The following is a 144,179-nucleotide window of genomic DNA, read 5'->3' on the forward strand; positions in this document are numbered from 1 at the left end:
GAAATCCCCCCTATCAATAGCCTTGACAGGAATCAATCCAATGTCTGACAGAGTGGCTGCCCTTTGCAACTGATCCAACTCCATATTTACCCTCCTCACAGAGTGGTTCAACTGTGGCTGATCATGCCACATGAAAGCAGGCACCAGCCCAACATTGGTATAGGTTGTTGCAGAGGCTATTTTCACCAAGTCACACTCAATACTGTAGCCCTGATCCCTATCAATACTGTTTCCCACTCCACCCACTATCATCACACGATCCTGCTTTGAGAAACCCTTGCACGAGGAACCAATATCCTCTACCACCTGGCTAAGACATGCACTTGGCTTGAAAAAGTTTGTGACCTGGTACCTGTCACCTAATTTTTTCTGCAAAATCTGGCCCACAACTCTTCCATGGTTGCTAACTAGCAACATAACTTTCCTCTTACTGTCTACTTTTTTTGAAGCAGTTGGTTTCCTAGTGAGATTCTGTTACATCTGAACTACATATACTTCTACTGGAGGCTCTTCCTTACTTAACTGTGTTAGCAAAGCAAATCTATTGGTTGTGCCAATTGGGAAACTGTCAGACACAGTTCTCTTGCTGTGGCCACATATCAGCTGAATAGGATGAGTGTGGCAACAATTCACACCTTGATTTGTGTAATCCTGCCATATCCATTCTCATGCATTTTTGATGCAGCGTCATCTTGCAGATAATTTTTTCCATTTCTAATTCTTCAGTTAAATTTGATATACCCTTTCAGGTGACATCTAGCAAGCGTGAGCAATTTCACACACTTTCAATCGGTGATCCTCCAAGACCATTTTGTGCACTTTTGCAATGATTTCTGCTGAAGTGACACATCTTGGCCAGTCACCTTCCAGATCATCATCTAAGCTCTCCCAACCAAATTTAAATTCATTTGTCCACTGGCAACAGTTGAATATGGAGGAACAGAGTCCCCCAGTGTATTCTGGAAAGCTGCATCAATGTCCTTTGCTTTCATACCTTTCTTTATGAAGTACTTAATCACTGCTCGAATCTCAGTTTTTTTCCATCCCCGCAAATTGTGGGAACAACAACAGAGCCACGTCACCACCACAGCTCTCTGACATGGCACTTGTTTACAGGCAACAGTACAATGAATATCATGTGAACAGCTTGTTGTGCCAGTGCTGACCTCTTGTGGAGATTCCGGGAACCTTTTCAAACCACCCTCATTTGAAATGTGAATGAATACAATTCAACAAGACTTTCCACATCATGTGATAACAGAGCAGACATACACCATAATGCAGCTTTAGTTATAATAGTTATAAGTGGTCATTTTTGTATTACAAGTTGGAAAATATTGTTTCCAAGTACTAGCATATTAAAGATACATATAAAAGCATCCTTCTTTTTTTTTTTACCATTCCCGAACCATTCCCGAAGATAAGATGGTGGAAAGTGATAGTTAACTACTACCATGTCACTAAATCAAAAGACATATGAAGGGAATATAAGACTCCACAGTTGTCTTACATAACTAGTGCCTGTGTGCATCCCCATTGATTAGGTGGAAATGTACATGTGAAGGTATGGGGTCAGATCAGTAATAAATATGATCTTTGATGACATTTGTGTTATATACATGCAACTGGTAACTTCTTTGTTTCTCAAATGTTGAAGAAAGGTTGGTGATAACCCACATGTAGATTTAGAAAAGGTATTGGACAATTTAATTCTTATGTTTTTGATTATAAACCAGAGGGAACAAAAGGTTACCAACAACTTGGATAGAAAAAGCAGGACATGAAAGGAAATGAGTAATTGAAAAAGGAGTGAAAGAGTTTTGCGGCCTATTCCATATGTTATTTAATCTGTACAGAGTGCAAGTAGTAAAGGAGACTAAATAAAAATTTGAAAAAGTAATTATGCTGTAAGGATAAGAAATAAAACTGTGAGGTTTGCCAATGACATTGTAATTCTGCAAGATGTGGCAAATGAGTTGGAAGAGTAGTTGAATGTAATGGATCGGGCTTTGAAAATTTGTTATAAGTAAGTAGAACAAGGGTAGTGGAATTAAATCACCTGTTGCTAAGGCAATTAAATTCAGAAATGAGACACTAGAAACAGTGGACAAGGCTATTTGGGCAACAAAATGACTGATGGTTGAAGTAGAGAGAATATAAAATGCAGGCTGACAGTAGCAAGAAAACTATTTTTGAAAAAAGAATTTTCTAACAATGAATATAAATTTAAATGTTAGGAAGTGTTTTGAAGGTATTTGTCTGGAACATATGGAAGTGAAAAGGATGATAAACAGAAAAGAGAAGAAGAGAATAGAAGCTTCTGAAATACACTGCTACAGAAGAATCCAATAGCTAATGAAGAGGTCCTGAATCAAACTGGGGAGAAAAAGCTTTCCACATCCACATCCAAACTCTGCAAACCATTATGAAGTGAACAAAGGAGAGTATTTTTCACTGTGTTACACCTTACAGTTTCTTCCCATGCATCTGCGTGTGGAGTGTGGGAACACTGTTTAAATGCATTTGTGCAAGCTTTCCAAAACACGATGACCTTGCCAACATCATAGAATGAGCAGCCTTTATACTCTTATCACTTCCATTCCTTCATGCATCTTTGTCATGTGTCATGTCGGGTGGAGTGGTGAAGGGTTGTGATTGCCAAATGCTAGATGCAAACTCCAGTCCCTCAGTGCTTTTGCTGCTGTTATTGGACACAGAGCATGCTGTGTCCCATGCTTTACTGAGAGGGCAGTCATTATGTATTGATCAAGTCTCTCATGTCTTGACAGCCTCTTTCAAAACACAATCCTAAAGCAACAAGGTTAGCACTTCCATTTGCTCACATTTCATTGAATCCCCTGCAGCTACACAGTGTCCTGCAACTGCAGATTTTGTGAATTGGTAGAGTTCAGTGCACTCCATGCTCCAGATGCCTTTCTGCAACCATCACCACTGATTGGCCCATGTATGCCTTATGTATTTCCATGGAATATGTTACAACCCCAAGTCATCTTTCACTGTACAACATGGCTAATAGTGCATGCATTATAGAAGGTGGACTGAAACTGCATTTAATGGTATCCTCAGCCAGGATTCTGCAGATTTTGTTTGATGCATTGTGATGTTTGGCAGACAGGCCATTGTATTACCCTTCACATGTTCTACTGGCTAGGCCTGTATCTTCTGCCTGAAAGCATGTCAGATTTGTGCTGCTGCCTGCTGTTTCGTGCAGCATGCCAGGCAACCCATGCCAAGATTCAATAGTTGGCACTAGCAAGGGCCTGTATACATCACCAAAGGCCAGTTGAGTGATGTGCACCAGCTTCCAATGGAAAGTGATGGGAAGGGCAATTCCTCTAGGAAGCACATGCAGTGGCGTCTCATCATTACTGTTTATGTGCAATCCCAAGAGCCTGGTCTTACTCGTCTGTTATCTCTTGAGCCAGCTTCCTCAAGTTTGTAAGCCATTCATTTGGTGTGTTTATAGTTTCAACAATCACCTGGACTTGGATTGCTCATGAGAAGTATGGTATCTTGAGGATTAGTTCAGAGTGTGTTTCCATATGTGGTGTACTGTCAGTGTGATGGTTCCTTTCCCACAGCAGCTGGATCCCAGGATATAAAAGTAAAGTTGGTGATGAGGTACTTTTCATCCACAGTAGGTCTTGCCACACAATTGGATTATGAACAGTTATTGTTGGTGTTAACAATGGTTTGTTTGGCTTTGTATGTTTACCTTTCTTCCATTTTAGAAACTTGTGGATAGCTGTTGCTTCACTAACTGTATGGTTATGAATTTCCATAGCCACAGTGCATCCATTTATATGTGGTTGTGGTTGTTATTCCCCAAGGCTATTCTGATGCAAGAACTGTCCCTAACTCAAATTTTACAGTTACAGAGGCTGTACATACAACAGTCACTTGAAGGTGCTTCACAATTGATCCAACTCCAATGTATGGCATAGCTTTACAACAAGCAATGTTGGTGTCAACACCGAAATTTATAGAATCTGATGTCCAATGGGAAGTCTGGGCTGAGTACTGTGCATAATTGGAGGCACACTTTGCTATGCTTATCATTATAGGTATGGATTGCAAAGCACATTTTCTCTCAGCTGTGGGTGTCGTTGTGTACCAGTTGTGTTTCAAGCTTTTCCTGGATTCTTATTCAGAAAACATTGATTATTATCAGTTAGCGGCACATGTTTAATGACTATTTTGAAATGTAAATTCATGTGGCACCCACTACATTCAAGTTTTACATACTACAGAAGCAACCACACCAATCAGACAGTGAATAATAGAACTTATGGGTCTGAGGAGGTGCTTTACATTCAAGTGTGTCCGTGGAAAGCGTTACAGTGATGCTATGTTACAACATTCAAATTATGCAAAATATGCTGGACACTAGAGTTTGAGCAGACATCCTACAGTTTCCAAACAAGTGCTTCAAATAATAGAGTTGCACAACACATTTGACAGAGTGCAGGTCGATTTGAACACTCCAGCCATTTCAATCACTGAGGATAATGGTAACCGTCAGTTTACACTTCAACTGAATGAAGCACAACTAGCCATGCCCAAGCCCTATTTCAGTCAATGTCAAGTCATGCCATCTGCATACTAGTGCCCCAGCACACAGTGGGAAATCCTGTGCACCTTTGGTTTCAGTGTAGTGTTTGCCAAGCTCTCCAAAAGAAACTAACAGTGTATTTGCCAGAATTACAGTCACAGCAATCATCAGTAACTCAGAGGTAGTCAAATTAACTTTTTGTAGAATTGCAGATTGCTAATCAGTGTCAACTGCAACTGGATACCGGGTCTTCAGTTATGCTCCTTAACCAATGTGGATAGACCTAAGCTTTATAAATTGCAGACTGTTCTCTCTGTACATTATGGTAATGAGATTCCAGCTCTAGGTGTTTGTAACTTCTAACAAAATTTCATGATATGATGAAAACAGATCATTCACATGTTGTGCTCACATGACAGTCAGAATATTTTTGGAACAGGCTACTTTGAGTTGTTTGGACTGTATATTCAAGATAACATTCTGCAACTGAGCTCTTCTGTTCCCCATGACATTGTTGCAAAATCATGTGAGGAGTATGGCTCTTTGTTTCAGGAAGAGTTAAGTAAAGCCTAGGTTTCTCAGGGACAGACCTGTTCAGGGGGTCCACTACCAAATGGCGACTGAAGTGCATTGGTGGCAAGATAGTGGCATTATTACCCCCATTTCTGTGAGTCAATGGACCTCACCCCATATGATTACAACAAAACCATCAGGCAGGCTGTGTCTTTGTGCAGATTTTAAGTTATGAATTAATCCACAGCCAGTGGCAGATTCTTGTCCGCTCCACCGCCCTGATGATCTCATTGATAAATTAGGTGTGGTTGGTTCTTTTCGAAGATTGATATATGAGATGTTTACCCGCAGTTGCCATTAGATAACCAGTCCAAGCATTTCATCGTAAACAACCACATGGAGTTGTTTCAAGTTTCAATGACAGCCTTTCAGCTACACATCTGCTCCACCAATACTCCATTTCTTATAACAGCTGACTGTACCTGCCCCATCAACTCCCAGTCATCTGCACAACATTGTGGCTTCAGGAGGTACTCCAGCCAAACATTTAGCAAACCTGGAGTACCTTTGCCAAGTGCTTTCAGACACCAGCCTCTAGTGTAACAGGGATAAATGTTATTTGTTTCAGATGGAGATAGAATACTTCGGGAATGTTATCAATGCTCAAGGCATTAATGTCAAAGTCACATTTATCTGCTACTAGGGATCTCCTCACACACCACAATGCTAGTGAGCTACAGACAGTAATTGGCAAGCTGACGTATTACATTAAATTCATACCTCATGCAGTGCAAATAGCATTGATACTGCACTGTCTGTGCCAGAAGAATGTCCCTTTTGTTTGGGTTCAGGATTGTCAACACACTTTTCAACAACTTAAGGATTCCTTGTTTAGTGATAGATGTCTCACTCATTACATTCCCAATAAGCCAGTTGTGCTAACAATTGAATGTATCTTTGTGTGAGATTGGAGCATTTTTCACCCACAGAGTAGGATCTACAGTGTAGACCTATTTCTTTTGCTTCAAAGCTCAGTGCAGTTATAGTCAAGTAAAAAAAGAGGCACTCACCATTATCTACACCATGTCAAAGTTTAAGCAGGATTTATGTGGGTGGAAGTTCTTCCTTGTCACAGACCACAAGGCTTTATGCACTCCATCAAAGCCTATTCTACAATACATAGTGCAAAACTTACGGCAGTGAGCACTAGTTTTGTCTAATTACCTGTATGAAATCCTTTACTGGACCACAGCTCAGCATTCTAATGCTGACATGTGAAGATTTAGCTTTTTACTCTTCAGAGGAGTCATGTTGTCAGATTGACATTCAGTCTCACAAGAAAATTCAAGGATTTGATATAGACTATTTTTAGACAGCTCAGAGTCTGGTTGCATACTTGATCTCAGAGAGTTATTAAAGTAAATTTGCAATGGCTAGCCTCACAGAATGAAAGGTATTCACAATCCTCTGACTCATTGTTATTTTGTGCTAGAGTGTGCTCTCTGTTTGGCTTGGTGTTATCCTAATCCATATCGGTAATACCATTCAAAGGTTCTTATCCCTCAGTCCCTCCAGCAGGAAGTGCTTCAGTTGCTTCGCCACTGTCACTGGAGTGTTGAAGGCATGAAACAGTTAGCTAGGTACCACTGTCCATCATTAGACATAGATACATAGATCAAAGCAGTGACCACCCACTGCACAAAATGTGCAGTACATCAATCCATTCCTCCACCATGATTTATTGAATGGCCGCAGCCAAGCAACCCTAGGCAATGTCTACATGTTGATATGGCTGGTTCTTATTGGAACTTGTTGGCTACTTGTTAATGATGTGTTCAGCAAATTTCCTTTCATTGTTCCTATGCAGTCCACTTTGATGGCCGGTATGATGCAGACACTCACCTCAGTCTTTTGCACTGAACAATTATGTGAGATCATAGTTTCAGATGATGATCATCAGTTTATTATTGCAGACTTTGAGCATTTCTGTCAAGTTAATGGCATTCACCATGTTACTACTGCCATGTTCCATCAGCAGGCCAATGGGTAGGCTGAACATTGTGTACAAACCTTTATGAGGCAGGTTTAGAAAGTGCAATTCTCCCCCTTTCTGGAACAAGCACTTATCATGTTTCTGTTGTCGTATTGTTCCTTACCACATGATGGAGGGTCACCAGCAAAACTCCTTCACGGATAATGGGATTGCACTCTCCTGCATCTCATGAAACTATTGCAGCAGTCATATGTTCTGCCGCAGCACACTAAGTTCAACCCTCAGGACGAAGTATTCTCTCTGGCTTTAAAAGGGGTCATCACTGGGAAATGGTCATTTTAACAAGTGTTTTGGCAGGTACATTTACACTGGGCTACATTCACAACATCAAAATCAGTTGTGTTTCTCTTGGCTGCATAACCCTGCCACAGTTGTTTTGTCCTCATAAGCTGATACTCTTACGATTCCACAGCACTTGCTACCCTCAACTCCCACAGGTCCAATGCATTCTCCACAGGATGAGACACTCATGGAAATCAGCATGAAGCCCCTGCCATAACCACACAACACTACACTCTGTTCAACTGCCTTCCCAGATGCCCCATTTGTTGTGTCACAATTCAGAGAAGCTTCAGCAGTGGCTTTGCAGTCCTTGGCATCCTTTGTCCAGTTTTTTGGCCAATGTTTCTGGTCAGTAATGGGGTACAGCCTAGGGTGCAGACAGGACCTGCCACTGGCTACCACTACAGTTCCTGTCTCTTCAGCTGCATCTGCATCCAGACCTTCCCTCCCTGCCACCTCCCTCACAACCATGCCCCACTCCACTCACCCCACCATCGGTACGTGCTGTCACACTACACAACAATAGTGCAGAGGTTTGGAGGGAAGAAATGTAGTGTCGTCCGCTGTAACACACACCACACCAGGTAACCCATATTAAGAATGAACAGCAGGCACTAGCAAGTTCCTGTACACATCTCCAGATGCCAGGCAAGTGGTTCACACCAACTTCCAGTAGAAGGTGACAGAAAGGACAATGCTTACAGGAAATGATGTCTCTATGGCTCTATTTTCATACACACTGAGCGCCTGATTGCAGTTGTCTCTTAGCTCTCAAGTCAGCTTCCTCAAGTTCATGCCTGGGCCTGGACCTGGACTGGAAAATTGCTGATAGGACTTGAGTGTGGTAAGAGCCATATCTCGAGGGCTACTGTGTTCATGCATCTTGGTGCTGTTTTTGTCACTGGGTTAGGTGCACTACTGTAAAAAAATTCAGAATATGTTTCTGTTAAGTGGTGTCCTGTAAGCTTGATTGTTCATTTCCCACTGCAGCTGGATTCCAGGGTATAAAAGGGTTTCTTTCTCAACATATATGTTCTTCTTGAATATATCCTTAAGGTTGTTGAGCTCCCTTGGTAGGCATCTTCTTTCAATACCGCACTGGCACTGAAGACCAGTGTGTGTAACAAACACTCAACTCTGTACAATGGCAGCTGGAGGAGTGTAGTTACAAATCATTGTGGGAGGTTTTCCTGTAAACACTCATCCCATAGTGTCATCTGTTCCACATTCTTGGCGAATTTAGTGCTGTGCTACAAAGTGTTCAAATGTTGTAACTCCTGACGTGTTTCATACCCGTGTGGACTCACCATACATGTGTCATAAGCGTATCTGAAAAGCATGTGGGTTTGAGTACCACTTTTTCCAGAGCTCTCTCCTTACAATTTTCCATGAATAAGTTTGACACAATTGGTAGCACATCATCTCTTTGTCTATAAGTCACCATCGAAGAGATTGTAGACGTGAGAACCAATTCGAAGAGGTCTATCATTAGACTTACAACTTCCCCCTTATCAGCCTGCAGCCTGATGGACTCAGGAAGTGGTACTCAGATGAAGAGGAGGATCCCATCACAGTTCTCCATAAGGCTCTGATTCCAAAACAATTTTGTTACAAACAATTTTTTTCAGCTGTCGTCTGCAGGTGCCAAGATGGGGAGTAATAAGAGTACAATGGAGGTGAAATACAGCAATGTCTCTACTGCTTTTACCTGAAGGTGACAGCAAGATATGGTGTCTAAATAGCATGTTTTATAAATGGCTACATCATGCTAGACACTAGAGAGCATTCCACAAAGTAAATTATATGTTTGTTGTCCCTATTGGAGCATTATATGACAGATGTAAATTCCTAGATTCCTCACTTAATATTGGTTCTGGAAACTTTGTAAGTAGGCATTAGAATGAAATAGTACAGCATAACCTGACTAAATGAAGAGGTGTGCTGTAGGTTATATGCTGAGGCACAGAGAATTAAATTGGTAATGGAATGTGGGGTAAAAATTATACAAGAAAACTTAGACTTAACTACAGTAAGCAGACTCAGCTGTAAGTAAGGTACAGAGTTACACATATATAAAGAGAACTGCCCAAGATAAACTAGTGTGGAGAGCTGGGGAGAAGTATAAAAGCTACAAAAACCAATAATAATAAAAGAAGGTTTGTTAATGTGAAGATTTATGTTAGATTCAAACTCTGACACAATATTTTAACACTACTGAAAAGTTCAAAACATGGTTTGCATGTTCCAATATTTTATCAATAATATATTATGCAGGACGAAATCAGATATTTTTAGAGATCTCTCATCAGAGTTTGAGCACCTTTAAATCCAATGACACCTTAATAGTATTCTTTAAGATTTGCTCTGCAGATCTTTTGAAAGTACATTTCAAGTGCGTTAGTTTTGGTAAGAAAACTCTGTGTAGCTAGTAATTGCTGATGGAGAATTTTTTGGCTGCAAATAATATTTCTAACCACATTGTGTATCAACATATCTCAGCACTCAACAACCATGCTAGAAATTGTGTCCGCAATAGTTTCCACCTCAGGTGTGAGCATGACTTTCCTCTGCTTCGCTATATGAAGCCTATTCACAATCCCTTCTATAAAAGTGAGAGTTGCCTGCAACAGTGTATCAAAACATTAACTTTCTTTGCCTGTATAGTTAACTACAAATAAAGAATTCCAATTGATATGCTAGGAAGATATTTGGTCTACTTCAGTCTGATAAATGATAGTCGACTTTGAACATCAAGTTCTGCACTACTATGCAACTTCTTAGTTTTACTTCCTGCAGCAATATGGTAAGTAAAATCTGCGCTATCATCCTGTTCTAATACTCTTGCAAATGATGTCTAATGCACAACAGGGCAAGTTTATATCTCCAGATACAATTATGTACAAAATATGAAAGTACATACTGCATATTTTGAAGCAAGAAGTCAGTTTTCAAAGAATATGCAGGATCAATGCTTGCTCACAGACTTGTTGGTGGAAGAGTTTCCATTCTTTATTTTGCAAACTAAAATTACATAGAAAAATACTGAATGGAAGCAACAAGGAATCTCGTTTCATTAAAATATATATATACACATTTCAATCTAAAATTTCTTTATCCTTTTTTTTTATCCTTTACATTAATCTGTTTGAAACTGTTTCATATAACATGAAAAAACTAGTTATGGTGTACTTTTAATTTTTTGTAAATTTATCCAGTCTTGCTCACAGCTTATTCTGGAAGTTATCAAAGCCAATGTTTTTAGATCAATGAAGGATATTACCTTGACATCAGTACCATCCCTGGAAAATAAAAAAAAAAAGTTTTGCACAATCTTGCAAAGACAAAATTGCTTTGGGCTTTTGAAACACTAGAAAAAAGTGAAGGAGAATCTGTAATAAAATAACCCGTCAATCACAAATAAATTTTTCATTTCATTTGGGGACAAACAGGAGGCAATTGCTTTATACTTCTATATTTTTTACCTTAACTTACAACAATTTTAGCTTTGTGGGGCATAACTACTGCGTACAATGTGATGGACTATTATCTTCTATGGTAAATCAATGCATTACCAGTTCTTAGGAAAACTGTGCAATTTGGTTACTCCATTTGGTTGACAGCAGAATAATTAAAACATTTGCAGTCAGCATATGCTTCACATTAAGGACCTTTCTTTAGAGAAACTGTTTATTACAGTGTCCGCACAGTGGTCGGAATTTTGTGTGAAACTGGAAGTTCATAAATATCTGGAAGAGCTACTTTTCATTCAGAGCAATGCTTGTCCCTTATCAAATGTATGATAAAACTGAACACATGTGAATAAAAAATCTCACCAGATATGTGAATGGACAAGTCAGCAGGTCATTCTTAAAGGGGAAGGCATTGTCAGAAGCAAAAATAGCATCTGTTGTCTACAAAAACAGTGATATATATATATTAAAAACAAAGATTCCAAGACTTACCAAGCGGGAAAGCGCCGGCAGACAGGCACATGAACAAAACACACACACAGAATTACGAGCTTTCGCAACTGGCAGTTGCTTCGTCAGGAAAGAGGGAAGGAGAGGGAAAAATGAAAGGATGTGGGTTTTAAGGGAGAGGGTAAGGAGTCATTCCAATCCCGGGAGCGGAAAGACTTCCCTTAGGGGAAAAAAAGGACAGGTGTATACTCGCACACACACACACACACATATCCATCCGCACATACACAGGCACAAGCAGACATATTTAAAGGCAAAGAGTTAAGGGCAGAGATGTCAGTCGAGGCGGAAGTACAGAGGCAAAGAAGTTGTTGAAAGACAGGTGAGGTATGAGCGGCGGCAACTTGAAATTAGCGGAGGTTGAGGCCTGGCGGATATCGAGAAGAGAGGATATACTGAAGGGCGAGATCCCATCTCCGGAGTTCGGATAGGTTGGTGTTGGTGGGAAGTATCCAGATAACTCGGACGGTGTAACACTGTACCAAGATGTGCTGGCCGTGCATCAAGGCATGTTTAGCCACAGGGTGATCCTCATTACCAACAAACACTGTCTGCCTGTGTCCATTCATGCGAATGGACAGTTTGTTGCTGGTCATTCCCACATAGAAAGCATCACAGTGCAGGCAGGTCAGTTGGTAAATCACGTGGGTGCTTTCACATGTGGCTCTCCCTTTCATCGTGTACACCTTCCGGGTTACAGGACTGGAGTAGGTGGTGGTGGGAGGGTGCATAGGACAGGTTTTACACCGGGGGCGGTTGCAAGGGTAGGAGCCAGAGGGTAGGGGAGGTGGTTTGGGGATTTCATAGGGATGAACCAAGAGGTTACGAAGGTTAGGTGGACGGCGGAAAGATACTCTTGGTGGAGTGGGGAGGATTTCATGAAGGATGGATCTCATTTCGGGGCAGGATTTTAGGAAGTCGTATCCCTGCTGGAGAGAGACATTCAAGGTCTGATCCAGTCCCGGGAAGTATTCTGTTACAAGTGGGGCACTTTTGGGGTTCTTCTGTGAGAGGTTCTGGGTTTGAGGGGATGAGGAAGTGGCTCTGGTTATCTGCTTCTGTACCAGGTTGGGAGGGTAGTTGCGGGATGCGAAAGCTGGTTTCAGGTTGTTGGTGTAATGGTCGAGGGATTCAGGACTGGAGCAGATTCGTTTGCCACGAAGGCCTAGGCTGTAGGGAAGGGACCGTTTGATATGGAATGGGTGGCAGCTGTCATAATGGAGGTACTGTTGCTTGTTGGTGGGTTTGATGTGGACGGATGTGTGCAGCTGGCCATTGGACAGATGGAGGTCAACATCTAGGAAAGTGGCATGGGATTTGGAGTAGGACCAGGTGAATCTGATGGAACCAAAGGAGTTGAGTTTGGAGAGGAAATTCTGGAGTTGTTCTTCACTGTGAGTCCAGATCATGAAGATGTCATCAATAAATCTGTACCAAACTTTGGGTTGGCAGGCTTGGGTAACTAAAAAGGCTTCCTCTAAGCGACCCATAAATAGGTTGGCATACGAGGGGGCCATCCTGGTACCCATGGCTGTTCCCTTTAATTGTTGGTATGTCTGGCCTTCAAAAGTGAAGAAGTTGTGGGTCAGGATGAAGCTGGCTAAGGTGACGAGGAAAGAGGTTTTAGGTAGGGTGGCAGGTGATCGGCGTGAAAGGAAGTGCTCCATTGCAGCGAGGCCCTGGACGTGCGGGATATTTGTGTATAGGGAAGTGGCATCAATGGTTACCAGGATGGTTTCTGGGGGTAACAGACTGGGTACGGATTCCAGGCGTTCGAGAAAGTGGTTGGTGTCTTTGATGAAGGATGGGAGACTGCATGTAATGGGTTGAAGGTGTTGATCTACGTAGGCAGAGATAAGTTCTGTGGGGGCTTGGTAACCAGCTACAATGGGGCGGCCAGGATGTTTGGGTTTGTGAATTTTAGGAAGTAGGTAGAAGGTAGGAGTGCGAGGTGACGGTGGGGTGAGGAGTTTGATGGAGTCAGGTGAAAGGTTTTGTAGGGGGCCTAAGGTTCTGAGGATTCCTTGAAGCTCCGCTTGGACATCAGGAATGGGATTACTTCGGCAAACTTTGTATGTAGAGTTGTCTGAAAGCTGACTCAGTCCCTCAGCCACATACTCCCGACGATCAAGTACCACAGTCGTGGAACCCTTGTCAGCCGGAAGAATGATGATGGATCGGTCAGCTTTCAGATCACGGATAGCCTGGGATTCGGCTGTGGTGATGTTGGGAGTAGCACATACATTCCTGTGTATATATATATATATTAAAAACAAAGATTCCAAGACTTACGAAGCAGGAAAGCGCCGGTAGATAGGCACAATAAATAAAACACACACACAGAATTTCTAGCTTTCGCACCCGATGGTTGTTTCTTCAGGAAAGAGGGAAGGAGAGGGAAAGACGAAATAATGTGGGTTTTATGGGAGAGGGTAAGGAGTCATTCCAATCCCGGGAGTGGAGAGACTTACCTTAGGGGGAAAAAAGGACAGGTGTACACTCGCACACACACACATATCCATCCGCACATACACAGACAAAATGTCTGCTTGTGTCTGTGTATGTATGGATGGATATGTGTGTGTGTGTGTGTGTGTGTATGTGTGTGTGTGTGTGTGTGCGCGCGCACGAGTATATACTTATCCTTTTTTACCCCTAAGGTAAGTCTTTCCGCTCCCGGGATTGGAATGACTCCTTACCCTCTCCCTTAAAACCCACATCCTTTCTTCTTTCCCTCTCCTTCCTGAAGAAGCAACCATCGGTTGCGAAAGCTAGTAATTCTGTGTGTGTGTTTGTGTGTTTTGTTCATGTACCTGTCTGCCGGCGCTTTCCCGCTTGGTAAGTCTTGGAATCTTTGTATGGTATCCCCATTTAGATGGTGGCAGGCATCTAGAAGGTGGTGGTATCATTAGAAACTTACTACAAAATGCAGCAACACATCCACATCATTGCCTGATTCAAATCTCAGCATAAAAGAGTAACGTAATGCACATAACTAATTGAAAGCATCCAGTATTGTTTCACTGCGCAATCAGTGTTGAGTTACAATATTAAGTATCAGTAAAATGAAACAATGAAAAGTCCAGATTGAAAGATCAACAATTATTAAAAAGTTAGACTGCTACTCACCATGAAGATGATGTGATGATTTGCAGACAGGTGCAAGAAAATGACTGTTATGCAGGAAGCTTTGGGCCAATGCCTTCTTCAGAAATGAAAGAAAAGCACACACATTCACACAAGAAGGTACACCACATGCACACATGACCACAATCTCTGGCCACTCTAGCTGGACAGAAACTGTTGTGTTGAACAAAAGCATCACTCAGAATGAGATAGAAGAGTAAAGTGGAGGGAAGAGAGGGGCACTGCCTGGTGGAGAGTGGAGCCTACTGTAGAAGGTGACAGAACAAGGCTACCAAGAGCAATGTCTGGAGGCTGTGGGGGATGGGGGGGGGGGGGGGACAGTTAGCAGGAAAGGAGAGGAGCAGGGAAAGGAAATGACTGGTAGGTGCCTAGACAGAGAACAAGCACAATGAGAGTGAGAGAACGTGAATTGGGAACAGGTCATTGGAGAGAGGGGTCAAAAGCTGTTAGTTAGAGGGTGTGGGGATGATAGGTTGTCATAAGTTGAGGCTGGGATATTTTCAGGAGCAGAGAATGTGTTGTAAGGATAACTCCCATCTGTGTAGTTCAGAAAAGCCAGTGGTGGAGGGGAGGACCCAATTCAACTGGGTCGTGAAGTACCCATTAAAATCAAGAATGTTGTCCCACAGGGTGTTCTACTTTGCTCCTAGCCACAGTTTGGCAGTACCTATTCAGCCTGGTAGACAGATGGTTGGTAGTCAGCAGCCATGTCATATACAGCTTTGCTGAAATCACTGCACAATTTTTTATATTGATATGACAGTCAGCTGTCTATGAAGATGAATGGCCACCACCAAACTGTGACTACAGGCAAAGTGGACCGGGTTCTTCTCTCCAACAGCAGTTTCTTTCAACTGTGCAAATGGGAGTTATTCTTACAATACATTCTGCATTCACTCGGCCTCACCCTATGACAACCTACTGTCCCCACACCCACCATCCACAGCTTCTGCCCACTCTGTGCTATAACCTCCTCACAATTCACATTCTCTCACCCTCACTCTCTGCCAATGCATCCACAAGTCTTTTCTCCTCTCTGCTCCTCCCCTTTTCTGCTGCCCTTTCCACCTGCTCTACAGCCTTCCAACAGTGTTTCTGGCAGCCTTGTCCAGCCACCTTCTACAGAAGTATCCACACACTCCACCAGGTAGCACTCTTCTATACTCCATCCATACTCTTGCTATCCCTCTGCCTGGACATATAGCTCTAGTGCCATTGCAGAGACAGATGCCAGGTTGATCTATTGGAAGGATTCTACAGAAGAGTAATTCAATATGTAAGATGTTGCTCACAACAAATTCTTGGGTACTGTTCATTCAGCTGTAACTTATCAAGTCAGATTAACAATCCAGAATAAATTCAAAGAAGAGCTGTACAATTTATCATAGGTTTGTTTCATCAATGCAAGAATCTTACCAAAAGCTTTAATAATTATAATCAGGGACATTTCAAGAAAGGCATTATGCATTGTAGAGAGCAGTACAAAATTCTGATTGGCCCCACATTCCAAAATTAGTCAAGAAACATACTATATATATTTATATGTGTATCAGGTAATGGCCATACCCCAACTTTAGAGAAATTTTGCCCCATAGAGAAGAGTGTAGTTTGTGACTAAGTTCATGGCTTGTAGAAAATAAACTAACACTAAGTCACAGTGAGACTCAGTTTTTACAGTTTCTAACATACATTTCAACAAAACCTGATGTTTTAATTTAACAGAATGGGCATATGATTACTGAAACTGAACAGTCAAATTTCTAGGTGTTCAGATAGATAGTATGCTATCGTGTAAAGCCCACATTCAGGATCTTGTTCAGACTTAATGCTGCCATTTTTACTATTCAAACAGTATCTCAAGTGGGTGATGGTTCGACATGAAAATTAGTCTACTTTGCTGATTTTCATTCGCTTATATCATATGGTATTATATTTTGGGGTAACTCTTCCCATTCTAAAAGGATATTTATGACTCAGAAATGGGTGGTTCAGGCAATATGTGCTCTTGTCCAGAAAGTTGTGCAGTATACTGCTGCATCCATAGAATTCAAAAATCTTAGCAGTAATCCACGTGCTTCCAAATTAAAACTGAAGAGCTTTCTCATGGGCCACTCCTTCTATTCTGTCAAGGAGTTCCCTGAAAAATTATGTTGATTCTTGTTGTATTGTTGATTTTCGGGGTTCATAAACATTTTATTTTTCTGTTATTACTATTTTGTAATTTCATGTACCGACATGTTCCATGACCTTGGATATTTGCTCCTCAATTTGGTCCAATGGAACTTGATGAGTAAATAAAAAAATAAATAATAAAAAGTATTGACAGTCTCTCTCACCAAGTACTACCAGCAAAAGGAGTAGGAAGGGTAGACAATGTCACTGGTACACTATGTCCTTCCTCCACACAGCATGTGGTGGTTTTACATGAAAAACACACAATAGGTTTACAAAGGGAACATTTTTCTCTCACAAGTCTGAAACACAGTGATGACTGGACACCTGAAGCTATCACTCTTTCACAATACTTTTTACCTTTTACCACAACTGCAGCCTATGAACTTTTCAAAATGTTACCGACGATGGTGCCACTAAAGCGGAGTTACTAAATACAGTTTTCTGTAATTCCTTCACGAAAGAAGATGAAGTAAATATCCCAGAATTCAAAACCAGAACAGCTGTTAGCATGTGTGACATAAAAATAGATAACTTAGGTGTTGTGAAACAACTCAAATCACTTAAGACAGGCAAGTTTTCTGGTCCAGATGGAATACCAATCAGGTTCCTTTCACAGTTAGCAGATATACAATAGTGCCTTCCTTAACAATCATATACAACTGGTAACTTGACAAAAGGTCTGTTCCTAAAGACTGGAAAGTAGCACAGGTCATGCCAATATTCAAGAAAGGAAATAGGAGTAATCCATTGAATTACAGACCCATATCACTGACCTCAATTTGCAGTACGATTTTGGAGCAAAACTGTGCTCAAACATTATGAATCACCTTGAAGAAAATGACTTATTGATACATAACCAACACGGATTCAGAAAATATCGTTCTTGTGCAACACAGCTAGCTCTTTATTCCCATGAAGTAATAAGTGCTGTTGACAAGGGATCTCAGATCAATTCCATATTCCTAGATTTCCAGAAGTCTTTGATACCATTCCTCACAAGTGATTATTAATCAAATTGCATACATATGGAGTATTGTCTCAGTTGTGTGACTGGATTCGTGATTTCCTCTCAGAGAGGTCACAGTTCGTAGTGATAGATGGTAAATCATCGAGTAGAACAGAAGTGATATCTAGTGTTCCGCAAGGTAGTGTCATAGGCCCTCTGCTGTTCCTGATTTACATAAATGACCTAGGTGATAATCTGAGCAGCCCCCTTAGATTGTTTGCAGATGCACTGTGGGCAACAGCCTTGCCGTAGTGGTAACACAGGTTCCAGTCAGATCACCAAAGTTAAGCGCTGTCGGGCTGGGCTAGCACTTGGATGGGAGACCATCCGGTCTGCCGAGTGCTATTGGCAACCAGGGTGCACTCAGCCCTTGTGAGGCAAACTGAGGAGCTACATGATTGAGAAGTAATGGCTCCGGTCTTGAAAACTGACATACGGCCAGGAGAGTGGTGTGCTGACCACATGCCCCTCCATATCCGCATCCAGTGACGCCTGTGGGCTGAGGATGACACGGCGGCTGGTCGGTGTCATTCGGCCTTCGTGGCCTGATTGAGGGGAATTTAGTTTTTTTTATATACTCTTGTAGAGTTTGCCTCGGAAAAAGTCAAGTGAACACAATATTTCGGCCGACCAGCTGGCCATCATCATCATGCGAGGCATTGCAGTTGCTGATTCAACCACTGGCTTTTGTAATCTGACAGTTACACAACAAATAATGCACCATGTATTTCAGGTGGCAATGAAAGGAAGCACAGTAAGCACTCTTTACTATTTTCTTACAGTTTTTCTTAATTCAAGATGGTGACAGGTGAATTTCTTCATGCAGTAACCCATAGGAGCATAGTCCAAATAACAAATAGTGGTACCAGTACTGAGCAATGTGATCCAGTGGTTACTATATTATCTTCACATTCAGAAGGATGGAAGTTCAACTCACAGTATCATACAACTTTAAGTATTTTGTTGATTTCCTAAATTTCTTTTAGGCAAATATTAAGATGATTTCTTTGTAAAGTACATGTCCAGTTTCCTTCCACAATTCGAGCTTGTGCTCCATCTCTAATGACCTTGCCATTGTTGGTTCATTAAATCTTACACTTTTTCTTCATAAATCTTCCCATCACTTATGTAATGAAGAATTATGTATGTAAATTAGCCAAATTCTAAGTTGGAATATTCAATTAAAAAATAAGGAATCTAGAAAATACCAACTCTAATGTAACCCCACCCCCCTCCCTCCACAGACTCTTTGAGCAAAGTTTATGCTGTAACACTGAGACTGCTATGGAAAGCCTGAGGACACAATTCTTAACTTCAAGCATGACTTGGCATTGTTAAAGATGGAAGGCAAGAGTTTATCTGTGTTGTTGGGATATATTCCCATGTTTTTTCGTAAAGTCCATAGATTAGTAGGATTTTCAAGCAGCACATTTCATTCCTTAATTCCCACGAGGAGTGTAACTGATTACCAAAAATATTTGTGTATTTACATGAAACTGTAACTAGTAAACAAGAAATTGTTGAGTGTGTATGTGAGACTGTGTGAAAAGTAACTAACTGGATAATTCTGTAATCCTAGTTGTTTATGTTTTTGGGTTCCAAGCTTGTGAGTGTCTTCATGGACACTCGTCAGAAGTTACCTGATGTTGACACAACACAAAGAATACCATCTAGTAATAAATGATTCTCAGTGGAACAAATTACAGTCATTTTGTTTGTGACACTTAAACAAAAAAAAATTTCTTCTTAGAAGCTGCACAAGAATTTATTATCACATTGTAAATCAGATACTCAGTTATTTACCAAACAAATTAACAAGAAATTTTAAAGTAAAGGAAAACACTGGTCCTTGCTCCTAAGTTGATATGGCATGACAGATTCAACGAGCTTGGTAGTCACTGGAATCTAGAATATCTGCTATGAGAAACAAAAGCAGATGTGTAAATTTAAGCAATTCTACTGCTAAACTGGTGGCAGTGAAGACACAAATGAGTTGTTTTAGAGACTGTAACTAACCAGGGCACATCATTATATCAGTTTGGCTTGACATCAGACCCACTGCACAGAACCAAGACAACCTGCAGCAGTGATTTGTATCTTATCAGCTAAACAAAACAAGGGCAGCCCACATTTTTATGTTGTTTTCAGGTTTGAAGCAATTCAGCTACACATTTTTGATCATTTTATCTCCATTCATTTTTTGTATCGTCATTTAGCAATAGGTAAAAGAAAGCATGTGTTTAATGTTAATGTATGTCCAACAAGAATACAAATTTTTGAAACTGTGTAATAACAATAACAATGAGTGTGTTTACTGCACACTATTAATTGGAGAATTTTTGGTTGCAAATAAAACAAATGGTGACAATAAGACCACATGAAAACAGCTAAATATAGGAGTACTACTAATACCACTGCTTCATTAAACATTAGAATTTTTTTGACATCAAAATGGGAGTAAGAGGAACTGGATTGTGAGTGTGTTGCTAAAGATTTCCATATACATTGATGTGCTGTATGAGGAAGGAACATTGTTGAACCACATAATTCAGTTCTGGTAAAGTATCAAATACTGTTGAAAAGAAGTTGATAGCAATTTTTAATGTATTTCAAAAGACTGATATTTCATGCTGCAATGTTTCTAAAATGATTTGAGTTTGTTGATATCTTTGCCTGCGACATCTGCCCCAGTTGAGGGAGTTTTTTTCAATTATGGCGAACTTTGGTCTGCAGAAAGGAGTAAACTTTCAGTATCTACTGTCAAACATCTGCTAAATGATAAAATTAATTCAAAACTTTTTTGTTCTGAATTTTGTGGTGTAATTAAAACAAACAAAAAATTTTAAGGTCATGTCTAGTGAAAATACAACTCAATTCAAAGTTAATGTTTCATTAAACTGTTAGTACTTCAAAGTAATTTCAAAACTATGTTCTGTATTGGACCGAAAAAATCATGGTAATATGCTCTGGGTTGGGCACAAAGAAATATGGTAAGCCTGTCTCTGTAAGACCTAACATGCTGTACTGTGAATGCATTTCTTGTGTTCGTAGAGAAATCATGACAGCACTAGCAAGGTTTGTAATAAAATGCTAATAAATTGCCTGCTGCATGTTTGGTTCAAGACCATAAATCTGACAGGATATTAAGACACACCACTGTAAATGCTTTATTAATGTTGTCTTACTTTTATATTCAGTCTATATTATTCGTCCTTGAAGGAGAGCCTTCAGGGGTGTGGAACAGGTGAAACTGCACATTGGCTGCAGTAGCTACTGTGGACTACTTAGTTTCAGTACTCATACCAACAACTAATTGAGACAACAAAAAGTTATTATTCTTCCTTGAACAGTATACAGCTGCAATTTGTATCTAGGAGTTCATACTAAACATTGAACAATACTATTACTGATAAAGTTAAGAAATGTTTAATATGAACATTAGTGTAAGTGAAATTTGCACTCTCAACCTATTACAGGGTCATAACATTCTGATAAATTGTATAATATTTTTTGAGAACAGGAGTGCAAGAGGCCTCTAATTACAGCTCATTTGCTTATACACTTTTCTAAATAGGTATTTCCATAACATATTCCAGCTTTTCATTAAATTAACCTTGAATCAAACACTGACTAGAGAGGTTACACAAGGAAGAGAGGGAGGGAGGGAGGGAGGGTGTGGCTACCAAGTCAGCACAAGAAGTTAGTGCTTTAGTTGAAATAGTGACATAATTAGAGGAGTTAATTGTTTACAGTGATCTAAATATTTTGGTTCCAATGGCCCATCTTTCACTCCTTGTTTTAGCTACTGTCAGGAAGAATTAAATGAATTTCACAGCAATGATCTGAGTCTATCATCAAGCATCCCACAGCTACTAGCATTTGCCTAACCGAGTTCAATAATTTCATGCTTGGACAAGAAGCCAACAGTATTTGTATGTGAAAAGTCCAGAATGGCGGATGACTCATGACATAATACAATTACTGTTAATTTTTACTTTCCTGTGCAACAGATGAAAGGAGAAAAAAAATGTTCCTTCTTTCAAACTATTTAATATCTGGACTGGAAGTAAATATTTTACAAAGAAGTCCAAAACTCACCTATGATTTCTTCTTCTGGCTTTCTGACTTTGGGACACAATTTATGTTTGAAGCCTCAAGTATATTTACCCATTGCACTTCCAAGACTTGCACACTGCAGATCTGGTTGTTCTAAAACAATAAGTACAGGAAATGAAAAATTGATGTTATTATCAGTATACATATAATTAGAAAGTTACTACAAATCAGACTTGCATGTATCACAAAAACTTTACAGTTCCTTATTAACGAACGAGTGAGTGCTCGCTGGATTTATTCTGTAACAAATCATATGTTATTACTTGAACCAACAATTAACTGCTTCAGTCGATTACATTAAATTGTAATAATTTTGACCAAGATCTGGGGTACAGAGTTAGAATATGGGACACATTCTGGACACTGAGCAAAATCAAAGGTGGATGCACACTGTTTGTAGGGAGGCAGGATCTGCAGTTCCAAATGTAGAGCCTCCTTCATGCTACCCGACACCGCTTAGTTGCACAGCAGACTGGAACTGTCAGGTGCTGCTCAACTTGCCTGCCCACAGATGTCTTACTTAAGTCATCTTATGAAAGGCTCCAAACTGTCCTGCCTTGAGTAACACTATACCACATCCACCAGACAGTAGTTTCATTACTGAAGACATTAGTTGAGACAGTTATTGACAGCTCCAGAAATTTATTTGAAATTATACAGCTACAATACAGAGATTAAGTTCTACAGCCAAGAAAGTCTCATAGGACAACAATTAACCTCTTCTATCAAGTCCAGTATTTTATCACATAATTTCAATAAAATTTGATTGCATTCGAATCATACAACATAAATGAAGTTTGACTACCCTGAATTTCATGGATTTCAGTCAGTTTGCATACTTCACTCAGCACACTTGCTGTTATAGCAGAAATGATGAATTTTCCATTCTTTATAGCAAAAATATTGCTAAAAGAATATAGTATAAGTCAAAACATCAAAAAAGGAAAAAGGGGATGAATTCCACATCATTGCAAAAAAATGATATCGTTATTGACTGAAGCACTGAAAGCTTCATAAGAATATCTGTAGACAATGCTTTTCTCTACAGTGGGGTTGCAATATAAGAAGTCTGTTGCAAAATGCAAGAATACCTGCAGAGGATCGACAGTTCATGATGTGGTTAGGAGCTCTCACTTCCTCTCAAAAACAAATCCCCACTTTCATACACTACTTTAATAAAGTTAGCAATGAACTATTTCTCAGTGGAAACACTGTCTTGTGAACTGCTGTCCATTTCTATCACCTTAAACCATAACACAATATCTGCTTCATAACATGGAGAAATGCATAAAAGCAATAACAATGTCCTGTGGCAGCACACATTTTTGCCTTTATGCAAAGAACTGACAGTTATACGGTACCATATTTTAATGACAATTTATATATGTATGTATGTAACCTGGACTCATTTTGAGTCAGAATAGCAGAGACATCTGTACATATAGCTGCCTCTGCTATTTTGACTGGCATAAAGCACAGTCTATTCTCCAATTAGTGCAGCCAGAGACCTAAAAGGATTATTACTATTTTCAGTGGCACATCATTAGTTTGAGGCAGGAAGATCTTGTTCATATAGGACTGACTTTTACTATATGTTGACTTTAGAATCCGATAATGTTAATAGTATTATTACACAGCTGGCTCAAAGTCGCTGCCGAGAGTCAGCAGCAGCTCATGGCCAGCACCAAATTGTAGTTTATACCAACCCTGGGGTAAAAATAATTGAAATGCAGCAATGTACCTTCCCATGAGGTAATGGGGAGAACTGTTTCATCCGGACCATATGCTGCTGTCCCAACATGGGGAGTTAAGTTTCCAGATAACTATATTAAATTTATAAGCAGAAGATTAGTGGTCGGTACCTATGAATTTGGAAGCCCTAGCCATGATCTACCTTTTCTTGTTAGTATTGGGCCATTATTCCTCTTAACCCAAAAGCTGCTATCATCTCCCTGTTCAAACTGCACTAGTGTCTTCGAACAGTGTATTTTATGGCCACTCACTGCAAAGCAACATTTCAGTCTGCCACAGTCCAGACTTGCTCCTACACTCATGTGATAATATTGTGATTCCTACATTAACAGTGTGACAGAGGACTTGTCCAGTGTGCGCTACTATATTCTGAATTCAGTATCAGTGTTTGTACTCAACTAAATATAGCTGTGTAGTGTCCATATCACTCTCTTGTACACTCATGTCAGTCACTTCTGTTTTAGAATACTCATGCAGAGAGATTAGCCCTGTCACTGACTATTTCAAAATAGTCACATGTAAATGAATAACATCTGTTTAGAGATAGCTTACTGAGTTCTCCTGGATTATACATTCTGTGGTGGCAACATCAATTCCTTTGGTACAGTTGCTCTCCCCAATTTCTAGTTCCAAATAGTACATTGTTCCTGAAACAATCTGGAAATAAATGTAATGTTTAGTTACATGTTCATTGCTGTAAAATTTCTGTCATTTTGACACAGTAGTCAGCAGTTTATGATTGTAATGAGAGACATCTAGAGCTTGTTAATGACACTGGTGTCACCTGTGAAAACAGTTGATATCCAAAACTTAACTTGATGCTGTTCTGATTAAATATGTTTGTTGGTATGTAAGAGTAAATAAAGAAATACAAACACACTTGCATATATTGCAAACTTACTTTTACACTCATGGAAAAGGACTGTACACATCACAGATTGCACATGCAGAAGATGGAAGAAAAATACCTTTAAAAAATTCTGAGCTTTAGAGCTATAAGCCACCTAACAGTGACTTCACAGTGTACCAGCTCAAGCTCTGTCTTCCTGGGTTTTTGTCAATGCATGATCTTTACTGATGTACCTGTTTTTGTTCCTATACTCCTTATTGGTGCTATGACAAAATAATTAAATTGGATAGATAAAAAATCTACTTACCAAGTTGTGGCGGAACACACATAAAAGAAGGTTGTAACGAGGCAAGCTTTCAAGGGCAGTGGCTCCTTCTTCAGATAGAAAGTTTGAAGGGGAAGGAAGAGGCATGAAGGAAAAAGACTGGAGAGATCTAAGAAAAGGGGTAGATTTTGGGAAAGTCACCCAGAACCACAGGTCAGGGGAGACTTACCACACGGGATGACAAGGAAAGACTCCTTTTATGAATCCAATTATGTTATTTCATCAAAAATTTATTGGTGCTATGGACATTTTATTTAGCAAGTTTTATAAATTTGACAAACCATTGTGAAGCTGTATGATTATAATCAGCGCACTTTTTCTGTATTTTGATGAGACTGACATGTAATGATATTTCTGGAAGATATATATAATTTTTATTATTCAGATAATATGGTTCCTTGTGTAGATTTGTTATAGGCTCATGCAGGTTACAACCTTAATATTAATCTATCCATACATTGTAGATCTGTGAATGACAGCTTGTTACTGCCAAAACTGGCAATGAAATAAAGTATTTCATATCAAGAGATCTTGGCTTTTAGTATTGTAAATTACAGTTATCGCAGTTTGAATGCAGACATTAAGCATACATTGTAGATACACAATATTTATAATCAAAGACATCATGTAAACTTTTTCCCATATAAAAAATTTTGTTGCTGAGAATCATATTGGGCCAATATAAAGACACAATAGAATGCAAAAGGAAACAAGGAAACTGTAAAGGTCCCTATGGTCAAAAACAAAAAATCGTAACTGTTTTCATGCAAGTACATTGTTAATAAATTCTGTATTCATTGCATCCTGACTCCTGTTAGCTTCATTTTCTGTCGGTACTGAAATTTCTCCATAGACAGATTTTCATCCTAAAGTTATATGTGGTGCATTGTATGCATTTTATATGCTCTAATTAAGCTTTGCATCTGAGGCTGCTTGACATTTAACGAAAAATATCCATGACGATTCCTAACTATCTCTACACTTTTACAAGCAGGAGATTTCATGGAGATAAGGGTGCAGTCAATAGCACCTACATCACCAGGTAAATGCAGTATTGGTATTTGATAAAAATCACACTAGGTTTTCTCACATCATTTTCTTTCATAGGCATTTCAATGAATACTTTCTTCAGTGAGGGAATACAGGCTGATATCTTGTGCACAGTTCTGCAAGCTGTTGCTACATCTGCAGTTTTTTGAACAAATTGCCAATCACCATCTGAAAGCCTCCTGTGGCATAAAATCTTAATGTTGAAAGTAGCATGCACATTGTAGTCAGTGACTGGTTTCTTTTGTTTGGTTTCAGCTGATACTCTCGATGTTCCGTGCTCTCAATCTTAGTTCTAACTTCTGCACAGTAATTTTGTCCAAGTGAAACCTTATTTTAAATCATTTCACATTTAATTTCAAAAACAGAATTGTCATTTTTCATCATCAGTACACACATCAGAATACTCAGATATCTGTAAAGTAAATGAAAGGAAACCAATTAATTCACATCACGTAAGCATACAGAATGCTGCCTACTACAGTGTCCCACAACATTCAGGAAAAAAAGTATAGTACAGTTTCAAGACTTTTTTTCCATCATAATTCTCATCATTTGGTCTGAGCGGATGTCACATTGCACCCCATCAGGTTCATCATTTATTTTAATTTTTATCATAGAGGCCAGCCAGCTCTCTGTCTGAACACAATGAGCTCTGTGCTGGCATCTTCTGAGCTACAAAAATACTAGAAGGATTGCCAAAGAACTTACTTACACTTGCCTACACTTCATTCACCAATGTGCGTTTAGTTGTCGTATCAGCTTCACTAACTAAGAAAAAAAAATAATATGTGTTGTATTGTTACTGCTTTCGAACTGAGAGGGCATGTGTGTGTGTGTGTGTGTGTATGTGTGTATGTGTGTGTGTGTGTGTGTGTGTGTGTGTGTGTGTGTGTGTGTGTGTGTGTGTGTGTGTGTGTGTGTGTGCACGCGCGTGCAAGCCATTGTATTTTTCAACAACTCCTGAGGTTCGACTGATAAAGCTACTGTTGATTGTTCAATAACTGTTCAATGGAGTTTTTGTGTAGTCTGGTATGTTGTATGAAGTATACACAGGTTGTAATACTTGAACAACATATTGCACTGGCAGAGTGGTGACCCCCTACACGATTTACCAGTGTAGTTTCATTGAATTAATGAGCACTTATGAAAGAGATTTGCAAACTGGCTGATAGTAGTCCTGCCATGTCATGACTCGCTGTAAAATTACCATCTTTCTGGCCACACAATCCAGTTTTGTCGTTTGTGCAGGTGGAGGTCAGATTTTTCTATTCTGGAATTTCGGCACTTGCTACCAAGTTCCAGCGCTATTGTTACACAACTATAGTTATGTACTGAGGGTGCAGTTACTTTTAGAGTCCTAGACTCTGCTGGTAGTAAGCCAGTTTGATCAACAGCACACTGCGGAAGTACAAGACATATTTACCTCACCACCAGAGGCTAACTCCTACGACTGGCTAAAACCAGAATTGATCCAGTGATACCAACTATTTCATGTGCTGATAATGATGCCTTGGTGGCCAAGATAGATCTATTGATAAAGCAGATTGGTGAAATGTTATCTCAGCATGACCTAAACAATGACACAGGCCAGAACTGATACCACCAACACTCTTTTGCAACTAACCCTGAACAGCCAGGTATCTGCTGACACTGCTGAAAATTCAGCTAGCAAGGGTGCAGATGCACAACCCCCTACACTCACCAAAACGGCAGTAGCAGTCAGAAGTAGGCGCACCCTCCGACTACCAGTCAGTGTTTGTTGGTGATCGATTGTCCAGCTAGAAATATCTAATATAGACTGGCTCTGACTTGTCCATTAATCCATGGACTGTGCACAGAAAGCGACGACCCATGGTATTCTTACTAACTGCTGCCGGCAACTTAGTCGTAACTACAAGCTCAGTCTATGCTTGAACTAGAGCCGAGTGTACGACGATCCTTTGGATGCAGATGTTGCCCCTTCGGATGCAGATGTTGCCAAAACTATCATCAGAGTGAACTTCCTCACCCATTACAATTACTGCCAGGCATGAGAGACTGCACCTAAATGACAACACCATATGATTATCAGCGTCCTGATTTAAGTGTGGCTGCAGCCATTCATACCGCCAAAGTAATTTGGGTGACAGATGGTGTGTACTTGGAGCTGTTGCATGGACTTCCAACTCTGACATGATACCCTGGAGCATCTATACAATACAATGAGATGACCTCCATGTCTTGCACTCCATGAAATTTGGCTCTAGATCATCTTAAACTTGGAAAGGCAGATTTCGACAATTTGATTTGTGAAGGTTTAATGTGGCATTCCAACAGCCACTGGTTCTCACTACTACATTTGTTCCTGAAGAAGGGTGCTGCATGGCGGCCCTATTTTTAGCATCTTTCACTGTGGAAAAGCACACACACACAGATCCCTGTAGCTGAACGACACATTAGGCTTAATGTGAGCAAATTTGTGACTTTTGGGCTTAGGATCACTGCTCTAACATGGCAACACTTCACTGCCTCAGTGCTACAGGGCCTAACTTACCTGGATAATACTTTAGTTTTTTCGTCATTTAATAGAAGTTGGAACTTCACAGCATCATCCGAAACACTGCTAAATGTGTCTTTAGCCAGTCCCAAGTGGATTTCTTAGGATACAGGATAACAATGGCAGGATCGCTACAGCTAGCAGAGTGGGTGGAAACCATCTGACAGATTCCGTGCCCAAATGTGGCCAAGAAACTGAGTCGATTCTCAGCATGTTAAATTTTTATCACCATCACTTGCCACACTATGCCGAGTTGTGGGAGCTGTTAACTGCAATGCTTGGCCTGAAGAAAAACGGTAACATACTTATAGCATAGACTGATAGGATGCGTATGACATTTGAAACAGCCAAAAAGAGCACTGCAGACGCCGCACTACTGGTGCACCCTGACCCTACTGTACCTTTGGCACTAGTAGCTGATGATAGCCAAACAGCGACTGGTGCAGCATTGCAGCAACTATGTAGTTGCACATGGCAACTGTGGCGATACCTGTGAGACACCGCTAGCCCACGCCTCTCGCGGTGTGCGTTTAACCCCATTTAAATGACGCGCCAAGCGCGCGCCCAGCGGCTGTACGATCAATTAAATAATCGGCGTGCTAATCACAGTTGAAATCTCTGGTCCAGAGGGACGTGAAGAGGCTGTGGTCCAGAGAGAGAGTAGAGTCAGTCGAGTCTTGTTCAGTCTTAAGAGTCAGTCGAGCTAGAAAGTGTCTTGTGAAACGATCATTCTGTGAATAATATTAGTGTGATGATTTCTTTTATATGTGTTGTGTTGTCTTCTTCGATGAGTAAAAAAAAAAATATAGGTAAAATAAATTTTTGTGATGTCCATCAATAAGTTCATTCCAGTAAAAATAGAACCACTTCCCTTCACCTTTATTCACCCTTTTTTCTTTCTTTCCTTTCAACAAAAAAAAAAAATACCACCCCCCCCCCCCCCCCTTTTTTTTAATTCCGGACATCACACTGGCGACCGTTTACAGGACGCCAATCTTCGGATTTTACTGGAATGAACTGAACAAGGGCAAATTAAAGTAAAATCATACGTGTAGTAATATTTATTGTCTTGTACATTGGCTAAAAAACTGTAATTTTCTCTTTCATGCCCAATATGAAAACGAGAGCTAACGTTGTTTCAAGATTAACAAGATTTCTGCAAGCTTCAACGCAGCGCGGTGAGTAGTGCAAAAGCATTTGTTCTGCTATGCCATTGTCCAGCGTGCGCCTCCCGCCTATGCTAACTTTTATTCCCATTTCCCATGCCTTTCCCTAAACAAGAATCATACCCTTTGTCAATGGAATTTCTATTATTGTAACATTGAAATTCAACAGTAAGATATGCAGAAGTCATTGTTATGAGTCAATCCTGTTTGTTACGTCATGTCACCACTTTCAGATTAGCTACGCGAATAAGGTTACAACCACAATATTAATTCAGACATTTTTGGAAATTCTATCAAGTAATAGTTATTACCGTCTAACTATTTAAATTTTATTTATCTTTTGTACTTTGCAAGCCATCGCCATTCTGGGTGTACTATTTGTATATTTCACGTTTGTTAATTATTGGCAAAAATGGAACAACAGCAACAGCAAACTGATAACGGTGATGCTACTGTATCATCAGCATCCCCTTTCCTAGGCTTTTCCAGCCCAGAATCTATGGAATTTACTGCAGGTGTATCACATCAAATAATACTAAGTAACGAAAGTAATTCATCAGGTGACACACCCAATAATCCTGACCCTATGGAAAACGATAGTAGACGTGTCCAACTAGGGATTTCCCACTCCGATCCTAATTTGCACAACTCTAGTGAAAGGAACAATGATCCAAACATTGATCCGAATCAGTACGGAATTTTAATACAACTTCTTACGCGAAGTATGGATAGCATCCTTAATGAAAGGTTTGATAAACTAGACACTAGATTTGATAAACAGGAGCAGAGTACAAAAGAATTAAACAGCAAAATCGATCAATTGTCTTCTGAGGTAACATCTACTCTGGAAAAACAGGCTAACCAAATCTCAGAACTTAATTCAAAAACGACACAATTGACCGAAAGTTTCAACGAATTGTCATGTCGTGTAAACACTCACGAAAATTCCTTTGTTAAATATCAAACAGTGACAAATTCCGAAATGCAGTCATGTAAAACCAAGTTGGATCAGGTCACGAACGCTCAGGCTCAGGTCAATGATCTAGTTCATAATTTCGTGCAAAATCAAACCACCTCACAAAATAAAATTTCGATGGATATCGAAGGTATTACTCAACAAGTTAGCGTAGTATGCTTACAACAATTAGAAATGAAAGAAAAAATTTCCCATTTGGAGGAAAAAACAGAATCGCCTTCTTTAGAGTGTAACGCAAACATTGCAGAAAAATTAGTGCAAGAATGTGGTATTTGCAACAAGCTCATTGAGCAAAGGGTAGACACCGCTACAAAAGAGATTTTACACCAGGCCATGTCGCAGGTGCAAACCGAGACCAACACTTTAAAAAACCAAATTTCTCAGTTATTAACTCCCGATTCTAACGTAGTTACTGTTCCGCCTACAACCCCACTCACAACGAGTTCACCGCCTAATTTCACTGTGCAGTTTGTTCCACAGTCTAACAGCGAATCACTTGCGAGCGAAAAACATCAAACAGAGCCGCTCTCAGTGATCGCACAAAACAGTAATTCTCAACCACCCTTGTGCCATGAAGTTTCACCAGGGAACAATAGTTCAGGCCCTATAGTGCCTGCCGGTATTGTTGACGGTAACATGATTAAACATGCCTATTTTCCAACGTTCAGTTCCGATGATACCCAAGCGGTGCACCCGATTGTTTTTATTAGGTCTTTTGACGGAATGTTTCCGCACAACTGGTCAGATGCGGAAAAGATTTTTTTTGTAAGTAATCTGTTGAGGGGGCGAGCATCCAGATGGGGAGCTGAAATAAAAAGGCAAAATTTAACTTTCAAGCAATTTGAAGAGGCCTTTCTGCAGGAACTCTGGTCAGAACATGAGCAAAAACAACATCGACGTGAAGTTCACAATCCCGAACCATACAACCCTCGTAAAGAAACTTTGCGTCAATATTTTGAAAGATACCTGGACAAAACACTTTATTGGTCAAAACCGGCCGATCTTCCGATGTGATTAACACCTTAAAAAGTCATTTACCCCTGCATTACCGGACACAATTAATTGGTGTTCCGGAAACTAACATCAAGAAATTTCTAGATTATTTGAATGAAGTAGACCTTGTGTTTAGAGGAGATTCAGGGAACACTCCACATATTTATAATGCTAATTCCAACTCTCGCCAAAACAATTGCCATAATTTCAATCAAAATAACAACAGCGGTAACATGTGGAATGCAAACCCGCTTCCTCAAAATCAGGGGCAAAAATCACAACAGCCCAACTTCACACAATATTCGCAGCAATCTTGCGATCCCCGATTCCAAAATTCCAACAATTACAACAGTTTTGGTAATGGTCAATTTTACCGAAAAAGTAATAGTAATGGCAACAGACGCAATGGTAGTTTCAACAACAATCAGTACTCCAGAGGCAACAACTGTAACCGAAACAACAACAATCAAAACAGACGTCAGGATGGAAGATACAACCCTGGTTATTTTGAGAGAAATTCGCCATATCAGCAGAATAATTCAAATTGTCAAAATTCTAGAGTCAGTTATCCACCCCCGCAGTGGGGAAACCCGAACTATACACCACACAACTACAATTATATGTTTCCGAATGCACGACACTTTGTACCAACAAACAATGCTAATAATCAGGACTGCGGTAATCAAACTCCACCGAATACCAAACATGTCCATGAACAAAGGATAAATATTATTGAGGTAAGTGATGACCAAAATGCGTCGCCTAATAACGCGGCGGAAAACATGAGCAGACCGGCGTAAGCGCCCAACCCCCGGTCGAGAACGTGAGCACGGGCGCAGATAATCTTGCAAATTGTTTTTTGAGATTCCAAGACGGACACACTATGGAACATGACCTTCTTGCCGAGAATAATAAGTCTAGTAATAACGACAAAGTAAAGGTAACGGTTCAGGCAACTGCTGTTTTATCGTTAGAGAAATCCATTGTAGAAGTGTTATTCGACACTGGAGCGTCAGCAAGCGTGATTTCTAGTTCCCTGTACTTGGATCTAGATAAAGGTTCTAAACTTCCGACGTTTCCAGTGCAGAACTGCCGAATCATCGGTGCCACTGGAAACAAATCAAAAAATGTCAAAATTACAAGCTCTTCTAACTTTTGTTGTTTCCAACGTGCATGTTCGTTATCATTTCCTTGTTGTGGATAATTTAACAGTTCCATGTCTTTTCGGCATCGATTTCTTAGATCAGTATCGAGCAGTGATTGACTTAGGGAATGGTATCTGTCAATTGACGGTTGAATTGAAAAGCAAAGAATTTTGATACCTTTATCTAAAACAATTAATAACAACAATTCTTATCGGGACGTACGTCACTTGAAAGTACAATCTGTGCCCATCACTAATTTTTCTATGACAAACAATTGCAATTCTTCTTACAATGCTGATAGTAAAACTCTGTGGGAAAAGTGTGCCGAAGCCTACCATCTAACTGATTTGCAAAAACAGAATCTGTTTCACCTTCTTCAACAATTTTCGGTAGTCTTTCAAGATAAACCTGGTATCATACGTGGGTATGTGTACAAGATGGATGTCAAACCCCACCTAACATTTTGTCGTACACACTACAGTATACCGTGGTCTAAAAAACCTGCGGTTACGCAGGAAATTAACAGAATGCTACGTTGGAAAATCATAGAAAATTCGCACTCGCCTTATTGCAACCCTCTGTTGTCAGTTTCGAAACCCGATGGAAGCGTGCGTCTTGTTCTCGATGCACGCGAAATCAACAAAATTATTATACCGGTAAATACTCGCCCTGTAAATCTGGACGAACAACTCCTGAAATTTCACAACGCCAAATTTCTGACTAATATCGACCTACGATCGTCCTACTACCAGGTTCTTCTACATCCTGAATCACGTAAATATACCGCATTTTTGTGCGAAGGACGATCATACCAATTCCGTGTTTTGCCATTCGGGTTACGAATAAGTGCAGGAATCTTTATCGAGGCGCTTGACGACGTCCTCGGGCCAGATTTACTTTCACAAATCACTTCCTATGTGGATGATTTAGTTGTGGCGACTGCCACCTGGGAAGAACATGTCGATCTTCTAAGACAAATTTTGATTAAATTCGCCGATGCAGGCGTGACAATCAATTTGGAAAAATCAAGGTTCGCCCGACAACAGATTAAGTTCCTTGGCCACATCATCACGCCGGAAGGCATCAGGCCGGACTCTAAAAAGACTGAAGCAATTCGCAACTTTCCTGCACCCCGAACCAAAAAACAACTTAAAGCACTTTTGGGTCTTTCGTCATTTTTCAGAAAGTTCGTGACACAGCAAGCTCTTAACGGCCCACATCTTCTAAATCTTCTAAAGAAAAATTCCCTTTGGCGATGGACTACAGAATGTCAAGCCGATTTTGAAAAAATTAAACAATCATTAATCCACGCACCACTCCTCTGTCATCAGGACATGTCAAAAGACTTCTGCCTATCGACCGATGCGTCATCTTATGGACTTGGGGCCTTTTTGTTTCAACTGTCTGTTGAACATGATCGAACAATAGTAAAACCTATCAGTTTTGCCAGTCGCACCTTAACTGAATGCGAGAGATCGTATTCAATTACGGAACGCGAGACCCTTGCAATTATTTGGTCTATGCGAAAATTTCAATATTTTCTCTGGAGAAAACATACACGCATCTATACAGACCACCAAGCTCTATCATTTTTACTGTCTTGCAAATTACTTCATTCCCGGCTCACTCGTTGGTGTTTGTCTTTACAAGAATACGATTTCGAAATTATTTACATCTCCGGCGAAACCAATATTGTTGCGGACGCTCTTTCTCGTCTTCCGCACGATGCGAAAAATCTTTCAGATTTGCATGAGCAAACTTCCGACTTTCAGGTCATGTTAATGTATGACGAATCCTACAACCGCTACTATCACCGAATCTGCAGGGATTTTGCACAGTTACAAGATGCCGATCCTAGGTGGTCTACAGTAAAAACAAAATTATGTCAGAATTCAAATTCTAATCTTCAAAATTACTACAAGATCAACAATGGTGTACTGTTTCATCGTTCCCATCTCGTGTCAGAGCGTTGGTTGGTATGTTTACCGGAAGCTTATGTTGACGACTTCATTTTGTTCATCCACAAAACCTGGGGACATTATGGCATTAATAAATGTGCCGCCAAGATCCTACGCTTCTGCTATTTTCCTAACATGCGACGCAGAGTCCTGCAGGTCATTCGCAAATGTATCATTTGCCAGAAGGCAAAATATTTGAACAAACATGCATCAATGGAATTGCATCCCATTCTTCCAAAGCAACCGCTGGTTTGATTTCCGTAGACATTGGCGGACCCTATCCACAATCCCGCGGTGGTGCTAAATACATTTTGGCTATATTGGACGTTTTTACTAAATATGTGAAATTGTACGCCTTGCGCACGGCCACTGTTGCGGCTATCATTCGACGCTTTTCGGCCGACTACCTAGCCCGCGTCGGAAAACCTGTCGCTGTCCTAACGGACAATGCATCGTACTTTACGAGTGCAAAGTGGAAATCATTTCTGCAAGATTCCGATATTAAACATGTTCTTGCTTCCCGATTTCACCCACAGGGTAACCCCGTTGAGCGAATTTTTAAAGAATTTAATCAATTTATGCGCATCCATTCTTCTACAAAACATTCCAAATGGATAGAATACCACGCTCCGTTCGAGTACATTGTGAACAATTTGCCACATAGTTCAACCGGATTCTCACCTGCCGAGTTATTATCAGACGAACCAGAAAAAAACTCATGGTCAAGTCCCCTGCCTAAGTTGTCTTCGAACGATATTTCTTTGCAGGAAAAGGTAAGGCAAGCTGCCATTACCCTGGCACACACTGCGGAGCTCCGGAAGAAAAAATTTGATAAACGGGTCAGACCGACACGTGTGTTCGAAATTGATGATTTGGTATTGCTCACAACCCATCCCAAATCTACGAGGCTAAAACGTTTGCTTAAGAAATGGCAATTAGTTTACTCAGGTCCATACCGGATCGTCGATATTCCTCACCCTGGATGTTATTTATTAGCATACCCTACAACACAGAAAGTTAAAGGACTTTACGCCCACCACCACTTAAAGCAGTATGTAAAGTAAGAGAAAGAGAAAGGATGTGGTAGTTACAGCTAAAATGTTAGTGTTAATTGTTAGTCAATGCAAAGAATCATAACGCATTAAACTATAGCAAATCTACGTTAAACATTACATGCAATCCAAGAACTATTTAATCTACGTTATATTTACTATGCTACGAATAATTTGACTACTAGCCAAGGACAACGAAGTTAGCGACCAAACTTACTCCTTAAACAGGCATTTTCTAGAACAGGAAACTATGTACAAGAAAAAAGATTTTATTATGTTAATAACTGTGATGAATTTGAGAGCCACCAGAATGCTATACTATACGCCAGCATGAGTGAATGATTGTGCTGAAATGAGTGTGAAAGAATGAATGTGAATTTTAGTTTATAAGGTAGTTTTTATGATGATGATGAGGATTTCGTTGTGTGTGAGCCAATGATGCCACCACGTAGTATTATTTGATGATTTGCGATTTATATTGAAGCTGTTCTATGAGAAGAAAGGTGAATATTAATTATATGAAGCTGTATGAATGAAAACGATACGTGTGTATGAATACTGATGGATGAGAAATGATTCGCCGTATAGGCAATAAAAAAGGAGAAAGAAAAACTTATTTGGTATGTGCCCTATTTAAAAAACCATTATCTCACGCTTGGCATAAAGAGTTTGTGTGCTCTCCATCGTAACAAACGTAAATTTTGTACATAGGTCATTGTGGAGGAAAAATGTTTATCAGCCACAGCGAAATAAATAATCTGCTTACGTAGCGAATAAAAATTGCTGTCGTTATACAATCTCATTCTTTACTCAGGCTAATTGTGTAGTACCATGCGTGCAGGCTGCCTTCGTAAGATTCGTAGTCTACATTTACGAAGGTCGTGTTTAATGGTTACGAACTTATGAACTCACTAACATTAACACTATTTAAAAAAATGTTTTTATCCTGTGAAGTAATTTAGGTGAAATCTAGCACTCATTACTTGATACTGTGAGGACATGGACATATGTATTTGTGTAAGTGGGATAGTATATAAGTTATGCAATTTTATGTCGTTCTGTCTGGACCAGAGTTAAGAAAATGCGACTCTCATAAAACAATTGCTAGGATACGAAGTCTCCCGCTCTCTGCTCATGTTCTCGACCAGGAAACAAAAACTACACGACTACCGGTACGACGTACAATTCACGATTACAAGAAAACATACTTTAGTGTATGAGATTTTTCTTTCTCTTTCAGCAAAGTGGATAAGTTTTTGAAGATTTGTGTGTGAAGCAGTACGACGCAGCTGTCTTCGTGGACACAGCGATTTTCTTGTCTTTATGGAAACTAAAGCGCATTCATTTTCCTTTACCTACAGGAAATTCATATATTTATTTTACTACGTGATACTCGCTAAAGTACACCTCTTATGGAAGGATCCTATAGTCATTTATTAGTACGTTTACTGACCGAATTTTTTTCAGGAATATAAACTACCGTGTCATTAAGCGCGTATTTACCTAAACATGACTGATTCAACGAGTGAATTAAACCATATACGGTACTCACATTGATTCTTGCAAAAATCTTTGACTGATTTACAGGAAGTGATTGACAATGATCATTGAATTTCTTTTTGCTTAAACAGCAATTCGGATCAACTTTAAAGGATGAAACTGAATACAACATGAATTGGCTTAAAGTCAGTGACACTTGCGCAATGGCAAAGTTTATGATGCATACGTTACGCAAACAGATACACTATTCGTCGCACACATGTGTGAAAACACTACTGTATTGATGAAGATTTTGTAAATATGAATATAACCCAATCCTTTTATCTTGATCCTACTCCCACCTCCTTGGCCACTGCTGGACGATGGATAGTGGGGTAGTGAGGTTTTTGCACTATTCTTTTGTATATTTTGTCCATTCATAATTTGCAGCACTTAGGGTCTCTCGTCGAGTTTTGCAGAATTCTTGATGGCAGATGCCATAGATTTCAATATTCTGTAAAGAAGGAGATAGTACTCCGTTAGTGCTCATGCACAGCAAGAAATAAATGGCACAACCTGAATTTCGTGTACATAAATATGTCATGTCATGTCTAATTGTAAAATTTTGTAAATGTAAACAACTAGCAACCTCAATATAAATCTGAATTTTGTAAAGTTTCACAGGACACGACTAGCAAAACATGTCTAATTGTAAGTTTTTGAAGATGTAAACAACTAGTATTCTCTATATAAATATGAATTTTGGGAGAGTTTCACAGATCACGACTAGCAAAGTATTTCAATGGCTATGTAGCAACTTAGCTACGAAGAAGTTCATTTGTATTATGTATATTGAATTTCATGTCTATAGTAGGTAATCATTTTATGTATATGTACATGTCCATTTTTTCTATGTAATTTTGAACTTGCCTATTCAAAACTTAAATGTCCTCTTGTGAAGGCTACACACAAAACAGTCTTACTATGTGCACCTAATACAAAAGGAGAAAAGATGCAAAGTGTAATTTTGCTCAAAAGTGAAGTGTCTGTGAAAATGTGTTCTCAGAAGGAACAGGACGTCGAACCTCCCTTCTGAACGGTGTAAAAAAAAATCAAATAGTGTTGATAAAGAGAAATCAACCAGTCAAGAGTAAAAATATGATAGAAAAGTGATTTCCGTACAAAGTGATAAGTTTAATCTCAAATTCTACGATAAAGTGCAATGATGCGTATCACAGTGATCCCTACCTTGGAAAGTGCTTGGAAGTCTGCGTTGTACGGTCTTTGGATGCGGCTACCAGTACTGTCGCGTCCGTCGTAAGGGGTGACGCCGCCAGACGTGTCACCGCCTATTATACCTCAACAGCGGACCCGAGCGCGAGGCAGTACGCAGTGCCGCGGTGCGTGGTGGATGGACCACTTTATCAAAATTACTGCACTCGTGCACGCACATCCACTCTTAAACACCAACAATACTGACATGAACTTTGTTGTCATCGACAACTTAAAACCAAATTGTATGACCTTTTGTGTTCTTTTGTCGTAAACAGATTCATTACCTATTGTCCTGATGTGCAAACTGTAAAGTAAACAAAGTTGTGGTGCTGTGACTTTTACTGTGCTTCGCACGACGCACCACACTGAACTGAGGCAAAGCATAGTGCTCACTGGTCGACACAATAAGAACTGTGAATACAGGGTAGCAGCTATTGTTTTAATAACAGGACTGCCAACGGTGCAGGCATCTCTCTAAAAAAAAATGAATCATCCATTGATCAATTTCAAAGTGGCTATTTTGTAATGTGCAACAATTTATGTATATTTACTTAAACTTTGTACTTTCGGCTATAATTCTTTATATATGTATGTACTTGTCATATGTTTGAAAATGTTGTATAATGCTGGTGCAAACACTGCACAACCTTGTTCGTCAACTCAAATCTGGTACTGCCGCGAAGTTTGAAAAACTTACGCACCAGTACAGGGGGCCGTGTGGCGATACCTGTAAGACACCGCTAGCCCACGCCTCTCGCGGTGTGCGTTTAACCCCATTTAAATGACGCGCGAAGCGCGCGCCCTGCGGCTGTACGATCAATTAAATAATCGGCGTGCTAATCACAGTTGAAATCTCTGGTCCAGAGGGACGTGAAGAGGCTGTGGTCCAGAGAGAGAGTAGAGTCAGTCGAGTCTTGTTCAGTCTTAAGAGTCAGTCGAGCTAGAAAGTGTCTTGTGAAACGATCATTCTGTGAATAATATTAGTGTGATGATTTCTTTTATATGTGTTGTGTTGTCTTCTTCGATGAGTAAAAAAAAATATAGGTAAAATAAATTTTTGTGATGTCCATCAATAAGTTCATTCCAGTAAAAATAGAACCACTTCCCTTCACCTTTATTCACCCTTTTTTCTTTCTTTCCTTTCAACAAAAAAAAAAAAAATTACCAACCTCCTTTTTTTTTATTCCGGACATCACACAACCACTCATGTTTTTCTCATACATACTATCTGCCGTCGAAAATACGTAGCGCTACACAGGCACGCTTTGCAGGCACAAAGATAAATACTGGCGCCAAAACCTCTGCGTCCGTAAATGATTTTTTTTAAAAAAAAGGTGGTAGACGAGCTTTTTTCTCCGCCCCGAGTTTAGACCACTGCATTTTCATGCATTGTCCAAATATAAATTCTGTACTGTTCATCTTCGAATGTAGGAGCCTTTCAATGTACTACGAAAATCCGATTGGCAAGACTGTTTGTCTGTAACATGGCTTTCTGTCCGATCTGTATTTTTTCCTACCTGTGACAAGAGATGGTTGCTAATAGGAACTTTTATGAATTGTGAATCACATGCAGTATTCTCTTAACCATAAGAATAATACGAATGTAAACATTTTGCCATGTATTCTTTCGTGTTTGCTGTAATCTCATTTAAATCGTGTCTGCCCAATAAACTACGAAACTAAGAGTGAGACAACAGCATACGCGGAAGAATATACATATCAAGTCATGTTTATATTCATATTATTCTTATGCAAAATAGTGATACAGTCAGAAATGAAGCACGGCAACTAACTAGATTTTCAAATCTAAGATGACTCTAATTTCTGTGTCGAATGTAATGTACTAAAGAGGCGTCTGCAAAGATTTTCAAACGGAGAAAATTTTTCGATAAACTCTTGTTTAGAACATCTTCTATAAATGCAGCCTATTATTTGGTTCTTGTTTACCATTATCAAGGAAAGCAGCAGTGTAAGTAACAACAAATAGCAGTCTCTTGCCATTGTTTCGCTAATGAGATGATTACTCTCTTTTCTTTTAATTGTAAGCGGCGGTAACGGGCACAAAAGCAAGTCATGCCGCGAGCGGCGACAGTTCGTAAACACTCAATATCGGAATGCGACAAACAATGCATGACACAGTACAGTAATGCATTTTCAGATCCCTACATGGTAAAGCTTAACTACTAAGCTTAAGACTAGAACCAAGCTACTGTAGCTGTATACTCATTCTTTTGACCTAAATTGTGTCTCATATTACAATGGACCAACTTTGTTCCGATTCGGAGGTGCAGTCTAAAACTTTTCTCTCCCCTTGAATTTCGAGTCTCAAATTTCAGGTGCGGCCTAGATTCGGGAATTTTTTTTCCCTTGATTTGGAGTATCATTTTTCAGGTGCGGCTTAGATTCGAGTAAATACGGTATATCACAGATAACTTCTGACTGTTTATGAGTCTTTGAATATTTCATGCCTCGCCTATAAGTAGAGACTTCATTATCTACATCAACAACAAACAACTAGCTTATGCCTTTCACCAGAACAATCCAAACAGCTCACCTAGGCAACTCAAACAGCTGATATTCACTGCAAAGTTGGCACAGACATCAGGCACATCCCCAGCATTGAAAATGTGGTAACCCATTGTTTGTCTCAGGTCAAAAGGATTATTGGCACGATCAGTTATGCCAAACTCACTGTTACTCAACAGTAAGATCAAGAACTGCATGGAATTTTAGCAACTGGAATACTGATGTCGCATCTCCAGCTTATTCAAATTCAAGGGAGTTATGTCAAGGTGTATTTTGACATGACCATATCAAAATCATGACCATTCCTACCAATTGCCTTCAGAAAGGACGTCTTAAATATGCTACACAAATTGTGTCACCCTGGTATTTGTTCGACAACTTGCCTTGTGTTGAATGTTACATGTGGGCGGGATACAGACAGACTATCGTGAGTGGGCAAGGTGTTGTCTTAAACACCAATGCACCAAGATACACAACCAGGTGCAGGCACTGATAGGAAACTTTCCAATCACACAGCCAATTTCATGTCCACATCAACATTAGACCATTGCCATCAATTGGCAGCCAACGTTACATACTTACTATGATAGATCATTACACCCACTGGGCAAAAGCTGCACTTGTAGACCATACTACAGCTTAAACTCTGGCTTTCACTTTTATGTGACATGGGTGTCATGTTTCAGCTGTTGTTACGCATGACAATTTGAATCCAACGTGTTCGGCCAACACCCGAAGTTTTGCAGCAGAACTCATCACAAAACAACAAGCTAACATCTGGCCAGCAATCAGATGATCGAAAGATGGCACCCCTCACTTAAGGCAGCTGAGTGGGCTTTCCCTTCCCACAGTACTACTTAACACTCTAACAATGATGGGATGCTCAACCAGAATTCCCACACCACCGGCAAGAAAATGTCTTTCGAATCTGTCCACAATAGCCTCACAGACATGGTGTAGCTACGAGCTTCATGCATCAAGACTTGAAAACTCGCTCACATGCCATGCTACACACGGAAGGCATCAAATGGTTATTGCAGCCACCATACACAGGACCCTTCCATGTAGTCACAGTTGACATTTCAATTAATGCAAGACGACCGCTGTTTCTATAGATGGGGTTAAACTGGCTTATGTCTTCCAAGAAGCAACAATGCCAAAGCTACCAAGACTATGGCCCTACTTAACAACTGCCTCACCACACCAACTCCACAGCTACCAGTACCGATTACATCACAGGACTTGCCAACAAGTACTACAAGATCCAGTTGACAGGCCCACTTCCCAACCCGCTGCTATCGGAATAACGCTCTGTTTCCACCATGGTGGTCGATATGGCGACATTGTACAGTTGTGTAATGCTGTCATGCGTGCCCCGTGCAGCTGCTTACAAACACTGGGCTGTCAAACACTTCACGCCATACATCAGAGGCACTGTGTTTTGTATACAGTTTTATTACTCTTAGAGTACGTATCCTTTTTATAATTTGTATCTTCAATGCATGTAATTAGGTTGTGCATAGCTACGAGATAACTCATATTTTTCTTCCATGCATATTATATGATATTAAATTGCAAGCTCGGATTGACTAAACAAGCCATGGCATTTTTCATCTTCTCCCATGGCTGTAAACAATAAAGCTACCATTAATTGTTCAAGGGAGTTTTTGTGTACTCTGGTTCCATCGTATCAAGCACATGTGGTTTTTAATAGCCAAAAGGCAGTCTGCACAGCTAGTTCCAATATTAACTGTTCATGGCAAATATTTCCAATTTTCCTTTCTTACTGTGTCACTGCGTATCTACAAACACTCGAGGCATCTCGAAGAATTGTTGTATTATCTGCAGTCATTATGTAAATAGCTGACAATTTCCTGAACCTCCCCCTACAAATGAAAAATATAGCTACTTCGATCTTCATCAATGTGGAAATGACATAATCACATGTGTACTTGCTAACAATAACTTCTTTGTTATTTCACTAGGTGCTTGCACAAAACAGAAGCTTTGCTCTGTAATGTTGCTAAATTGTAAACTGATGATTTTATTTTAACATGGCTTTGGCCTATGAATTTTCACCAGTCAAAGTTGATCCTACTTCACAGCGACATAGTCTAGGATTAACAATTATACAATGCAGATTTCTGAGTTAAACTTGATCTGAGATCACTTTCTGAGTTAATCTAAGGTCAAGTTTTATACAGTTGGCACTAAAAGTTCTTCTTCATGACTTTTTTATTTTAGCTGTTAAATATCTGACAATGGCCAAAGAAGAGAAGACATAAAACATAGGTTGGCAATAACAGGAAAAGCATTTTTTAATAAGACAAATCTGCAACAATCAAATATACATTTAAATGTTAGGTACTGTATTCTGAAGGTATTGGTCTGAGGAGTAGCACTGTAGGCAAGTGAAATAAGAATGGTAAGCAACTCAGACAAAATGAGAATATTAGCTTTGGGTTGATCAGATAATAAATTAGGAATTACTGAACTGAACTGGCAATCAAAGAGATTTATGGCGCAACTTGACCAAAATAAGGGATCAGCTGATATAACACATCCACAGTTAACAAAGGATCATCAATTTAGTACTGGAGAGAAGTGTGGGTTCTGTCATTACAGCCTCTTAGCTACTTCCATATGACACTCAGCTTCCTGTTCTCAAGCTCTTGTGCTCCATACAGTGAAAGAAGAGCCCTGGAAGTTGGTAGCACTGCTAAGTACAGAAGATTGCTGGGGATACAGCACTGAGATGCAGCCTACACAAAATCACATTATTTGCTTGGTACTGGTAGACATGTGAAGAATTCACCCTATGTTCACTTTAACTGTCAGGGCTCTTGTTTCAGTGTATGGAAAAAACAGTTACCGCACTCTTTGTATTATATTTGACTACATACTACATACCAAACTGAGTACAAGGAGACAATTATTTTAGTGGCACTGATGGTGCGGCGGGGGTGGGAGGGGGGTTGGGGGTGGGGAGGGGGAGGAGCCTTAATAGTGTAAGCATAGCTCAGTGTTGTTTTGTGAAATATTAAGGAAATTGGTACAAGTGTTGCTTATTATTGGGGGGGGGGGGCAGCTTATAGCTATGGATATCTCACACACCAGTACGAGTCAACTGACATTAAGTGTGGAAGCCAAAACTCCAGGAATCACTAGGCTGACTGACATTAGTTTTCATGACTTTTCACCCCTCCATAAGATTGATATGAATAAGTAACTGGGTAATGAGATAGTTTTCTATAAATCAATGGTAGGCTCATACAACAACATACGAAATTCCCTCGAAGGATTCACTATGGCAGTCCCAATCTCTTGCCTTCATCTGTGTTTGGCTCTCACTTTCTGGTATATTAACCAAGTTTGGTCAACCTTAAACTTCCAACAAGCATGCCTCCAGGCTCATGTAATACTCAGTTACACCTCAAAATAAGTTGTCATTTTTCCCACCAGTATTGTCCTCTAGGTGTTACCAGTCTTACCCAAAGCACTCATACCTGGCCTTATTCCCAAACACCTCTTGGGGCCTCCTTATGATGATGTATGTTGCCAACCGACACTGAACAGATTCGTCGGTCATCTTATGTTGATCACATGTCACTCACCCACAACCATTTCTTAAAGCCTACCAGGAATTTCAAACATAAAATTTTGCCTTTCTATTCTTTCTCATATTGCGTCCAACAAAGAATTTATGTTTACTGAATGAAGTTGTGTATACCTAATTTAAAGTGACCTCCCCACCAACGATATCCAGAAAATATGATATTTAAAAACCCAATGCTTCTATGCATGAAAACAAAAAGCGGCTCTGTCAGCTGTCTGACAAAGAGACACAAAATCTGTTTCTTGAAGAGCTGAAATCTCTCTATGACTACCAACACTTGTATTTATAAATCACTTATACAAACAGTGAAATTTTGACACGATATGACCTATATAAAGATCCTGAGATTGTAACAAAAATAAAAGCTGAAAGGATGGAGTAACCCCATCATAGAATGAGATCACGAGCAGACAGATTAAATTTCTGAAAATAATTGTTTTCTTTTAATGGTTTCTCAGAGTAGTTGGGCAAATTTTTATTGAAAGTGGCACACAGACCTTACACAGCCTGTAGCTGTTTCTTAATAGTAATAAATATTACTAGTATTAAATATTATTACCTGTGTCTGAGCACTAATAATCTCAACCAAGACTAGCTTGTACTCCGAATCTTGTTGCTTATCGATTTCACCTACTGCAAAAGCTGCAGCATTCTTGACAGCTTCGTCATTTACATCCGCGTCTTCGAGACCTCCTGGAGGAGGAACCTGAGAGAAAAAAGAACGAATGATGAGGCTAAATTCTGAGTTCAGTGGGGGATAACGAAAGAAGTAAGAATCTTTAATCGAATACATCATATTCCATATTTACCAGACTTCCCCAATTTGTTACTCGAAAAATGTTCGTGTTACATTCATAGAGTAACAAGTTGAGGCTGCCAACAGGCACAGGAGAGGTTCTAGTCTGACGCCATGCCCCCCCCCCCCTCCCCTCGCTACGGGCCCAAGCCATTGGTAGCTCCGTGCTCCACTATGTTTATTGCAGTATGTATGTAGTACATTAATTTGTTATTTCCTGGCTGTTTTGATGCCAGCATACAGGAAATCAGGTACAGTACTCTTTTTTTCAACTTAATCTCCATCCAAAGAAGCAGTACACTGTACTTCACAGAGTGGTTCATGTGGTTGCTGGCAGACGCATGGTGTCAGGTGTGAACCTCTGCTGTGTCCACTGACGGTCTCTCAGTAGTCAATGTCTTAAAAGTTAACCCTTTACTGCGTTGCTTTCAAGATGTGCAAAGCAAAGTTTCAACTCTCTTTTCATCATAGTCCATGAAATTTAACACTCAGAACTGCCTTGCAAAGGGGCAATGTTGTTTTATAAAGGTAATGGAAAATAATTTGCCACTAGAATGTGCCACTAAGCTCCTGATGTGACAATGAAGGTTGTGTGTAGAGTTCTCAGTCTAATACACATTGTTCTCTTTTGATGGTGACTGCTGTTGTTGTAAGCAATAACATGTGACCTTAAAAATATATTGTGCTTCTGTAACCTGTGGCAAGTATGCTGTTCAGTTTAGCTTGTATTTCTGTTAATAAACACATACAGTAAGTACTATATGAATAAATTTTGTTAACATATGTGTAATAGGTTGTAAATATGCTCCCATTCACACTTGAATGATATCAAAATGGTGTTTCCTTTATTCTGCTTTCTTCTAGTTTCTTGTTCTTATTTGAGTGTTGTAGTGGAGTCATTGTTGTATTTGGAAAATGGACGACGTACAGTAATGATTTATGAAGAATTCATCTCAGAAGTCGTCTGACAGTGAAGTTGGGTTGGATTTTGACGATTCAGATGAAAATTCTTCTGTAATTGTAAATGACCTGGATTCTTCATATAGTGATAGTTTGCTGAGACTAGTGTAGGGTCTACACGTAATTATTCAAAGAAGTTTTGGAGGATGACAATAATGCGTTTATTGCTGATATACCAGCAATACAAGTTTCTGAAAACCACCCAAAGATGCAGTAAAATCAAATCATTGGGAAAAAAGTGTTTCACTTGTAAATGACATTTTTAGATACAAAGGAAATACCGCACTATCCCAACCAAAAGATACAGAAAAAGCAAATCATTGGGAAAGAACAAAGTGCTCAATTCGTAAACGACCTCTTTAGGTATAATGGAAATTTCTCTCTGCCCCAATCAATGCTGAGATGTCTATGCCAAATCAGTCTTTATAAATATTTTTACTGGCGAATTAATGGCAGGAGTTGTAGAAGAAACTAATCTTTACAAAATACAGAAACAAGCGAACAAAACAATTAACTGCAATGTTAATACACTCATAGATTTATTGACATATGTGTTATTATCTCTTTGGCTCCTCCTACCACTGTTCGTGATCACTGGAATGATTTTACTGATGTTGAGCTTGTACAACAACGTTCAGAGATACCCTAGGGTCTGATGATCACGTTGCATTTGGCAGTATGAAACGACCAGACCCTGAGAGTCGAGTTCATGACAACTTGCACAAAATTAGACCTATATTTGATCATGTGAATAAAACATGTCTTTCAGTTGCAATGAGAGAGCGTTTTTCAATTGGACAAGTATGTTCAACCAAAGCAAGGCATCACATGAACGTGTACCGTACATGAAAGACAAACCACTTAGTGGGAGTATAAACTTCTCTTTTTATGTGGAGAAAAGGGGTTTGCACACAACACTGAAACGTACAATGGGCAACAAAATAAGTCCAAATTCAGATTAGAGAATGAACCAGATATTGGAGTATCTGGAAACGTTGTTATTCGCCTCGAAATGTGTAAATAATGACAGAAATTGCTTGCTTGTATTCCACAGTATTTGAAGACATGTCCCATCAATAAATGTTCGATAATACCGTTAATTATATCGTAACTGCTGTTCATTTGGAGTTTAAAACTACTTTTTTATACCAGACAAATCCTTATTAATCACGTGAATTTCACACAGTTTCGCATAAAAGCAAAGTGTAAAAATTTTTTTTGCTAGAATTAAGAATGCAGTATTTTTTAAATCTTTTACCTGACATCCTTGAAGAATTTCAGATACAAAAAAGGAAATTATTTGGTGTTTTAAAAAATGCGGATTGAGGCTTAAACTACTGCTCTTCAGGTCAACATTTCTATGTTTTGTAATGGCGTTTAATATGGGGGCTGTCGTAGTCACCGTCCACACTGAACGCGGCGCGCTGTGCAGCATCCCACAGAACACAAACGCATGGAGCAGAGCAGCGCACAATGAAGCAGAGCTTTCGTTGTGGTACACAGCCATGTTCTAGTATGCGCGCGTGATTAAAAATCAAACCGAGAAACGCTGGCCTATCAGAGCCGCGCACGAACTAACCATTTCCTTAGATGTATCGACAATCTGTGGAACTTAAGCCGCGTTCACATAAGCAACAAAAGTGTCGCCACAGATAGTGGCATACTGCAGTTGCCAGTGTGAACTCCCGATTTTCAGTGGCGCAACTTAAGAGACGCAACTTTTGTCACGCCACAGAGAGTTCAGGTTGGTTGTACTTTGTTGCGCCACTTTCATACCACCACTGCTCCCTGGCGGCAGTATTGCGAAACACTAGCACTCTGTCGCAGTTATCATGCAGTAGCTGTACTCCATCTGATTTCAGTGTTTTTTTATTTTATTTCTGAAGAAAGTGAAAACAATGGTCGGCAGATACAATTTCGCAGCTTATAGAACTACGGTACAAGAACAGCAACCTATATTTGATGTGTGTGTGTATGTGTAAACCAATGACATATTCCATGAAGGAATAAATAAATAAATAAACTTAATATATGTAACCACAAAAGCGAGTCAAATAACCTTCGTAATTTGTGAGACTAAGCACTGTATAAATTGTGGATGATATGCAGGAAATAGCTCCAATGTGTGACATCGCAGCTGTTAAACTAAAAATTTATTATTCGAAATGCCTGTATCAATGAATACAATAAGATTCTAAAATTTTGGAAGAGTGGCATGTCTGCAGATGATACTTACATTCCAACTGTTGGGTATTTTCCCATTGCAGTCAGTATTTTCGTCTCTAAATGTTACTTCTTTTATAAATGTGTTTGTTTCCCCTTGATTTATTCCTGTGCGTAATCTATTTTCGGATCCAGCAACTGGGCTTCGTTTTCCTTGAATTTAAGTCTTGTCACAGCTCTAGGGCTGTAGCCTGCAGTATAACTTTCATACCCGCCCATATGATTTCAGATGACGCCATATTGAAAGCTGTGTGACTACATAGAATTTGTGGCATTCTACCGTGAACTGTAACTCACGATGCCAGTACAGCAAGCCACAAGCCGTGGTGCCACATTAGACACATTTGTGGACCCGGCAATGCTCGTTGCGTAGAGCGCTGCAGTTTGCCGCACACCTGACACGACGTGTTGCGCCTAACCTCTTTTGTCGGTTTTGTACAGCGCAGCACAGCTATTGTGGACGCTTCTTTTAATGCAAAATGAAGGCCTTGCTCGAATTGTGCAACATTCTCATCAATTCGCCGATTCTACACAGGTTAGCGCTGGCCATGTAGCAGTACGGATTGAGTTACTGCAGGAACATTTCGTATCTACGAGGGTAAGTCATTTACTATCCGCAAAGTACTTATAAAATTTTATTGTAATCAAACAGGAAATTTACAAAAACATCATTTTACGACAGTCTTGGTCTATCGTTGTACAAGCTTCCTGATGCCCTTTTAAAAGAAGGTTCTCGGTTGAGCTGCGAGCCAGGAATGCACGGCTTCTTACACTGCTCCGTCTGAGGCAAATCGACGGCCCCTTAATACCTGTTTGAGTGGACCAAACAAATGATAGAAGTGGCAAGATCGGGACTATATGGAGGATGGCCCAGTAATTCAAATTTGAGTTTCTGGAGCGTTTCAGCAGTGTGGACAGCAGTATGCTATCGGGCATTGGCGTGCAACAACACAACACATTTGACAGCATTCCTCGCAGTTTGATACGAATTGCAGGCTTTACCCTGGCAGTAAGCATCTCACTGTAACGTACACTGTTATTGTTGTGCCACTTTCGCCGTAATGTTCCAGTACTGGACCTCTTGCTTCCCAAAAAACCGTAAGCATCAGTCTTCCTGCAGACGGTTGGGTCTTGAACTTTTTCTTGCATGGCGAATTTGGATGTTTCCATTCCATACTCTGCCGTTTATTCTCCGGCTCGTAATGATGGATCCATGTTTCGTCACCAGTAATGATTCTGTCTAAGAAGTTGTCCCCTTTGTTACCATAGCGATCCAAATGTTTTGTTTCTTTTTTTTTTTTTTTTTTCTAAGCACGTTTGTTTATGCAACTGTGTGAGTAGTTTTGGGACCCATCTTGCACAAACTTTATGAAACCCAAGTCTGTTGTGCATGATTTCGTAGGCAGAACCGTGACTAATTTTCAGACGATGTGCCACTTCGTCAATAGTTAATTGTCTGTTAAGAGAATCATTTCACGTGAACGCTCAATTGGTTTCTTCATTTATAGCGGTAGACGGACGTTCGGCTCCATCATTGTGCGTAACACTTGTGCGAGCATTTGGGAATTTTTCAATCCATTCGTAGACACTCCACTGTGGCAAAACACTGTTCCCGTACTGTAACGAAAGTCTTCGATGAATTTCGGCCCCTGATACGCCTTCCGACCGCGAAAAACGGATCACTGGACTTTGCTCTTCTTTGGTGCAAATAGACAGCAGAGCAACCACGATTAACAGCACAATATCGATAACGAAACTAACCTAGCAGCTTGAAAATTGCAAAGATATAACAACAAATAAACAAAGAATGAGTTATCAACGTAAAACGACAGTATTACCAAAATAAACAAAAATATAACTAAATTGTGGATCATAATTAACTCATCCTCCTACAATAACGTGATTACTATTCTCTGTGCAGTGACATTGTTTAATTAAACTTGTGATTATTGCCGGTATTCTAACAGTTGCGATGTTATCTAAGAAGAGTCAATGCGAAGAAGAAAACAGACTGTTTAATAAAGAGTGGAAGGAGAAATTTCTTTTTGTATAGAGGAATGGCAAAACAATGAACCTTTTATGTCAAATGCCATTGTCACAGTTCAAGGTCAGAAATCTCAAGAGCCATCGTGAAAGTAACCACAGTGGTTCCAGGAAGGAGTTTCCTCTCAGTTCTCAGTTAAGGGAAGCTTAATTATCATTAAAGGAAATATTTCAGTGGCAGAGCAAGGTCATGACCATGGTTACCAGGGAAGCAGATTTAACAAGCGAAGCCGGCCTCGTCTTGGCTTTAAATATTGCAAAATCAAAGAAATCTTACACAGATCTGGAGTTTCTAGAAATCAATTCTGCACGAATTGTTTCTATTTTAGACCCCAAAAGTAAGAAACTATAAAAACTGGTTGACCAAATACCCGCTTCTAGACATATAATACAGAGACAAGTTTCTGCTATTAGTGATGATATTGTAAGAAACTTGCAAAAAAAAAGTGACTGCCTAGCAATGAGTCTGGCTTTGGACGAGTACAGATATCCAAAATAAACCGTAACATGCAGTATTTGTATCAAGTGAAATGGAGGTTGTGGAAGAGCTCTTTAGAGCTTGCTACATCGAAGGATACTGCTTGAGGTTGTGTCATTAAGGGTGCTCGGGATGGTGTTTTAGGTGAAGTGTCTGCTGGGAATTTTGTCAACTGATGATGCATCATCTATGACAGATAAAAAACAAGGCCTTTCTGCATGTTATGCAGGTGCCGCTAAAAATTGTGAGCTAATTGAAGAAACTAACAATGACGACCTTCCTGATTATGTGTCTCGGTATTGCGTTAGTGAGATGGCTATTAGCAGTTACTGGATCGAGTCACGGGATCCAATCAAGGAATTTCTCTAGAAAAAGGAAAATCTTTCCCTCAGTGTGTTGGCCTTTCTTACTGACGTCGTACAGCATTTGCAAACATTAAACGCATCATTATAAGGAAGTGATAAACTTATTTCTGATTTAGCGCAGTCTGTGTTCAGTTTTCATAACAAATTAAGACTCTTTCGGAAGGACCTTGAGACTTAAATATTTGCTCCTTTCACACGCTTGAAAAAAATTACACAAGGCCTTCCTTTAGTTCAGTGCAAATACAAGAATATGTAAGTAGAACGCTGCCCTTGCTGAAGAAAGAAATGTCAAGTTCAGTGGTGTGAGGGCGCTTAAACCTTCACCTCCAGTTTCGGAAAATCCTTTCCTTGTTGATGCTGTGGAAGGTGGCTGTCCCGTTTCACTGCCAATTATTAACTATTCAGTAGCTGTACAGATAGAGAAAGTGTATGAGGATAATGAAAGTGTAATGCAGTATGTAAAGGGGGACGAAAATCTAATAGTCATGGGCGACTGGAATGCAGTTGTAAGGGAAGGAGTAGAAGAAAAGGTTACAGGAGAATATGGGCTTGGGACAAGGAATGAAAGAGGAGAAAGACTAATTGAGTTCTGTAACAAGTTTCAGCTAGTAATAGCGAATACCCTGTTCAAGAATCACAAGAGGAGGAGGTATACTTGGAAAAGGCCGGGAGATACGGGAAGATCTCAATTAGATTACATCATGGTCAGACAGAGATTCCGAAATCAGATACTGGATTGTAAGGCGTACCCAGGAGCAGATATAGACTCAGATCACAATATAGTGGTGGTGGTGGTTAGTGTTTTACGTCCCGTCGACAACGAGGTCATTAGAGACGGAGCGCAAGCTCGGGTTAGGGAAGGATTGGGAAGGAAATCGGCCGTGCCCTTTCAAAGGAACCATCCCGGCATTTGCCTGAAACGATTTAGGGAAATCGCGGAAAACCTAAATCAGGATGGCTGGAGACGGGATTGAACCGTCGTCCTCCCGAATGCGAGTCCAGTGTGCTAAACACTGCGCCACCTCGCTCGGTCGGATCACAATATAGTAGTGATGAAGAGTAGGCTGAAGTTCAAGACATTAGTCAGGAAGAATCAATACGCTAAGAAGTGGGATACGGAAGTTCTAAGGAATGACGAGATACGTTTGAAGTTCTCTAACGCTATAGGTACAGCAATAAGGAATAGCGCAGTAGGCAACACAGTTGAAGAGGAATGGACGTCTCTAAAAAGGGCCATCACAGAAGTTGGGAAGGAAAACATAGGTACAAAGAAGGTAGCTGCGAAGAAACCATGGGTGACAGAAGAAATACTTCAGTTGATTGATGAAAGGAGGAAGTACAAACATGTTCCGGGAAAATCAGGAATACAGAAATACAAGTCGCTGAGGAATGAAATAAATAGGAAGTGCAGGGAAGCTAAGACGAAATGGCTGCAGGAAAAATGTGAAGACATCGAAAAAGATATGATTGTCGGAAGGACAGACTCAGCATACAGTAAAGTCAAAACAACCTTTGGTGACATTAAAAGCAACGGTGGTAACATTAAGAGTGCAACGGGAATTCCACTGTTAAATGCAGAGGAGAGAGCAGATAGGTGGAAAGAATACACTGAAAGCCTCTATGAGGGTGAAGATTTGTCTGATGTGATAGAAGAAGAAACAGGAGTCGATTTAGAAGAGATAGGGGATCCAGTATTAGAATCGGAATTTAAAAGAGCTTTGGAGGACTTACGGTCAAATAAGGCAGAAGGGATAGATAACATTCCATCAGTATTTCTAAAATCATTAGGGGAAGTGGCAACAAAACGACTATTCACGTTGGTGTGTAGAATATATGAGTCTGGCGACATACCATCTGACTTTCGGAAAAACATCATCCACACAATTCCGAAGACGGCAAGAGCTGACAAGTGCGAGAATTATCGCACAATCAGCTTAACAGCTCATGCATCGAAGCTGCTTACAAGAATAATACACAGAAGAATGGAAAAGAAAATTGAGAATGCGCTTGGTGATGATCAGTTTGGCTTTAGGAAAAGTAAAGGCACGAGAGAGGCAATTCTGACGTTACGGCTAATAATGGAAGCAAGGCTAAAGAAAAATCAAGACACGTTCATAGGATTTGTCGACCTGAAAAAAGCGTTCGACAATATAAAATGGTGCAAGCTGTTCAAGATTCTGAAAAAAGTAGGGGTAAGCTATAGGGAGAGACGGGTCATATACAATATGTACAACAACCAAGAGGGAATAATAAGAGTGGACGATCAAGAACGAAGTGCTCGTATTAAGAAGGGAGTAAGACAAGGCTGTAGCCTTTCGCCCCTACTCTTCAATCTGTACATCGAGGAAGCAATGATGGAAATAAAAGAAAGGTTCAGGAGTGGAATTAAAGGTGAAAGGATATCAATGATACGATTCGCTGATGACATTGCTATCCTGAGTGAAAGTGAAGAAGAATTAAATTATCTGCTGAACGGAATGAGCAGTCTAATGAGTACACAGTATGGCTTGAGAGTAAATCGGAGAAAGACGAAGGTAATGAAAGTAGTAGAAATGAGAACAGCGAGAAGCTTAACATCAGGATTGATGGTCACGAAGTCAATGAAGTTAAGGAATTCTGCTACCTAGGCAGTAAAATAACCAATGACGGACGGAGCAAGGAGGACATCAAAAGCAGACTCGCTATGGCAAAAAAGGCATTTCTGGCCAAGAGAAGTCTACTAATATCAAATACCGGCCTTAATTTGAGGAAGAAATTGCTGAGGATGTACGTCTGAAGTACAGCATTGTATGGTAGTGAAACGTGGACTGTGGGAAAACCGGAACAGAAGAGAATCGAAGCATTTGAGATGTGGTGCTATAGACGAATGTTGAAAATTAGGTGGACAGATAAGGTAAGGAATGAGGAGGTTCTACGCAGAATCGGAGAGGAAAGGAATATGTGGAAAACACTGATAAGGAGAAGGGACAGGATGATAGGACATCTGCTAAGACATGAGGGGATGACTTCCATGGTACTAGAGGGAGCTGTAGAGGGCAAAAACTGTAGAGGAAGACAGAGATTGGAATACGTCAAGCAAATAATTGAAGACATAGGTTGCAAGTGCTACTCTGAGATAAAGAGGTTAGCACAGGAAAGGAATTCGTGGCGGGCCGCATCAAACCAGTCAGTAGACTGATGACCAAAAAAGAAAAAGCTGTACAGTTGGCGCTTCTGGAAGTTCAAGAGGACGAATGGTCTGGCACGTAGTGGTCGTTCAACTGCTGAATTTTGGAGAAGATTCTACACAAAAAAAAAGAAAAAAAAAAGTCAACTAACAAGAGAGTGTGACAAGAGATTGATATCTATATTTGGTTCCTCTTATATGTGCGAATCACTGAACTCAACACTCACGTTTATCAAATCTAAACAGGGATCTGTTCTATCTGGTGAACATTTAAGTGAACTTGTTCACCAATCGTTAGATATATCACAGCAAAAGTAAACACTCGAGAAAGCACTTCACAGATGAAACTTTCAGTTTCATGTTGTGTAGTGAAACAGTTCAATAAAGTTATTTTTAAAACAGTGTTTCTTCACTGTCCTAAATTATTAGTCCCTAAAATAGGCTACTCGCTTCGAAACAGCAACGTAAGTTCGCGGCTCCCAAAGGTAACATAAGTGGTTATCTCTGTACAGAGTTTAATGTCCGTCGACAACGAGGTAATTAAAGATGAATCACAAGCACGAACTGGGTAGGAAATTCCCTTTCCCATCCCAGAAGCTAAATCTGGGTCTCCAGACGGGGTTCTGAACTGTTGTGCTCCCAGTCGCGAGTCTAGTGTACTAATCACTACCCTCCCTCTCTCGACAGCGATCAGAAAGTAAAAGTCTGTGTGCTGCCAACAAACGGGAATTTATATTGCATACGTTGACTTTTTATGACCATCTACCTCACCTAAACAGCAGTTCACCTAAATTCCGGTGTAATTGGAACTGAACTGATTTTAAAACTGGACACATACCGGTACTCAACAACAACGTACGACTCAAACGATACATGTTAATGCTAACAAAGTCTGTTTCTGATTTTGTTTTACCAAGATTACCTAGATAAAAATTCTCTCAGCTTCCGTATCGGAGTGTGGTGGTGTTAACACTGAAAGTGTTTATGAGACCTCCGTAAAAAGATTTTCGCCTACTGTATTACTGCTCAGAAAAACGAAAACATGAGCTTCAACAACGGCAATAAAGCTGCTCTTGCTCCACAGTACCGTTGATTTTTAAAGTCGGCAGCATTTTAACAAAGTCTACAACATTTTTTTAGCTCGAAACTTGCTTGACCTTCTGCCACAGTGCTGCCAAGTTAGCCATTTTATGGCCAGCTCTAGCCTTTTGAAGAGGCAACTAGCCACTGCTTTTGAGACAAGCGACTGCTGGCATTCATGGTCATTTTGGAGATATGATCCAACCATTTCTATTATTCGCCAGCTCCACATTTTATTTGTACTTTTTAACATTCCTTTTCCTCCGTGACAACAGATAGCAAGCATGGGGTGTGGTTAATACTGGATATCCCTGCACGCCCGTGCCAATACAATGACCTCATAATATACGCAGTTCTATCTCCTGTATTCTCTGACAGCTAACTTTGTGTTCCTGCCTGTATAAAGCTGAACGCCAGAGATATCAGCTATATATCTAAGAGCCTCCAATAATGTAGCAGCACTTTTCTGGAAACACAATAAAGTTACAACTGTGATGTGCAGAGTTTCTTGTTTTTAACGTACGTGAGCAGCGAGTGTTAGACGAATATAGTGTACTTTCTAATTGTGACAGTTAATTATCACATCATGCTGAAACCATAATACATGGTGTCCCAAAATAATGTACACACTCTTTGAAACAGAATATCTCTTTAATTAAAAGAGACAGAAATACAATTTTTATGGGTAATAATTGAGAAGGCGGTGAAAAACATAAAAACGCTTTCTTTTGTTTCATGATTGTCAGCAAAACATGGCGTTATCGTTTGAACAACGGAAATGGGTGCTAATGTGTTACTACACTCCTGGAAATGGAAAAAAGAACTCATTGACACCGGTGTGTCAGACCCACCATACTTGCTCCGGACACTGCGAGAGGGCTGTACAAGCAATGATCACACGCACGGCACAGCGGACACAACAGGAACCGCGGTGTTGGCCGTCGAATGGCGCTAGCTGCACAGCATTTGTGCACCGCCGCCGTCAGTGTCAGCCAGTTTGCCGTGGCATACGGAGCTCCATCGCAGTCTTTAACACTGTTAGCATGCCGCGACAGCGTGGACGTGAACCGTATGGGCAGTTGACGGACTTTGAGCGAGGGCGTATAGTGGGCATGCGGGAGGCCGGGTGGACGTACCGCCGAATTGCTCAACACGTGGGCCGTGAGGTCTCCGCAGTACATCGAAGTTGTCGCCAGTGGTCGGTGGAAGGTGCACGTGCCCGTCGACCTGGGACCGGACCGCAGAGACGCACGGATGCACGCCAAGACCGTAGGATCCTACGCAGTGCCGTAGGGGACCGCACCGCCACTTCCCAGCAAATTAGGGACACTGTTGCTCCTGGGGTATCGGCGAGGACCATTCGCAACCGTCTCCATGAAGCTGGACTACGGTCCCGCACACCGTTAGGCCGTCTTCCGCTCACGCCCCAACATCGTGCAGCCCGCCTCCAGTGGTATCGCGACAGGCGTGAATGGAGGGACGAATGGAGACGTGTCGTCTTCAGCGATGAGAGTCGCTTCTGCCTTGGTGCCAATGATGGTCGTATGCGTGTTTGGCGCCGTGCAGGTGAGCGCCACAATCAGGACTGCATACGACCGAGGCACACAGGGCCAACACCCGGCACCATGGTGTGGGGAGCGATCTCCTACACTGGCCGTACACCTCTGGTGATCGTCAAGGGGACACTGAATAGTACACGGTACATCCAAACCCATCGTTCTACCATTCCTAGACCGGCAAGGGAACTTGCTGTTCCAACAGGACAATGCGCGTCCGCATGTATCCCGTGCCACCCAACGTGCTCTAGAAGGTGTAAGTCAACTACCCTGGCCAGCAAGATCTCCGGATCTGTCCCCCATTGAGCATGTTTGGGACTGGATGAAGCGTCGTCTCACGCGGTCTGCACGTCCAGCAAGAACGCTGGTCCAACTGAGGCGCCAGGTGGAAATGGCATGGCAAGCCGTTCCATAGGACTACATCCAGCATCTCTACGATCTTCTCCATGGGAGAATAACAGCCTGCATTGCTGCGAAAGGTGGATATACACTGTACTAGTGCCGACATTGTGCATGCTCTGTTGCCTGTGTCTATGTGCCTGTGGTTCTGTCAGTGTGATCATGTGATGTATCTGACCCCAGGAATGTGTCAATAAAGATTCCCCTTCCTGGGACAATGAATTCACGGTGTTCTTATTTCAATTTCCAGGAGTGTAGAAAACAGAATGTGAGTGAGGTACGCCGCGACGTTGGAGAGTTGAATTTAGAACACCACCAACAACAAGAGTAACAATTACAGCAATCAGAGATAAGTTTGAAGTCGATGCACGATATGAAGAAGGGACATAGCGGACGAAAGAGAAGTTCACCAAAAATGAGTCTTGGTGAAGTAATCCAGACTTACACACGATCTCCAAAGAAATCTGTGAGGCAATGCTCTCGTGAGATTGGGATCTGCAGAAGCAGTGTTCATAGAATTTTGCGGTCTCAGAATTTTAAGCCTTACATTCCAAGACTTCTCCATTCTCTTAACGAGGATGATCCTAATAGGCGAAGCGAATTTTGTGAGTGGTTCATTAACAGATGTGAAGAAGAGCACTGTTTCCAAGATCGAATTCTTTTGTCAGGTGAAGCGACGTTTAAACCTGATGGAACAACTAACCGCCATAATTGCGTGTACTGGGCCAGGAAGAATCAATACGTAACCGAGCAAAGGCATGTTAATCTAACAGGAGTAAAAGTTTGGTGTGGTGTGTCTTCTAGTGGGTTAATCGGGCCGTACTTCTTTAACAACACTGTCACGGGCGACTCGTACTTGAAAATGTTGGAAATGATAACTCCTGGTCTTAGCGTTGTGTTTGGAAATGAAGATTATTACTTTCAACAGGATGGGGCGCCATCTCACTTTCACTTGGATGTGAGGGCATTTCTCAATCAATATTTCCTGCCAGACGGATAGGACGAAGAGAGAGTGCAGAGTATCCCGCTCGATCTCAGATTTAGCTCCTCTACACTTCTTTCGGTGGGGTACTGGTCTTAGAGAGCAAATTGATCAAGCCTTTGACGCTATTTCGTTAGAAACAAAAAATTTGGCTTATCGTTCAGTCGTAAGCCGTTGTCGACAGTGTATTGCGATGGACGGACAGCAGTTTGAACATTTACCACCTTAAGTCGAACCATGAGGCACCTAACACCACTAAAATTGTAAATTTTTTTGTTTATTTCTTTTACAAAATAATATTCAGTCACTCACTCCACGGACAAAATGTCGTTTTTCCAAAACCACTAAAATTGTATTTTTAATCCCTTTCGTTAAAGAGATGTTAAGTTTCAAAGAGTGTATACATTATTTTGGGCCACCCTGTATATAAAACTAAAAAAAGGAGTGGGAGAATATGTTGGACTTTACGATTTAAAACATCATTTAAGTTCTAAAAAACTCATTTCTGCCTCTGTTTGTACTGTGCCCTCGTTCTTCCAGTATGGATAAGCATTTTAAATTTATTCGTGAGAGTAAAATGTTGTCGAGAGGAAGGATATATCACATCTCCAAAATGAAAAGAAACATGCAATCAGAAAAATATGTAATACAGTATAGGCATTCTTTAAACTTCTCTTATGGCATGAAATGATTTTAGTTTCAGACCCAGCAGTTGTCGGTGGAAATCGGCGAGCTTAGTGACATATTGTTCTGTTGTTAACCATTCATCCAAAAAGTTAGTTTTGCATCTTAAAAATTACCACAGTCGAACTCCGTTAGTTACAAATACTGAAATGAGAACACGGTAGCCTGCTTGTGGCATGCCATTGATGTGTCACCGAACTAATCACTCCCAATTAATTTACAGGCCAAGAGTTCAACAAAATATTGTCCATTTGTACAGGAACGAAGGGCTACGTACTATGCTCCCAAAATAATGGGAAAATGGTTTAAATTCCACTATTCTTTAATGTGAAGTACAAGCTACAGGTATGATACATCCTTCTAGTACCTAGGATCCAAGAACAAAAAGAGCTAAGGGGCATCAGTATCCTTTCTTTCAGGAGTGCTAGTTCTGCAAGGTTCGCAGGAGAGCTTCTGTAAATTTTGGAAGGTAGGAGACGAGGTACTGGCAGAAGTAAAGCTTTGAGGCCGGGGCTTGAGTCGTGCTTGGGTAGCTCAGTTGGTAGAGCACTTGCCCGCGAAAGGCAAAGGTCCTGAGTTCGAGTGTCGGTCTGGGACACAGTTTTAATCTGCCAGGGAGTTTCATATCAGCGCACACTCCGCTGCAGAGTGAAAATCCCATTCTACGAAGATAAAGTTGATTTCCTGAGACGTAATCTTATCTTTGATCTTCCCTCAGTATCTAAATGTCCTTTTGCCAGAGTGCCCACTTGAAATAAAGTGCATGTTGTATTAGTGGCAAAAGTCAAACTAAGAAACTTTTGAAAGAGATGATAAAATCACGGGTAGCAAAAAGGCTGAAGCTACATTAGAATTATACTTCACACACAAACTAAGGTGGCATTTGGCACGGTGGCTGATAAAAGCGACTGTAAATGGGAAATGCCTCTGCAGTCTGCAACGCGCCGAATGTCGACTTGGTTTTCGCCTGTAGTACACTGCAACACATTCCGCAATAATGAGCACTGAGCATCCGTCGCAATTACACAGTGCGGTAACACAGTTTCACTGAGTGACAGTAAAACAGTCGATCTTGGTCTACCTGGGACAAATTGTAAGGGAATAATTGTGAATAAAATCGCCTCACACTTCGCTGATCTGTTAGTGGGAGATACAGGCGAACAGAAATTCAATCTTATTAAAGAGAATCGACTGACACTTCAGTTGCGGTGCGACTGTATAGCACACAACTGAACTAAATAACGCCACATTTTTGGGTACTGCTGGGCTTGATGCTGCGTCTATACTTTTAGGAATGTAACAGCTTTTGCTGAATTTGAAACTTGGTCCTAAAAAAATCCTGCGGCTCGCAACAGACAACGACATCGTGCTATACGGTCTCAAGAATGTGTTATATGCCCAGATGAAAAATTAATTTGCAAACGTTTCTATTGTTTTCATGTGATGCATCTGTCATTAAATACAGCAAGCACATTCTCATGCTACGGAAGAAACACTGCCTACAAACTATGAAATTCTAATTCGTGCATCACATAAATAGTTCTCACGTTTCTTCTGAGTCCGGTTAAGAATATAGGCATATATACAGCACAATTAATCGTCAATACGGTGAACGCCTATCCATGAAACATTTCAGAAAATTATAATACTCGCAGGAGTTCCACTGAACCTGCTGTTAGTAAAATTTTCGAACAGTATGCAGATGATGCTTGATTTGTGGGGCTCTCAACTGTGCGGTCATCGGCGCGCTTAGAAAGTCCCAATTTATACACAGTCCAATTTTTACACAGTCCAATGTAGCCATTGTCACGAATGATGATGATGATGACGATGAAATGATCAGGACAACAGAAATAGCCAGTCCCCGGCCAGAGAAAAACTCCAACACGGCCTGGACTCGAACCCGGGACACCGTGATCCAGAGGCAGCAACACAAGCCACTAGAACACGAGCTGTGGGCAGAACAGTATGCAGAAGTAAAACTAAAGTTTGAATTAGTCCACCGTAAGGCACATTGCCTTGCTGCAGAAAAATGGCTCTGAGCACTATGGGTTAACTTAAGAGGCCATTAGTCCCCTAGAACTTAAAACTACTTAAACCTAACTAACCTAATGAAATCAAATACATCCGTGCCTGAGACAGGATTCGAATCTGCGACCGTAGCGTTCGCGCGGTTCCAGACTGTAGCGCCTAGAACCGCTCGGCCACTTCGGCCGGCCTTACTGCAGATCTTTTGTACAATATTTACAATGATACAGCCAATAAGGTTTATCTATGCTACATTAACAATATTGTGAATGAACTACGAAATACAATAAAATGCGAGAGTTCGAGTCCCACCAAGTTGTTAGATAGCTGGTCAACTTAGTTTGGTCCATAAGCGGCAGAATATTAAATTCATAAGCGCAGAATATTAAATTCCACTACTAAAACTGATCCATTAAGAGCAGCATTGAGAATTACACTGAACCATCCCCATATTTCGGCTACACTCGCGAAAATGAACTACAACTCTCCAATGTGTCTGCGTATGCAAAGAAAACTTTACGAGACACACGAGTGAATTTCACAAAAAAGCGGTGTCAGGATTTTAAAAATCAACTTTTACGTAATTCTGAAGTATTCCACCACATGTCGTTGCTAAACATCAAAGAAACAGTGAAACACCCTGTAACTGTTTGGTGTTAAGTATGGGTTTTGGGCAAAAGACTGACAAAATTGAAAACCATTATTTACATAAAATGGTTAAATCAGACATACACTTCTGAATTCCGGCAAGAAGTTAGTCAGTGCAGTAATACAGGAGGCGAAAATCTTTTTACGGAGGTCTCATTCACACTTTCAGTGTTAACACCACCACACTCTAATACGGAAGTTGACTTAATTTTTAGCTAGGTAAACTTGGTGAAAAAAATCAGAAACAGACTTAATACGGATACACTCTCTGCTATTCTGAGTGTAAAGTATGAACTGAGACGCCGCCATAGGGGTTTTTCGTGCTAGTCCCTGAGGAAATACTAAAGCTTGTTGGTACATGTGCTGTATACGCATGAGAGACAAGGGAAATCTGCAGCATCAGCAAAGGAAATGAGGCAGAGGACGATAATGAGGATCGTTTTCATTTTTGGTAGGAGAGTGTTTTTTCTTCGTTTTTGATTTTTTATGCATTAAACAAACAAATTAAAATTTAACATGTTCTGCCGATTCAGCTGTAAGGAGACGGAGAGGACAACGTATTGTTGTCTTTAGTATGCTTACATTATCAGCTCTATAAGAGCTACAAACTATCGCAATCGATAATTGATGCAAATCACACAGGGTGATTCTACTGAAAAACATCGCTCTACGATTTCACGGTTCACAATTGGTTCACGCAGACAATACGACGCTAATACTGAGTAAACGGCGATTCCTGAAGCAGAGGCCACAATTTCAGTTTGTTGAACCACCTGTAATCGTTGTATATGCTATTGATGCTGGCACAGGTTGAATAATGTAGATAACGCTATCTGTTAAAGATCCCAATGCATGCTAGAATTCAGTAAAATGAAGGAGGCTGATAACAATAAAACCACGCGAATTTAGAAACAATAGGAGTCGAAATATATGGTCTTCTTCGACATGCTTCATGGATTCTTAACTTAATAATTTCGTTTTGTAAAGACATTTTTGAACAGCTTTTAAAGAGTCAGTACTAATAATGCTTGTGTATGTGAGGTGTATGTATGGCCAGGCAATCACAATTATTTTGTGTTTTGCTAGGTCTAGAAACAATGTGTAAACTCCGATTTTCGTTTTGACATTACCCCAGATAAACTTTAGTTACCAAATAATTACTAAAGCATATACAAAACTTGTTGAGCAACAACCTTTAAAGTACCTCTTTTACTTTCTTTTTTATCCACATTATACGTTGTTTCCTAAATGCTTACCAATAATGTAAATACAAAATAGAATACCGATTTCAGTAATTTTTGGACTTACCTCGGTCGGTTCCGACACAGGGTGTGCATTTAATGAAATGCATAAAGAGAGAAACGCCAAGAAATAAACAAGTTTCATGGTCGACCGATTTACTGATGCAGCTGCACACCTTCACAACCTGCTTCCGCCTCACTCGTGACAAGTAACGACACAAACAAGGCTCTGCTCGTTTTAAAATGTGCGACGAAGGGGAGGGGGGAACGGTTTGACAATCGTAGTCGGCTATTGGCTGTACTGTACCCCCACTTCCCAACACCTCATACCTAGATGGCGCTGAGTGTATATGGCGTACTTGATAATTGTGTGTATAAAAGGAAGTGTGAGATTACATCGAAGAAAGCCTGCAGAGCTCGTACCAACTGTGCAGCAGCAGGAAAGAACACAAACAAGGAGACGACAATATTCAAAAGTCTAGAAACAACGAAGTTAAAACCATACATGTAGTCACTCTCCCATCAATTACATCAAGTTAGCAAACTCACTCGGCAGTGGATATTTTTCATTAATGTGAAGAATAATTTCTTACATATCTCCGTGCGAACTGTCAATAATAATTTCGTGTTCTCTATCTTTAGATTAGCGATACATTGATGGTCTGGAAAATATTCATAGATTTCACCCTCAAGATCTATTCATATTTCTTCTTTTTTTCGAATGAGATATTACTCTTATTTTACCAGTATCTGTTAACTGCGATGTTAAAGCCCTTAACATGTCAATGTTTTTTTCCAAATTATGTTCGAAATAATATTTTTTTTCATTAATGAAGGACGTCCTATAATGAATTACATTACTTACACACATTTAAGGCTGAAAATGATGAGTCACAAATTTTTGACGATCACCATTAATAAAATCTTGAGTATAGTTGTGCACTGGACTTTGACTACAATATCCTGAAACTAGAAGTCATTTTTTTAGTTTATGTATAGCTATGTAGTCTAACCGCTTATTTGACAATGGTTTCCTGTAATATTAATCTTCGAGTAACCGGCGGAAGCATAGTAGATATATTTATCTCAAAAATGTTCAAATGCATGTGAAATCTTATGGGACTTACCTGCTAAGGACATCAGTCCCTAAGCTTACACACTAATTAACCTAAATTATCCTAAAGGCAAACACACACGCCCATGCCCGAGGGAGGTCTCGAACCTCCGCCGGGACCAGCCGCACAGTCCATGACTGCAGCGCCTCAGACCGCTCGGCTAATCCCACGGGGCTATATTTACCTAGTACCACTGACGAACTGTTGTCACTTTCATCCTCTAGTGAAGTAACATCACATTCATCTTCACTTACTCGGCTGGTAAATTCAATGCCAATCTCAGGATCACTACAGCCATCCTTTTTCGAAAGCACTGCCCAAACAATAATACAGGACAGAGGCTGAAGGCACCCGTTTTGTTATCGAATATCCAAAGCTGCACACACTACAGTTGATATATAGTGTCAACCAACTCAATCAAAATACGATATCCAGGCTAAATATAGCACTGGACGTTGTCTAGTCTGAAAACTTATATCTACCAGTGCTAAAATGGATATAAGAGAGGTTTTATTTTTACAACGGTCTGTTCTTAAGTTGCCTGAGTGTACTCAGGATTTTAAGTTTCTGTCAAAATATTAAAAACGAGATAATGCGGGCTTTTATGTTAAGGGTTTAACCATTTATGCAACTTCCGTGTGAAATAAACAAGTCAGTAAGAAATTTCTGTTGCTCATCTTTGTGTTAAAATGTGTGTGAAATCTTATGGAACTTAACTGCTAAGGTCATCAGTCCCTAAGCTTACTCGCTACTTAACCTAAATTACCCTAAGGACAAACACACACACCCATGCCTGAGGGAGAAGCGCTGTGGGGTGTGGCTGGCACTTGGGTGGGAGACCATCCCTGCTGCCATGCACTGTTGCCATTTTTCAGGGTGCACTCAGCCTCGTGATGCCATTTGAGGAGCTACTCGACCGAATAGTAGCGGCTCCGGTCAACGAAAACCATGATAACGACTGGGAGAGCGGTGTGCTGACCACGCACATCTCCTACGTGCATCCTCACCTGAGGATGACACGGCGGTCGGACGGTCCCGCTGGGCCACTTGTGGTCTGAAGACGGAGTGAGGCTTGAAAAATACTAACTGATAGCAAAGACTACTGCAAAAGACTATCGTAAAAATTTTCAATATGTTATATTTTTCGCTGTCAGTGGTCATTATGAGTGTAAACTAACTCTTTATATAATAGAGTGGTAGGCTCCGTTTGTGATCAATTGAACAACGAAGAAATTGACCATCTTCTCTGAATAACTCGTGAGAATGCTGACAGGTAACGCTGAATACTACTGATATCTTGACATGTAACCATCCCTGCCCTTTAAGGCATTTTCCAATTCGTGCTCTGAAAATGGCAGAGGTTTACTTGTCGAAATAGCGGAGTTTTTGACTAATTTATCCGACCACATTCTCGCGGGTAATTAGAGCATACAGCAGACAAGGTAAAGCTTAATTCTCCTTGTGCATTATGTTGAACATTATAGTCTGCACACTTCATAGGATACAAATTCCTAATGAATAAAGGCTAGGAAGTTTTCATTTACTATGTATGCAACTGATATGTTGAAAAACACTATTTTGAAACCATGAGTCTTTAAAACCAGGAAATATTATTACTTTACTGTGTTCCAAAGTCTGCATCACAATACGATTGTCACTGCTATCTGAGTCCACGCCCAAATCATCTGATTGTAAATTTAGGATGATAAGCTCAATGCTTACAACCAGCTTCACTTCCCTGTCAAAGCCGTCTTTCTGAATTTTTCTGTGTGTCGCATACAGTGTGCGTATTCTTAATGGAGAATGTTGTATTCACTCTCTGTTATTTTGAATGTTTTGTTCTTTTCCCCCATATAATCTTTAACCATATAGTCTTTAACCAGTGTCCACATTAATTATATCGGGTTATACTGACAGCGATATGCGGATATCCGCAAAATTGTGTGACCACATTCATATGCAACAAAACCAAATTTTAAATTTTGTCAGCGTGACTTGTATAAATTAAGGAACTGCAGAAGTTCAGCACGAGTCAGGCTTATTCCGTGCAGAACATTCTTATTTTTAAGCCAGAGCACAATGTCCGAATTCCTAGTGTTTTTACTTAGTACTTTCTCTGTAACAACTGAATGATTATTGGCTCCGTAATTACAATGACCGAATTCGAAGCGCGGTAAGAACTATTCAGTGAACGAGTTCTTGAAACTGACAACGTTCATTTCCGAATGGAGTCATTGCAGTTTTTCTTACACTTACTTGCAAGCTTACTTTCAGGAACAAAACCAAAAAGACGGGCCAGCATGGAGAATAATTATTCAACAACATTTGATTATGGGAACTTTAAAAATTGCCAGTTCCAACACTCGTTTTCCAGAGCGTATTCATTGAATGATTCTTATTCCATAAAGGTAATACATTGTTGAACTACCTCCTTCCCTTGTATCGTGCATTTCATAAGGGATGTGGTTCTTACTGCAGCTGTGTCACCTCTTTCTATTAAAAACTCTCTTCTTAATGTATTTGAAGCCAATGTGTTATTAAATTCTTTGCACAGACGAAGCACTAACTTTGAAGCCACTTTTCTCAAGCATAATTGCAACAAGCTTTTGTGATGTCGGGTATTCACTGTTTGCATCATTCCAAACACGGGAGTGTTTTAAAATATCCATTTGTGTTAGAGCTCTCTTGTGATTTAGATGCTTTCCAAGTGACACTAAACCAAATTGTACTGAGGTTTCTACAGCTATTATACTTATTATTCTCTGTATAGTTATCTCACTGTCAGATGCTTCTGTAGTTTATTCTTGGGTCTTCAAACTGTCTAAAATAGGAGTCCCGCTTTCAGATTAGCATTTGGAAAAGTTAGAAACGCGGTAAAAAAAAATAAGCCTTCCCACCTCCTTATGAAGCATTTCACGCTTGCTGTCGTCACATGACATACTTATTTGGAAACAGTTACGGATACACATTCACAGCTATGCTGCTAACATCGACATCTGAATAAATAATTCGGTCGCTCAATGAATGAAACTGCATTGTCGCAAAATATCGCAACGGCGCAGCATGCGTGAGAGAGATACTCCCCCCGAGTACTAGACTGCTCATTGTCGCCCACCAATCGTCATCTATTGTTTCGAAGTTGTTGCTTGCATTAGCTTATTTGTTATTTCTTTAATGCCTAATTATTAAATGTTTATCCATTCTGCTCGTAGCGGTCAACAAATCGTGCGTAATTTTCAAGCAGTCTGTACTCAGGGCCGGTTTTTCGTGCGCCACCTTATATTATTTCACTAAGATCAGCCACATAATGCTACAGTTGGCTAAACGAGAGGTTTTGCAGTAGAGATGGGCAAAGTCGTTCATCTTTGGGAACTAGTTCACTGGCGGTCTCTCATTTTTGGGAATCGTTCTTTTTACTCGTTCACCGTTCATTGTGCTTGGTAGGCCTATATAGTTCTTATGAAAAACTGAAAATTAGTAGCATAGGTGACTGAAGATGGAAGGCACCAACAGGGGGCACTTGCCTCCCCCCTGAAGTTTTTATTCATAACAGGATTTTCACACACTTGTAATTTTCGTGATACTGCAAAACATCTCGTTTAGCCAATTGTAGCGTTATGTGGCTGATCGCTGTGAAATAATAGAAGGTGACGCACGAAAAGCCGGTCACGAGTACAGACCGCTAGCCAATTACGCACGATTTGTTGACCGCTACGAGGAGAATAGATAAAATATATAAATTAGGCACTGAAGAAATAAAAATTAAGCTATTGCAAACAACTTCGAAACAATAGATGACGACTGGTAAGCGACAGTTAGCAGTCTAGTACTGGGGGCCGATTTTTCGAGCTTTGCAAAATGTGACACCATACACTCGATTACGGAGCGTGGGCTTCATTCGGTTGTAAGTCGGTCTGCCTTCCATAACAATGAACATGCTGTTTCACCTTGGATCAAAAAGAGACGGAAAATGGACACTCGTGTGTGCCGTGCCGATGTCATTTGAATGTCTAATAATCTTGCCTTTTTACAAATATTTCTTCTGCTGTTTATCGAAATAGTGAGTAAGCTGGCCCGAAAAGATGTATGTATTACATACCACGTAATTTTTATGTAATTATAAAATACATTTTTGTTACCTGTCATGGACGCTGAATAGAATACGAAAAGAACCAGAAGTTCAGATTTCAAAAAAGGTTTGAAACAGATCTAGAATGGGCGTGCGAAGCGAACGTAACGAACAACTCGATACTGAACTGACTATAAGCAGTCGGCAGTGGAACTGCGACGAGTGGCAAAGGACGAGACCGGCCGAGCGAGACCGAGACTGGGGCAGACGGGAACAGGACCGAGGCTGGAGCCAGACCGGCCGACGTGCCGTTCGTGAACGAGACCGACCGTATCCCGTTCCCGGGAACTATAAGTAGAAAGCCGCGACCGAAGTGAACTATGAAAGACCGTTCCTTACAATTAGTGCCTCGCTCGTTCCGTTCATCTTGGTGAACCGTTCCTTTGCACCCGTTAGTTTGAGAACGACCCATCTCTACTCGGGTCCGATTTTTCGTGAGCCCCCTGTACCACTGAAATAATATTGTAGGAATTAGCAATGAAATAAATACCCCTAGCTGCATACAGGCGTTGATATAAGTCAATGGGGACAGTTGAAAATGTGTGCCCCGACCGGGACTCGAATCCAGGATCTCCTGCTTACATGGCAGACGCTCTATCCATTTTTATTTTTGTTTTGTTTTAAAAAAATCTCATTTTGATCGCTTTCGTTCGTTCCATCTCCTCGTAAGACACCCATTTCAGTTCGTCGTTGATCGATTAACTCAGTCTTTTTTATTAGAGAGGATCCATTCGAGCCACCGAGGATAGTGCCACTGCAGGGACTTATCTCTGGCACGTTTCCCGTGAGACTCACATTCACAACTTCTCCCGCACTATATTCATAGTGCCCCTGCCCATTATACTCATTACTCGCGGCTTTCCCACTGATTCCCGGAAGAGTTCAGGCACTGTTTGTCTATTCGCACAAAGGAAGTTGGTCAAATAGCGGGTGAACCTCAACACTATAAATATGTGGTTTTGTAGGAGTTGCCGTATTCTATTTACAAAACGTGAGACCAGAAACTCTGTTATGGAGAGCGGGCTTCATTCGGCTGTAAGTTGGGGTCTGCTTTCCATAATAATGAACGTGCTGTTTTACCTTGCATTAAAAAAAGACGGAAAATAGCCACTTGCGTGTGGCGTGCCAACTTTCTTTGCATTTGTAATACCGAAAAAACTTGTCTTTATATAGCGATGTCTTTTGCTGTTTATCCAAATAATGAAACATATGCCCTTTTATTACCTGAAAAGATGTATGTATTACATATCACATAATTTTTATGTAATTTACATAATTATAAAGTACATTTTTATTACCGGTCGTGGACTCTGTATAGAATACGAAAAGAAACAGAAGTCCAGAGTTCGAAAAAGGTTTGAAACAGAATAACTGGATACTGAACTAATTAAGAGCAGTCGGCAGTGGAACTGTGACGAGCGACCACGCGAAGAATGACGAGTCCGGCTGAGGGAGACCGAGACCGAGACAGACGGGAACGGGACCGAGGCTGAAACGAGCTAATGTAAAACATATAAATGTATTAGTTTATGAGATGTGTAGTAAACGTATCCAAATGCCAGTTTATCAATAATTATTTAATGTTTTGTATTTTCATGTTTATTTACAGTGTATTAAAGACTCTGCCATACGCAAAACAGAGAATTTCAAAGGGATTCAAATAGTTAAAATTGCACCCACCTGTAATTAAGATGTCAGATTGAATGCATCACGGTGTTAGTGTCCCGTGGTTGTCACTATGTTCGTTACAGGTTAAAAGTCTTTGATTGTCTTTGTCAACGGTGTTATTAAGTTTCATGCCAATTGTCTAAATTTGATAGATGTTCAGACGATGATTCATGCTTTAATATCTTCCGCTTTATTTTCCACCACTGCCAGAAGCCAGAAATAAGATTATCCCTCGACCGAGCGCGTGGCGTTCTCTGTATGCATGTAATGAACAGCTGTGTTTATGTTACCAAGATTACATTGAAGATTTATTAAGAGCATCACAGTTAAACCTTAGTTTAATTACACAACAAAATAAAATTACATTATAGTAACTAAATCATTTTAATAAAACAATAATAAAATGAATTTTCATTGTATCACTGTGTTGCCATGCGCAAGTATTGGCCACTCTAATGACCCACTGCCAGCCGCTTATTTGATCATTAATTGTCTCTTAGATAACTGCCTCACTGTGGGATTGTGCTGCTATCTTGAAATCGGGGCCATTTTCTTACGCAGATGGTCTTTTTTTATCATTTAGCTCACCCTTTATTTCTATTACTGCTGCCTACTTGGACATATGCAATACAACTTATCACTCTGTTAGCTGAAGCAGTAATGAAGGAGCGACCGAGTTATTCATTTAGATGTTGATGTTAGCAGTATACCTTTAATGTACATCCGTAAATGTTAAAATGCCATGTTCAAATAAATATGCCATTTGGCGAATAGGTTTATTTACCGCATTTCTAATTTTCTTAAATGTGAATCTGAAAATGGGGCTCCTATTTTTGACAGAGCGGCTAGCAGTCGTAAAACAACAGTGGTATTTTACAAAACATTTATTTTGTGCCTGACGAACTTAATATACAGGCTTGGCCTCTCGAGGGTTATATTTGTTACTATTTTGGCTCTCAGAGGCAAATAATAGTAGGTAGCAAAAACAGAACTGTTCCTTTGTTTATGGTGAGTGTAGCATGAGTTTATAGTTCATGTCATGTTGGAAGGCCTACTAATTTTCAGCCCTTCTGCGCACCGCCCCTCCATTAAATATGTTAGCCGCCAGTTTTTGACAGTTAGCCATATTAGCTGCCAATAGGAATCATTCTCTCTCCGAGCGGCTAGCCGCGAGTTACAAGTACGAGACGGGTCGTTCACGAACTAACGGGTCCAAAGGAATGGTTCACCAAGACGAACGGAATGAGCGAGTAACTAATTCTAAGGAACGATCTTTCATAGTTCACTTATGTCGCGGCTTCCTACTTATAGTTCCTGGGAATGGGAAGTGGTAGCTCTCGTTCCCGAAACGAAACATTGGCCAGTCTCGTTTCAGCCTCGGTCCCGTTCCCGTCTGTCTCGGACACGGTCTCTCTCAGCCGAACTCGTCCTTCTTTGCGTGGTCACTCGTCGCAGTTCCACTGCTGACTGCTCTTAATTAGTTCAGATCCAGTTGTTCTGTTTCACACCTTTTTTGCACTCTGGACTTCTGGTTCTTTTCGTATTCTATACAGAGTCCACGACCGGTAATTAAAATGTACTTTATAATTATGTAAATTATATAAAAATTATGTGATATGTAATACATACATCTTTTCAGGTAATAAAAGGGCATATGTTTCATTATTTGGATAAACAGCAAAAGGCATCGCTATAAAAAGACAAGTTTTTTCGGTATTACACATACAAAGATAGTTGGCACGCCACACGCAAGTGGCCATTTTCCGTCTTTTTTTTTTTTTATCCGAGGTACAACAGCATGTTCATTATTATGGAAGGAAGACTGAAAGTTTACCGTCTTACCTCCTTGCCTAGGGACGCCAGATGAAAGTTGATATCGTCAAGCCCTGAATCAAAATTGCGCAAAAGATAACTGGGGAGAGGAGTTGAGAGAGCGCTACCTAGAGAGCGTGTCCTTTCTGTACGATACTAGGCAAGGGGCTGGAGGGCTCACACACTGATGTGTGGGTCCCTGCATTCTACAGCTTTTGTTTTAAATAAATCCCTTTAACTTGACTTCTTTGTGATTTTTAAGGTACGTTAAAGATTGATGACAGTTGATTTCCAATTTATTTTAAACATTATCACTCGACTTTGCAGCGATAGCAGCAATTGTTTCAATTTACAGATATTACAATTTTACAACTTATAGCTCAGGTATATTATATACTAATCTGCACACACATTTCTATGGGTAAGACGGAATTGCATTGGCCAAATGTATACCGCCAAAGTCTCCAAATATTTTACATAGGAGATTCACTATGTGAGGAGGATAACGGGCAAACTGGGACCAAGATACTTTAACACAGGGGGTGAAATTTCCGGAATTAAACGAGCACATTCATTACCTTACACAATCTGAAGCTGGAAATAAAAGAATTAGTACAAATATTCAAAGACCTCTCTTCCATGCGTGAACATTTGAGACAGACGCACTGAGGGCACGTCTGCTCACTTACCCGTCTTCTGTAACCCTCCAAGAATATGGCGGGCACCCGGAGGTCTTCCAGGGTCTCGGTGGAGGGGGCGGTCGAACGACTTGGCCGTGACCAACCTCTCCACCCCAAATCTTGTGACACTGGAACGTCTTTGACTTTTACCTGCCTGTGCTGCCTCTCTGATCCCCTACCCAGGAGTAAGGTTGGCATTACTATACTACAGAACTACTTCCCAACTAAGATTTGGCCACGCTTTACGAAAAGGTGTGAGGAGGATTAGGAACGTTCATTTGCAGATTCACATCCACGTACAAGAAATGCATAATACACGACACATATAAATACGTATTATGAAGCGTGAGACATTTCTTTCCACCCGTCGACATGGGTTCTGTTGCACCCGCGGCCGGCCGCGTCGTGTAATAAAATTGGCTCTGGAGCCGCCTCTGTTTCTCTTTCCCGGTGCGAGCGAGCAGCGAAACCTGCTGCTTATAGAGCGGAAACTACTGTACCGTTTCAAGACCAACTTACAGCCGAATGAAGCCCGCTCTGCATAATAGAGTTTTTGGTGTCACATTTTGTAAAGAGAACATGATAACTCCTACAAAACCATCTTCATATAACTTTTTGGATCATAAAAAACTATTTCACCTGTTTCTGGTGAACAGTCTCCTTCTAGTGGAGGTAAATCATGACAACCACCTGCTGTTCCTTCCTCATCTAAAGACTTATGTGTGGAACATTCGAACTCTTCATAGCTGTTTTCTGAAACTGGTGGGGCTATATGATGGGAAGTTGATGGTTGTGGTTGGTTGTCATCATTTGTATGTGGATGTGCTTCCGAAACATCAGATTCAAAATCGGCATTACCCTCATTTTGGTCTGTTACGTGTGTCCACCTCCTTGTTGGGCTTTAGCCGATTTTTCAAGTCTCCTGAAAGGAGAACTGCAGTTCTTTCCTTTTCTTTTGTTAGTTTTTTAAATGCACTTCCAGATAGTTTTTTAGGTCCCATCTCTTTGTTGTATGAAAGTTAATGTTTTAACCTGGAATGTAATATAAATGAAAATAAAATTAACCTATACACATAATAATAACAATAACATATGAATAATTTATAATGGGCCACACACAAAAGAACCCTCTGGGCTCAAGTACCATCAATTGGCTCAAGTACTCTCCCAAGGTCAGGCCGAATCTAGACGAGATAATCAGACTTGTCATGTCAAAACTTGCCTTGATTTCCGCTACTTTTAATTGGCGCCACTTAAACCCACATGCCAAATTTCAGCTGCTGAGACACAGTGGAAGTAACCTAAAAGAAATCACGAAAGCATTTATTTAGTGTGTTGGCGCTTACAAGGAAAGGCCTGCACAGATATCTGCGCAAACGTGTGTGCATGCAAAAGATCGCCGCAAATCAGATATTAGATTGTAGAGGGTACCCAGGAGCCGATATAGACTCAGATCACAATTTAGTAATGGTGAAGAGCAGGCGTAAGTTTAAGAGAACCGTCCGGAAGAACCAGTCGGGAATTAAATGGGATACCAAAGCTCTGAGGAATGATGAGACGCATTTGAAGATCGCGAAGGCTGTGGATACTGCGGCCGTGAATACCAGAGCAGGAAGTTCAAGTGAAGAAGAGTGGACATCTCTAAAAACAGCAATCACAGATGTTGGGATGATAAACATAGGAACAAGGAAGGTAAATACGAAGAAGCCATGGTTAACGGAGGAAATACTTCATCTGAACGATGAAAGAAGGAAGTATAAAAATGTTCAGGGGAATTCAGAAATACAAGTCACTTACGAATGAAATAAATAGGAAATGCAGGGAAGCTAAGGCAAAATGGCTGCAGGAAAAATGTGAAGAAATTGAAAATGAAATGATCGTCGGTAAGACTGATTCAGCATACAGAAAAGTGAAAACAACATTCGGAGAAATTAACAAGGCAGTAAACTCAGCTGGTCTGTCAGACCAAGGAGAAATCTTTACATAAATACAATGTCTGAAAATTTGCTAAAAGAAGCCACCTTATCGGCACATATAAAAGATAACAATAAGAGTCGTCTGATGGTAATTAAAAATCGATGTAATCTGTAAGGGTCTGAAAGAACAGCTACGTGTTTGACGTTTGCGCGTCCTGTTTCCAGTCGCGTGCACTACCGGGTTAAAAGCGACGGTGGTAACATCAAGAGTGAACTGGGAATTCCACTGCTGAGCGCAAAGGAGGGGGCGGATAGATGGGCAGAATACATTCAAGGACTCTATTAGGGGGAAGACGTGTCAGATGGCGTGCTAGAAGCAGAGACGAGTGTTGACATGGAAGACATAGGGGATCCAGTATTAGATGCAGAATTTAAGAGGGCTTTGGAGGACTTGAAATCAAATAAGGCTGAGGGGATAGGTAATATTCCAGCGGAATTTCTGAAGTCATTGGGAGAAGTAGCAACCAAACGAGTGTTCAACTAGGTGAGTAGAATCTACGAGACTGGCGACGTACCATCAGACTTTCGGAAAAATATTATGCACACAATTCCCAAGATAGCAAAGGCAGATAGATGTGAGAACTACCGGACAATCAGATTAACATCTCATGCATCGAAGACACTGACGAGAATAATATATATAAGAATGGAAAAGAAAATTGAGGATCTGTTAGGTGACGATCAGTTTGGCTTTAAGGAAGGTAAAGGCACCAGAGAGGCACTCACGACACTGCGACTGATAATGGATACAAGACTGAAGAAAAATCGAGACACTTTCATAGGATTTGTCGACCTAGAAAAAGCGTTCCACAATGTAAAATGGTGCAAGATGTTCGAAATTCTGAAGGGAATAGTAGTAAGCTATAGAGAAAGCTCATCCATCGACTCTTTGATTTTGTCTGAATGTCAAATATCAAGGCAGAAAACCAAAGCAGCAAAACAATGAAGAAGTATATTAGAAATAACGGAGACAATAAATGCGTGACTTTTAATATTTCTTTGAATTCAAACAAATTTTATTGCCAGAGAAACCACATTGCGCACACGATGTTGCTGTAGAGTAGACAATACTAACGACGTAAGAGCTAGAGAATTTAGTCAGCCCATTTGTTTCAAAAAAATTTCCAGTAGAGATATACAATTTGTATCGAGAAACATATCGCAACCAGATATGACTGAAACCGAAGTGCTCAGAGCTTGTTTTATGAATGCAAATTGACTAGTGCGGTATCTCCAGTTTTAGTGAACCTTGAATGCACAATGAATGTAGATCTGATATTAGAAAGGTAATGAGTGTTAGAAGAACTCTTTCAATCAAAGGTGAAAAATACAAAGGCGACTTTGCATTTAACGTCTGCTATTGACACTTTTCTACACAATAATGCCCGTTATTAATCTGGATGGTTCATTGTTACCTGTGTGAATGGACCAGAAACTTTGGTTCACGCCTGATAAGACCAGAAAAAATTGTGAAGGGATCATCGATGTCTGGAGGAAAAAAAAAAAGAAAAAGAAAAAACTGTAAGAGAGAGAGAGTGAGAGAGCGAGAGAGGGAGAGAGAGAGAAATAAACATCTATCATTTTCAAACGTCAGGCTTTATTTCCGTTTTAAAGAAAGTTATTTTTGTCGTTCTGTATTCCATACAAACGCTTTGAGAAATGCAAGAAAACTCTGCTCGATTTCATTAACACGAAGAGTCTCAGTGGAAAGCACAAAGGGACACTTCGTGCCTCATGTGGGAAAACAGCAGATAGTAGCACAGTGGAAAAAATTCAGAGATACTATCAATACCTCGGTTTTACGTGGCACGTACGTCAAAGTTGCTTATTTAACACTGCTTGCGTTTATCAAAAACATTCATCTGAGATTATAATGAAATTAGCGTCACTTTGATATTTATCGAATGTGAGGACATTTAAGATAAAACAATTGATTTCATCTTCAATACTTTTAAATCTTATGTGTAATTTTAACTGGTACGTCTGTTATAAACAATATGGCAAACAGACATATCCCCTTAGATAGCATATCAAATGTTACTGAAATAAACAATAAAGGTGCTACAACTATCAAGCACGACTATGTTCATACTTATTAATTTTAATAAATGAAATGTAGTCGTGAGAAAGAAAACTTGTATGACTGGCATTGTAGACGAATAAGTTCATATTATTTTGAATAATCAAAAGTTAACCTCTGGTTTTTTATGTACTCGTTAACAACAAAAGCGATAATTTTAGTATCTTCCCTAGGAACGCTTTTGGCATCACCTATGTCGATTGAAACTTGTTTTGACATATGCATGACTTTCCACAGATTTTGATATGTATTGTAAGAGGTCCATAATTAAAGAATTTGTTGCTAGCGCACTCGAGCTGATGTAATTTCGATGTATTGTTCACGCGCTGCCTGCGATATGTAAGCTAGAAGAGAATCTGAGACCAGAGAGCAGTATTGACTGCAATAAAAAAGTTGTTACTAGCGAGCAGACGTGTCTGGTGTGTCGTGTTGGATGGGCCGGTCGTGTGCAGCGATGGCGGAGCCTGAGCGTTGTAGGATAAGGTAAAAGCAGCCTCGCGCATATGTAGTATTGTTACATCAAGTCCCATGTAAATGTTTTAAAAAAGTCTGTTAATAATAATCTTTCTCATAAAAAGTAACTTTTGACATTAATCTCAATTTAAAGAATTCACTAATTTCTCCAATCCTTGGCCATCCCGATTATTGAAAAGATAAATCAGTTCTTTCCTTTTACACAAGATAAATCTATCGGCCAGCATTGCACTTAGCTGCGCCAGCGAAATTTCTCATAGGAGCAGATATATACGCGTTATCCGGCGATCTAATTAAGGTAAGTTTTTTCAGTTTATTCAGAATGATTTTTCAGAGACATGACGCAGCATTGCTGACGTCCAAAATTTACCAGGTTAAATTGACTGTCAATTATTGTTAGGTTATAGGTTTGTAACATTGTATTATATTTTCACTGTTGGGTAGTTACGCTAAATGAGAATATTATTCATATTATTTTATTTTGTTGGGAGGTTACACTAAATTATTTTGTGGGGAGGTTACACTTGGTATTTTGTGAGGAGGTTACAGTATTTATTGTTATAATGTAGTTTTACCTCATGCTACGAATTTCAAACCCAAAAATTGACTGCGAAAAAAAAACCAGTCCATAAATTAAGCAGATATACGTAATAAGCGTAAAATCATAAATTGTGCGATTCTACTGCGAGAAAAACTGGGCAAATGTTTGACTGCCTGATAAAACAAAATAAGAGTTTCATTCAAGCATGAATGAATCGTAGCTGCTTATGAACCATGAGCATGAGCACAGGAAACATATTGCTATTACAGAACACATGTCTCACCTTCCCTGATGTACGGCCAAGAGCTTCCTCTTGCTACACAGCCACAGATGAATTGGTTGAGTTTTGCAGCCTTTAAAGGGGACAGTCAGCCTCACGGTCGACGGGATTAGTGTCGGCACCGAGGTCCTTGTGCGAACTGGCGACAGACAACACGAGGGTGCGTGTCCCGTCTGGGTTACTTCCACTCGCCAGTTAACAGAAAAACCTACCACTACGAAGGTGGGTGGCGATTTTGAAACCTGATGGAAAGTCGACCAGGATGGTGAGGTAGGCGAGTCGTCACTGCCAGTGAACTTTTAAGTGCTAAATTATTTCTCAGTATGATAACCAGGTAATGCCGAAAGTGTACATGGTGCGTTCAGCATGACTTCTACGTTGCTCTCGTAAGGCCTCGTGCTTCAAAATCCTCACCCCAAAACGTTTGGGCAAGTCGTAATTGCCCTGACCTGGCGAGAGTACAATTAAGCCAACAGGCTCTATGTTCCTTCAAAACCTCAAATATGCTTAAAAAATTGTCGAATCAGCGGAGATAAAAGAATAAGGTAAAAAGATTTGATATGGCAATTACCATAGCAAAATTAACGAGACCAGTAATATTAACAACGAATTTTGTTCATAGGTGTACGTGATAGTTGGTTCAAATTGCTCTGAGCACTATGGGTTTTAACACCTGTGGTCATCAGTCCCCTAGATCTTAGAACTACTTAAACCTAACTAACCTAAGGACATCACACACATCCATGCCCGAGGCAGGATTCGAGCCTGCGACCGTAGCTACGTGATAATTGTTATTAAATAGGTCTAATATGTCTTTCTGGGTACTTTGTTAAGGTAATATTTTGCAATTTCTGCCATAAGCTAATATAACAAGTAAATAATATTTACTTGCTATGAAAATAGAGTATACGTTTACTTGCCCAAATAAACAAGAAATATGTTAACTGGATCTGACCACAAACGCACATTTGCAGGAAGATGAAGATGTCAAAACTGGTTTGCAAGGTTATGTACTCTCGTGCTCTGATAAAAAAAAGTTCATGGAGTAAGGATGTTCAGCTTGGTTAATATACAGGGTGGTCCATTGATAGTGACCGGGCCAAATATCTCACGAAATAAGCGTCAAACGAAAAAATTACAAACAACGAAATACATTTAGCTTGAAGGGGGAAACCAGATGGCGCTATGGTTGACCCGCTAAATGGCGCTGCCATAGGTCAAACGGATATCAACTGCGTTTTTTTAAATAGGAACCCCCATATTATATTACATATTCGTGTAGTACGTAAAGAACTATGAATGTTTTAGTTGGACCACTTTTTTCGCTTTGTGATAGATGGCGTTGTAATAGTCATAAACGTATAAGTACGTGGTATCACGTAACATTCCGCCAGTGCGGACGGTATTTGCTTCGTGATACATTACCCGTGTTAAAATGGACCGTTTACAAATTTCGGAAAAGGTCGATATCGTTTTCATGTATGGCTATAGTGATCAACATGCCCAACGGGCGTATGTTATGTATGCTGCTCGGTATCCTGGACGACATCATCCAAGTGTCCGGACCGTTCGCCAGATAGTTACGTTGTTTAAGGAAACAGGGAGTGTTCAGTCACATGTGAAACGTCACCCAAGTCGTGCAACAAATGATGATGCCCTAGTATGTGTTTTAGCTGCTGTCGCGGCTAAGCCGCACATCAGTAGCAGACAAACTGCGCGAGAATAGGGTATCTCAAAAATGGCTGTGTTGAGAATGCTACATCAACATTGATTGCACCTGTACCATACTTCTATCCACCAGGAATTGCATGGCGACGACTTTCAACGTCGTGTACAGTTCTGCCACTGGGCACAAGAGAAATTACGGGACCATGACAGATTTTTTGTACGCGTTCTATTTAGCGATGAAGCGTCATTCACCGACAGCGGTAACGTAAACCAGCAGAATATGCACTACTGGGCAACGGAAAATCAACGATGGCTGCGACAAGTGGAACATCAGCGACCTTGGCTGGTTAATGTATGGTGTGGCATTATGGGAGGAAGGATAATTGACCTCCATTTTATCGATGGCAATTAAATGGTGCAATGTATGCTGATTTCCTACGTAATGTTCTACCGATGTTACTACAATATGTCTCACTGCATGACAGAATGGATGTCCGGCACATAGCTCGCGTGCGGTTGAAGCGGCATTGAATAGCATATTAATTCCTGACAGGTGGATTGGTCGTCGAAGCACCATACCATGGCCCGCACGTTCACCGGATCTGACGTCCCCGGATTTCTTTCTGTGGGGAAAGTTGAAGGATATTTGCTATCGTTATCCACCGAGAACGCCTGACAACATGCGTCAGCGAATCGTCAATGCGTGTGCGAACGTTACGTAAGGCGAACTACTCGCTGTTGAGAGGAATGTCGTTACACGTATTGCCAAATGCATTGACGTTGACGGACATCATTTTGAGCATTTATTGCATTAATGTGGTATTTACAGTTAATCACGCTGTAACAGCATGCGTTCTCAGAAATGATAAGTTCACAAAAGAACAACCGAAATAAAATGTTCAAACGTACCTACGTTCTGTATTTTAGTTTAAAAAACCTACCTTTTACCAACTGTTCGTCTAAAATTGTGAGCCATATGTTTGTGACAATTACAGTGCCATCTATCACAAAGCGAAAAAAGAGGGTCCAACTAAAATATTCATATTTCTTTAGGTACTACACGAATATGTACTAAAGAATGGGGTTCCTATTTTTAAAAAACGCAGTTGATATCTCTTTGACCTATGGCAGCGCCATCTAGCCGGCCAACCATAATGCCATGTGGTTTCCCCCTTCAAGCTAGACGTGTTTCGTTCTTTGCAGTTATTTCGTTTGAAGCTTATATGGTGAGAGATTTGGCCCGGTAATGATCACTGGACCACCCCGTGTATTAGCTGAGAACTGCCAAAAAATCAAGAATAAATTGGTAATAGTAGTAGTATTTTTCAAAAGTTTATCTAAAAAGATAATAGCGGCCGAAGCGCACATTCTGATTGGAGCAGACTGCACATCTACTCCTTAGTCTGCGTTTCTTCGACTGGTCTCTTGGAGTGACATGAGGAAAGTGCTTCCCAGAAAAGCGAAGAGGATTCTCGTCATCAGAGCGTCTTCCTTTACTATCTATCCCGTTCTGTAGCAAAGTTTTCCACAATTTCTCGTACCAGACTGGCCGCGGCCCAACGTTATTTCATCAGAGGGAGGCGCGACGTTACGTCACGTCATCGTCGGCGGCCTTTGAAATTTGCGCCCACCTTGCTCTTGGGCCCCTGGCGGGGGCCACTCCTGCCAACCACTAGGTACAACCCTGACTACTATATTATTTCATGCTTCTATTGTTTTATCGCTTCGATGTTTCCTACCCTGTATCTACTATCGATACACGTTTTTCCGATCGTGTTTGTTATTGTTTTCGAGCATTAATGGCTGTAGTGAAGTTTGTTGAGAGTGAAATACGTGTTGATTTGTATTTTCTTTGGTGCCGCGTGTTTTCATAAAAATGCCACAAATAAAGAAATTCTCGCCTAAATTAAAATTCATAGGGAATTAATACGTAAAGGTAAATGAGGTTAGTGGGTCAAAGGACCAAAGAACGTAGGACATAAAGAAAATTAGCACATCAAGAAAGAAACTGTAGTGTCCTCAAGGCATTTCCTCCCAGTCAGCTTGTGGAGATGAACATTCGTTTGGAAATATTATGGTGACCCTTAGCTTGCTCTGTGATTTCGTTTACAAAAATACTGTGTGCAGAATATGTGGTGGTTATGTATCTTTGGGTGAGAATCAGCATCTTCATAAAGAGATTGTGTCAAACCAGACATTGAATTGTACAAAATGTGGTGCAGTTTCTACAACAATGACATCAAAAATGGCAAATAATAATTTATATGATAATAACATAAGGCTAGTTTATCGTCTCAGATCTATTGCTAAAGGTATGGAGGCAGGCAAACTCTTATGTGCATTAATTGACAGTCCAAATCCTCCTGCAAAATTTTTGACTTACAATAATGTTATTGGTACTGCTGTTGCTGAAGTTTGTAACATCTCAATGAAGGAAGCAGCTGAAGAAGCACCCAAAGAAAATGATGACAGTGAAAGTGGTGATATTTGTGTATGTTCTGATGGTAGTTGGCAGAAACGTGGACACACTTCCCTAAATGGTGTCGTGACAGCTACATCATTTGATACCGGCCAGGTAATTGGTGTAGAGATTCTAACAAGTACTGTAAAACTTGTGGCAGTAGGATTGAGAAAGAACATGGACATATCTGTCAGATGAATTATACTGGTCCAAGTGGTGGGATGGAGTTAGCAGAAGTTCTCAGGATTTTTAATCGTTCAGTGGCAAACAGAGGTGTCAGATACACACAGTATTTAGGGGATGGTGATAAGAAGGCTTATGACTGGGAATGTGAAGAACAACCATGGTCCTAATGTCACAATTTCTAAATTAGAGTGCATTGGACATGTCCAGAAGAGAATATAGTCCAGGTTGAGAAGATTATTGAAAGAAAAGTAAAAAAATAGTATTGGAAGATGGTAAGAAGATAGGTGGTAATGGCCACCTGACAAATTTTGAAATAGATTACAGAATTATTATGGCTTTGCCATAAGAATAAATGTAGGGAATTTATAAAACACGAAAACAGCTGTATAGGCTATCTTTTGCTGTAAGTTTCCACAAATAAAAATCCAGAGAATGGTCTTTGCCCAAATGATCCTGATGCTTGGTGCAAGTACAGGAGAAGTGCTAGATATGACCACACACATTCTTTACCTGCACCAGTAATGAATGAAATTAAACCCATATTTAGAGACCTTTGTAAGATACCTTATTGAAGAAATGTCTTTATGGGAAAATCCAAAATTTAAATGAATGTGTGCATTCTGCCATTTGGGACTGGTTACCAAAAGATGTATTTGTTCAGCTTACAAACCTAAAATTTGGTGTTTATGATCTATTTTATGCTTCAATGTTGGTGTAATAAGAAAACTGGATGTTTTGAAATTATTGGGCATAAAATCTAGTTGAAATACTGCAAAATCCTTGGTGCAAATAGAAAAAGAGATAAGCCACAAAGTAGATATTACTAATTTAAAATGCACAAAAGAAGCCAGACAGAAAAGAAAAGGGACCAAGAGAAGAAAAGAAGATCAGTATGATTCAGATCATTCTTGGTATGGTGCAGGAAAATATTAGTCGTTAGTAATTCTCACCAATAACTATACCAGAATTGCAATATTAAACTTTAAATTGATTTTTCTCAAAATTACATTTTTTTACTTTCAGGTGCCATTATTTGTAATAAACTATTGGGGTTAGAAACATGAAATTTGCTCAATTTGTACTGCAGGTGGTAATAAATTTTTATAATTAAATTGAGAACCACTAAACAATCACAAACTATTTTTTAAAATTAATGTACAAAAGAAGTTAAATTTTACTAGTGAAAGAATAAAGTTTTTTTCTTCATAACCATAAGAGCTATTATGCACATTTTACTTGTAAATTGAGGCATGTATGTTATAAATATGCAGTAAAAATTTCATTCTTTTATCACTTATAGTTCTTTTGAAAAGTGAACCTATTCAAAGGGCAAAATAGCATTGGCAGAATAGGGATAAAAATTGCCTTCCGTCTCCCCATAAGAGGACAGCATTTTCATATGTTCTGCAAACTTTAATTCTGTTATCTAAAAATGGGATACACACCGTCACTCGGTAGTATTTTTCAGGATAAAACATCAAGCAGTTTGCTCCATTCTTTTGGGTCTTAACCATCTGGGGAACCAAAATTGAGATGTCCAGTTATTGACATATTTCAGTTTCTTCCTAAAAAACAGTTCTGAAAGTTTTTGTTCCATCACACCTTAGAACTTCCAATTCTTCCCTTGGGTCTTCAGTTACTTTTGTTGCTTCTCTCAATCAATGTAGGTTTCTGTAGAATTTTGCTTAATTTTCGACCAAATGCAAACACTTTAGCTGTCACTAAGAGAGAGATGATAACCTCACACTGCAGAACAGAAAATATTAAGGTTTGCCTATGTAGATGTGCCTGAGGGATCATTTGACCAGCCGAATATAACTGACAGTGATTCAATCAACAGGCTCCAGCACCCCAAGAAATGAGTGGCAGCATCAAATCTTTCAATCCACTGACTTCCACGAAACCTTTTTCAGAGTTTTAGCACTATATGATCCATGACAATTGTTAGTGCAATAAGAAAGAATATCATTCCTTTTTGGGTACCTAAAAAAGTTATGAGCTGTCTCAGTAGTCCCTAAGAAGTCCCTAACAGTCTGAACTTTAGCAGCTGCAGATACTGTTAAATTAAGATAGTGAGCTGAACAGTGGACACAGATTGCAGCAGAATGTGTCACTCTGACTGCGCTTGACTCCTTGCAGTGTCCCTGACACTGATAGAGCTCCATCATAACCTTGTCATCTTACAAGTAGATACCAAGTATCTGTTCCAATTCCTACAAAGAGATAATAAAGGTGTTGACATTTTAGAGCGAAAATAACCATAAATAAAATGTGTCAAAATAAAAGAATGAAAGTAATTAAATAGGGGTGATTTTATAGAATATGTGATTTCTAATCTTTATGTGAGAAAGTGCAAAGAATGAACTGATTAAAAATTTGTAGATACCCCAGAAGAAAGATCCACTCAAAAAAAATTACATCACCATAATTTTTTGCCAATTACTAGATAACTATTGATTTTGGTGGTGTTTGTAAGAAATTTGCTAGTGTGATCGATGTATGGCCGGTTATGCTTCTATGACTTTCACTTGTATTTTGAAGATTTTTGGGTTTAAATTAAAAGGTGTGGGTACTGTGCTACTGTTAACAAGTTACTCGCGCTTTTCTTATTTGACATCAAAAAGCTTCCCTTCCTAAGTGAAAGTAAAGGAAATGTAACTGTACCATTATCTTTCCAAGGAGTTAACCTGCAGCATGTGTGAATGTCTGTGTCAAGCAGTCTTGCAGTTTCTTACTTTGTACACTAGGGAGTACCGTATTCGCCTAATTGGACCGTATTATTGAGCTTGCACAACTTTTATTGAGGCATTGCTCCCTAATACTTCATCGACAGAATTCGGAAGTTTTCGTGTCGCTTGCCGCCATCCTTGTCTCTCTACATGAGCTGACTCCAAAGGTTCGTTTTGAGTAGCTGCCAGTGGGCCCAGACACACATGCAAAGCTGAAGTCGCGTTTGCGTATCGCTTCTCCCGATTCTGGTTACTTGGAGCGTAAAATTATTTTCAGGCAACAATCAACCCCATCAATATACGTGAAAATATGCTCTATGATACAATGCTGCCTTACAAAATTACTTTATCCTCTACTGGTTTCAGCCATAGACCATCTTCACTATCGAAAAAAAAATTGCAGTGACAACATCGCATGACATTCACGTTATATTGATTTGATGAGGAATACCTGCACTAAATATGTCTCAGATTTTGACTTACCATGTTATCCTTCAAACTTGAAGATACATATGACAGTAGAGAGCACGGCTCCACTCTCCATTGTTGCCAGATTTATTTTATATGGTGGGATGGTGGCGGTAGATATGGTAACATCGCAATGATGTCATGGAGAGAAATTCAAATTTTGTTGGGAAGATAGGTCAATTGGGCTACCTCCACTAACCCAAACCCATTTCTCCCCTCCCTCCCCCAGAAAACGGAGGGAAGTTCAAATTTCTGCAGGACAGTGCAACACACCATAGCTACCTTCACTAACCTAAAAAAATGGTGGAAAAAGGGCACTTCGGCATTCTCCGCTATCCTAAGTAGTCCAAACGCTACCTCTTCCTAGGAACTGGAGGGAAAGGGAATCAGCCTGAGCTGGATAGGATGGACGTAAATCTTTATTTTGCATGCAGTGTTTATTTCAACAATTTGAGGCTGTAGTTCCATCCAGTGTGGTTACCATGAGGTTTGGAGTCCAACTGACCTAGTGCACAGTACTGCCACCAGAGGGCACTGTTGTCCCTCCTGTGACGTAATTGGGGGGGGGGGGGCGATTGTAGGAAAAGGACTCAGCCTGTTCTGGCTGTTGTATAGGTACATCTTTATTTATTTTGGAACAATATGCTTAGGGATGGATTGGAAATAGTATATTTATTACACTGATATAAAACGCTCGCTCTGACATGCTTGGGGACACACTACATAGCCTTCACACCTGCAAACTACTCCTAAATTACCAAAATAACGCAGTACACTGATGTACAGACACGCAAACAACTCGTAAATTATCGAAATAATGCAAACAACCTACAGAACTGCAAACTACTTGTAAATCAACGAAGTAATGCAGTTCACTGATGTGCAGACACGCACACTAATTACAGACTGTCGAAATAATGCATACAGTTCATTTAGGGACGGATTTCACGTAGTTCATTTATTACAGTGATACAAAATAGGCACCCTGGCATGCTTGAGGTCGCACTAAATAGTCTACAGACCTGCAAACTACTCGTAAACCATCGAAATAATGCAGTACACTGTTGTGCAGAGATGCAAACAACTCGTAAATTGTCAAAATAAAGCAAGTAAAAGGCTCAGAAAACACGTGTGCTAATCGTCAACTATCGAAATCATGCAATGCACAGCCTGCACACCTGTTCGCAAAATAATACAACAGATAAGCGCGATACCTCTCTACCTATGGATACTGACATCACAGATTGCACACTATAGAAATCTGTCCCAATTCTTCCCAGAATAGCACAAGGTACATTGTTCCTAGCGATCCTAACGGGACATTTATGAGCTGCGTCTAGCCGCGCACGAGTTTAGCTGCCCAGCTTCGCTGACCCGACACTGCGAAATGTTAGAGTAGCAACTCACCACCGCACGCGCATCTGATAGGTTCTCAATGTTATACTGGTGTCACATAGATAAGTAAATAAGAGCCCAGTCAACCTCTCGGAAAAATAGTTAACGATCGCTTTTCTAGGAGACTTCGTGATGTATCAGTTTGACCGCATTGAAATTCTTGTCGTAATAGAAACTGTCTACGAAAAACCCAGAATAACAGTGAATGCATTCAAAAGATGTTCAAATGTACGTGAAATCTTATGGGACTTAACTGCTAAGGTCATCAGTCCATAAGCTTATACACTACTTGTTGTTGTTGTTGTTTTCAGTCCTGAGACTGGTTTGATGCAGATCTCCATGCTACTCTATCCTGTGCAAGCTGCTTCATCTCTCAGTACCTACTGCAACCTACATCCTTCTGAATCTGCTTAGTGTACTCATCTCTCGGTCTCCCTCTATGATTTTTACCCTCCACGCTGCCCTCCAATGCTAAATTTGTGATCCCTTGATGCCTCAAAACATGTCCTACCAACCGATCCCTTCTTCTAGTCAAGTTGTGCCACAAACTTCTCTTCTCCCCAATCCTATTCAATACCTCCTCATTAGTTACGTGATCTATCCACCTTATCTTCAGTATTCTTCTGTAGCACCACATTTCGAAAGCTTCTATTCTCTTCTTGTCCAAACTAGTTATCGTCCATGTTTCACTTCCATACATGGCTACACTCCAAACAAATACTTTCAGAAACGACTTCCTGATACATAAATCTATATTCGATGTTAACAAATTTCTCTTCTTCAGAAACGCTTTCCTTGCCATTGCCAGTCTACATTTTATATCCTCTCTACTTCGACCATCATCAGTTATTTTACTTCCTAAATAGCAAAACTCCTTTACTACTTTAAGTGTCTCATTTCCTAATCTAATTCCCTCAGCATCACCCGATTTAATTTGACTACATTCCATTATCCTCGTTTTGCTTTTGTTAATGTTCATCTTATATCCTCCTTTCAAGACACTGTCCATTCCGTTCAACTGCTCTTCCAAGTCCTTTGCCGTCTCTGACAGAATTACAATGTCATCGGCGAACCTCAAAGTTTTTACTTCGTCTCCATGAATTTTAATGCCTACTCCAAATTTTTCTTTTGTTTCCTTTACTGCTTGCTCAATATACAGATTGAATAACATCGGGGAGAGGCTACAACCCTGTCTCACTCCTTTCCCAACCACTGCTTCCCTTTCATGCCCCTCGACTCTTATTACTGCCATCTGGTTTCTGTACAAATTATAAATAGCCTTTCGCTCCCTGTATTTTACCCCTGCCACCTTTAGAATTTGAAAAAGAGCATTCCAGTCAACATTGTCAAAAGCTTTCTCCAAGTCTACAAATGCTAGAAACGTAGGTTTGCCTTTTCTTAATCTTTCTTCTAAGATAAGTCGTAAGGTCAGTATTGCCTCACGTGTTCCAACATTTCGACGGAATCCAAACTGATCCTCCCCGAGGTCTGCATCTACCAGTTTTTCCATTCGTCTGTAAAAAATTTGCGTTAGTATTTTGCAGCCGTGGCTTATTAAACTGATAGTTCGGTAATTTTCACATCTGTCAGCACCTGCTTTCTTTGGGATTGGAATTATTATATTCTTCTTGAAGGCTGAGGGTATTTCGCCTGTCTCATACATCTTGCTCACCAGCTGGTAGAGTTTTGTCATGACTGGCTCTCCCAAGGCCGTCAGTAGTTCTAATGGAATGTTGTCTACTCCGGGGGCCTTGTTTCGACTCAGGTCTTTCAGTGCTCTGTCAAACTCTTCGCGCAGTATCGTATCTCCCATTTCGTCTTAATCTACATCCTCTTCTATTTCCATAATATTGTCCTCAAGTACATCGCCCTTGTATAAACCTTCTATATACTCCTTCCACCTTTCTGCCTTCCATTCTTTGCTTAGAACTGGGTTTCCATCTGAGCTCTTGATATTCATACACGTGGCTCTCTTCTCTCCAAAGGTCTCTTTAATTTTCCTGTAGGCAGTATCTCTCTCACCCCTAGTGAGATAAGCTTCTACATCCTTACATTTGTCCTCTAGCCATCCCTGTTTAGCCATTTTGCACTTCCTGTCGATCTCATTTTTGAGACGTTTGTATTCCTTTTTGCCTGCTTCATTTACTGCATTTTTATATTTTCTCCTTTCATCAATTAAATTCACTATTTCTTCTGTTACCCAAGGATTTCTAGCAGCCCTCGTCTTTGTACCTACTTTATCCTCTGCTGCCTTCACTACTACATCCCTCAGAGCTACCCATTCTTCTTCTACTGTATTTCTTTCCCCTATTCCTGTCAATTGTTCCCTTATGCTCTCTCTGAAACTCTGTACAACCTCTGGTTCTTTCAGTTTATCCAGGTTCCATCTCCTTAATTTCCCACATTTTTGCAGTTTCTTCAGTTTTAATCTACAGGTCATAACCAATAGAGTGTGGTCAGAGTTCACATCTGCCCCTGGAAATGTCTTACAACTTAAAACTTGGTTCCTAAATCTCTGTCTTACCATTATATAATCTATCTGATACCTTTTAGTATCTCCAGGGTTCTTCCACGTATACAACCTTCTTTCATGATTCTTAAACCAAGTGTTAGCTATGATTAAGTTGTGCTCTGTGCAAAATTCTACTAGGCGGCTTCCTCTTTCATTTCTTAGCCCCAATCCATATTCACCTACTATGTTTCCTTCTCTCCCTTTTCCTACACTCGAATTCCAGTCACCCATTACTATTAAATTTTCGTCTCCCTTCACTATCTGAATAATTTCTTTTATTTCATCGTACATTTCTTCAATTTCTTCATCATCTGCAGAGCTAGTTGGCATATAAACTTGTACTACTGTAGTAGGTGTGGGCTTCGTATCTATCTTGGCCACAATAATGCGTTCACTATGCTGTTTGTAGTAGCTTACCCGCATTCCTATTTTCCTATTCATTATTAAACCTACTCCTGCATTACCCCTATTTGATTTTGTGTTTATAACCCTGTAGTCACCTGACCAGAAGTCTTGTTCCTCCTGCCACCGAACTTCACTAATTCCCACTATATCTAACTTTAACCTATCCATCTCCCTTTTTAAATTTTCTAACCTACCTGCCCGATTAAGGGATCTGACATTCCACGCTCCGATCCATAGAACGCCAGTTTTCTTTCTCCTGATAACGACATCCTCCTGAGTAGTCCCCGCCCGGAGATCCGAACGGGGGACTATTTTACCTCCGGAATATTTTACCCAAGAGGATGCCATCATCATTTAATCATACAGTAAAGCTGCATGTCCTCGGGAAAAATTACGGCTGTAGTTTCCCCTTGCTTTCAGCCGTTCGCAGTACCAGCACAGCAAGGCCGTTTTGGTTAATGTTGCCCTAAATTATCCTAAAGACAAACACACACACAAATGCCTGAGGGAAGACTCGAGCCTCCGCCGGGACCAACCGCACAGTCCAGGACTGCAGCGCCTTAGACCGCTTGGCTAATCCTGCGCGGCACCGATTGCATTCCTCCTGATGGTTCTAACGCGGCACCTGGTCCATAATGTGTTACACTTCCTGGAAATCGTTAAGTCCTGCTTTCAACAAACGTCTCCAAAACACAAACGTTCTAACTGCCATGTAGAGGCTCCTATGCCCCAGCATAAATGATGTCTTGTGTATGAATGGAGCATTTTGATTGGTTCTTAGGGAATTTACCTGCCAAATTACTGATGCTGCCGGTCTGGAAGCACTGTCCGCCTTTTTTTTCTGCAGAGGAGACTTTGTGTGACATAACTATTTTGTACAGGTCGCCATATTGCACTGACAGTTAAAGCCTGCGAAAATGATCTACAGATCGTCAAATACATCGCATGTATTCACCTTGCTGCTGCGCTCCGCCGACCAATGAAACTACCGCCATAAAGGTGGCTCATGGATAGAGCTGTGGATGAGCATCTCAACCAGAGAGAGGCCAGCCGGCTGTGGACGACCTCACATCCCGGAACAAAGTTATCAGTACTCCCTGTGCAAACACTCGTCTTATTGAATCTTCTCAAATTACCGCAGAATTCACTATTCACCTGTCCAGGGGAGACATGAGCCAAATCATCATAAGCCAGAAGTTTTCTGGGACTCTCTGAACCAGTGTACAAACGATGGGCAATCCCGAGCTCGAAACAACTAACTTGGTTCTAGAACTAATTTCAATATCTATAGAACACATAATTTTCCACTTAAAAATAACAATCTTTCATTCCCATTACGGCTATCGATGCGCTGAATCTATATTTCCCTTGCGATAGGACACGCAGCAGTGATCACGGACACTCGTACATGTACTGTGAAGACTGTTGTACAAAGGCTGGGTAGGTTCTTCTCGGCACAAAGGCGCCACTGTTTAATGAAGCGACCTATTTGTTTGCTTGTTTGTTTTCTACACCACTCTCCAAACTCTGGGATTAGAAGAACATATCTAATTTCACATCGCTTAACAGAATATCATACCATTTTCATGATACTTCTCGATATCAAGCACATAGCAGTATGCTACCGATGGCTCACACAACATAATTCCAAAGATATAGACTGGAAATTATTTCTCTATAAACCCAAACCTTAGTGAGTTTGAGTGTGCTGTAAATCATTGAGTAACTAGAAACTGATCTCATCTGCGAAGACCTCGAAAACCATAGAGGAAACTGATATTTCCACTCGAGAATACCGATGTCAGTGATATAACAGATCCCAAATCATCCTTATAGTTTACAAAAACAACTAAGGTGTTTCTCTTGTCTAGATAACAAGGAAACGTGTCTTCCACCCATCTTTCATGTTCTAGATGTGCACAACACAATCTATGTTCTCTCAACCAAATAAAGATGGAAAATGTGCACAAGTAATCAATCGGACCATTTACATGGGAGGGAATATTGGTCAAGCTCAAACACATGTCAATATTGAATCTTCTCAGATTTACACGCATTCACGAAAGCTCTCCAATACATACTAAGTCATCTAGAGGCGACACGGTTAAGTCAACTACATTGCTGCATCCCAACACGGCTCTCCAGTCTAACAACTCCTATCGTTAGTGGGAAACGTGAATCATAACTGCCACAGGCCACTGGCACTGCACGGCACGGCACCCATCCCCAGTCAGAATCATGCTAGGAAACCGGCCCCATTTATATTTTAACACTATACTTATTATTAAATATTACGATCGCGGTCTCAATTGGACGACATTCGACAGTGAGCAAAGTATCGGAAATACATCTTGCTGTGGTTCTGGAAATAGACATATCTGTACCATTCTTATGACTGGAGATACTCTTTCCTTTGCCGTCACAGTATTCCATGTCAAATCCATACCTTCCTTACGACAGGACAAAGTCGTTTGCTTTGCACATACTTTATAAGCCTGATGCTCAAGGATAACCTATCACACTTCCCCTACTATTAAGTATAGTACTTGGCCAATAACTGATTGCTGGCGATACGAAATAATACTGACCGCTAATCAGAGGTGGTTGGACATGTCTCATCAGTTTTTCTGACAAGTGGTACCACTGTGTCTTAGAATGAGAGGCATACTCGTCTTACAAACTACCATATTTTAAAAATACCCGACCACACAGGCCATATTACTATCACATTCGGTCTTGGTTCTACAGGTGCACACAAGTATCCATGTTAAAAGCTATACTGGCTTTGTAAATCGAGGTATGGCATTACCTCCAAATGAAGTTGTTTTTACAAACAAACATCATGACACTGAATATAGACTGTGATCTCTGGAGTGTATATTATCAGACCAACAGTGCAGTTACACGTGTCCGACGATGCAACGTCGTGATAAAATCACTAAATTTAGATAGTGATTCGGGTACAGAACGTGGTATGAAAATGGTATTTGCAACTCCCACAGGCTGCTGCTAAGTAATTCTGCAGTATTTGAAACACATGCTGTCTCAATGCAATGTTAGACGTGCTGCAATATATCTACTGGGATAGAGATGAAGGTTGATTGAGAAGGATCACAAACAATACATGGTGTGCTTATTGAGGTCATAAGAAATGTACATAGACTTTTCAGGTCTTAAGTGTCACACTCTCTGGGAGAAATGATGTCTCTGATTTGGAATCATGTCTTTCCATTCAACCACATATCTGCATTTTATCCAATGGAGAAGTCCTTTAATGATTGCAGCCACCAGTGAATCATGTTTCTGGCACTCTCATATCTCAAAACGAGTTGTGTCTGCTACAGTAAAATTCCAACGTGGTTTTAGGTAGTCCATATGCATCTTGCAACTTCCCCTCAGTCTCCACACTACCATCCCTGTAGCTTTGCGTATGTGATCGTTCCAATTTACACTACTGGCCATTAAAATTGCTACACCAAGAGGAAATGCAAATGATAAACCGGTATTCATTGGACAAATATATTATACTAGAACTGACATGTGATTACATTTTCATGAGATTTGGGTGCAAGATTTGGGTGCATAGATCCTGAGAAATAAGTACCCAGAACAACCACCTCTGGCCGTAATAACGACCTTGATACGCCTGGGCGTTGAGTCAAACAGAGGTTGGACGGCATGTACAGGTACAGCTGGCCATGCAGCTTCAACACGATACCACAGTTCATCAAGAAAAGTGACTGGCGTATTGTGACGAGCCAGTTGCTCGCCCACCATTGACCAGACGTTTTCGTTGCTGAGAGATCTGGAGAATGTGCTGGCCAGGGCAGCAGTCGAACATTTTCTGTATCCAGAAAGACCCGTACAGAACCTGCAACATGCGATCGTGCATTATCTTGCTGAAATGTAGGGTTTCGCACGGATCGAATGAAGGGTAGAGCCACGGGTCGTAACACATCAGAAATGTAACGTCCACTGTTCAAAGTGCTGTAAATGCGAACAAGAGATGACCGAGACGCGTAACCAATGGCACTCCACACCATCATGCCGGCGATGATGAATACAGGCTTCCAATGTGTGTTCACCGCAATGTCGCCAAACACGGATGCGACCATCATGATGCTGTTAACAGAACCTGGATTCATCCGAAAAATTTACGTATTGCCATTCGTGCAACCAATTTCGACGTTGACTACACCACCGGAGGCGCTCCTCTCTGTGATGCAGCGTCAAGGGTAACCGCAACCGTGGTCTCCGAGCTGATAGTCCATGCTGCTGCAAACGTCGTCGAACTGTTCGTGCAGATGGTTGTTGTCTTGCGAAACGTCCCCATCTGTTGACTCAGGGATCGAGACGTGGCTGCACAATCCGTTACAGTCATGCGGATAAGATGCCTGTCATCGCGACTGCTAGTGATATGAGGCCGTTGGGATCCAGCACGGCGTTCCGTATTACCCTCCTGAACCCACCGATTCCATATTCTGCTAACAGTCATTGGATCTCGACCAACGCAGCAGCAATGTCGCGATACGATAAACCGCAATGGCGATAGGCTACAATCCGACCTTTATCAAAGTCGAAAACGTGATGGTACGCATTTCTCCTCCTTACACGAGACATGACAACAACGTTTCACCAGGCAACGCAGGTCAACTGCTGTTTGTGTATGAAAAATCGGTTGGAAGCTTTCCTCATGTCAGCACTTTGTAGGTGTCGCCACCGGCGCCAACCTTGTGTGAATGCTCTCAAAAGCTAATCATTTGCATATCACAGCATCTTCTTCCTGTCGGTTAAATTTAGCGTCTGTAGCACGTCATCTTCGTGGTGTAGCAATTTTAATGACCAGTAGTGTAAGTAGGAGCTGTGCAGAAGTCTGAGATAGCTGTATCCACCACCTTCTGCAACCCTTGTAGAAACAGAGTAACCTGTGTTTGTGTGACAGGACTATGGTTTGACCATTCGGTGGAAATGGGAACATTTTGTCATAGCTCCGCCAACAATGTAAAATGTGTAAGGTTGACACCAAACGAAGTCTGCTCCTGCAACATGAGGTAGTATAAAAGACAGTATGGAAACTGGGGAAGAACGAGGATTATGCTACTGCATTTTAGTGGGTCCCCTGCTCCCACAACATGAGATACTATAACAGACAGTGCTTCATTGTGGTGCGGTCCCAAACTACATACAAGTACTGCTGTCTGAAGCGGATCTGCGGCGCTCAGGGCCCATTCACATCTATCAGCTCAAGATGCTATCTTCGTCATTCTGTACCATCCAACAGAGAAAGTTTACGAACTATAAAAGCTCCACTAACATCATCCGATAGAGAACTCAATAAGATTATTAGCGCATCTCTACATCTAAATTTACTTGCATCTGCGTCAAAGGATGACATAGAGTTGTTGCAGTAGTCAGTTGAGACGGAGTTGTAATGAGGTATGAGTTAATGGTAGACTGAATATTCATTCTAGAGAGTGAGAGAGAGAGAGAAAGAGAGAGAGAGAGAGAGAGAGAGAGAGAGAGAGAGAGAGAGAGAGAGAGAGAGAGAGAGGGGGGGGGGGGAGAAGTTCCTGCAGGTCATTTGTCTTCCTGGTGTTCTGTCAAGATGCATCAGTTGTGATACATACCCTGCATTTGAGTCATATACAACCGTGTGTTCTGTGTGGGTCTTAGAGCAGTGTCTACTTGCGATCGTTAATAGTAAACCTCTCGGTCATCAGAGGACTTCCATCTCATTTGTGATAAAACGTGACACATTCCTCTAAATAAACCAAGATTTATGCGATGTACCCCATTCCTCTGTCGCATCTTGGGTACATAATCGATACTTTTGTTTCATAACTAAGTTAGCAATAGGTGTTTGTGACTCACTGCAATCCCCATGTATACATCTGCTTGATAGATGTGCTGTTTACAGAGTTAGTGGTGGCATGACCTGTAATTTCACATGTCAGACGCTGCTGCTATGCCTTTATCTGTTTCCTTGTATGAGGTATTCTCCGTTACTAACGATCATTTTATATAGGACTGATGTGGGCATAGTGTAACTTTTGAACAGTGATCACATGTGAACAGTAGACGCTATACATCGCTGAATAGCTGTATTGTGCATGTATCACACAGAGCCACTGTTTTAAGGAAGTAGTATTTTCGTTTTACAGTTTGTTACCATAGTTTATCGTAGAGAAACCTCCGAGAAGGATGTATGTCATGCGCTGGAAATATATTCCTTTCATTGGAATATTAACAGCACTGCATTCTACATGACTGATAGGTCGGAAACTCAAGCGATCTAGCATTTAGCCTGTTTCTAGTGCAGAGCCGTGTAGCCTTAGGAGTGTGTGTGTTTACGTTCTCTCTTACCAGTACTCTGCTGGTACTGATCCCAGACACTAGAACAACACTTTAAAATTGACAGCGTGGTTGATTTTCATAATATGCTTCTCAATCAACCTTCACCTACAACCCAGTGGATATATTGCAGTACCTCTGACATGGCATCAAGAGAGAATGCATTACAGGTACTGGAGATATACCTAGCAGCAGCATGAGAGAGTTGCAAATACCATTTTCATACCACGTTCTGCAGCCGAATCACTATCTGAATTCAGTGATTTTATCACGATGTTGCATCGTTGGCTACGTGTAACCACACTGTTTGTCTGATAGTATACACTCCAGAGATCACAGTCTATATTCAGTGTCACGGTATTTGTCTGTAAAAACAACTTCATTCAGAGGTAATGACATATCTCGATTTACAAAGCCAGTATAGCTTTTAACATGGATACTTGTGTACACCTGTAGAACCAAGACCGATTGTGATAGTAATATGGTCGGTGCGGTCGGGTATTTTTAAAATATGGTAGTTTGTAAGACGAGTATGCTTCTCTTTCTAAGACACAGTGGTACCACTCGTCAGAAAAACTTATGAGACATGTCCAACCACCTCTGATTAGCGGTCAGTATTATTTCGTATCGCCAGCAGTCAGTTATTGGCCAAGACTATACTTAGTAGTAGGGGAAGTGTGATAGGTTATCCTTGAGCATCAGGCTTATAAAGTATGAGTGTGTTCTGACATGTGCAGAGGAAATGACTTTGTCCTGTCGTAAGGAAGGTATAGATTTGACATGGAATACTGTGCAGCAAAGTGAAGAGTATGTCCAGTCATAAGAATGGTACAGATATGTCTATTTCCTGAGCCACAGTCCTGAGCAGGATTATTTCCGATATTTTGATCACTGTCGAATGTCGTCCAATTGAGACCGCAATCGTAATATTTAACAGTAATTATAGTGAAAAAATATGTATGGGACCAGTTTCCTAGCATGATTCTAACTGGGGGTGCGTGCCGTGCAGTGCCAGTGGCCTGTGGCGGTTATTATTCACGTTTCCCACTAACGATAGGAGTTGTCAGACTGGGAAGCCGTGTTGGGATGTAGGAATGTAGTTGACTTAACCGTGCCGCCTCTAGACGGTGGAATAGCGAATAATACTTGGTATGTGTTGGAGAGGTTTCGTGATTGCGTGGAAATCTGAGAAGATTCCATATGGACATGTGTTTGCCCTTGACCATTATTCCCTCCCGTGTAAGTTGTCCGATTGACTGCTTGTGCACATTTTTCATCTTTATTTGGTCGAGAAAACATCGATTGTGGTGGGCGAATCTAGCAAATGAAAGACGGGTGGAAGACATATTTACTGGTTCTCAAGACATAAGGAACACTCTAATTGACTTTGTAAATTATATGGATGATCTGGGATCTGTTATATCACTGACATCGGTATTCGCGAGTGGAAATATCAGTTTCCTCTATTTTTTTCGAGATCTTCGCAGATGAGATCCGTTTCTAGTTGCTCAACGGTTTATATCACACTCCACCTCACTAAGGTTTCGAGTTTCTAGAGAAATAATTTCCAGTCTATATCTTTGGAATTACGTTGTGCGAGCAATTGTAGCATACTGCTATGTGCTTGATATCTAGAAGTATCACGAAAATGGTATGATATTCTGTCAAGCCACGTGAAAACAGATATGTTCTTTTAATCCCAGAGTCTGGAGATTGGTGTAGTAAACAAGCAAGCGAAAAAATAGTCGGGGCAAGAAACAGTGATGCCTTGTGCCGAGACGAAGTCCCCATACTTCTAACAACAGTCCTCGGAGTATATGACGAGTGTCAGGTGATTTCTATTGCGTATGCCATAGTGAGGGAGGTACAGATTCAGCACATCGATAGCCGTCAGGGGAATGAAAGATTGTTTTTTTGTATGTGAAAAATTATGTTCGCTATAGATACTAAGATTCGTTGCAGAACCATGGTAGTAAAGAGGAGACATACGCAGTACATTGCTTGGTGTCAGGCTGTGGCAACAATCCTAATATTTAATTGTAGTCACACTGATAAATATGTGTCGCGTGTGTACTCTGCATAAATTTGAGAAGATTCAATATAACGAGTGTTTGCACTGGGAGCAGTGATAGCCTTTCCTGGGATGTGTGGTCGTCCACGGCCGGCTGGCCTCTCTCTGGTTGCGACGCTCTTCTGCGACTGTGATCATGGGCCATGTTTATGGCGGTAGTTTCCTCCGTCGGAGCTGCACAGCAGGACAGTGAATACATGGGATGTATTTGATGATCTGTAGATCACTTTTGCAAGCTTTAACTCTCAGTGCAATATGGCAACCTGTACAAAATAGTTTTGACGTAGAAAGTCTCGTCTGCAGAAAAAAAGGCAGACAGTGCTTCCAGACTGTGAACATGAGCAATTTGGCAGGCAAATACAGTAAGAGTCAATCAGAATGCTCCATTAATTCACAAGACATCCTTAGTGCTGGGGCGTAGGTGCCTCTACATAGCAGTGAGAACGTTTGTGTTTCAGAGACGTTTGTTGAAAGCAGGACTTAACGATTTCCAGGAAGGGTAACACGTGATGGACGAGGTACCACGTTAGAACCATCAGGAGGAATGCATTCGGTGTTATTCTGGGCTTTTTCATAAACAGGTTCTGTTAGGACAAGAATTTCCATGCGAACAAGCTGAGACATCAAGAAAGCTGCTAGAAAAGCGACCGTTAACTATTTATAATTGGCTCTTATTTACATAGCTATGTCACGTCAGCATAACACTGAGAACCTTGTAGATGCGCCTGCGATGGCGAGCTGCTACTCTAACACTTCGTGGCGATGCGGCAGCTACGCCGGGTGGGTAGACGATTGCACGGCTAGATGCAGCTCGCATGTCCCATTAGGACTACTAGGAACAATGCACCCTGTGCTATCCTGGGAAGCATTGGAACATATTTCTATAGTGCGACCTGTGACGTCAGTATCCACAGGTAGAGAGGTATTGCGTCAGCAATCGTAAACACGCGCTTGTGACCCAGAGGTGTCTCGCGTATGGGACCGGCGTGAGCGCGCCACCCGATATGCTTTCCTTGAAGTTCTGTAGGGGGGCAGTTCGTTGACACATCATGGTTGGTGATAGTTCGAAAGTGTTTTTTTATGTGCAGTGAGGGTTTGAGTATTGCATTATTTTCGGCTTTTTAAGCATTTTGTGGGTGTATGCGTAGTGATACACACGTATTATCTTTTGACAATTTGCGAGTTGTTTGTCTCTTGCATTATTTTGTGAACAGGTGTGCAGGCTGTGCAGTGTATGATTTCAACAGTTGACGATTATCACGCGCATTTGCAGAGCCTTTTACATGCCTTATTTTGACAAATTACGAGTTGTTTGCATCTTTGCACATCAATGCACTGCATTTTTTCGGTGATTTACGAGTAGTTTACAGTTCTGTAGACTACTTAGTGCGACCTCAAGCACACCAGGGTAACTGTTTTGTATCAGTGTAATGAGTAAACTATGTGAAAGCCGTCCCTAAATAAATTGTATTCATTATTTTGGCAATTTATAATTAATGAGCGAGCCTGCACATCAGTGAACCGCCTTATTTCAGTGATTTATTAGTTGTTTTCTAGTTCTGTAGGCTATTCAATGCATTATTTCGACATTTTGCGTTATTTCGGTAATTTACGAGTTGTTTGCATGTCTATAAATCAGTGTACTGCATTATTTCGGTAATGTACGAGTTGTTTGCATGTCTGTGCATCAGTGTACTGCATTATTTCGATTATTTATGAGTAGTTTGAAGGTCTGTAGGCTATGTAGTGTGACCCCAAGCACATTAGAGTGAATGTTTTGTTATCAGTGTAAAAAATATACTACATCAAATACATCCCTAAATAAATTGTTTCAAAATAACTAAAGTAGAGTCGTTACTATCCAGCAGCCCAGAGCATGCTGACTCCTTTTTCCGCCATTCCCCCCCCCCCCTCCCCTCCCCCCAAGACCACCATCTTCGATTACATCACAGGAGGGACGACAGCGCCCTCTGGTGGCAGTACCTCGACCCTAGGCCAGTTGGACTCTGGACCTCATGCTGAACACACTGGATGGAGCTATTGCCTCAATTTTTTGAAATAAACACTGCATACAAAATGAAGACTTATGTACATCCTATCCAACACAGGCTGAGTCCCTTTCCCTCTAATGCCTAGGAAAAGGTTGGGGTCAGATGATTTAGGTTAGTGGAGGTGGACAAAGTGCCCTTTTCTCCCGCCATTTTCTTAGGTTAGTGTAGGTAGTTGTGGTGTGTTGCATTATCCTGTTGGAATTTGAACTTCTCGCTATTTTCTGTGGGATGGGAGGGGGATGGGGTTGGGTTAGTGGAGGTAGCCCCATTGACTTATCTTCCTGCCAAAATTTGAATTCCCTCCGTCACGTCATTGCGACGTTGCTATATCTACTGACGCCATTGTTGCCATAAATTTGACAACAATGGAGAGTGGGGCTGAGCTCTCTTTGTCCTACTACTTATACCATGTGATGTTGCTACTGTTAAAAGAATAGTCCACCGTGATGACGGTCTCTGACTGAAACTGGGTGTAAATAAATAATTTTTAAGATAGCACTGTATCATCATGCATTTTTTCACGTACTTGGAGTATGGCTGATAACTGTGTGGGCAGCGAGTAACAAGAATCCAGGAGCTCCTGGAAAAATGTCTGGCACTCGCAAGCTGCAAGATTCGCCCATGCGCAGAGTTGTCTGACTTCTAGCAGGAGTAATCTCCGCGTGATCCATGTTTATTGTTTATGGCGTTTCATTTTCGAAGCTGTTGTAGCAGTTATGTTTGGGTTATTTTTAAGTTTACACTTTGTACCTCATTGCTTAACTGCAATGTTTTTATACAAATAAATTTCATATTTTATTTGTGTATGTATGTTTTGAGTAGTGATAATGTTTTTTTTTATTTTATTACAATGACAAATCCTAAAGCATTCTGAGGTGATCCCTTGATGGTGGTCCACTCCTTACAAAAGAATTTACTGGTCATAAATTCTGGTGCTTTGCATTCACATGATACCTATCAATTCAGTAATTATCAGATCACAGAATAAAAACAAATGTTTCTCAAGAGACTTTGAAAGACGCCAAGCTCGTGGCATGTCTCCTTCCATTTTTTTTTTTTTTTTTTTTTTTTTTTGCCTTGATTCCCGAGTGGGATGACCAGCTAAGGTCATTGCGGTAATGCAATCTTGAACGGGAGCTTTCATTTTCTTTAGGTACTAACTGGCTGTCGCACTGGCGTGGGATGATGTGTGGCGCCACGGCTACGTGAGCGACAAGAGCAGAGTACGGCCAACTCGTCGTATCACAGGGGATGTCCGGCGTTTTCACCTTCTGTAGCGAGGCGCAGGCATGGTGTCGCGAATTGCTTTAGTGTCCTGGGGCCCACCCCTCGTCAACCAGGCGGTTGGCTGCATTGTCTGCATAGGTTCGGAGAATATAATGTCTGCGTCCACAATGAGGTCGACAGTACGATGGCCACATAGACCACTGCCGTCCAATCACCATAGGCAGTTTCATGCCTACACTTTGCAGCGCATAGACCGAAAAACGCCATGTGGCGTGTGCTGACACAAAAGAGCGCTCTCCGAATTTGGCGGTACGACCCGTGATGGAAAGAAAATTTGTTGTAATGGTTTGGAAGGGAAAGGAACTGCAGAATCTAAGGAGACTATCTTTCGGTGTGAAGACGAAGTGAGGAGTTTAGAGATTCGTTTCTGGATGGCCTGAAAGGGAGGTCGTTTTTCACTTCAGGATCGACAGAGGGAACTTCAGAGTTCTTCACTTCTGGTCAGCCAGAGTGAAGATGATCGCAAGAGTCAGAAGTGTTACTGTCACAGCAGTCCGGGCAGTCGGTTTTGTTTTATCACTTCGTCACACAGTATTTCGGTCGGGTCTTGATCCACCACAGGTACGGACCGCCACTGAGAGAGATGCAACATCATCCCTGTGCTCCGTGCTGTCGGCGCGTGGCCAGTCTCGCAGGTGGTAATGTATTCGCAGCACAGGCGCAGTAGTCCAATTAATTTCGCTCCTCCTGGCTTATACTGTAGCCTTGTCGCCTTCCACAGCCACGGCTTCCATGTGTGATCTGTATCAAGGGCTTTCATTCCCGATAGATATTGTTCGTAATAGTCAGGGATAATGTGTGAAGGCATACTCACAATCACAAAGTGTGCAAGGCTCTATAACGTGATAATTGACCGCACTCCTGTATGGAAGTTCAGCTAACATCTCGTTATCCAAGTTACATTGTCCTTATTTATATTCCATTCAATTCTTGTGTCTGGTAATACTTTCGGAATTGTCGAGATAAATCACCTTATGATACCAAAATCTTTATATTACTTAGTAGCTGAATTTCACCTTTATTGTTAGCGGTCTTTGCCAGGTACGAGTGATCAGCTATTAAATTATCATAAATAGAATTATGTCGAAGGCGCAACACTTAAACTGACCACAGACAGGCCATATCATAATTACCTGGTCATAAATTGTCTGTTGCATGATAGGAACTGTGGTAGTTAAAGGGTGGAGGGTGGGGGTGGTGGTTGAGTGTATTAACGGATTTCTTTAATGAATTTTGGTGAGATGGCCACCTCTGAACCCCAGAACCTCGCAACTTTAGCAAATAATATTTCTCGGAATCATAGTGAACAGCTATTTTACCGTGTAGTTACCAGTATATGAATTAAATTCATGTATTTCATTTTATGCCTATCGTAAGTGACGAATTTCCACAACTGTGCTATAATTTGTTCCCATCCCAGTTCCACTGTAACATAGAATATGATAAAATGTTTGCTCTGGCTACAATAACTCCTTACGCCCAATCTGAACAATATGCTGCAATGCTGCACACGATCACCTGATGCTCCAGCGTGCTCGTAATTCCAGGCAGAAATGGGACGAGAAGCGTTTGCATAGAGCAAGCACCGAGCACGGATTCCTACGTCAGTGTAGCTGCACATGCGCAGTAATGCCTGTTTTGTGACACTTGCAAGTTCTTTGACCGCTGCTCAGACCAACAGTAATCTACTGGGACCTGAGCTGTGGCATTTGTTTAATTTCATTTCACTTTCATAGGTGCAAAGAAGTACCGCACGTGAAGATGAACACCGCTGTAACGCGCTTCACCAAACCTTGTTGCTTGCTTATAGCATTTCCATCACAGCCAGTGGCCAGATCATAGACCAAGCTGCAAATATTGTCAGCGCTGTGGGACATCCCCCCACCCCAGCATTCCTCCCATAATACTTACCCGTTCGTTCCCCGCGCTGTCCACTGCGATAATACAAGGACAGTTGAATCTATACTCTATTGGCTTACGGGAGAAAAGCAAGTCCTGCCATATTAACGCGATTTCTTCGTATTTAACAGTTTCCAGTTTCCTTCAAAGTGTTATCAATTTTTGCTGTTTCTGGATGAACATATACTGAAAGTACTCTCAAAACCGTGTTTTGAGATATAATTAGTTGGTATGTCAAGGAAAAGCAGCCCTTTAGACCTATTACGGAAATGAAATATGAATAGAAAGTCAACTTACATATTTTTAGGTTTACCGAACTATAGGACGTTTTCTTTTCTCCCCCTTCCATCACGCAGCAGGCCCTGTGGGCATGCAATTACGTCACCATAAGTAAATGAACAGCGAAAGATTTTCCGTTCATTTACTTACTTTATTCTGTACACTACCGTACGTATATAATCACGCTTCCACTCTTAATGTATTTTTTCTGTCTTCTGGTGTATCACCACTAGTTTTAATAGATTTAAAACGCCACTAGAAACAGACACTTTACGGTCTGTTTCAATGGTAACAACCTAATCATAATACTGAATGGATGATACAAAAATTGCATTTATTGCCGTGTAATTTTACCATGATCCAATAACGCTTCACTCATGCAAAATATAAATAAGAAAACTTACTGTGACTTACAGCTTCAGGTGAGCTAGACAAACGTGTGAAATACACTTGGTGTTTTGGAAATCGAAAGGGCTAAACTGCAATTTACATTACTGGGGTATCCGACTCGGAATCTCCTGTCCAGTCAAAACTACCCTTAAGGCTTATCACTGATAATATTCGCCCCACTTACTAAACAAGCTTACAATGAAGCTGTGGCCCCCTGCTGCGCCCTTCAGTTAGATATTTCAGTATGCCAATCCTGACCTCCTAACGTATCCTCAGATCACAAGAATATTAACAAATTCATAAAAGTTAAGGAAGAAAAAGTTGCTGAAATCAAGTATTGTTTTCCTCAGATTTAATTTATTGTAATACAGTGCATCCGCAGTCTCTCCGCAATTACGAGCTCCGTGTTTCTCGCCTTACGCATTGTTCAAATGGTTCAAATGGCTCTAGGCACTATTGGACTTAACATCTGAGCCGGCCGGTGTGGGCTTCTAGGCACTTCAGTGTGGAACACCGCGACCGCTACAGTCGCCGGTTAGAATCCTGTCTTGGGCATGGATGTGTGTGATGTCTTAGGTTAGTTAGGTTTAAGTAGTTCTAAGTTCTAGGGGACTGATGACCTCAGATGTTAAGTCCCATAGTGCTTAGAGCCATTTTTTAACTTAACATCTGAGGTCATCAGTCCTATAGACTTAGAACTACTTAAAGCTAACTCATCTAAGGAAATAACACACATCCATGCCCGAGGCAGGATTCGAACATGCGATCGTAGCAGCCGCGTGGTTCCGGACTGAAGCGCCTAGAACCGCTCGGCCACAGCGGCCAGCCGGGGCGCATAGTCTGCGGTTATGTTGGGAGATGGGATTTGACATTATCGCAATTAAAACAATGAAGTTAATTAATTATATCAATTACAATTAAATACCCTGTACTCACCAATGTCAAAGTAGGCGCTGGAAAAGTTCTTCTCTTTCATCAAGGCATTTACGTTCAACACATTTACATTTATTTGCGAACACCTTACCAATGTTTCACGTGTAATCGAATCAGATAATCAATCATCGCTGTCTTCAATTCACCTATTGTCGTTGGGTTATTTTTAGTAACAAATGTTTTAGCGACACTTCAATAAGACCTTCTATAATTACTCTGCTCCAAAAATTTTACCTAAGGCTCGTAGCTGCCGGTGTGCCGTATGAACAGTAGCGTTTTCTTGTTAGAAAAATGAATGACTGATGTCATTTCCATTCAGCATGTCAATAAATGGATACATTATATGGGAACAAAAGACATCGTAAATGACGGTACTGCGGGAGTTATATTCGCGCTCGCGTTATGGCAACCCACACCTCTGATTTTCTCAGAAAAGTAATGGCGTTTCTCTTAAGGCATGTGGATTTTCTGATGACTCGTAATTAATGTAGCCAGATAGGTGAAACTAAGCGTCACCACCGGAAAAGGTTCGATCTGAAACAGCAACTCCATGTCAGTTAACAAATCACTGAAACCATTCACAGTACACTATTTGTTTCATATGGTCCATACAATGTAATTGTTGCGCAGCAGTGATTTTGTACAGATACATCCCCAGTTCCTTGGTTACGGATTTGTGTGCTGTCGTACGAGAGACTTTAGCCTCTTGTGATAAACTCCTCACTGGCTTTGTTGGACTCCGCAACATGGTGTCCGAAGTGTCGTTAAGCTTCCATTCTGTTAAAATTGTAGGTCTCCAAGCTCGCGGTGCATCATCAACTGAACGCGTTGTCTGGAATTTTCGGATTACATCACGTCCGGTGTCACGATGTGGAGTCCTCTAGGCAGGAAAACGCAGACTAAATTGCCTCCTCACGTGCTCCGTAAATTTTCCTACTGCACGGAAAACCTCTTCACTAACAACGCTCTCTCTACTATAGTAAGCATTCTCACTGCATTCGGCTTATACAAGAACTAGACAGTGACACTAACAGCTGCAATGCACATGCACCACCACCATCACCACCACCACCACCACCACCACCACTGCAGGTCCAGATAACAGGTGCAGGTGAGACTTGATGTGCTGCCAACATTACGCGCCCCACAAGACGAGACACGTGAGGCTCGCCGCTGCGGCGAGGCTTCGCCGACGCACGGCGTAAAACATGTGAATACTCAGAAACAGAACATTATTCAAAAATGAAAAACAAACACGAAACGAAATTCATGGTGACGGATTATGTTGGCGGTTGGCAAAGCTATTAAAAGGGAATGGGATGGTCAAACTAACATGACACCTCCCTCAAAATAATCACAACAAAGGGTGTCTGAATAATGTATGATGCATTGACGAAAATTGTGACCTCTACATGCACGTTCAATACGACATACATTGGTTGAAATAGAAGTGCTGCAGGTCAGTTGGTCTTGCTGCAGTAAAGACTACTCTATTCAAAGAAATATACCTAACATGCAAGGGCTGTCATGCAACGTACTGCTCAAAGAGTGATGTGCAATCCCCTCGAAGGTGCACAGCTGCTAAGACCGCAACCAATGCATCCTTGCACCAAGTTGAGTTGCCGAACAACCAAGACTGTACTCTTCGCCAAATATTCTCCGAATGCCACGAAAATACTTTGCTTGCATCCCTTCTTAACAACATCGCTCCACGAGGAGTGCCGCCAAAAAATGACGATTCCAATCGTCAAACGGCTCGCCCAATTCCGCCAGTGGAGTAATTATAACACCGCTCGAGAGCTGCCTTCTAGACAAGGCATAAAGTATTCTCCCAGTGAAAAAGCTTGCCGCCAAAAACTATGCACACCCCCACTACTAGTTCTGATGTCAAAAGCAGTCGCCCAGTCGCGCCGCGATATCCTCTGCGCACGGAGATACACCAGCGTCCGAAACGTTGTGGTGGGCATTTGTGCCCCACGCCTTCCTGGCGCCAGAGAAACGCACAAGAATTTCTTCCCCGTGGCAGACAATGCTCCTTTTTCCCAGAGCGACACATTACGCAGGCGCCAGACTGTCGCACGCGACATCCTGAACTCGTGAATGGCTTAGCGCCACTCGGGCTGGAAAATACATCTCGTTGTGTAACTCGAGGCACCAGCCGCTGCCCTGTGGCGTGCCGGTTGCAGGAAACATGAAAGGCGGTGGATGCTGCCTGTCTCCACAAGGCGGCGCTGTCCCCACTTCTGTTTTAGCCTGGGTGACCCGATGTGTGCCTACCGAGAACTCTAATTCTCCGTGTCTTTTCACCTCGAAGGTGTGTTCCGTCGCACAGCACGACGAAAGCATCTCCCAGACGTAATCGCCAACACGAAAAAAGATAAAACTCTGATTACGAATTGCCTCCAGCTATTACTCCTAGCGGCACACAAACTCAAACCTTGTTATACACTCATTTAATTGCCCTGATGGGTCACTACATAACTGATCTGGCTATAATGCCTCTCTACTGATCATTTAATAATTAAAGATGAAAGAAAGCGAGCCTAAAGGCTCAGCTACCTTTCAGAAAAGATACTCTCAATCACGTTAAGTACTGCAACTTCCTTCTTGCTATCAATGAGACGAAACATTTTAAAACTTCCACAGATCTATTCCTCATTTAACCCTTATGTAAAAAAAGCACATGGTCGGTGATTGGTCAATGCCCTTAGGACACAGCCACCAAGTGATGTTAGCCTTTGGAAAGCGGTCCAACTTACGTAAGAGGCATACTGTGACTATTACAGCGCCATCTATCACAAAGCGAAAAAAGTGGTCCAACTGAAACATTCATATATCTTTACGTACCACACGAATATGTAATAAAATATGGGGGTTCCTATTTTTAAAAAACGCAGTTGATACCCGTTTGACCTATGGCAGCGCCATCTAGCGGGCCAACCATAGCGCCATCTGGTTTCCCCCTTCAAGCTAGACGAGTTTCGTTCTTTGTAGTTTTTTCGTTTGATGCTTATTTTGTGAGATATTTGGCCCGGTCACTATCAATGAACCACTCTATATTTTTCAGCTGATGTATAAAACATGTGTTCGCCACCCTACTGTAGTTCTAAAGCTATTAGATCACTGAACCCAGCAGCTGTAATAAAGCTAAGACAGTCGACACGAAGTGTGCTGAGATGTACTGATAACAATTAGGGAGCCGAGGCTCAGATTAGTATTAGCAAATTTACAGACATTGCGCCACTTCTTGGCGCTACCAAGCTTTGCAATCTAACAGTCACTGTAAGTGTTCAGCAAGCAAAACTTAATTTCATATTCGTTACAACTAGTAAGTTCCATGTTTTAAAATGAGTGGCTTTAAATCCTATCACATAAAAGTACACTCAGCACTGCGTCGTCAGGCCACAAGTGGCCCATCGGGACCATTCGATCGCCGTGTCATCCTTAGTTGTGGATGCGGATAGGAGGGGCGTGTGGTCAGAACACTGCTCTCCCGGTTTTCTTTGACCGGAGTCGCTACTATTCGTTCGAGTAGCTCCTCAATTGGCATCACGAGGCTGCGTGCACCCCGAAAAATGGCAACAGCACATGGCGGCCCCGATGGTCACTCATCCAAGTGCCGGCCACGCCCGACAGCGCTTAACTTCGGTGATCTGATGGGAACCGGCGTATCCACTGCGGCAAGGCCGTTGCCGCACAGAAAAGTGAGTGACTTTAAATCCCCCACAGCAACCTTGCTCCTGCCAGCTATACTGATTTTATCTTTTTTACCTATATTAACTTTTGTTAAAATATTGGATTATGTAAATTTTGTCCAGCAATATCTAATTTTCTTAACTGAAAGTAATGGCTTCATCTTTGCTCTACGATGAATCAAGGACGACTAGCCAACGTGTTCATTATATCAGCTGAGAGAAAAGTCTCAAACGAAATAGACTTCAATGATGTTGTTAAGAATTTCGTTAAAATACAGGCAGGGAAACATGTACTATAATAATGTTAACAATAATTGATACTAAGGTTACAAAATTTACTTATAATTGCACAATATTTCATTCCTGGAGTAATAGGTGAAAGCTAATTTTCTTATTTTTTCTTTATTATTTGTTTGATCTCTACTGTGTACTTCGCTGTGCCAAATGCTGATCCGTATTCTAAGGTATATCTTTAAGTACGTATATTGGAATTACTAGACTGTAGAGTGTGCACATCATAAAAATTGACTTTTTGCTTCGAACGTTCTCGGGTTTGCTGCTGGATACATTCGCCATAGGTCCACAATATTTCGGCGAATAACTGTTCCCCTATCATCAGGTGCATCACGCCAGAGCACTGTAACTGCATGCAGCATCCGCGTGGCGCGCACGCGCCTGTGGTGCGCGAGTGAGAGCGCTTCGCCAGTGCTGGCGGAAGTTGCCGAAGATAACTGATGCTAATGACAGCATTTACACGCGGGTGGCGCAGCCGCGTGAGCCACGCGGATTTAACGCGACTGCACTCACTTGAGCGCAGGCAGGGAATGTACAGTGAGCGCACGGGCGATGTGCTTCATTTAGCACCAGATTTGGGCGAAATTTATCCGAACGAGGACTATTTGTTATTCGTGAACAACAAATATTATTCGAAACATTATCACTTGTTGTTGTTGTGGTCTTCAGTCCTGTGCATGCTTCTTCATCTCCCAGTACCTACTGCAACCTACATCCTTCTGCATCTGTTTAGTGTATTCATCTCTTGGTCTTCCTCCCTCCACGCTGCTTCAGTCTGGAACCGCGTGACCGCTACGGTCGCACGTTCGAATCCTGCCTCTGGCACGGATGTGTGTGATGTCCTTAGGTTAGTTAGGTTTAAGTAGTTCTAAGTTTTAGAGGACTGAAGACCTTAGATGTTAAGTCCCATAGTTCTCAGAGCCATTTGAACCAACTTTAAGAAACGACTTCCTGACACTTAAATCTTTACTCGATGTTAACAAATTTCTCTTCTTCAGAAACGCTTTCCTTGCCATTGCCAGTCTACATTTTAATCTTCACTACTTCGTCCATCCTCAGATATTTTGCTCCCCAGATAGCAAAACTCATTTACTACTTTGAGCGTCTCATTTCTTAATCAAATTCCGGCAGCATCACCCGATTTAATTCGACTACATTCCATTATTCTGGTTTTGCTTTTGTTGATGTTCATCTTAAATCCTCCTTTCAAGACACTGTCCATTCCGTTCAGCTGCTCTTCCAGGTCCTTGCTGTCTCTGACAGAATTACAATGCCATTGGCAACCTAAAATTTTTTATTTCTTCTCCATGGGTTTTAATACCTAATCCGAATTTTCCTTTTGTTTGCTTTACTGCTTGCTCAATATACAGATGGAATAACATCAGGGAGGGGCTACAACCCTGTCTCACTCTCTTCCCAACCACTGCTTCCCTTTCATGCCCCTCGACTCTTATAACTGCCATCTGGTATCTGTACATATTGTAAATAGCCTTTCACTTCCTCTATTTTACCCCTGCAAACTTCATAATTTGGAAGAGAGTATTCCAGCCAACACTGTCAAAAGCTTTCTCTAAGTCTACAAATGCTAGAAACGTAGATGAAGGTTCAGTACGGTGATGCATGTATGTCACAGCACCAAGTCTACGAATGGAGTAGGGAGTTCGCGAATGGTCTGCCTTGAGTGGAAGATGCTCCTCGTCCAGGTCAGGCACAATGAGTTGTGACTCCACAGAACATTGCAGCAGTTGAAACCATAGTGAAGGAAAAACGCCGAGTGACACTGAACGACATTGCAGCATGTTTACAGATTAGTCATGGGTCACCACACCACATTGTGCATGATGTGCTCCAGTTTCACAAAGTGGCTGCAGGATGGGTGCCACTGCAGCGACTCCTTAAATGAGACAACGATGTGTTGATGCTTGTGAAGAACTTCTTCGGCGCTTTGCACGAAAAGGTGATGGCTTCCTTGCAAGGATAGTTACTGGGGACGAAACCTGGGTTCACTTCCCCCAACTGGAAGGGAACATCCACCATACTCACCAGACCTTGCCCCAAGTGATTTCCATATGTCTGGACCATTCGAAGATGCAATGAGAGGAAAGAAGTTCCGTTCTGATGAAGAGGTACGCCACGCGGTGCATGAGTGGTTGCGCGGACTACCAGAAGAATTTTTTCTAAATGAATTTATGCACTTTGTAAGCGCTAGAGGACTTGCATTGAGCGTAGAGGAGATTACGTTGAAAAGTTGTACAGCTTTGTACCACTTCTGCACAATAAATAATATTTTAAAAAATTTAAGGTTTTCATTTGACTCACCTCCTACTTACATAAATAAAAACATGTATTCGTCATCTGTGAATAAAAAGTGTTAAGGATAATAGATAAATCTGAAATTCAATTGCCTTTATAGCAACAGTTCCTTGTCATTCATTAAACTAAGATAATTATTGTATCTTTGAAATTAGTAGTTTTCAGAATTTCTTGAAACTCTGATCAGAAACTTTATCTGATTTACAGAGATTTTTCCGTTGCGACACTAAAGAAAATACCTTCTACACATGCAGTGGCCTCCTGAATTCGTCTTTAATCATGACTTCGATGTATGACTTTCAGCTCAAAATCTTCTTCAGCAAAAACTGAAAAATCATCAGTTAGAGCTAGAGTTTGACAAATAATTCGTTGTCATTCCACTTTAACGTCACTTCTCAAACCACATTCCCAATACAATATTCTTTTTATGTCACAGTGTCTTTCGACTCTCGTGGCCCGATTTGCTTGACATTTCTTTGGCTACTATAAGTTACGTCTCAAGTTTGTTGTGAACCTTCCTTGGTCATGAACAGCAATAGAGGTGAACTGCTTGTTTTTAAATCATGGGTAAGATTGCTGCAGTAATGTCAGTTGGCACAGGAAGTCGAAAAACGTCTTAGAATCGTCTCTTGACACTTTCAAATGTTTACCAAGATGGTATCTGTTCTTTCGGACATGTCCGGAAGAACAGATACCATCGGTGACCAAGCAGCTCGTTAGAATGAAATTACAATGAAATGAACACCCTTAGCTGCTTACAGGCGTTGACATACGTCAACGGGGACAGATGCAAATGTGTGCCCCGCCCGGGATTCGAACCCGGGAGCTCCTGCTTACATGGCAGACGCTCTATCCATCTGAGCCACCGAGGACACAGAGGATAGCGCGACTGCAGGGATTTATCTCTGGCACGCCTTCAGCGAAACCCACATTCTCAACGTATTGTCCCGCACTACATTCGAAGTGCCCCCGCCCATTATAATCATTACTCAATGCGCGTTGCCGATTCCCGCAAGAGAAGAAGATGGTCAAGTGGCCGGGGAGCCTTAACTATATATTTACTAAGATGGTATCCGAAAGAACAGATACCATCTTAGTAAGTATATAATTAAGGCTCACCGGCCACTTGACCATCTTCTGCTTCAGTGCGAATGCACAAACAGTGTTCGAAAGAACAGTGCGGGACAATACGTTGAGAATGTGGGTTTCGCTGAAGGCGTGCCAGAGATAAATCCCTGCAGTCCCGCTATCCTCTGTGTCCTCGGTGGCTCAGACGGATAGTGTCTGCCATGTAAGCAGGAGATCCCGGGTTCGAGTCCCGGTCGGGGCACATATTTTCATCTGTCCCCGTTGACGTATGTCAACGCCTGTAAGCAGCTAAGGGTGTTCATTTCATTGTACCTTCAAATGTTCAAATGTGTGTGAAATATTACGGGATTTCACTGCTAAGGTCACCAGTCCCTAAGCGTACACGCTACTTAACCTAAATTATTCTAAGGACAAACACGCACATGCATGCCCGAGGGAGGACTCGAACCTGAGCTGGGACCAACAGCACAGTCCAAGACTGCAGCGCCTTAGACCGCTCTTGACACTTTCACGATACACAAGTTGCAAGTATGCTGCCATATTATTCACTCGAACCGAAATTGTTGAATCTCAAAGCTCTACGTAATTGCGTAGATTGATGTCGGATTGAAAAAAATTCTTGAAGATTCTAATGGCAAGCTCACTTTGAGTTAAGCCTAAAACACTTTGGATGAATCTGGACGTCTAGCTGCATTCCACAAACGTTTTAGGAGACTTTAGATTAAAAGTCTTGTGATGTTAATCGTTAGGAACCACTGAGTTATTGCTTGGTTCACTCATTTTGTAGCGCTACAACTACAAATTGCGTAATTCTACTAAAGAGACGCGTATATCCCGTAGTGCTTTGAGAACTTACGTGGCTGCATTCTACGTCCTTGCCCTTGCCGAAGCAATCAGACCTTCCTTGCATCCTGTAGAACTTGGGGGTATTTCCAGTTCTGGAGGGACGTACAGTGTGTGTGCAAACTTATAGGCATCTCTTCCTGGCACATTATTTTGTAAAACACAGCATGTTTTTATTATGGCAACTGCAAATTAATTTCGAACATCCATTGGGGATGAAAAATTCTTCGTTTTCCATTTATTTGCCAGAGTGTATTCTATAAACCACCTAACCCGAGACAGTCGTGTTTCAAAGGTTCTTTATGCTTTGTGAAATTTGCTCCTCCGTAACGACGCATTAAATTTTCTGTATGCCAACAGTCTCATCTCCGACAATGACGCACGGCGTCGATACTCCCTTGTTCAATACGGGTGCTTTCTGCAATATTAGAAAATGTTTGGTAACGAGTTTTTCATGCAAAATTGGTTGCATAAAAATAGATGAGTCACTATATTTGCCATGTGCTCCAACGTCTGTTTCCGCAGCATATAAAACAACTAAAACGACGGAAAAATAGCCTTAGTAATTACAGTAAAGTACGGTTGGTTTGGCAAAAAAGGTGTAACATATTGCACGCCCATGTCGCTCGGTTTATAGGTGACGACTAACCGTCAGCAGCCAGACTAAATTGGCTGCTTAACATTGCGGCTGCCTAGAGCGTTATAGCCTAAACTGCTGAGGCCGTCTGCCTAATAATGATTTTTATGTTTCATTTATAATGCTGTAAATCAAGTAAATCTGTGCTCAACTTGAAGGATGGTCTCCGCGCTGCAGTGTTTTAGTAGACACGGTGGTATGTCCTTGATTTCCACCCACATTTGAACAGATACAGCCAGTAAGAGGGGGATGCACATTTGAACACAGCCGGCCGTGGTGACCGAGCAGTTCTAGGCGCTTCAGTCCGGAACCGCGCGACTGCTACGGTCGCAGGTTCGAATCCTACCTCGGGCATGGATGTGTGTGATGTCCTTAGGTTAGTTAGGATTAAGTAGTTCTAAGTTCTAGGGGACTGATGACCTCAGATGTTAAGTCCCATAGTGCTCAGAGCCATTTGAATCATTTTTGAACCATACATTTGAACAAGTCGAATTAAGTCAGGTGATGCTGAGGGAATTAGATTAGGAAATGAGACACTTAAAGTAGTAAAGGAGTTTCGCTATTTGGGGAGCAAAATAACTGATGATGGTCGAAGTAGATAGGATATAAAATGTAGACTGGCAATGGCAAGGAAAGCGTTTCTGAAGAAGAGAAATTTGTTAACATGGAGTATAGATTTAAGTGTCAGGAAGTCATTTCTGAAAGTATTTGTATGGAGTGTAGCCATGTATGGAAGTGAAACATGGACGATAAATAGTTTGGACAAGAAGAGAATAGAAGCTTTTGAAATGTGGTGCTACAGAAGAATACTGAAGATTAGATGGGTAGATCACATAACTAATGAGGAAGTATTGAATAGGATTGGGGAGAAGAGAAGTTTGTGGCACAACTTTACCAGAAGAAGGGATCGGTTGGTAGGACATGTTCTGAGGCATCAAGGGATCACCAATGTAGTACTGGAGGGCACCGTGGAGGGTAAAAATCGTAGAGGGGGGACCAAGAGATGAATACAGTAAGCAGATTCAGAAGGATGTAGGTTGCAGTAGGTACTAGGAGATGAAGAAGCTTGCACAGGATAGAGTAGCATGGAGAGCTGCATCAAACCAGTCTCAGGACTGAAGACAACAACAACAACAACACAACACATTTGAACATGTATTTCGAAATAAGATGAAACTTGACCTGGCATTATTGCCTTCATTATAGGTGAACGGAGCGATAAAAACAGCGAAAATCGTAGGAACAACCGGAGATCGAACCCTAAGCCTGTTTTGTAATTGGAACTTAGGCCTCTAAGCCACAAAGAACATTTCTGAACAAATGATTAATGAGTTATTTATAAAACAGAAACAGCACTTAGCCAATGGAATAAATACTAATTCCGTACAAGAAGTAAACAAAGAAAATAAAGTGGCATTATACGTTCTTCGTTATTTAATCTACGGATAATTTATTGGAAATTGGATTTGTTTTAATGACCTACTTATTCGAATGATTGTCCAGATAGAAATCTATTCGAATAACACCCACCTCTTTTCGGAACTTCGCCTTACACTTCCTTTCTGTTTCTGTTCATGTAATGAATCCTACTAGTTCACTTTCTCGATTTACTCACAAAAGCCTGCAACGTAGCTGGAATGAAGTTTTTCAGTTAACTACAAAGTTAATAGTTATAGCAGGTGACTGAAAGCGGGCGCTAATTCGACAGCCGTTATTTCATTGCAATATACAGTACCACAACTGAAACAATGACCTTCAATAACATTCAACATTCAATTTTCGTTATACTGTAGTAACATTTGGTAATCTCAGGTATAGAGCGCAGACGTTCTTCATAGAATACGAGGATAAACGACAGCTAAAAAGAAATTCTGACTCTAAATGCATTCAACCACCTTCCATGCCCACATCGTGTCGAAAATGTATAGAGTCTGTGATCATAATACTTTATTCATGGAGCGTTCAAATATGCAGTTACCAGCGCCAGTACAAATTCCCAATCTTTACACAGTCCAGTTTCGACACTTTCACGAATCATGACGTAATGATGCGGACAACACAAAGACCCTGTCCCCAGGTGGAGAAAATCCCTGGCCTGGCCAGGAATCGCAGCCAGGAGCCCACGATCCAGAAGCAGCAACGCTGGTCACTAGACGATGAGCTGCGGACAGGCACTGTCTATGTTTCCTCGCCTGCATGGCAAGGCCATGCGGCTGTTGCCAGCAACTGCGTGAGTGAGGGCCGCGTGATACCGAGTGAGTGGGCTGCCAGCCGGGTGCTTCCCCGTGTGCATGCATACTGTGGGGTGTAGATGACCGCTAGGCAGGCGGATTCATCCCGCGGCTGCAGTGCACTAGTGCTGAGGTTTCCATCAGCACCATATAATGATGATAGAGTGCCTATTCCCTAAAATATCGTGGACCTTTTGCACTTGGATCCAGCAGTATACCTGAGAACTTTGGAAGCAGCATGTACACTGGGACAGCGTCAGATTGCATATTGATTTTTTTGTAAGCCATTATATCCTGTTGTTCAGTTTTTACAAAATGAACACTGAAATTACATCAATTTCCAAGCAGACCAGGGTGTTATTTAATTTCGCCTCCCTGGGCCTCCCATGGGCTTAGACTGTGTATTTGTGTAAGCCCTAGCCTTCTACAGGGTGTTTCAAAAATGACCGGCATATTTGAAACGGCAATACAAACTAAACGAGCAGCGACAGAAATACGCAGTTTGTTGCAATATGCTTGGGACAACAGTACATTTTCAGGCAGACAAACTTTCGAAATTACAGTAGTTACAATTGTCAACAACAGATGGCGCTGCAGGTCAGGGAAACTCTATAGTACGATATTTTCCACATATCCACCATGCGTAGCCATAATAGGGCGTAGTCTCTGAATGAAATTACCGGAAACCTTTGACAACGTGTCTGGCGGAATGGCTTCACATGCAGATGAGATGTACTGCTTCAGCTGTTCAATTGTTTCTGGATTCTGGCGGTACACCTGGTCTTTCAAGTGTCCCCACAGAAAGAAGTCACAGGCGTTCATGTCTGGCGAATAGGGAGGCCAATCCACGCCGCCTCCTGTATGTTTCGGATAGCCCAAAGCAATCACACGATCATCGAAATATTCATTCAGGAAATTAAAGACGTCGGCCGTGCGATGTGGCCGGGCACCATCTTGCATAAACCACGAGGTGTTCGCAGTGTAGTCTAAGGCAGTTTGTACCGCCACAAATTCACGAAGAATGTCCAGATAGCGTGATGCAGTAATCGTTTCCGATCTGAAAAATGGGCCAATTATTCCTCTGGAAGAAATGGCGGCCCAGACCAGTACTTTTTAAGGATGCACGGACGATATGACTGCAACATGGGGCTTTTCGGTTCTCCATATGCGCCAGTTCTGTTTATTGACGAAGCCGTCCAGGTAAAGATAAGCTTCGTCAGTAAACCAAATGCTGCCCACATGCATATCGCCGTCATCAATCCTGTGCACTATATCGTTAGAGAATGTCTCTCGTGCAGCAATGGTAGTGGCGCTGAGGGGTTGCCGAATTTGAATTTTGTATGGATAGAGGTGTAAACTCTGACGCATGAGACGATACGTGGACGTTGGCATCATTTGGACCGCAGCTGCAGCACGGCGAACGGAAACCCGAGGCTGCTGTTGGATCACCTGGTGCACTAGCTGCGCGTTGCCCTCTGTGGTTGCCGTATGCGGTCGCCCTACCTTTCCAGCACGTTCATCTGTCACGTTCCCAGTCCGTTGAAATTTTTCAAACAGATCCTTTATTGTATCGCTTTTCGGTCTTTTGGTTACATTAAACCTCCGTTGAAAACTTCGTCTTGTTGCAACAACACTGTGTTCTAGGCGGTGGAATTCCAACACCAGAAAAATCCTCTGTTCTAAGGAATAAACCATGTTGTCCACAGCACACTTGCATGTTGTGAACAGCACACGCTTACAGCAGAAAGTCGATGTACAGAATGGCCCACCCACAGACTGCGTTGTCTTCTATATCTTTCACATCACTTGCAGCGCTATCTGTTGTTGAAAATTGTAACTACTTTAATTTCGAAAGTTTGTCCGCCTGAAAATGTACTGTTGTCCCAAGCATATTGCAACAAACGGTGTATTTCTATCGCTGCTCGTTTAGTTTTTATTGCGTTTCAAATATACCGGTCATTTTTGAAACACCCTGTATATTCCGTCCTACTGTTCTTACATAAGATGAGCCAACGAGGATTCCATATAAGCTCATGGAGTATATCCGTAACACGTTACCAAACAGTGCACTGTCAAACTAACTCACAGTCTTCAACTGCTTTCATGTATGCCTTCACATTGACCTGCTGGGGATCACAAGCACTGGAACAGTACGATACCCAAGATTGGGTCACGCAAGTGTTCTGAATCCTTTGTAGATGTGCCCCCTCCCCCTCCAAAAACTGTAGTCCACCATTCACTGTCCCTAAAAGTGCACCTATGTGCTCATTACATTTCATTTCGTTTTACAGCCTTACTCCTTATTGACTGAGTAAATCAATTAATATTTGTAAGGTGGCTGTTCTCGCACCTCATCCGAATGTCAATGAGTGGGTACGGGCCTAGTGGGAAATAGTGCTGACGAGCAGTGAGACTAATGCAAGGCTGAAGTGGCCCGAATATAGTCAATATTACTGTACAATAATGTTGTACATTGTTACTGAAGTTCTTCCTATCTGCTCAATAAAAATAGGCAACATTTAGAGTGGATAAAAATTGTTGACGATCAAGATACTGCTGCTGTGGAAATTGCTCTACTTTCTTGAAGCTGAAGCATGAATGTGGATTTGGTATGATGAATGTCACAAATTCACTCACGACGACATTCTGAGAAATATAAACTTAAACGAGATAAATGACGATCAGAACTTCTTATTTGATGGTCCAACGACTGATACATTACTGCAGATGTTTTTTTTTCTTCTTCAATAACAATCTCAAAAAGATATTTCCTCTTAGCTGTAGGCCACCTTCTCTGTATTTGGTGAGCAACAACGCATAACAATACCAGTTAATTTTCCGGTTTTTATACTAATCTCCCATAACGTCCGATAATGTCTACAACAATTTATACATTCCATTGAACTCTAATATGAAGAATCTTTCTTGTTGCTTTGCACATATTTCAGTAGATAAACACAACAGACTACACAAAAAACCCAAGAGACGGTGCTTCAACAAAGCAAGTGTGTGGTTGGTAGGGATATTGCAATACTTCCCACAGAGGGCACTATATGTCTCACTTGGAGCAACATTTCAAAACTTTTTCATCCATTCAGTGTAACTGCGCAACCTCTCAACCTAACCCACAAACATAGAGTATTATTGTACAACTAGAAGGGTTTACACAGTCGTTGGCGAGCTGGTAGTCGTAAATTGTGGTATGGATCAGTTGTGAGACTTTTGACTTTAAAATGATGCATCTTGGGATGATAATAAGGTTTCCTGAAATAGTAATAGATTAAATAATATTGCTGATCATATAGTTCAGTCAAAGGGTGTGGCATATAGCATTAAGTAAAGTTTCATTAAAGACAATAATGCTCTTAGTCATTATTAACAGTTATTATCAGTTATAAACCTCATGCAAGATAGTAAAATTCAGTTTCCTGGGCCATACGGAATCCATTTTTAGGACGAGAAAAAAAGAACAGATCTACAAAATGACAAACATTGAGAGTATGACGGCTGGGACGTTATACCAGTTGGTTATAGTTAAACCTTCCGTGCATAACTCGTTATAACAGGGAAACTAATTACCATATGAGTACCAAACTTGGTAGCATTACTGCCCAGAATATGGGGTGCATGATTTCCATGCATCACAGAACCACCGTCCAGCTTCATCTATGGGCATCTGATTCCATGATCAGTCATCATGATTCATAGTCTCACTCATCTGGCCAGTCGCAGTGCACTTAATGGCGTGTCAACATGAGCTTGGATAAAAGGAGCAGGACATTATTGGTGGAGCTCTATTATCGAAACAACAATAATGCTGCAGCTGCACTTCGAGAATATCGCTGGCTGAAAGGATTTTAGAAGGGTCCTCTTTCTCGACCTGCTGTGCGGAGCATGAATGAGAAGTTCGAATCAACTGGAGAACTGGGCATCGCTCCGGTAAGAGGCTGACGACTGGTTGCACAATAGGTGGTTGATGAAATAGCTGCTGCTATGGCAGACAGTGCTGCGTGCAATTCCTGATGGTCAGGCAGTATGAGTGCTGTGTCACGACAGTTGAACATCCCATGGTCCATTGTACAGGAGGTGCTTCGAACCTTTCTCAAATGGTATCCATACAAGATCCATATCGTACAGCAGCTTGCACCAGAGGACACACAACGACGTGCTGACTTCGCTCTCCACTTTCTCTCAAGGACTGAAGTTGATGTAGGCTACCCCTAGACCATCTTATGTACAGACAGAGCTCATTTTTCTCTGATGGGGGAAGTGAACACAAAGAACTGCCGAGTGTGGGGACCTTCAACGCCAGTCACCATGCATGAAGTTCCTCTATATGGTGAACATGTCACTGTATGGTGTCGCTTCACGGCTACGTTCATCATTGGCCCATTATTTTTTGAATAGATAGGTGCTCAAGGATCAAAGACGTGCAGTTTGACTGGCCAGCATGTCATACCCACCCTACACGAGAGAGACGCATTGATCTTAACAGTTTTCGTGCAAGATGGGGCCCCACAGCACATTGCTCATGAAATTCACCTGCTTCTCTGAAACACATTTGGAAACGATCTAATTATCAGTCGATCGTTTCCAAATGCTTGGATGGCACAATCATCTGTTCTCACTTTCTGTGATTTCTGGTTTTGGGGCTATCTAAAGGAAATGATTTACCTGGGGAACATTCGTACATGTGCTGATCTGAAGCGCAGCATATAAAGATAGGTAGCCAGCATACCTATGGACATGCTTCGTTCTGCTGTGCAGAATGCAATCCAACGCTTTCAGACTCTTCTGAGCACTGATGGGCGTCTTATTGAGCAATGGTACCAGTATGTAATGGTATGATATACCGTAGCAGAACATTAAAAGTCTTTCGGTTGAACTGATTCTGCATTATTTCTCTTCCCCATGTCCTTGACATTAATGCTGCCAAGTTGGTATTCGTGTGGTAATTAGTTTCTGTGTTGTAATGTGTTAAACAGGGAAAGTTTTTAATTACAACCACCAGCTATACTGTATTCGAACATTAAAGAAACATTTCTCCTACATATCCATATGAACTTAAATTATTCACATCTAAAGCAATGCAACACTCATCACACCAAATAGAATTTCTATGCAAGTCATCTTGAATCCTCCCGGAGCCACTCAATGGTGACATTGTTCTATATGGTACAGTATCATCAGAAAACTGTCCTAGATTGTTACCTACCCTATCTGACAGATTATTTATGTACATGGAGAACTGCAGTGGTCCTGTCACATTCCCAAGGCCATGCATGACATTACCTTTGTCTCCACTGAACACGTGCCATCCAGGACAACATACTAACCTCCAATACTCAATCTTCCAATGGATTATGTATTTGAGAACCTATTCTGTATGCTTGGACCTTTGTTAACAGTCTGCAACGTGGTACACTGTCTAATGGAAATGGAAATGAAGTCCCATGCTTCTTGACAGAGCGTAAGGGAACGATGCAGGAGACTCACACCGCCGTACTAGGCAAGGTCCTAATGGAGGTGGTCTGCCGTTACCTTCCTCTGACCGTAATGGGGATGAATGATGATGATGAAGACGATACAACAACACCCAGTCATCTCGTGGTGAAAATCCCTGACCCCGCCAGGAATCGAAACCGGGACCCAGTGCTCGGGAAGTGAGACCGCTACTGCGAGACTACGAGTGGTAGACTACAGTGTCTATTACATTCCGTAAATATAGGGAAACAGGGTCTGCCCGTTAACCTGCATCTGTGCTGCACAGTGTACTGTGAGTGAAAAGTACAGGCTATATATCGCAGGAGCAATGTTTTCTAAATTCAATCTGATTTATGCACAGAAGATAATCTCTCTTTTCACAGAAGTCATTTAATTTTAACTTCGAAAATTCGAGAGGATCCCGTAGCAGACTGACGTTAAGGATTTGGTCTGTTATTTTGTCCTTCTTTCATACAAGAGTAACTTGCACTTTTTCCAGTTGCTTGGGATTGTTCACTGTGCTATACTGTACGTTCACGATAAATGCGAGATAAGTAACTACACAGGGTGTTACAAAAAGGTACGACCAAACTTTCAGCAAACATTCCTCACACACAGAGAAAGAAAATATGTTATGTGGACATGTGTCCGGAAACGCTTACTTTCCATATTAGAGCTCATTTTATTACTTCTTTCCAAATCACATTAATCATGGAATGGAAACACACAGCAACAGAACGTACCAGCGTGACTTCAAACACTTTGTTACAGGAAATGTTCAAAATGTCCTCCGTTAGTGAGGATACATGCATCCACCCTCCGTCGCATGGAATTCCTGATGCGCTGATGCAGCCCTGGACAATGGCGTATTGTATCACAGCCGTCTTCAATACGAGCACGAAGAGTCTCTACATTTGGTACCGGGGTGCGTAGACAAGAGCTTTCAAATGCCCCCATAAATGAAAGTCAAGAGCATTGAGGTCAGGAGAGCGTGGAGGCCATGGAATTGGTCCGCCTCTGCCAATCCATCGGTCACCAAATCTGTTGTTGAGAAGCGTACGAACACTTCAACTGAAATGTGCAGGAGCTCCATTGTGCATGACCCACATGTCGTGTCGTACTTGTAAAGGCACATGTTCTAGCAGCACAGGTAGAGTATCCCGTATGAAATCATGATAACGTGCTCCATTGAGCGGTGAATCGAGGAAGTACAGTACACATTGACGAAAGTAAAATGAGCTCTAACATGGAAATTAAGGGTTTCCGGACACTTGTCCACATAACATCTTTCCTTTATTTGTGTGTGAGGAATGTTTCCAGGAAGTTTGACCATACCTTTTTGTTACACCCTGTATGCGCCATACAAGCAGTAATCTCTTTCATAGATTATTTTCAGTTTCTCTGGCACCTAGCAATAAGTCGATGGCAACACTAGCCTATGTGTAATATTCTTCTACAGTTGCAAAGTGCAGTGTTATCATTTCTTGCTGAAGATAATTACTCGTTTTATCTATTCTTTCCAATATAGAGCTCCAGATTTCCGTTAGGATAATACATCCTAGTTTCCCCATTTTTTTGAACACACTGAGGTCTTCGTCTCTAGTTCCTCTTGCCTGCTCTGTATCTTCTGCGATTGACATCAAAGTTCCTATAATTTGTTTACGACCTTCAAGCAAGGCGATTACTGCACCAGCTCGGGCTGACCATCTGGTTTATGAAAGTCATCTAACAACTTTTTTGAACCTAATGTTCTGTCAATATATTCCATCTGTGGGTAGAGATTTACATAAGTTGTACACTTTCTGAACCAAATCAAAAAACTTTGTAGCCTCTGATATACACCCAGCAACTTGGACATCTACCAAGTTCAGTGAATGTCCTGCACATGGTACAAAGGTGGCAAATTCATATTCCTCCTTGAGTCTTACTTGTGCACTAGTATACTTCCCTGAAATTTTGAAGCATTTTTGTAGCTTTGGCCACTGCAGACTTTTATGGGAATATCGTGATTCTCTAAAGAATTCAAGATGATTTGCGCTAAATACTCAGATTAATGGTCTTCATTAGGCATATATTTCAGAAACCTTTCAACAGGAACGTGGTCCTTTACGTACCGCATCATAAAAGTTAGCTGGTCGACGTGAGACAGATCGCGCAGACTGTCAACGCTAATGGAAAAATATTTAGCTGATTTAACTTCATTTATAATTTTTTTAGGATCTGTTTTCCCATTACATCAATAAACCCATTATAGATATTCACTGATAAATACGAAGTGTTGCCCTTTCCAGGATTCCCAAGTGTTTGTAAGTGATATGGAAGAAATGGGTCGAATTCACTGAATAATTCCACACATCCCAAATAATTTACACTGTTGGCCATTAAAATTGCTACACCACGAAGATGACGTGCTACAGACGCGAAATTTAACTGACAGGAAGAAGATGGTATGATATGCAAATGATTAGCTTTCCAGAGCATTCACACAAAGTTGGCTCCGGTGGCGACACCTACAACGTGCTGACATGATGAAAGTTATCAACCGACTTCTCATACACAAACAGCAGTTGACCGGTGTTGCCTGGTGAAACGTTGTGATGCCTCGTGTAAGGAGGAGAAATGCGTACCATCACGTTTCCGACTTTGATAAAGGTCGGATTGTAGCCTATCGCCATTGCGGTTTATCGTATCGCGACATTGCTGCTCGCTTTGTTCGGGATCCAATGACTGTTAGCAGAATATGGAATCGGTGGGTTCAGGAGGGTAATACCGAACGTCGTGCTGGATCCCAACGGCCTCGTATCACTAGCAGTCGAGATGACAGGCATCTTATCCGCATGGATGTAACGGATTGTGCAGCCACGTCTCGATGCCTGAGTCATCAGATGGGGACGTTTGCAAGACAACAACCATCTGCACGAACAGTTCGACGACGTTTGCAGCAGCATGGACAATCAGCTCGGAGACCATGACTGCGGTTACCCTTGACGCTGCATCACAGAGAGGAGCGCCTGCGATGGTGTAATTAACGACGAACCTGGGTGCACAAATGGTGAAACGTCATTTTTTTGTATGAATCCAGATTCTGTTTACAGCATCATGATGGTCGCATCCGTGTTTGGGGATATCGCGGTGAACGCACATGGGAAGCATGGATTCGTCATCGCCATACTGGCGTATCACCTAGCGTGATGGTGTGGAGTGCCTTTGGTTACACGTCTCGGTCACTTTTTGTTAACATTGACGGCACTTTGAACAGTGGACATTACATTTCTGATGTGTTACGACCCGTGGCTCTACCCTTCATTCGATCCCTGCGAAACCCTACATTTCAGCAGGATAATGCACGACCGCATGTTGCAGGTCCTGTACAGGCCTTTCTGAATACAGAAAATGTTCGACTGCTGCCCTGGCCAGCACATTCTCCAGATTTCTCACCAACTGAAAACGTCTGGTCAATGGTGGCCGAGCAACTTGCTCGTCACAATACGCCAGTCACTACTCTTGAAGCACTGTGGTATCGTGTTGAAGCTGCATGGGCAGCTGTACCTGTACACACCATCCCAGCTCTGTTCGACTCAATGTTCAGGCGTATCAAGGCCGTTATTACGACCAGAGGTGGTTGTTCTGGGTACTGATTTCTCAGGATCTATGCACCTAAATTGTGTGAAAATGTAATCACACGTCAGTTCTAGAATAATATATTTGTCCAATGAATACCCGTTTTTCATCTGCGTTTCTTCTTGGTGTAGCAGTTTTAATAGCCAGTAGTGTACATTGTTGGGAGATCCTGTTACCTCGAAAAGGAAGCCCTCTAGATTCTAAAAAATTTAGATCTACAGTCTGTTTAAGTACATTTTTCCAGTAATCCACTTCTTTTTGATGTTGAGATAATAAGTCTACATCTAACAACCACTTTATTCATGCCAGATAAATCATCATAGATATGCTTGGCTATTTCCATGTGTTAAAATTATGTGCTTCCAATCATTACACCCATTCAGAGAGCATAGATTTACATCAGAAGGGTTGAATAAGTAGCTTGCAAAACAAAATACACAGTTTTTGGAAGGCGAGTACGACAACCATTTTCTTTCGACACTTTCACTGTTACTTAATGTGCGAATGAATAATACTTTGTTTAAATATCTAGTTACTGTTTTATTACCATCTTTGTAGGTCCTGGATGACTCGTAAAAGTCAGAATCTTTATCTTGAAAATATACAGGTCCCTTAGAAATCAAATTTTCGCTATTTCTTTCTGTGAAATTTTCATGAAAATAATCAGCAGGATTGTGTGACATTTCTTGTGGGTTGGATAACTGTTGTTCACACTTGTTGGTGTTGTGAAGTCACCAAAGTTGTTACACTTTCGTCATAGGGGCGGACGCTTTCTAATTCAACCTCTTTTCTTAAATTGGTAAAAATCTTACACTGGTATAGAACGTTCAGGAATTCCTGCAATTTGTGATGGACACGACTCATCGTGTGGAAGATTTATTATTTCATTGCTACTTACAGAAGTTGCTCCAGTACTAGTAGTAAAATATGCTGTTAATTTTGGTAACTCTTCAGTTACTTCCTTCTGATGTACAGCTTTTTTTTCCTTTTTGCAGGTCCACTAGGATATGACCGTTTCGACATTTTATACTATAGTTCAGAATTAATTTTCACTCCGTAAATAGTCGCTAACACAAAATAAAACAGGTAAACGACGATTTAATCAAAGACTACCTCAGAGCACAGTCAGGAACAACTACAAACAAAACAAACATCGCAACACTGCAGACAAATACAAGGGAATTCAGCATCATCGAGTCGGTTAATTTAAGTTGGTTGGTCATGTTTAATTTTACGTCGCTATTAGCTCCATGCAGAACTGTGCACTGCACAAAGCTAATAAGCAAGTAAATAGTGTAGTCGGTCATTATCGTTCGATTTTTTCGAAATTAATTTGTTTTTCGGTAATAAATATCGGTTACCCTTTGGTGATCTGGCAGGAACAAAGGGGCTGTTATCGATCGCGGGGCCCTGGGAACGTGTCCAGAGTGCCCAGTGGGAAAGAGGGGTCTGCTCTCTACCTATTCTGTCTCTCTGAAAAACACTCATGTGATCAATACCTGAAGACTGATCTAGTATCAGTATCAGGTTGGAGTAACAGAAGACTTCGAGTGTTTACAAAGAAGAGTGCTGTGAATAGTCACAGGCGTGCGTGATTTGCGTCACAGTCTAACAAAAATATAGGAACGTCTTAATTGAAAGATGCTTCAGAAAAGAGGTCGCACATCTTGTGTGAGCCTGCTTAGATACTCCAAACAATGGAAGCGGTTTTCATTAATCAAAGAAATAGCTGCGGAATCAGCACACTCTGCAAACATGGCGAAACGAATACTCCCAAAAACGTTTCCCAGCCTAGAAAGTGCAATCATTCTTCTGCCTCCTTCTTAGCTAGCTCATAGTGATGGTGCAAATAAAATTAGACTTGTTATAAGGCACACAGAGACATTTAAGCAGTCGTTATTCTCAAGCTTTATCCTTTCCTGGAGCCAGATTAGACATCAGGGACATTTCCAGAGCAGTTAAAACAGGCAAGAGTTGTACCTTTGCTCAAGATAGGTTTTGCAGAAGCCATAGAAAATTACCGGCCCATTGCCCTGCTGTCAGCATTCTCAAAAATAATGGAAGCAATTATGAAAGACAGATTATTAAATTACCTGAATAAATACGATAGTTTAAGCGAATCACAGTTTGGTTTCCGAAGTGGCAAAAATACGGAGTCAGCCATAGTAGAATTCACAAAAGTTGTACTTGATGCTCTTAATAAAGATGAGTGTGTCACAGGCGTTTGATACAGTCGACCACAAGATTCTATTAAATAAATAAGAAGCATTAGGAATAAGAGATGTAGCTAATGACTAGTTTCGATCATACCTAGCAGATAGAGTACAAAGAGTAGAGATAACACATACTTCACATAGATCTAAACATTTAGTAAAACACGTATCAGAACCATAATACATTAATATAGGAGTTCCGCAAGGTAGCATATCAGGACCAGTACTGTTCCTGATATACATCAATGACTTTCCCAGTAGTGTTACTCATGGTGACAAAGTCGTCTTCGCTGATAACAGCAATATTACAGTAACTGAGAAAACAAGAGAACTCCTTGCCGAGAAAACAAATGAAACCCTCAAGGAAGTTTATGATTGGTCAATAAGTAATAAAGTGACATTGAACATAAAGAAAACGAATGCCATGAATTTCAGTTTGAAGACAAAAAATGTTACAAAATAAATAATGATAACAATGATTATAAAATATCCAACATTCCACATAACACCTTCACTTTATGTTTTTTTGCCTTCTTTTTTCCCTTTCTAGAAATACTTACCCCCAAGATATGCATGGCAGAATACTAACACCTCTTCCTCTTTCTCAGCTCAACATCTCACTCATTATAGAGGGATGCTGACTCAGTTTTTCAGGATAGCAAATGGGAAGTTGCGGTACAGAAAGTGGCCTAGAGATCGCCAGTGTGTGTGGTGTGTGTGTGTGTGTGTGTGTGTGTGTGTGTGTGTGTGTGTGTGTGTGTGTGTGTGTATTGAGTTAAGTGTTATGAAACAATGTGTGTATAGTGTATGCAGTGACTGATAGTGAGATATTAGTGAACAATGTGGCATTACATTATTTAATAAGTTATTTGTAAAAAAGGTATTGTATACCAGGAGCAAATCTAATGATTGTCTCTAACTAGAAGTCTGTAAATATAAGTGTATGCGAATTAGCTTATTTTAAATTGATCTAAATTCGTAAATACTTGACATGCCCTATATCCTTGTAAAACGAGATCTAATACTACTATAACTACTACTGCTACCTTAACAAACTGCACAATAAAGAGTACTCTCTGTCACGCACTGCCACTAATTCACAATGTCGTGAGACGCTGTCTCGTGACTTAGATGCAAATGACGAGGCAATCAGATGGATTTAGTAATTTTTGACTTCTGAAGGGCATTAAACTCACTACCACATCAATGTTTATTAACGCAATTGTGACTGTGAGATCGATGAAACGAAATTTGCAAGTGGGTGGAGTGGATTTTTGCGTGTACAAAACTGGCAGCACAAGTGGTTACAAGTTCGTTTGACTCATAAGAGAGCTTCACGAAAACTTTAAAAGTTTGAAATAGTAAACTCTTTGAGAAAGACGTCAAGTGTTTGGTGAAAGCTTACAAGTTTCAAGAAGTACATTTGAGTGAGGAATCTAGGAAAACCGGTACATTATAACGCCGTTCGTAACGCTGCTGTTGCAAGTTTTAAGTTTCTGAAACTGTTGGTGGACTGCAATCTTAATTGAAACATCACTGCCTGCAATTAATGAAGTGTCTTACTTCGGCCATGTTTGCAATATGCATGGATGCTGCTACGTGATTCAAACACAAATGATAATATTCTGAAAGGGATAGGTGCCACTCATCATATTGTGGATATTCCGAGTCGCTGAAAGTCACAACAAAAAGACTGGCGGAAAGTGAGCTTCCCTCCAACAAGGTCTCTTTCGAAAATAACTTCCACACTCTCTCACACACACACACGCAAACGCAAGCCACACACATAACCACAGTCTCTGGCAGCTGAAGCCAGCCTTGGTCTGGCTTCGACTGACAGGTACTGTCGTCATGTGTGTATGAGTTGCGTTTGCGTACATGTGTGTGTGTGTGTGTGTGTGTGTGTGTGTGTGTGTGTGTGTGCGTGCGTTATCTATTTTCGAAAAAGTCCATGTTGGCCGAAAGCTCGCTTCCCAACAGTCTTTTTGTTGTGTCTATTGGGTGCGACTCAGCATCTCCATTATACAGGTTGGTCCATTGGTCGTGACTGGGCCAAATATATCACGAAATAAGCGTCAAACGGAAAAACTACAAAGAGCAAAACTTGTCTAGCTTGTAGGGGGAAACCAGATGACTATGGTTGGCCCGCTAGATGGCGCTATCATAGGTCAAACGGATACAAACTGCGTTTTGTTAAATAGGAACCCCCATTTTTTATTACATATTCGTGTAGTGGGTAAAGAAATATGAATGTTTTAGTTGAACCACTTTTTTCGTTTTGTGACGCTGTACTAGTCACAAACATATGGCTCACAATTTTCAGGTGGTAACAGGTATGTTTTTTAAATTAAAATACAGAACGAAGGTACGTTTGAATATTTTATTTCAGTTGTTCCAATGTGATACATGTACCTTTGTGAACTTATCAATTCTGAGAACGCATGCTGTTACAGCGTGATTACCTGTAAATACCACATTAATGCAATAAATGCTCAAAATGATGTCCGTCAACCTCAATGCATTTGGCAATACGTGTAACGACATTCCTCTCAACAGCGAGTAGTTCGCCTTCCGTAATGTTGGCACATGCATTGACAATGCGCTGACGCATGTTGCCAGGCGTTGTCGGTGGATTAAAATAGCAAATATCCTTCAACTTTCCCCACAGAAAGAAATCGGGGGACGTCAGATCCGGTGAACGTGCGGGCCATGGTATAGTGCTTCGATGACCAATCCACCTGTCATGAAATATGGTATTCAATGCCGCTTCAACCGCACGCGAGCTATGTGCCGGACATCCATCATGTTGGAAGTACATCGCCATTCTGTCATGCAGTGAAACATCTTGTAGTAACATCGGTAGAACATTAAGTAGGAAATTAGCATACATTGCACCATTTAGACTGCCATCGATAAAATGGGGGGGGGGGGGGCATTTATTCTTCCTCCCATAATGCCGCACCATACATTAACCCGCCAAGGTCGCTGATGTTCCACTTGTCGCAGCCATCGTGAATTTTCCGTTGCCCAATAGTGCATAATATACCGGTTTACGTTACCGCTGTTGGTGAATGACGCTTCGTCGCTAAATACAAAGCGTGCAAAAAATCTGTAATCATCCTGTAATTTCTCTTGTGCCCAGTGGCAGAGCTGTGCACGACGTTCAAAGTCGTCACCATGCAATTCCTGGTGGATAGAAGTATGGTACGGGTGCAATCGATGTTGATGTAGCGTTCTCAACACCTTTTTTCTTAGATTCCCGATTCTCGAGCAATTTGTGTGCTACTCATGTGCGGATTAGCGGCGATAGCAGCAAAAACACCTACTTGGGCACTATCATTTGTTGCAGGTCTTGGTTGACGTTTCACATGTGGTTGAACACTTCCTGTTTCCTTAAATAACGTAACTATCCGGCGAACGGTCCGGACACTTGGATAATGTCGTCCAGGATACCGAGCAGCATACATAACATACGCCCGTTGGGCATTTTGATCACAATAGCCATACATCAACACGATATCAACCTTTTTCCGCAATTGGTAAACGGTCCATGTTAACACGGGTAATGTATAACGAAGCAAATACCGTCCGCGATGGAGGAATATTACGTGATACCACGTACTTATACCTTTGTGACTATTACAGCACCATCTATCACAAAGCGAAAACAGTGGTCCAACTAAAAAATTCATATTTCTTTACATACTACACAAACATGTAATAAAAAATGTGGGTTCCTATTAAAAAAAAATACGCAGTTGATCCGTTTGACCTATGGCAGCGCCATCTAGCGGCCCAACCATAGTGCCATCTGGTTTCCCCTTTCAAGCTAGACGAGTTTCATTCTTTGTAGTTTTTTCGTTTGATGCTTATTTCGTGAGATAGTTAACCCAGTCACTATCAATGGACCACCCTTTATATATTCATTACTCCCTGAAGCATGGACCTTGCCGTTGGTGTGGAGGCTTGCCTTCCTCAGCTAACAGACAGCCGCACTGTAGGTGCAACCACAACGGAGCGGTATCTGTTGAGAGGCCAGACAAACGTGTGGTTCCTGAAGAGGGGCAGCAGTCTTTTCAGTAGTTGCAGGGGCAACAGTTTGGATGATTGATTGATCTGGCATTGTAACATTTACCAAAATGGCCTTGCTATGCTGGTACTGAAAACAGCTGAAAGCAAGGGAAAACTACAGCCATAATTTTTCCTGAAGGCATTCAGCTTTTCTGTATGGTTAAATGATAATGGCGTCCTCTTGGGTAAAATATTCTAGAGGTCAAATAGTCCCCCATTCAGATCTCCGGGCGGAGGCTACTCAGGAGGATGTTGTTATCAGGAGAAACAAAACTGGCATTCTGCGTATCAGAGTGTGGAATGTCAAATGCCTTAATCAGGCAGGTAGGTTAGAAAATTTAAAAAGGGAAATGGATAGGTTAAAGTTAGATATAGTGGGAATTAGTGAAGTTTGGTGGCAGGAGGAACAAGACTTTTGGTGAGGTGAATACAGGGTTAAAAATACAAATTCAAATAGGGATAATGCAGGACTAGGTTTAATAATGAACAAAAAAATAGGAGTGTAGGTAAGCTACTATAAAGAGAACAGTGAACACACCTACCACAGTAGCACAACTTTATATGCCAACAAGCTCCGCAGATGATTGAAAAAATGTGTGATGAGATAAAAGAAGTCATTAAGGTAGTCAGGGGAGACGAAAATTTAATAGTCATGGGGGGCTGGATTTCGGTAGTAGGAAAAGGTTCAAATGGCTCTGAGCACTATGGGACTTAACATCTATGGTCATCAGTCCCCTAGAACTTAGAACTACTTAAACCTAACTAACCTAAGGACGTCACACAACACCCAGTCACCACGAGGCAGAGAAAATCCCTGACCCCGCCGGGAGTAGGAAAAGGGAAAGAAGGAAAAGTAGTTGGTGAATATGGAATGGGGTTAAGGAATGAAAGAGGGAGCTGCCTGGTGGAATTTTGCACAGAGCATAACTTAATTAGAGCTAACACTTCGTTTAAGAATCATGAAAGAAGGTTTTATACGTGGAACAGACCTAGAGGCACTGGAAGGTTTCAGATAGATTATATAATGGTAAGATAGAGATTTAGGAACCAGGTTTTAAATTGTAAGGCATTTACAGCGGCAGATGTATACTAAAACTGATGAAACTTCAAAATGGTAGGAATTTAGGGAGATGGGACCTGATAAACTGAAAGAATCAGAGGTTGTTAGAGAGTTTCAGAGAGAGCATTAGGGCACGATTGACAAGAATGGGAGAAAGAAATACAGTAGAAGAGGAATAGGTAGTTTTGAGAGATGAAATAGTGAAGGTAGCAGAGGATCAAGTAGGTAAAAAGATGAAGGCTAGTAGATATCCTTGGGATAACAGAAGAAATACTGAATTTAATTGATGAAGGGAGGAAATATAAAAATGCAGTAAATGAAGCAGCCAACAAGGAATATAAACTCCTCAAAAATGATATGGCTAAGCAGGGATGGCCAGAGGACAAATGTAAGGATGTAGAGATATAGATCACTAGGGGTAAGATAGATACTGCCTGCATGAAAATTAAAGAGACCTTTTGAAAAGAGAACCACTTTTATGAATATCAAGAGTTGAGGTGGAAAACCAGTTCTAAGCAAAGAAGGGAATGCAGAAAGGTGGAAGGATTACAAAGAAGATATATACAATATTGATGTGCTGGGGGGGGGGGCGCAATATTATGGACATGTAAGAGGACTTGGATGAACGTGAAATGGGAGATATGATACTGCGTGATGAGTTTGACAGAGCACTGAAAGACCTGAGACAAACAAGACCCCGGGAGTAGACAACATTCCATTAAAACTACCAGTAGCCTTGGGAGAGACAACTCTGAGAAAACTCTACCACCTCTTGAGCAAGATGTATGAGACAGGCGATCTCAAAGAAAGCAGGTGTTGACAGGTGCAAAAATTAACAAACTATCAGTTTAATAAGTCACGGCTGCAAAATACTGACACAAACTCCTTAGAATAGAATGGAAAAACTGATAGAAGCCGACTTTGGGGTGGATCAGTTTGGATTCCGTAGAAATTTTGGAACTCATGAGGCAATACTGACCCTACAACTGATCTTAGAAGATAGATTAAGGGAAGGCAAACCTACATTTCTAGTATTTGTAGGCTTGGAGAAAGCTTTTGACAATGGTGAGTGGAATACTCTGTCAAATTCTGAAGGTGGCAGGGGAAAAATACAGGGAGCAAAAGGCTATTTACGTTTTGTACAGAAACCAGATGGTGGTTATGAGTCAAGGGGCAGTGGTTGGGAAGGGAGTGTGACAGGGTTGTAGCCTATCCCTGATGTTATTCAATCTGTATATTGAGCAAGCAGTAAAGGAAACAAAAGAAAAATTTGGAGTAGAAGTTAAAATCCATGAAGAATAAGTTAAAAGTTTGAGGTTTGCTAATGACATTGTAATTCCGTCACAGACAGCAAAGGACCTGGAAGAGCAGTTGAATGGAATGGACAGTATCTTGAAAGGAGGATATAAGATGAACAGGAACAAAAGCAAAACGAGGATAATGGAATGTAGTCGAATTAAATCAGGTTGATACTGAGGGAATTACATTAGGAAATGAGACACTTAAAGTAGTAGATGAGTTTTGATATTTGAGGAGCAAAATAACTGATGATGGTCGAAGTAGAGAGGATATAAAATGCAGACTGGCAATGACAAGGAAAGCGTTTCTGCAGAAGAGAAATCTGTTAACATCGAGTATAGATTTTATGTGTCATGAGCCTTTTCTGAAAGTATTAGTAATGAGTGTAACATCTATGGAAGTGAAACATGGACGATAAATATTTTGAACAAGAAGAGAATAAAGGATTTCGAAATGGGGTGCTACAGAAAAATGCTGAAGATTGGATGGAAAGATCACATAACTAATGAAGAAGTACTGAATAGAATTGGGGAGAAGAAGAATTTGTGCCACAACTTGACCAGAAGAAGGGATCGGTTGGGAGGACACATTCTGAAGAATCAAGAGATCACCAATTTAGTATTGGAGGGCAGTGTGGAGGGTAAAAATCGTCGACGGAAACCAAGAGATGAATAACTAACCAGATTCAGGAGAATGTACGTCGCAGTAGGTACTTCGAGACGAAGAAGCTTGCACAGGATAGGGTAGCATGGAGAGTTGCATCAAAACAGTCTCTAGACTGAAGACCACAACAACAACATATTCATTACTGCTGTAAATATTTACCTTTTCTTTAAAAATATTGAGTATAACACTAGGACCAAGAACAATATCTACAAAGACTTGAACAAAACGAAGTCAAACACGTGGATACACATTCACTCAACAAACTATCATCCACACCAAATGTCAGCATGTAGATAATGTGGGACGATTAAGACTGAATTAAAGAACTTTCATCAGGGCAATTCCTTTTGCTACATAGAATATCTTCAGAAAAATTCTTAAATTTAATGTTTGCAGTTATTTTATAATTAGTATTAGCAATGTAATGAAGTAATGTAAATCATTTCACTGTCATGTACTTAAATTAAATTTACTGTATATCTCTGACTTCTTTTGACACCGTTTACTATATATTTCTGACTTCTTTTTACATCCTAGGGAACACTCTACATGGCATACGATTAAAGTGTAATGTAAAGGCCAGAAAAGGTGAGATTAGACCAATTGCAGTGTGTATAGATACATTTAAGCTCCTCTTGCTCTTCGTATGTGGAAGCAACAAAACCGAAAATTTGTTATAGTGAAGAATAGCTTCTGGCAAGAACTTGGCAGCTATTTTCAGAAAATGGATGCAGAGATAAGAAATTATGGGAGACTGTCATTTTGTTTGCTTTGCACTCCAAGCTGAAGTGTTATTGTACGGAAAGACTGTAAAACCCTTGTGATTTTATCATGTGAGATCGACACAGTTATCTGAGCATGTATCATATTGATATTCTTATCAGGAACATAGGCACAAGTAATCATCGTTTATGAGTTATCAGTAATAGTTAGAAAATATTATCTCACAACTTGTTAATCGAGGGAAGAGATAATATAGAGATATACATCTACAGGTTGTATGGGCAGTGTAGGCTTAGATCAAAGACAAGAGCAGACTCAACAGATACTATACTGGAGATGGCAATGATAAATTCTTGCAGACAGGAAATCACTGGTAGCACTTAAAAAGTACAGATGCGTAAATTCCCAGGAGCTAGTGCTTAAATGGAATTTTCAACTTGTGGGAAAAAACACCTAGTTTGCCACAGAGTGGTGACCTGAAAATTTTAATTTGACTCAGCTCTTTACAATACCCAAGGTAATTCTATGCTCAGCACCACAACCATCAAAGGATCAGTTGATAATTGGGTTAGCCGCAAAGCTGATAAAGTGCAGGTAAAGTGATTTCCAAAATCACATTTCCAGTAAAGCATTATGCGTTTGGAAGTTCAATGTAAGTTCATGCAAATACAAGTCTCTTTTCATCATATTACATATCAAATGTAGTACGGATGGTGTTGAAAAAATTTTAATTACAAGAGAAAATACAGGCTGGACTCGATCCAGCGAACCACCGATTACGGAGCTCGAATGTTAACCACGTATCAGTGCCTGCTCGTGCTCAACATCGCAAAGCACTGGTACAACACTTAAACGCGTAAACTTCTCTTGCGATTTTCACGAAATTGCCTAAGTAGCACCCCTACTACTTGCACACTAACGTTGTGCCAGTAGACTACTTGTTAAGATTATTTATTTAAAACAGACTACAAAGTGTATATGATTTACAAAAACGTGGTTCCTCACAGATAACCTTTACACACACACACACACACACACACACACACACACACACACACACACACACAGATTCAGTTTTGTGACAAAGACGAGTATCCTCTGTCCTACTGTCCAAAGATTCAATTGTACACATATAAAAAAGATACAAAAAAAAACTCGCATCACACCCGCCAACTGGTTGGTCCTGTCAATGTGTTCTAATTCAAGATCCCCATTCAAGAATCTTTCCCTGATGTGGAAGTGACGGACTTCTACGTGCCTTTATTTTCGATGATATGTTGGATTTTTGGACAGTTTTGGTGTACTTGCATTGTCAACATACAGTGTAGGAGGTTTTAACCAGATTAGCTCCTTTGCTCCTTCAGTGGCTGATATTATTTCTGTTTCCATAGTAGATGTTGCCACTGTCTTTTGTAATTGACTGGTCCATGATACAGTCCCATGACTGATAGTTGCGACGACACCTGTCAACGAACGTCTCGTGCCCTTGTCACCAGCATAATTAGCATCACTATAGACTTTCAACATCTCTTTGTTGTTGTACTTAATACCAGTCCACTGTATTCTTCAAGTGCCTAAAAGTTCCTTTTACTTGACTCCAGTCTTGAACTGTAGGATCTTCCATCTTGTTCAATGCGAAAGCAATGTCCAGATGTGAGACTGTAGTCAAAAACACCAGACATCCCACTACCTCTCGACTGTGATCTCTTTGACGTTATTTTCTTCACATCCAATTGGAGCAGGAACTCCATTAGACTCAGCCATTCCAAATCTTTTCAGAATTTCCTTTATATAATTTTTTTGGTTCATTGCTACTGTATCTTCATATCCAAAAAGATGTTGAGAGACCCTCTGGTTGTATGAAACTACAGCTTCAACATTTCAATGAACTCTTCAATATCTGCTCTGTTGCTGCCCACAACTAAACCACTGTCAACATAGCTTGCTACATATAGACAGTTGTTCTTGCTCCAATGAAGTCTAGGAAACGTTTGTTCCAACAATGTGGTGCCTGTTTGTGACCATACAGACTTTTCTTCAGCAAACAAACACGCCTAGTGCTATCTTCAAAACTTTCATGTTGTTCCATATATATATCTTTCTCGATTACACCATTTAGAATAACTATTTTCACATCAAAGTGGTCGAGCTTCAATTTTTCTGCAGCAGCCACTGCCAACAGAGTTCGAATTGTATCATAACGCATGACAGGGCTGAAGGTTTCTTCATAGTCAATTCCTTGCCTTTGTATGTGTCCTTTGGCCACAAGTCGACCCTTTGAGCGAACTTCCTATTTTCTGCGGTTTTGCTCCGTAAGACTCATCGATTTTGCAAAATTCGTACACCCTTGGACGCTCAACTAATATCCAAGTATTATCATCTTTCAGGAACTTTAATTCTTCATGCATTGCCTCCAGCCACTGATTTTCATTGCTAGACTGCAAGTCTTCTGCATATGAGCTTGGATCCTTGTCCCGGATGATTGGAGTTCCAACCATGTGTACATTATCTTCACTGTTCATCCATTCTGGTTTCTCCCTCTCGCATTTGCTTCTTCGTTTCTCACTCAAAACTTTGCTTCCTCCAGAACTTGATACCATATCCAAATCTTCTTCGTCTTTCGGAAATTGAGGTGTCTCCAACTCGTCTTCCACTTCACTTACTCTTTCTGTTCTCTCGTCATGGCTGACAGCTTCTGATTCCTTTTCCTCGCCAGAAGTCTGATTAGGCTGACTCTGTTGAACAGTGTCTTCATCAGCAACTTCCAATTCAGCAGCATTAGTGCGCAGATGGCATACAACATCATGACTTACCGTTAGTACAACTTTTCTTTGAGGTGGAATCCAGACCCTAAGGCCATCTCTGTCATTTACTTACCCCACCAGATGTCCAAGCACAGCTTTGTTGTCAAATTTTGAACGAAAATTCTTATTCACATGCACATAACATTCTGCTCCAAAGATTCTCAGATTATCCAGGTTGCCTACTGGTCGTCCATGCCACAGTTCATGTGCAGGTTTGTTTTCAGTAGAGGACTTCCCAGTGCAATTTAAAAAATATGCAGCAGTACTGCATGCTTCTGCCCACAGTTCCTTTGGCAGTTTACTGGGGTTCACCATAGAATGTGCACATTCCACAATCGTGCAGTAATCTTTTTCTGTAACACCATTTTACTGTCGTGTGTAAGATGGAGTGATGCAATGCTCTATACCTCTGCTTGCCAGCAATTCCGAGACTTTCTTGCTATTGAACTCTTTTCCTCCATCACACCTGAACTGTTTGACAACATGACCATTTGTCTTGCCTTCATTCAAGAACTGATCCACGACTGTGCTGACTTCACTTTTCTGCTTAGGAAAGAAAATTTTACAGAACTTGCTAAAATCATCTTTGAAACATATGTAATAACGAGGTTTTCTGAGAGACTCTGTAGGCATAGGTCCATTTACGTCAGCATGGATTTGTTCACCTTTAGCCATTGGTCGATTCATTCTGTTCCTGAATGTCAGTCTATGCATTTTTCCAAATTCGCATTCATCACAGAATTCTTCTTTGCACCCATCCACATTGATGTCTATCTGCTTCAAGATGCATTTCACGTGTCGTTTGTGTTGATGTCCAAATCTCTCATGGCAAACTTGCAGCATATCTGATAATATCACCAAATTCACCTGAGCTGGCTGTATTGGTTTTACGACATGTATGTCAAGAGCGTAGAGACCATGACTGACATTATCAGTCATCATTGTTTGCACAGTCACTTTGTCTTCAATTTCGACACTTTTGTCATCACGTCTGGTGCAAAAACCTCTTTGTGCAGCTGCTTTGACAGAGAACATGTGAGCACTCGCTTCAGGAACATACAGTAAATCTTTCAATTCACCGATTTTTCTGACATTATTGAACTGCATTTGACTTTTCACAGTTCCTTGTCCATGAGCCGACGTGCTCACACCTCTTTTCCCAAAAGAAATCTATTCAGGGATGACGAACTCTGTATATGACACGAAATATTTTTATTTGCAGCGATGTGATTTGCGGCAGCACTGTCACAGTACCAACTGTCGATTCCAACAAAGTTTTCAATTGAAGCACTAAGAACAAGTGACGAAAATGCGACATTCTTTTCTATGTTCTTTTCAGAATGATTGAGGTGTATGTCATCTGTCTTTCTCATGGACACTGTTGCCCAGTGGCCTGCCTGCCCACATTTGTGGCAAGGAAATCTTCGTTTTGCACGTTCAGTATTCTTTTTCGATTTTTCACTACCAATATCGTCACTTTTGTTTTGCTAAATTTTCTTTTTAGGGCAACTACGTGCAACAAACGTAGCTGATTCAACCGTACCTTGCTCACGCAGTTCAGTTGTCAGTTTCTCAATCAAAAGGTTCAGACTTTGATTTTCAGATCGAACTGTGTCCCACAGATCCTTGAAATTGTCGTATTCTTTGCCTAATGAGGAGAGAATTCGGCTATTTAAAATTGTTTCAGACAAAACGTTTTCATTTTTCCTCTGCAATTCTTCTTTCAAATCCACGAAAAGCTTCTGCAGTTTCGCGACGTATGTGCTACTGTCCTCTTTGGCGTCACGTTGAACACGAGAAAATGCTTCTATCAACATGTTCAGACACTGGGTACTGCTTCGTTCGAATCGTGCATTTAATTTATCCCAAATTTTACATGCACGCGTGCATGTTAACACAAGCTCGGCAACGGAGTTTCCTAAAGCACTTGCTTGTAAACTTGCTGCTCTCGCATCGTCTTTCAGCCACTGCTGATATGTCGCGTTTTTCTTCCAGTCGTATCGTGCAGCAATTCAGGATATTTGTATGTACCGTTTAGACTTAAAGAGCATTTGCTCGCAACTGCAGCGACATGGGCCACTTCCATTTCGCCCGGTCATCAGATGCACGAGTTTTTCCACTTGTATTTTGTAATTACCAACACCGGCTGCCATTTACGTCGACCACACAAGCAGTGGGCAAATTCACGTTATTTTAGTCACGGGCGAAAACAATTACTTCGCGGCTGTTCACACGTCGTGTGGGCCCATAACCTGTTAAGATTATTTATTTGAAACAGACTACGAAGTACATGATTTACAAAACGTGGTTCCTCACAGATCCTCCGTTCTACTGTCCAAAGATGTAATTGTGGACACATAAAAACATGTAAAACTCGCATCACACAGATATTGCACTACATTTCAGTTTCCTTTTAAAATTGACACTATTAAAAATGTACAAAGTCTGAAGTAAATCCGTGATCCAAATGTCCTGGCTTCCCCCTGTAAGGCAAGTTTTAACCTTTTGAAAAAATGTTTTTCTGTTTAGATTTGACGTGCAAAGAACATCTCTTTCCGAGAGGTTTCAGAAGCGCGCCATTTTTATACTTTAAACTTAAACAATTCACTTCAAATTTTGCAAGAAAGTTGACAAATGGAAAAAGTCAAGACAAATTTTTTCTTACCCGTGACCTTTATCCATGGTCGAGATATGGTGTCTAAAATCGAGCTAAATTAGCACTAAAATCGTTCTTAAGTGAATTGAACTCCAGAAACGGCTTAAAGTGAATCAAATAAATAAAACTTTTGACTTTCGCGGCAACCCATAATAACACCATTCGTAGGATTGGCGTTTCAGTTGTGGCTCATATGACGTGGCCCATGTCTCATCCAGTGTTATGATGCGGCATAAGAAAGCCTCTCCTTCACACTCATAGCACTCCAAGTGCGTCTGGGCAGTATCGTAACGCATCCATTTCTGCATTTCCGTCAAGTCTTGCGGAACCCATTGTGATGCTTGATTTGATTCCGAAGATGAAGGAACCACTTTGTGACATTCGCTTCAGAACTGTTCCAGGGATTCGGCAGGCAGTAGACTGCTCCATTCGCACCATCAATAGAACAGGCTCTGCTAATTGCATAATACGCCTTCCACATCACTGGCAACGGGCTCCACACAACACTGGTGACTGCTTTGAAGGGCAGTAACAGGTGCAACCAGGTAACTCTTTTGTATCGGTTGTGAATAAATAGTTGCCACTATTTAAGTTCCAACCCTTGTACAAAGACTCTGTTTTGCAGTAATTGTTTTATGTTGTGCAGATGTACCTCAATTAACCTTCAATGACTGTCATTTAACATACAAGTGAAAGACAAGCATAAAGTGTCTTAAGATACTCTGCTAAACTACAGCACTTAAGAGTGGAAATACCATACAACACATTTGCAAACCACTTCTGATTAACAGAACCACTACAATATTGGTCTAAACGCCAGTAAGCAGTAATAATAATTTGTAGACAACTAATGACAATCTATCACCAAAAAGATCGAGTACAGAAGCTTTAAGCATGTAAGATACACCACCCTCTTCACTTGAACAAATAATTTTTTGACGTTATAGTCTATGGCTAAAAGCTCCAATTTAGATTTTGCCTGTTTGAGGTTTCAAATAAACCAGCGATTTCAGTCCATAGGATCCGAACTATATTCTGATTATGATATTTTCATCATCAGGATGCCACAAACTCACTATTTTCTTGGACTAAACTTATCAGTTTCTCACACTTTATATTTCGTGTGCGAGAATGCCAGTCAATTTGACCAAAAAAAACTGATTTGAATTTTACTTATTGTTGTCTGAAGTATGTATATTTTAGGAGATAAGACCGGCAATAGTGTGAGGATTTGAAAATATCAGCCATCTCCGACCGATGTCAGTCGCCAGCAGAATCCTCCTATATCGGAGCCACTGTGACTGCAGCCGTAGCACCACTTCTGAACACACAAGTCACCTAATTTCCGCAAATTATTGGGAGGGAGGTGATGAGCTCTGACACCACATTCAATAACATCCCAGATGTGTTCAACTGAGTTCAGACCTGGCGAGTTGGGGGGGCCAGCACATCAGCTACATTCCTGACATGGCGCACTATCTTGTTGATAAATGCCACTGCCATCAGGACACATGAGAGTCATGAAGGGGTGTATGTGGTCTGCAACAAGTGCATGATACACCTTGGCTGTCATGATGCCTCACATAAGCTACATTGCACATATGGATGCCCACATGAGTATTCCTCAAAGCATAATGGAGATGCCACCAGCTTGTCTCTGTCCCACAGCACATGTGTCAAGGAGCTGCTCCCCTGAAATATGTTGGATTAATGCCCTCCCAATGGTATGATGAAGAAGGTATCGGGGTTCATTAGACCATGCAATGTTCTGCCACTGAACCAATGTCCAGTACCAATGATCATGTGTCCATTTGAGTCATAGTTGCTGATGTAATGGTTTTAACATCAGCACATGCATCAATCGTCAACTGCAGAGGTCCATCGTTAGGAGTGTTTGGTGCATTGTGTGTTCAGATACCTTTGTACTCTGCCCGGGATTAAAGTTTCATGTTAGTTCTGCCACAGCTCAGCGCCTGTCCTGTTTTACCAATCTGCCCGCCCTATGACATCCCACATCTGTATGATGGGTGGCCACCCACCCCACGACATCTGGACGTGGTTTCATGCTTGTTTCATGATGTGCTGAAGACACTCACCACTCACAAGTCATTCAGTTTCTGAAATGCTCATGTTGAGCGTCTGGGACATCACACTCTGCCCTCAGTCAAACTCAGGTATATTGTGCATCTTTCTTACTGTACACATGGACAGCAGGCTCACTGATACTACATCCACTGTTCGTGTGTCTGACAAGCAGTCATTCCTCACCAGGAGACACAGCTATGCCCTGGATTTGTTTACATCAATAGTAAGTCAGTGGTCATAATGTTCTGATGAAAGGACACCAACTGGAGGTTACCTTTGAGCGCTGAGGAAAAACTAACAACAATGATAAAGTAAGTGCAAACCATTTTATTGCTTCCAAAAGTTATTAATTTCTGCAAATATAATAAAATGAAATGAAAGAAATTTGTTTGAGTTAAAAAAGGTATAGCTACTTATGTAAAAGTATGGAAAAGAATTTTATTAGGGATTATCTGTAAGAAAGGTTACCAGTTCATTATAGAGTGGAACATGCTGCAGTACATTGAAGTCTTCATGAGGTGGAAGCTGACTGGCAGTAGCAGATGATGTTGGTGATGAAGACTCCCCAGACTGTGAATGTGTAGAGATAGGGCTGAGAGACGGCTGCTGTTGGCAGTCGAAATGATAGTTGGCAACTGCAAGAGCAACAGTTCAATCAATTAGGTGAAAACCTATTTTCAAAAATTCTTGGAATTGGGGGGGCGGGGGGGGGGGGGGGGGGGGGGAGGGTGTAGTCATAGCTTCGAAATCTGGAAGCAAACTCAATAAAAAAAATACTTTCTAGGATAATCATTTCAGGTCATCGTTTTTGACCTGATGTAAGTCACACCTATTTCATCAGCATCAGTTGACTGGATTTTCTTCCTTCTTTTATTATTCTTGGATAGAGATACCATTGCTTCAGTTTCCTCTGGACTTGGATTTATTGCCTTATTTTCTCTTCTCATAACCCCATCTTCCTCTGGACAAATTTATTGTGTCACTGATGGCCTTATCAGGTTCCTGTTCACCATGAATTTCACAGAAAACTGATGAGTGATCAACTAATAATAACAGAGAAGGTGGATATGGAGATTACCAGGTAGAAAATTTCCTTTGGCAGTCACATATGATTTCAGAACCATCACGATTTTCAGCAGAGGCCATGACTTCTTTTTGGCTTGGGAACCAGACCGTAGTTTTTAATGTTCCTCATTAGTACGATTATCTCATGTTCCACCAAGCCTGTCTACAATGTTTCACAGAAACGGAATGTTGAATTAATGAAATACTGGCCATTTGTTTTATTCATTGAAAATGTGTTACCTTATTTATTTTGTTTTACTTTATTTATCAAATATATTATTTTTCAGATACCTGGCT

At 40.9% G+C, this 144,179-nt stretch overlaps 1 protein-coding gene, 1 non-coding gene and 1 pseudogene across 2 annotated transcripts; all 3 read right to left on the reverse strand.

The window, feature by feature from the left end:
- Positions 1 to 10,432: 10,432 nt before the first annotated feature.
- On the reverse strand, positions 10,433 to 63,398 carry LOC126267479 (cystatin-C-like). The gene is made up of 5 exons (XM_049972763.1): positions 63,261 to 63,398; positions 45,104 to 45,250; positions 24,150 to 24,254; positions 21,828 to 21,938; positions 10,433 to 10,720 (listed from the first exon to the last, which is right to left on the reverse strand). The coding sequence occupies exons 1-4, from the start codon at positions 63,336 to 63,338 to the stop codon at positions 21,828 to 21,830; spliced, it is 441 nt and encodes a 146-aa protein (XP_049828720.1). The 5' UTR covers positions 63,339 to 63,398; the 3' UTR covers positions 10,433 to 10,720.
- Positions 63,399 to 108,609: 45,211 nt separating this feature from the next.
- Positions 108,610 to 108,727, reverse strand: LOC126268241 (5S ribosomal RNA; annotated as a pseudogene).
- A 3,406-nt stretch (positions 108,728 to 112,133) lies between these two features.
- Trnat-ugu (transfer RNA threonine (anticodon UGU)) lies at positions 112,134 to 112,207 on the reverse strand. The gene has a single exon. It is a non-coding gene; the product is annotated as a tRNA-Thr (tRNA).
- Positions 112,208 to 144,179: the final 31,972 nt, after the last annotated feature.

Source organism: Schistocerca gregaria, chromosome 4 (genome assembly GCF_023897955.1).
Source record: "Schistocerca gregaria isolate iqSchGreg1 chromosome 4, iqSchGreg1.2, whole genome shotgun sequence".
Lineage (NCBI taxonomy): Eukaryota > Metazoa > Arthropoda > Insecta > Orthoptera > Acrididae > Schistocerca > Schistocerca gregaria.

Excerpts from the sequence above, each read along its gene's own strand:
- LOC126267479 (XM_049972763.1), bottom strand. The coding sequence starts at position 63,338 with ATGAAACTTGTTTATTTCTTGGCGTTTCTCTCTTTATGCATTTCATTA. Across the intron at positions 45,251-63,260 it reads CTGTGTCGGAACCGACCGAG|GTTCCTCCTCCAGGAGGTCT; the intron begins GTAAGTCCAAAA and ends TTTTTCTCTCAG. Across the intron at positions 21,939-24,149 it reads GTATAATCCAGGAGAACTCA|AACAACCAGATCTGCAGTGT; the intron begins GTAAGCTATCTC and ends TTATTGTTTTAG.